Source organism: Lynx rufus, unplaced genomic scaffold (genome assembly GCF_022079265.1).
Source record: "Lynx rufus isolate CCGP_SWC_20201006 ecotype Redwood Valley unplaced genomic scaffold, mLynRuf1.p SCAF_7, whole genome shotgun sequence".
Taxonomy (NCBI): Eukaryota; Metazoa; Chordata; class Mammalia; order Carnivora; family Felidae; genus Lynx; species Lynx rufus.
This window is the reverse complement of record NW_025814889.1, coordinates 38,432,349-38,546,990: the sequence shown is the minus strand read 5'-3', so window position 1 is coordinate 38,546,990 and position 114,642 is coordinate 38,432,349. Positions and strand designations below refer to the sequence as shown.

General features: G+C 44.9%; 1 protein-coding gene across 1 annotated transcript; it reads right to left on the bottom strand.

The window, feature by feature from the left end:
• Positions 1-5,523: 5,523 nt before the first annotated feature.
• PRMT8 (protein arginine methyltransferase 8) lies at positions 5,524-101,370 on the bottom strand. The gene is made up of 10 exons (XM_047067191.1): positions 101,296-101,370; positions 60,759-60,944; positions 47,060-47,215; positions 43,850-43,913; positions 29,184-29,326; positions 28,471-28,558; positions 21,102-21,217; positions 15,357-15,507; positions 6,418-6,539; positions 5,524-5,641 (listed from the first exon to the last, which is right to left on the bottom strand). Exons 1-10 carry the CDS (start codon positions 101,368-101,370, stop codon positions 5,558-5,560), a joined length of 1,185 nt encoding a protein of 394 aa, XP_046923147.1. The 3' UTR covers positions 5,524-5,557.
• Between the last annotated feature and the right edge of the window lie 13,272 nt (positions 101,371-114,642).

Here is a 114,642-nt window from a genome sequence, read left to right as displayed (position 1 = left end):
TGCCTAGACAGGTGTGAGATCACCCATCCTCAAGCAGGTTTATCCCAACAGTCTCAAGACCACAGGGCAAGGGTCTAAGACAAGCTAGACTGCCACACAGGTGGGGTTACAGTCAGAAACCAGGTATGTAACAAGGTGCTTTGCACGACTCAAGACAGCAACCAAATATAATCTGTCTTCAGGAAGAGGGTTCCAGAACCCAGGACCTCTGTGTAGTGGCAAGGGTGGGGTGGGGTGCAAGAACAGACAGAACTCCCCTAGTGTGTGATACCCAAAGATTAAGGGTAGGAGGTCACTCATGTTGGCCAAGATGCAGAGAAAGAGGATCTCTTTTGCACTAGTGGTGGGAATGCAAACCGGCGCAGCCACTCTGGGAAACAGTATGGAGGTTCCGCAAAAAGTTAAAAATAGAACTACCATACAAGCCAGCAATTGCACTACTAGGTATTTATCCAAGGGTTACAGGTGCGCTGTTTCTAAGGGGCACAGGCACCCCAATGTTTATAGCAGCACTATTGACAATAGCCAAAGTATCAAAAGAGCCCAAATGTCCATTGATACACGAATCGATAAAGATGTGGTATATTATTCAGTGGAGTATTACTCAGCGATCAAAAAGAATGAAACATTGCCATTTTCAACTACGTGGATGGAAGTAGAAGGTATTATGCTAAGCGAAATAAGTCAGTCAGAGAAAGACAAATATCATATGGCTTCATTCATATGTGGAATTTAAGATACAAAACAGATGAGCATAAAGGAAGGGAAGCAAAAATGATATAAAAACAAGGAGGGGACAAAACATAAGAGACTCTTAAATACAGAGAACAAACCATGGGTGGGGGGATTGGCTAAATGGGCAAGGGGCATTAAGGAAGATACTTGTTGAGATGAGCACTGGGTGTTATACATAGGGGATGAATCACTGGAATCTACTCCTGAAATCATTATTGTACTATATGATAACTAACTTGGATTTAATTAAAAAAATAAATAATAAATTAAAAATTAAAATTAAAATTAAATTTTAAAAAAAAGGATAGGAGATCACTCCATGATCACTACTGGCCACTAGGCCAAGGACAGACTCCTATCTGGGTGACTGACCCAAAGCGCAGGAATGGGCTGAGATGTCTCGCTTAATTTCATTTTGTTACAGAGGTCTGGATTCAGGCTGGACCTCAAGGTGGGGTGCCAGCTGTAGTGCCAAGAGGGGAGGAAGGCTGTAGAGACAGGGGAGCAGAGAGGGCCTAGCAAAGGGGAGACAGCCTCCATAGGTGGCTTTTGTGAGAGTAACAAAAATTCCAATATCTCCCCAGGGGCACAGATAGAAGGGACAGGAACCTGATAGTCCTAGAATGGCTCCTGAGCACATTCCATGAAGTCAAGTTGGTCAGGTGTCACTCTGTCACCTCCCACCTGCACCCCCATGTTGTTCAAGAGGATGAACAGAGAAAGGCAGGTTTCTGCCCTTGGAGCCTGTGCTCTAATGGGGAAGAGAGACCATGCATGCAATGGCCTTCAGAGAGACTCAGGTAGACAGGCCCAAATAAGACCACCAATGAGGCCCCAGGGCTGTGGGTCTGGGTAGAAGTAGGCTGGGAATGGAAGGGGGAAGTTTTCCCCAAAGACAAAGAAAGAAAGAAGAGAGACAGGAGTGAGAGCCACTAGTAAGTTTTGTACAGTCTCAAAAAAAAAAAAAAAAAAAAAAAGCAGAGTCAGGGACAGAACAGGTTTCACAAGTGAAGTCATCTTTATAGGGTCTCTACTGTCATGCCAAGACCTCATCTCACACACCCACTTCTATTCAGAACGTGCTCCAAGCAGATATTGCTTATTTTCCACTGAATTAGAGAGAAATTACATTCCCTCTAGAGCATTCTTGTGGGTAGGAGAAAGGGGCTGCTGTGGAAGTGCTCCCCATGCCTTGCCCAGCTTCACCCCTGCAACCCAGGGGCAGAGATGGGAAATGGCAGGGCAAGGGCTGAAGACCCAGGGCCGGGCCCAGGCTGCAGGGGTGACCTTCTTCTCCTCTGGTGGCTGGAGAGGCCTGAGAGACCTCTGGGCCTCTGTTCAGCTCAGTCCTCCCCTGTCTTCCAGGGATGAAGGGATGCCTGCAGGCCCCAAATGCCTAGAGCTCCTAGGGGGTCATCCTCCTAGTTGGTTCCTGGCCACATAGGATTCTACTCCGTTGACATGGATGGAATCCTCCACAAAGTTGGCCAGGCTCCCTACCCAGGGAAAGGAAGAATGTAAGGGTTCCCCAATTGCCACCACCATGAAAACCCACTAATGAGTTTCTGTCTAATGCCCTCTGGGGGACCCCCCACCTCCATTTCCTTCTTCACCTCCCTTCCCTCTCCTGACACATTCACTGCTGTCTTCTTGAGCTTGTCCTTTTCTTTCCTTATCTAACACATGGGGATGGAAAGTACTACATGATGTTCACTGTACTTGTGTCCAGGTACAAGGAGAGGCCTCCAGGCCTGGGCTCAGAGGGATCAGCACGGGCAGCAAAGGGACCACTGGGCAGGACTGAGGTCACAGTCTAGCTCTGCTACAATTCCATTCCTCCTTCCGGGGCCTCAGGGGGCCTCCACCACAGAACAGGTGGGGGTGCTTCTGCACCTAACTTCCAGGATTCTGGAGAAGCCAACAAGCATACAGATGCCACAGGGTTACAAAAGGGTAGGGGCCACTGCTGCTGGAGTCACTGATCATTTTCAAGGACACCACCAGCCTCAGGACACCCCACCCACAGCTGAGCCCAGGCCTCCCCTGCCTCCTCCCCAACTCTACCCACTACCTCTAAATGGCCCTCTTCCTTCCCAGCATCTGGGAAATCTCCCCCAGGGGAGATAACACAGATGACATTACCTGTCTCAGAAGCTAAAGAATAACCAGAAACCAAACCACATCCAAACACTTCACCACTCTGGCAAAGTACATTGTGTTTCCATCCTATGGAAATTTGGACCAAATCTAGAAGTTTTGCCAACAGGTCTCTAATGGAAAGCATGATTGACTGACAATTGAAATGCAGGACAGCCTTTTACAAGCTAGAGGGAAACCAACATGGGCTCCAAGAGGCTCAGCACAGCTTTTCTCAGGGCCTCTGTGTCCTATTGTGCAGTTTCTGCACTGTACCCATCACCAGACCAGGGGACAAGTGGGGACTGAAGTTCACATTTCCTGCCAAGCAGAGTCTCCACAGAACTGTGTGTGTGCCTTCAGGAGGCCTCTTTTAAAATTCAGGCAAAGGCCCCATATCTGCCCATAGAGCTTGCTCCCCTTTCTAAGTGATGATGGCTCCAGAGAGAATATTTCAGAGCTGATGGGGGCAAGAAATAGCATAAAGATGCAGGTGAGTGAAAATGGGGCTCTGGGCCAAGGGGTGGGCACCCAGCCAAGACCCAAATGCTGCTCTGGGCAACTTTAAGTGAAAATGCACAGGACTAGCAGCAGGAGAGAGAGAACGTGAGAGGGTCCAAGATACCAATGATCTCAGAATATTAGGATCAGGAGGATTCTGGGGTCACCTAGATACATCATTTTCAGAGGTATTTGCTTTTGGTCTTGGTTCCTTTTCATGTCTTTATTTTATTTTTATTTTTTAGTAGTAGAATCTTTTTCCCAAGGAAAATAAAGACCGGCCAGGGAAGAATTGGGTTTTCTTAATTTATTTTTTAATGTTTATTTATTTTTGAGAGACAGAGACACAGACAGAGACAGAGCATGAGCAGGGGAGGGTCAGAGAGGGGGAGACACAGAATCCAAAGCAGGCTCCAGGCTCTGAGCTATCAGCACAGAGCCCAACACGGGGCTAGAACTCACAAACTGTGAAATCATGACCTGAGCCGAAGTCAGATGCCTAACTGACTGAGCCACTCAGGCATCCCAGAATTTTTTTTTAAACCTGGGGAGAAGGGAACCCAGAACTCTGCCCACCTTGATCCTGGCACCTCCCACAAGCCCCAGGGCTCCCAAGGACACAGTGTGGAACATCAGCTAGTCCAGATGAGTGGTGAAAAGGCTGAGGCTCAAGAAAGTGACATGACTTGCCCAAGGTCCATGGTGCACTGAAGGCAGAGGCCAGCTTAGGCAGGGCCAAAGAAGTTGGGGGCGCTAGAGATTTACCAGCCATGCTGGGGAAGGGGGCTGCCTTGGGAACCTGGGGCACCATCCTAGGACCCATGTATTTTTCACCTGTGCTGGGTGGGAAAGCTCTACTCAAGGTGGGTGAGCTCCTGTCGGTGCAAAGGGTGGCAGACCAGGCCAAACACTAGCCAGGGGTGAGGGACCAGGGACAAGACACTGTGCAGTACAGCAAACTCTCAGCACCCTAGTCTTTCACTCAGACCCTGCCCCAGTCTCTCCCCAGGGATCCAGGACCACCATCTCCTGCTTTCTCCAGGCCCTCCCAGTGGGATGCACACCCTAGATTCTCCTATTCCTGAGGTTGGCCTTCCTCCAGGCTACATGTAGCCTTCCATTCTAGAGCACTCTTGGTTAGCTCCTGTCCTCCCCCCCACCCAACTTCACCCCTAAGTCCCTCTCCCCACCCTGTGAGAGTTTGCAGGGGACATGCTGTTGGACCAGTCCTGACTGCTTCTACCAAGGCACTGCCTTCTGGGAGCTGGGAACAGCATCTGTTGCTCCTGTGATCTTCCATTCCAGTGTGGCCTCTGACCTCCTCCCAAACCCTCCCACCCCAGAGCACCAGGAACACAACCAGGCCATCGCTTCGCTCTCATGTGCATTTATTGAGTGCCAACAGAGTGCGTGGTACTATGCTCAGGGTTCAGAGCCACAGTCTAGTCAGAAGAAGACCAGAGCTAGTACAGAGAACGTTTCATAGCTGCTTAACATCTGTAAGGGATGGGAAGTGGGGAGAACTAATCACAAAACAAATTCCTATTCGAAAGCAACAGAATCTCCTCTGAGAGTAATATATATTCTACGCGCACACACACACACACACACACACACATACACACACACACACACACCCTGAATGAACACAGAAATATACCCACGTAGTTGTATATGCATGCATATACAGGTGTGGGTAAATAAACTAATGTATATGCTGTACACGCACACGCACACACACGCGCACACGCACACCACCGCACAGACAGGTAATCTGGCTTATGCTATCAAAGACACTATGTCTCCAGGTTCTAGTGAAGCAATCTGTCCTAGATGCCTGCAGCATGCAAAACTTGGAAGTTCCAGAGATTCACAGTTAAGGAGGACAAATGGGTATACGTGTATACTTTTCCATCCTCGGGGGCCCCAGCCACAGCACTGGAGGTTGCTCTTTGTCGGCGACAACAACGCCTCTGTGAAGGGCTCCCAGAGCAGAGCTGAGGAACTGGAAGCTCTCTGTCCAGTGGCCCACAGGAGCCCTGGTGAGTTCACCAATCTTCAAGGCAGAATTTAAAAACTCTGGTTTTCGAGAGTGTAGTCCTGCAAACGGTGTTCCTTGTTACAGAGCCGCAGATCGAGGTAAGAGTTTCTCTTCTTGCTCACTGTCTGCAGCCTCCCACGTATGCTAACGCATTTTGTAGTCATTAGATACAGATGTTTCACACAGCTGTCCCTTAAAATCCAAATCTACCGTGAAATCGAGGTCTCGCTACAAAGGAAGAGCAAAGGGTCCCAGCATTAGTGTGGTAGCAAAGGCAAGCACCACCCCCTCCTGCAGGCAGAGGGATGGGTAACTACAGTGTTTCTAAGGTTTTCTAGCTAAGGGGTTCCCACAAACAGCCCTCGGGAATCTATTCTAGTGCCTCATTATCCACACAGGAAGTTCTTTGATTCCTAACCTAAAGCCTTCCTGTTATAATATAGAAATGTTCCCTCTGATTTCATCCTGAGAGAAAACAGAGTGGGGTGGTTGAGTCTTCTGTGGCACAACCTTCAAAGCATTCTCTAGATGCTTTTAATACACATGCTTGCACCCGCGGTTGCTCAGAAAGAATCGCACGATCCCTGACCCACCAGGCTCGCTGAAGAAACGTGAACCAAACATCTTCCCGGCCACCAGAAGCTGTTATTTCCTGGGTTGGCTTGTTCTAAATGAGCTGAAACCCATGGCAACAGCCTCCGTGCCCAAAGCCCCTCGGATGCAGAACTGGAGGCTAAATGCAAGGAAGGCTGAGAGTCCAGAGTGGGTCCTTGAGAAAATCTATCACCCTTGAGTTTTAAGGGTCCATGGTTGGAGGCCTTCAGTTATACGTAGTGAGATCCAAACCCGGCTTTCTACTGCCCCTCCCTCAGTACCTTGTCTGGTTGTGCACAAGGCACTTGGGGCACCAGGGTGAGGAGGTCCTGGGAGCTCCAGGGAACCAGCTCCACGGGTCCCTTCTTCCCTCTGACCCTGTCCCAGACAGAGACTGCCTCAGCACTCACCACATTTTTGGCATTTGGCTTCATGGATATGGTCCCATAGATTTCTTCCCCCCTCCGGACAGTGAGGTAATCTTCCAAGTAGAAGACAGTCTGCTTCCAGTGGGTGTAGGGGGCATCGGGGGCTGAGGGGAGAAGAAAAGGGAGGTGGGAAGGAAGAGTCAGAGAAGATGTCTCCAGAAGGACTGAGGCTGAGACCTTGCCTAGAAGTTGCTGGGCTTCTTTTGGGATTCACCGAACCAACTCCCAGCACTTGTGTGGGTCAAGGCACCCAGCCCCTGGAGCCTGCCTCCAACCCCAGAAATCCTCACTCAGCCCCAGGGCTCCTCCTTCCATCAAGATCCCAGATCCTCCAGGCTGCTGATCTTAGCTAGGAATCAGAAGAGAAAGAAGCAGGTATTACAAGTTCCTTCCAAGGGGTGGGATGAATACCCTCTCACCAACTAAACTCATTAACATAAAAGAATCTCAAAAGGCTACTGTTTTTAATTAGTTCAACAGAGTGAAGACGTTCAGACAGCGTAAGAGGGAGATTTGTAGAGTAGACCATCCTGTCTCCCCTTAAATGACATCAGGTGTGCAAATTTCTTAACTAAACCCGTGTCCCACCAACACCCCAATCCTACACATAGGCTTCCCTGCCACTTCTCTGCCCTAGAACTGAACCTGGTACCCTTGGCCCACATCTGTTGTGGGGTTTCAGCTGTGTCCTCCTAACTGTATCTAAAAGAAGTAAGGGATATTTCTCATCCCACAGCCCCACCACTGGTCCATAGCTCACTCTTCCTGCATGATCCAAAGGCACACCAATCCTGGCGACTCCCTGTATTTGCCATTAAATCCCATCCATCCTCTCTTGGCACACTACATACTCTACAACCAGAAGAGGGGGCCTGCTTATGGGCCATCTTCCTCAGCAACAACTATCTTTGGAATACTTTTCCCTCCTAGTCCACCAGTTTCTCCCTTCCTCATCCTTCAAAGTCACTTCCTTTGGGAAGCCAAGTTTGGCCACCCACCCTGAGCTTTGGTTAACACAATGCCTATCATACTGCAGCATAAATGCCTTTGTCTTTTTTCAGCTGTGTGCTTCCTCCACAAGACTGCAATTTCCATGAAGGCAGGCACCATGCCAGACTTGTTCACTGTTATATCCTCAGTGCCTACCACCACACTTGGTAGATCTGTAACTACTACACTTATAGATGGCAAAACCCAAAGAGTAGACACTTTGTTATGCCTCAAGGTACCCATAGATGTTCAATTACATTGGAGACTTTGAAAACTATAGATAGTAGAAGAACCCATTATAGTAAGATCCTCTTGGCCCTTCAGTCTCTTACCTTCCTCCACCTGGATGTAGGACTCATTAATACTGATTTCCTCTTTGCTTGGGACCAGAGCTAAAAATGAGAAGACTTGGGGAGAATAATAATAAGTGCCTTTCAATACTTCAAAAACTGTCACATAGAAAGACATATGTGGCCTTATATATGGCATTGGAGGCAGAACAAAGGCTAGTCACTGGGAGTTACTAGAAGGCAGATTTTTAATTCACCAGGAAAAATTAGGGCTGTTCTGAAATCATCTGAGCTACCTAAGGTCCAGCTTTGAGGTGTTCCTATAACAAACACTGGGGATTTATCATGCACTGAGTCTGATCAGGTCACTTCTAAGATCTTACAAACCCCAGGATCTATTTAAAAGGTAGTGAAGAGTCTTTCTTTGCCCTTTGCAATGAACTGGCTTGATCAAATGTCAGTGATCTGGTTAAAGACTTGGGTAGCCTTCAATGTATGCATTTGGGAAATCAGTGCAAACTCAAGGTCATGGCAGGGAAAAGCAGCCTGAGCATTTGGAAAGTCTTGAAGGAGGATCATGAACGTGCAGTCTGTGGCTTTTAGATCCTAGATACCCAAACATATCCAGCCTTCATGGCCTCTAAAGCATATTGCTGTCTACAGACAAAGTCCACCTGTCCCAGCCCCTTCCCTGCCAACTACATCTAAATAAATTGTCAAAAGATAGTCTCTGGTGTATACGGAGAATGGCAGTGTATGACTGACAGCACTCTCGCCCCCACTTCCTCCTACACCAGCTCAGACAGGTGTCTCTCCTGTTCTTAAAGACCTTCAGGCAAGGGGATTCAAGCAACTTCCTTCTGTCACCTAATCAGATGCCTTATGAGAGTCCCAGAGATTCACTGGCTCAGGTTTGGCAGCCATCAAGCCTAGGTGTGTCTGGTGGTGGTCCAAAAAATACACCAGCCTTGGGTTGGAGAAAAGTGGGTTTTTTCCCCTTGACAACATCAAAAGTTTGAGAATCTCCCCAAACATTTCTGTCATGGGGTCCATCAGCCATGGACTAATCATCTAGACCACTTTTCACAATACTAATTCTCCATCAAGGTGTCCAGGAGAAACTGATTAAAATTCAGATTTCTCAACTCTACTCCTAGAGACTTGAATTCAGTCATTCTGGGGGATGTGAAGGGAGCAGACCTGCCAAGACTTAAAAATCCCCCCCATGTGTTGTAGGCACAGAGCATGGCTGAAATCCCTTTACAAACCCACTCTTTCGCATCTAATAACATCTCTTTGGTGGGCAAGAGTGGAAAGAACATTTAATTAGGCAACAACAGCCCCAGTTTCATGCCTCCATGTTGCCTTGTGTTTGCACTATGACCCTGGGGCTCATTTTATACACCTGAAGAATGTGGGGCATGATATCTATCTCCCCAAGTACTTTGAGAATCAGATGGGATGAGAAGGGGGAAAGTATATGACCAAATCTCCTGCTGTGCCCAAGACAGCTCCAGTTTACTTGTCTTCCTAGCATAACTATTAATAGCTTTCCTTTTCACTATCAGAAGTGTCTTTAATTGAAAGATAAATATGGTCTCCCTACCATAACACATTAACCCCATGTTAGGGTATTGCTAAGCCATTGAATTACGTGGTTATAATCATTATGGGAGGTGGCATATCATTTTATTTATCCATAATCTATGGCTCTGACCTTCAAAGATGTTCTACATCATTCTAGTGGTCTAGAATGTCCTGGGGAAGCATCCAGAAAGGTGCTAGGTGCAAGGGTGAGCACCCAGAACAAGGCTGTGGATGACATCTAGAATTCTCATCAGTAAATAAGTCTTTCCCACCCTACCCTGCCCCAGCTATAACCTTCTAGATCATGTAACTTTCAGCATTCCCTATTATGAAGATATATTTATCCTCTTAATATCCTGACCCCACATGCTAACCTCCCCTTTTCTCCCTCCCCTTCACAGTCTCTCTGGGTTGTGGGTTATGGACAGCTTTTGTTCTATATTTTACAGTGAGTATAACCAGTACTGCCCCCAACATTCCAAGTACATATGCATTTATTCATGCATGCATTCCTTCATTCAACAGACATCAATTCAGGATGCCTATCAGTTCCCAGATATGGTCCTAAATTTGGAAAACAGCGACCTATACAGCCTTTCCTCCCCCTCACATCCTATAGTCTAAATGAGAAGACTCTCAGGCAGCAAGGTCATCCTTGTGACCAAGGATGGGGATGCAGAGCTCAGGGGGCTGTGGGAACAAATGGCAGGGGCTTTCATAAGAAGATTTTTCCTGGTGCTTTTGGAAAGGGAGTGGAATCCTGCTTCTTGTTTCACTTCACAGTGGCTAAGTGGCTGGTAGCTTTGCTTAAAATTTAAAACTTTTTCTAGCTATAAATTTGCAATTTATATTGCCCAGGGAGATCAGAAGCTTTTTAGAGAATGAAAGACTATGCACCAAGAAGCTTCTCTGACCTGAGACAATGACTCACTGTCACCAGATGGCAAAGCAGGAAGGGGCTGCTAGGCATCTAGGTCCAACTACATCATCCATAATGAGCTTGAGGCCCAGAAAGTAACTTACTCAAGACCTATCTCCTTTGTCTGGCCGCCCTACCTGGCTGACTCCTGGAAAGACTAAGACTCTACCCCAGGTCTGATTCTACTCAAGCCACTGTCCCTCCGTGCACCCCCAAGGGTCCCTGCCCCCATCCACTGAGGATGTGTCCAAGGGGAGGGGCAGCTATGCCCACTGGCTGGCACAGCCTGGAACCCTAGGTTCCTGTGCCCATTTGCGACAGCTTCTGCCTGGAGCTGCAGAGAGGAGATGCCAGAACCATTAACAGGGATTGTTTTCAAGCAGCACAATACGTGATGTGCTTGTGAGCTGGCCCCTCCAGAGCCAGCTGTGGCTGGGCTGAGATAGAAAGCTCAGCTGGCAGTCAGTCAATGGGATGGGGGCACATATGGCAGGTTACATGCTGCATGCAGTTCAAAAATAGCTGAGCCCAAACAATACAGTGTACAGACATACACATAGATGTGATAAAACTTTTTTTTAAAATAGCAAGGGGATAAAGAACACAGAATTCAGAATAATGTTCATCTAGAGGCAACATGGGGGGTGATGGGTTGGTGTGGAGCCTCCATTTAGTTAGGTGGTGAGCACACAAGGATTAATTATGTGACTGTGAATTAATTTACTTATTAATTATAAATAGTATCATTATATTTATTAATAATGTACTCTGATTAATATTTATATTCTAATTAGTAGCAGTTTATTTCTTGATATCAACTAATGTATTTACATTCTAAGAACAATAATACATTTTTTTCTAGTTACTAATGTGTGCTAGTTAATAATTATTTATGTCCTAATTACTGAGGCAGTGGTGAGTTCACAGGTGTTCGTTACAAATAAACAAAAGTGAACTGTGCCTGATTCAATGATGTCATGTACCAAAAATTAGGATTAATTCAATTCTGAGCATCTGAGGTCCTTGAAAACAAAAAGCAAATACTCTTTTCTAGATGGTCAAAGTATAGAGGATCAGAAAAGCCCACTGACAAACCCACACTACCTGGTAAAGATGTTTGCTACCTGCTGGAAGCAAAACCCCATGGGGACATTCCCCAGGTGGCTGAGGAAGCAGTGAAACAAAGTATCCCCCCAATCCTGATCTCTATATGGGAATGCTGCTGTGAGAAGGACCTATGTCAACCAGAAGGCATAGGCCTTGATGAGAAAAGGTAGTAAGCGGATGGAGTTAGCTTTCCAGTTGATGTGAAAAGCATCAACATTGGCCAAATTTACAATCTTCTTGTTCAGGCAGAGGCAGTGTTCTAGCACAGAGGCAGTGGTTCTCAAACTGATTTGTGCATTACAGTCACCTGGAGGGCTTGGTAAGACACAGATTTCTGGACCCCACCCCAGAGTTTCTGATTCAGAAGATCTGGGGCAAGTCTTGACAATTTGCATTTCTAACAGGTTCCCAGGTCATGCTGATGCTGCTGGCCGTGGACTACACGGTGAGAACCTCTGCACCAAGGCATGGAAACAGGCAGTGCAGGACCTCTGGATGACCTTTCAGACCTACGTTTCTGGGGTTCTGTGCAAAGAGGAGGTGATATAATACTATAGCTGTAAAAAGACAGACAAGGGGTTCTTGGCTGGCTCAGTCAGTAGAGCGTGAAAATCTTGATCTTGGGGTTGAGAGTTCAAGCCTCACATTGGAAGTAGAGGTTACTTAAAAAAAAATAAAATCTTAAAAAAACCCAAAAAGACAAATGAGCTCAGACCTTGATCTAGACCCATGGTCTTTGAGCCTCTGAAATATAGTCCTCATTGTTTCTCACAGGGACTTGTGACGAACTACAGTGGGAGTATGACCATAGAACAGGAAGAAACTGACCCAGTGGGCTGGAGACTTTAATACGAAGGGCAAATCCTCATTATTCCTCAGGCAGCCAGGGGCTGAGTCCTTCGATTCTGAACTTAAGGTTAACCAGGACTCCTTCCTGTGGGGCATCAGGAATGTTGTTCCCGCCATCACAGTGCCAGAGAACCACCTCTGGGCAGGGGTGGGACAGCCTGTCTGCTTGACCTCAAGGAATGGAAATAAACTCAGGGAAGGGAAACCCCCAGCTGAAAGCTATGGGCTAGATCCTAGGCTTTACAAACACACAATATTTCCCAGAGTGTCCCTGCCACCCTTTCTCATCACCTGTAGCAGGGCAGACCCCGGTGGAAACATCATCCTGGAGATGGTAGAGGCAGGGCCAGCTTCTGTGGCTCCATCCCTGGCTTCCAATCACAGCAATGGTCCTCAAGCAGGCTCCTGTTCCACCCTCCCACCACTGCCACACCCCACCACTGTGAGGCTGAGTCTTACTTACCCTTCAAGGTCCAGGTAAAACCTCCCTTCTCCCTCCTAGCCATCCCTGCCTACCAGGAAGACAATCTCTCCTGCTGCCACTCTAAGAAGGGGAACAGCTAAAAATGACCAAGGTTGGGGGCCTCTGGTTTTCCCCAGGACAGGGTGCACCAGCACTGGGCCAGATGTTGGAGACCAGAAGATCATGATCTTGGTGGTCAGGAGACACCAGTTCTGGAAAAAACCCTTTTTTCCTTGGAGGGGCTGGATAAACCTCTTGCCCTCTCTGTTAATAGGTCAAAGAGGATCAATCATTGTCACCAAGGCTTCAGGAAGTGAAGAATCATGTCCTTGGTCTCTGGTAGAGTTCACCTACCCTTGGCACATGCATGCTGGCTTGCCCCTAATGACATGCTCCTGCTTCCCAAGAAGACTTCACATGCGTGGCCAATAGGAACATGTTCCCAAGAGCAGGACTCAGATCTTCATATACTCATTTAACAGTGATCTGTTTAGAACCCACTACAAGCCAAACACTGCTCTAGAAGCCCAGAGTGCAGAGATTCATGAGATGTGATCCCAGCCCATGGGGAGACTGAGAATTGCAAACAGAGTGAAAAATGCTGAATAAGCTACATCTGACATTGAAATCCTGTGTAGTTGTTTCAAAAACAAAAAATAAAAATAAAATAAAATAAAGTGGTTATGTCAATGAGGCTGTGAAAGTGTCTCCAAGGTATATTGTTTTTTTGTTTGTTTGTTTTGTTTTTTAAGTAGGCTTCAAGCCCAGCATGGTGCCCAACATGGGACTTAAACTCACAACCCTGAGAGCAAGACCAGATCTGAGATCATAAGTTTCTTGCTTAAGTATGCCCTCTAAGGTTTATTGTTAAATAAAGACAAGGTAGCAGAGGGCAGTGTGTTTGGTATAAGTCAACCCATGTTTTCAGAAAAGTGTAGTTTGGATGTGGTACCATAGTTGGGGGGAGCTGGGTAAAGGGTTCACAGGACTGTATGTACTATCTTGGCAACTTCATATGAGAAATATTTCAAATAAAAAGCAAAAAATAAAAAGTGGTTAACATATGCTTCTGGGGCACAGAACTGGGCTGGAGTGGGAAGAGGACTTTTTCCTTGACTTTTTAAAAAAAAATTTTTTTTAACATTTATTTATTTTTGAGACAGAGAGAGACAGAGCATGAACAGGGGAGGGTCAGAAAGAGAGGGAGACACAGAATCCAAAGCAGGATCCAGGCTCTGAGCTGTTAGCACAGAGCCCGACACGGGGCTTGAACTCACGGACCGTGAGATCATGACCTGAGCCGAAGTCGGACGCTTAACCGACTGAGCCACCCAGCTGCCCTTCTTGACTTTTTTATACCCTTTTTTTTACATTTCCATGACAAACATAAGCACAAGATGTCAGGAAGCCCCAAGAAGAACTCCTAAACTTAACCAGGAGTGAAGGAAGGGATCAAGTAATATCTGAGCTGAGAGATGAGGCCTGTGCTGGGATTGTCCAGGTGAGGAGTGGGCATAGGGGAGGTGTTTGGGGCTGAATAGTGTTCCCTGAAATTCATGTGCTGAGGCCCTAATCCCCCTGCACCTCAGAATATGACTATATTTGGAGATAGAGCCTTTAAAGAAGCCTTTACAATAAGGTCTTTGGGTGGGCCCTAATCCAATCTAGTTTGTGTCCTTTTAAAGTCTCCTCATACAAATACATAAATGTCCTAATCTCTTAGGACACCAGAGAGACACCAGGAGTACATGCCCTGTGAGGACAGAGAGAGAAGGAGGCCACCTGCAAGCCAAGGAGAGAGCCTCAGGAGAAAGCAAACTTGCTGGCACCTTGATCTTCCAGAACTGTGAGAAGTAAATTTCTGTAGTTTAAACCACTAGCCTGTCATACTTTGTTATGGCAGCCCTAGCAGACTACTGCAGGGAGAAAGGAGATGACAAGAGCCTCTGACAAAAGACCCTCTTGTCCCCGTGAAACACCTGGGTGGACAAAGCGTTGGCATGTGCAGAGGCAATAGCCTGGAGATTTAGGAAGCCTTTCTAAGTTCAGGGGACTGTGAGGTGCTCAGTGTGACTGGACCCTGTGTGTGGTGCAACAATGAGACAGGGGAGGAAGGCAAAGCAAAGGAAGGGCAGTGAGAAATGAGTTGGGAGAAGTTGGTAGGGGGCCAGGTATGGTGGAACCCCCACTTACAGGGCAAAGATATGTGGGTTTACCTGCTTCAGGCAATGAGGCACCTCTGAAGGGGGCTGGGAGGGGAGCTCAGGTGGTATTTGGGGAACAGTGTCAGGAAGGATGGATTGGGGCGGAAGGAGACAGAGAGACATAGTCTGCAGCCTACCAAGAGATTCATTGAATCCTGAAGTAGGGCACAGTGGTGAAGATGGGGAAATCTTATCACACTCTGTATCCTTACCCCTCACACAGACTATGCCTAGAAAATGTTCAATGAACAAATGTGCCCCTGAAATTGGGCTTCCCCCCTGCTTCTCTCCACCGAACACATACTCTCAGCTTTGATCATACAATATACACTTTCATTTACCTTCTCCTTTTGGCAGTCAAAAGTGTGGGGAAGTGCTGAAGAAGGCTTACAAGATGCTAAGCAAGGGCTTATGCCCCAGGTCTTTTCCCCAGGTCAGGCCAGCCCTGGTCACTTCCACAAAGCCTCAGCATGGAGGGTGGGGAGGGTCTGGAGTGCCAACAAAAGGCTCACCTGTGGAAAACCCCATTTTCTTGTGGCACTTGGTAAATTCAATATTAAAATACGTGACCAGGGCGTGGATGTAGTCATTTCGCTGTATCTGCAGGCAGAAGGCAGATGTGAATGACAGCTCTTCCGTCTTCACCGTGTAAATGTCCACTTCCTGTGGCCCAGAGAAAAGAGAATGCCAGACACTTAGCATCTTCACTAGGTCTGGGTCCTGGTCAGCAGCTACATTCCCGTGGAAGACCACTGTTCTGGGGCTACCATTTACTCTTGGGATGGATCCCCAGGCCCACCCACCACCTCCCAATGACCTCATCCATCCTTTCTTAGGGTGGGGTATGCTCAGGCAATGGTGCAAACACATTTGAATCAGAATGTGAGGGCAACAGAATTAGGAAGGTAAATCTGCTGGGGATGGGGGCTTATGGAGCAGAGGGTGGAAAAGGGAGAGGATTAATGAGACAGAACATTCCTGAACCCAATCTGAACAGCCTCAGAGCAGTCCACCTCAGCACTGCTCTGCTCATCTACTTGTTCTCAAAGTGCGGTCCCAAATGATGGGCATTAGCATCACCTGGGTGCAAATTCTGTATGGGTGGGGTCGGGAGGGCATCTCAAACCTATGGGATCAAAACAGCAATTTGTACTTTATCAAACCCTCCCAGTGATATCAGTGAACCAGATTAGTCATTTCCCAATTTTTTGATATTCAAGTTCCCAGCAACAGGAGACACCAAGTATTATCTTAGGAGTGACGAACTGAGCCCACCCACAGTCACAGACTAAACTAAGGGGAGCCCTGCTGACCATCTACACCAAACCTGAAAGGAAGGAAGGAAGGAAGGAAGGAAGGAAGGAAGGAAGGAAGGGGAGAGGGAGGGAGGAAGGAAGGCAAGAAGGAAGGGAGGGAGGGACGTAGAGAGAGAGAAAGGGAAAGAGAGAAGGAGAGAGGGAGGGGGAAGGAGGGAGGAAGGAAGGGAGGGAGGCAGGAAGGAAGGAAAGAAGGAAGGAAGGAATGTAGGAAGGATGGTAGGAAGGAAGGAAAGGAAGGAAGAAAGAAAGAGAGAAGGAGAGAGAGGGAGGGAGAAGAAGGAAGAAAGAAAAGGGAACAATAAGAGGTAAGAATTTTTCAGTTCTGGCCAGGAAATGGAGAGCACAAAGAACTAATAATTCTAACAATTTCAGCTGGGAAGTGGCTGAAAATCAATGTTGCGTGGGGAGCAAGTATAATGAAAGACAGTTTACAATATGCTGTTCTTTTCTGTGTGAAGGATGCTGACCTGCTATTTGCTGGCTCCGATGAGACAGGGCCAACCTTCCAAGGGCCCTAGAGGCATCCAGACAGCTTTCAGAGGTCTAAGGAAGCTTCCCATTGTCGGGGGTGTGTAGCAAGGACCTCTGTCCTGAAGACTTTGTAAGAACCAGACAGATATCTGTGTGCCTGGACTGGTTCCAAGGGGCTCTCCTGAGACCCAGATGATAGAATACGTTGGGGATAATTAGAAGAGGGGTCTGAAGGTGGGGAAACAAGAGCAGGGAAGACACAGAGTGATGTAGCAGAAATGGTTTTTATCTCTACATACTTCTAGGATAAATAAAGGAAAGGCAGATGCAAAGCATCCCAAGGCCCTCAAAGAGAAGTCCTGCCTCCAAGGGGATGGACAAAGGAAGAGGTGCAGTCAAGGGAAAAGGTCAGATAAGAGTCCTATTGTGGTCTGGGGTGTGCAGCCATCACATCCTCTGAGGGAAGCTGAAGCTCTGACCTATTAGTTGGGAAGAGAGTGGAATGCAAATTTAAGGGGGATGGGGAGCTCCTCAGTGATGTCACCTCATCAGTTTTGCTGTGCTTCTGGAACCAAGGATGGGGAACAAGAATTAATGGGATGGGAAGCCCTGGGTTGAGCATGTAGAATTTGATGGGATTAGAAAGCCAGTCTCCCTTCATTCAATGCAAGAGCCTCTTTGGTAGCATTCCTGGGAAGTGGCCCTCTGATGCTTGCTTGGACACCTTCATGGATGATGTATTCACTACCTGCCAGGCAGCTGATTCCATTTCCTGACACCTCCAATGCACAGGTCCCTCTTCTAAATGAGTAAGGAGAGGACACACCAGTCTCTGTAACTTCCACCCATGGAATAAGTCAAATGTCTATTCTAGCTCACATGGGCCCCCTGAACATTTTCTTCTCCAGCATAAACTGTGTCTTCTTTTTTATTCACTTTGCATGAGTCATGATTTCTGACTCTGTCACCCTTCTTGTTTGGGACATACTTCTAGCAGCGTCTGATCTCAAAGACCACACTGCTGGCTCAGACTTCACTCTGGCCAAGCCACCTCCCCCCACCGCATCCTGCTCCTGTTCCTTTTTTCCTTTTGTCCTGGGAACCGAGTGTAGGGTCATCCATCATATGTCATCCTGTTAAGTTTGGGTCATTGCTCCTTTTTAAACCCAGCACCTGTTAGTCATGACATTCATTATCCCTCTGGTCACGTATTATCCACAGTTCTTTCCAGCTCAACAACTCAGAGCAAAATGTGATTAACTGTATCTTTGTTACTGGCATCAGCACAGTCCACCAGGCTCATGGTACCTGCACTCATGGACTACCATCTCTTTCTTAGCCAGGGCCAGACAGCCAGGCTCCAGGCTCTTTCCAAGGTTCTTGTTATCTTTCTCTCTTGGTCCCCTGCCTCCAGCCTAGCCTGGCCTTTCCGCCGTACTTCTGGCTCATCTCAGCAGCCTGGCCCCCACCATGAGACTGGAGCCAGAGCAGGGGATGCCCATTATTGGTCTGTGTACCCATGCTGTGTAACCTAGCACCTGACACCTCTCAGTCTTCTCCTTACAGGTCTCCCTGCTTGACAATGTTCCTGCCTACCTCCCCCAAACCCCACCCCAGACCTTTCCTCTAAAGCAACCCACTAATCTCTCAGATCCATTCAGACTGTGCTGCTCCCTGAATCCAAACCCTTCCATGACTTTTTATGGGAAGACCTGGGAAGTAGGCTCTGTGACACATTTGGACCAGGCTCCTTTCTCTTGTCAACTCTCTCACTTCTTCACCACTTTCGGGGCACACACACACACACACACACACACACACACACCACACCCATGGATCAGGAATTCCACCTCCACAGGGTCCTGCTCTCAGACATGCATCAACCACTGTCATCTATCCTGTGTTAGCTGACAGTGTTCACTAGGTCCTACACACATTTGCATCTTAATAGGGGCTTCTGAAGGAACAAAAGCCTTCAAGACAGAAGTAATGAAGCTCTACATTAAAATGAAGACAATGGAGGCAGTTGGTCTTTTGGAATGGGGGCAGGGCCATCTGCAAAGGTGGCCAGCTGCTCTGGGCTTTGGAGGCACAGAGGCCCCTCTGGGCTCAGGCCCACCCTCCTATCAGAACCAAAGCCTACAGAGCCAAACCTGGTTACTCTTGCTTCCTAGATCCCAGAGCCCCATGCTGGAAGGTTTCTGTCTTCCTGCTGCAGCAGTATCTCTGACACCCCAGGAGGACTTGGCCTCCAGCAACCCCCATGAAAGCTCCATAGGTACCAACTACTGAGAAGAGCCCCTGGCCGCCATTATCCCCACCACTAAATAATGTTACAAATGGATGTCTCAGAGCGGAGGTCTGGTCAAAACAGAGTCTTAATTATAATAAAGTGTTACACTCTAAAACGTTAATAGCGATGAAAACAGCAATTAAGTGTGTGAAGAAGGGCAAGTGTTTTCCCAACAGGCTTGACAAAATGTTGCTTAGCACATTAGCAAGAAAGCTGACGGAGGGGCTCTCTTGGTTGCAGAAGAAAACACAGACAACTCTTATCCTTCTCAGAAAAGAGAGGAAAGAAGGTTACTGCATGGGGATGGGGCAGGACCTCAGCACAGAGCTCCAGGCTCGACACACACTCATAGCCACAAGGAGTTTACAGGAGTGTGTATAATGCCTTCACCGAGTTTGTTTACTTTGTCTCTGGCTGCACTCAGGTATAACCAGGTGAAAGAGTCTTACTAGGAGAGGGGAGAAGGTGGTGGGAAGGCAGAGTGGCCCTGGAGGTGGGGTGGGGGTGAAGCATCATGTGCCTGTGACCTACAGAAGCACAGTGTCCACACCCACCCCACCCCACCAAAGGCAGAAAGCAACCTGGGGCCCAAGCACAGTAAAGGAATTATATCTTCAAGCTGATTCCATTACATGCAGGTGCCTAATGGTTACATATAGCTGCTACATGTCATTTGGGCAAATTCAATTGCACCAGTAGATTTCTATCTATTCTACAGTACTTACAAAAATGTTTTGTGCTATGGGTGGGCTTATTTGGGGGTCCACTTTCCTGCTTCTTCATTGGGGCAGGGAGAGGGAGAGGCTTCAGGGACAGAGGGGCTGGTAGGAAATAACTACAAGAACACGTTTGCTTGCAATCAACCCTGCCTGGACTTGGAACGGACCAAGTTAAGAAGTAATGAGAACACCATCAACAGAGGGCCCAAGACTTAGCTCCCAGCCACACCTCCTAGGCAGGATGTTACAAGAGGGAGGCAGCATCTGATGAGTCTCATCTGTGTGAGGCTCATCTAGTTTTATTAGTCCTCAGAGGTCCCTTCTAAATGCCACAGTGACACTATGGACCAGGAGTTATGGTTCTTCTTAGGAAGACTGTGCCCAGGCACAAAGGACAGTTCTCCCTTGGCAAAGCAGTGGTTTACATCAGAACTTCAGAAACCTCTCCTCATCCCCAGTGGCCCTATACTCTTCCCCTTTATCCATTGAAAATGCTGCAGGTCTCCAGCCGAGTACTCCCAGACAGGAAGTGACATGTACAGGACCAGAGCAGGCAAGTATGTTTTAGCAAGATGAGGGCTGCATGGGCCAATGAATACTTACAGAACGAACCCAGATTTTTAAACGAAAAAGTTAACTTCAACCATATGAAAGTGATGTCTTTCTAGATTTTAAAAAACAAATAGTCATTTATATGGCTCAACATAATATATTAGCATATATAAATGCAAATACTTAGAAAAGGGGCTGGAAATGTCAATATAATGTGTAAACAATATTACCTCCAAGAAGTGCATGGGGTTGAGAAGGAGGAGAGGTCAAGGGGAGCTTTTGGTTTTACTCTATCAAGTTTGATACATTTGAATATTTAATCATAAGAATGCACTAAGGATCGGTGTGCTGAGGATGCTGACCAGCTGCTCATCATATGCACTGAAGAAAGCCTTGTAAGAAAAGCTGTTAGACCCTGTACGAACAAGACTACTCAGGAAGGAGGTTGAGTAGCTCTGTCTGTCTGGGTCACATGTAGACTTGGAGGTGGGAGTATAATGAAGATTACAGCAGATTTAGGTATTGGATTTCTTTCCTAAGAGGGCCATCCACCTGTGAATGGAGTAGCTTCCCCAAACCTGAGCATACCCTCCTGCCTCTCCTTTGATGCTCCCTCCCCCACACCCTTCCACTTGCATCACAAAGGATATAAACTGATTCCTTCCCCTCAGCTGTGCCACCGTGGAGTCCAGTGGCTCTCTCTCTGGCTCTGCTCAGTGTGAGCACCTTCTTGTGACAGGCAGTAATGTTGGGATGCCAGAGGCTCCGGCCAAGGTGGCCTTGCCTCACCAGGCAGGGGGTGTGGAGGAGCTGGTACTGCCTTTACTTAAGGCCCACAGCTTTCCAGGGTGGCACAGCTGGATTCCCAGCATGCTTGGGCCCAAGCAGAATGAGTCTGCAGACCTTTATTAAACAGGCATTGGTCACCACTTGCTTTGGATCCACGATGTCCACCAGGGGCTCCTTCATGGCGACATCCCGGATACAGGTCATATCAAAGCCATAGACATTCTCCCACCCTGTGAAAACAGAGTGAGACATGAGGGCCAGCAGCAGGACCTCCAGAAGTATTCCCAGCCTTCCTGAATACTAGAGCACAGCATGCCCAAGAGAGCAAGGGACAGCTCATGTTCCCTGCATCAGAATAGAAAAATTGCTTGTCTGGGTGGAGAGCTTGGCAGTATGTACAGATCTCACTTGATGGTTAGGAAAACTAAAGATCAGAGGGGCTGAGAAACTTCTTTATGGCCACACAGCTAGAATATCACAGGAAGCTAGTCTTCCACAGGCCAAGACCAGAATCCAAATTGCCTGACTCTTCCTGTGTCTACTTTCCTGTCCCTCCCTCTGAGCCAAAAGAGTCTCCTACAAAGTCTTATTTGCCATTGACGTTTCTATCTTGGTGCCTTTGTTCAAGCCGTTCTGCATGCTTAGAAGACCCATCTTTGTCCCTTCTCCTGACCTCACCCACCGAACCTTTAACAAAGCATGAAGAAACATGGGCTCTTAAAATGGTATAGGCTAGTTTGAATCCCAGCACCACCACTTACTGGCCAGGGCCTTGGGCTAATTCCCTAACCTCTCTGAACCTCAGTTTTCTCAACTGAAAAATGAAAGGGGAGAGTGGGTCCATGAACGTCTTTGCCTTTCTCATATGCCATGATGCACTCACTAGGAATCCATCCCATAAGAAATAAGCCCCAAGTAGTGCACAACCATCCCAGTGGTGCTCATTGGCCCCTTGTAGCTGCTCATAAGGTGCTTTGAGAGGGAGAAAGATGTAGGGTGCAGAGTTGGTGAGTAAATGAATGCACATCTAATGGCCTAAGATCATCCTTAGATGGTGATAATCATTGCTACCATTGATTGGCCACCTAGCTCAGGCTAGACTCTTCATTTTTTTATGTTTATTTACTTATTTTGAGAGAGAAAATGCAAGCGGGCAGAGGGGGAGAGAGAGGGGGAGAGAGAAAGAAATCCCAAGCAGGCTCCACATTGTCAGTGCAGAGCCCGAAGTGGGGCTCCATCTCATGAACCCTGAGATCATGACCTGAGGCAAAATCAAGAGTCAGACACTTAACTGACTGAATTACCCAGGCACCCCTAGACTCTTCATTTAATATACCCAGCAACCTCAAGGGGATACTTCTATCTGACAGTCAAGGAAACAGGCTGGGAGAAGTTGGCATCTGGCTCACACACAGTATCTGGGCCAAGATCACACTCAGAGAGATGGTGGAGCTAAGGCTCACCCCAGCTTCTCCCCTGACTCTTCAGCTGCAATGACCCAGTTGTGACAGCAACCAGGAATGCAATTTCCTTTCCTTGTACTGCAGAGGGTGGCCTAAGCAGAGATTTTAGTTACTGAGCAGCTGAATTTCATTTGTCTGTTTATTCAGATGAGTCTAGAAATGCATCAAAGTAAAGATGCTTTTCTCAAAATCTTACAGGATTAAGTTTCCTTTTAAAATGTGCATCAAATAAATGTTACCTTAGGGAACTATGTTTCTGTATGTTTAGGAGAGGAGGTGTGTGAAGAGGGAGGTGGGGACGGTCAGCTGTGCCTCTTTGACTCTTTTCTAAGGCACACAAAGACCTTCCTCAGGGAGAAGAGGCAGAGAAAATAATCATCTCCCAGAGGACAAGCCCTGTGAATTCTGGCTTGAGAAAAAGATGTCAGTCATATACTATTAAATCACCTAAGGTTGGTGCCAAATTCCCAGTTGGAATTTACTTTTGGAGAAGGAAACTGTTTGGTTGGCAATGGGACATGTTTCAGAGAAGACCCCCTTCTAGATTCTGGAAATAGCTATCTATCCTCTCTCCAGACAAAACATTTACACTAAACACGCTGCCTTCATGTAAAATCCTTCCTTAAGGAACCTGCTGCCATGTTCCTGCTCCTTCCTCTCTCAGCCCTGCCTTAAGCTGAGGTGTAGGGCAACTGTTGGGCAAATATCCAAGAAGTCTCTGTGCATAATGGTTAAAGGCCTAAGCTTCAGAGTTCAAATCGAGGCTCTGCCATATATTTGCTATGTAATCTCAGCGAAAATTTACCTCTCAAAGAGTTGGTTTCTTCTTTAAAATAGAGATTATTATATAATTACAATGACTCTCTTTGGTTGTTATGAGGTTTAAATGTGATAATATATGCAAAGTGCATAAGACAATGTCTGGCACATAGAAAGCTGCTGATACATAATAGTTGTTATCATTATGTGGCTTGAGCTCTGGGCTTTGCCACCATCTCAGCTGTGTGACCATGGACAGATCAATCCTTTTATCTAGGCTTGCTTGTAAAAGTGAGGAGTTTGGTTCAGTGCTTCTGTGCTCCAAAATCATCTGGTACACTTTTTAAAAATACAAATTCCTGGGCCCAAACCAGACCTACTGAATCAGAATCTCCAGATTTGGCATCGAGGAAGCTGGGATTTTACAAATCTATATAGGTAATTCCAACCAGAGTGTGAAAAACTTTGTGTTAGATGATCTTTAAAGGCCCATGCAGTTGTGAAATGATGAGCTTAATGTCTTATGCTTTTGTGAAACCTTTCCTAACCACTCCCAACAATGGGACTACTTCTATATTCTCAACACCTATAGGCCAGCATCTAGCACAATACAAGTGCACAGATAATGCTTTTTAAATTAAATTAAATTCCCAAATATTTAATGTCTACATTGCTTTGCAATGCCCAGTGTTTTAGTTGCTTTTTCAGAGGTTAATTCCTATTTTTCTCCCCAGCTAAACTACCCTGTCTTCAATTATTCAGGAGAAAGTTCACCCAGGACATTAGATTAGTTTCTCTTCTTTCTGCTAACTGTTCATTTCCCACTAGCTCCTTTAATATATGTGGCTCAGGGATGGGACAACAACAAATCAAATAGGTTTGTTTTTTGCTGCAATTTCTTGTCTATTGCCTGAGTGTGTGTGGAGTGAGGGCTATTGTCTACCCAAAAATATTGTTAATAATTTTCTTATTTAAATTGAAAAAAATAACATCAGAAAGACCTGTGAACTTTTGTTAATGGATTAAAAACCAAACTCTTGAAAAGGACTGCCCTGTGGTATAATGAATGCAGCTAAGGCAACAACAAAGCCCAGACCTATCATCATTACAGACTAGATTGACTCAAATTTCCACTTTAACAGCCTGACAGAGGAAAAAGCATACTCTTTTCTGGGCATAAATGCTGTGCATCTGTCTCTATTGTGCCTTTACTGACAATGCCTAGCATTAAGAAAAAATTACAAGGTGAATGATAAAGGAAAAAAATATGACCCATAATCAGAAGAAAATAACAGTCAACAGAACCAGACTTAGAGACAGCCCAGATATTGGAATTATCCAATGGAGACTTTAAAGTACCTATAATAAGTATGTTAAAGAATCTAATGGAAAAACATGCATGAACAGATGGAGAATTTCACTGGTGAGACAGAAACTAAAAATGAGCTGATGGAAATGTTAGAAATGAAAATCACATATCAGAGAAGAAGAATTCTTTCAATGTGCTTACTAACAGAATGCAGACATCAGAGGAAATAATGAATAAACCTCAAAATAGGTCAATAAAAATTACCCAAACTTAAATACAAAGAGAAAAATAAAAGAAAAAAAAACATATATAACACCCAAGATCCATGGGGCAATATCAAACAGTATCTAATATATGTGTAATTGGACTCCCCGAAGAAGAGAAAGAGAAATCAGGCAGAAAAAAATATTTGAAGAGATAATGACTGAAAATTTTCCTAAATGAATGAAATCATCAGCCCACCAATCCAAGAATGCTATAGAATCCCAAGTGGGATAAATACAAAGAAAAACTCACATAGACACATCAGAGTCAACCTGATGAGTATCAAAATAAAGAGAAAATCTCCAAAGCAATTTGCAGAAAAAGAAATATGAAGCACTAGAGAACACATTTTACATTTCATTGGAGAGAGCTGTAGCTACATCCTCCTTTCCCACCCTGGCCCCACGACTTGAGTTTCTCTGCTAGAGCTAATGGGGCTGCCTCAGAATGTGCTCAGAGATTAAAAAAAAAAAAAAAATAGAGCAAGTGCCACGAGGTGCTAATTACAGTTTCTCTTCTAGACAGAAGGGAAAACCTTCATACATTTCAGTCTCTCAAGAATGGAATCAAGTCCTTCTATAAAATCAGAGACAGCCAGAGGATAGAACTCTGGATGTTGGGGGTGAAGTTGGAAAAGAACCCCATGGAAAGCAACTGAGTCCTCCAAGTGGTCCTGCCTTTCAACCCTCCAGTAGCAGGCACCACTGACTCCATAGGAGGCCTTCCTTTTCGTCTTCTCATGAGCCAGAAAGCTGGTCCCCATGTCTCTGACTCTCAGTAGGTTGTAGATTCACGTATTGGGTGAGGTTCATGTATTGGCTAAGAAATCAAATACAACACTGACCACATTTCCTTCCAGTTTTAAGATTCTATAAATCTCGATAGCAGAAATGTAAAAATAAATAAATAAAGGTTGCTCTTCTCTTGGGGTTAAACACTACACCTTGAACATTCCTTTACTATTTATTTTCATTCCTTTATTTGTTCACTCATTCACTCAACAAAATATGTACTGTGAGTCTAGTACATGCCAATCATTCACTTCTCTTTTTGTGTGTTCTCTAGCAGTTAATGAGCATATTGAAGGCAACTTCTGTGTTTCACTCATTCTTGTGTTTCCATGTTGCATGTGGTTGAGAAAGGAAAGGAGAGAAGAAAGGAGAGGGGAGGGAATAGAGGATAGGGGAGGGAAGGAGGGGAAGAGGGGAGAAGGGAAAGGGAGGGGCAAGGAGGAAGCTGTTTTGTAACAATTTACTTTATGAAAGGGTCTAGGCTGGTCTCATTCTCCTGCCCCACTTTAAAATTTTTCTTTTTTAGCTGGTTCTTGAAATTTGCTTACAATTGTTCCCTTAGCAACCAGCAACCTTTATGCTTTACTTTTGATTTAGAACTCAGAGTAACCAAAATCTCTGTTTATTTGAAACAGATCTCTAAAGGGGCTCACTTCCTTTACTAAAAACAAAAACATATCATTAAAAAATTTTTAAATGGAAAACTTCACAGTGTTTTAAATTTTAAATGTATGTATGATTTTTATTTGGGGGGGTTGAGGTTTTTTGGAGGGGCAGAGGTTGGATAGAAGACTCCAAAGCAAACATTTTATGGGAAAAAAGGAGGCTGATGTAATTTTTTTTCCATTCCCAGAAGCTATGAAAATTGAAGTGAGCAGTGTGAGATTAAATCACATGATCTCCAGTCCTGGACTAGCATCTGAGTGGCAGCAATTGCCCTCTTGCACCTCCCAGGGTCTGCCCAGGGTCCTCTCCAGCTCCAGCTGGCTCATTACAACATGCATATGCCACAGGTTCCCAAACACAATCCAGGGGAAGGAGGAGGGCAAGGTATGTTTGCTTTTAAACCATGAAAAAGTTCCTTAAAGAGCTGTGCCCTGGGTCAGGACTCAATAAATATTTACACATAAGAATGAAGAATGCACCTGAAGTTTCTCCTCAAAACACTATTCAGTATAGTTACACAGCAAGAACTCCAAAAGCTGCATTATAATGCAGCTCCAGGGCAAAATATGCCCTATTTTACATGCATTTGATCAATGTTCACTGTTGAGTTGTTTCTGCAATCTACTGTGAGAGCACACCTGTCCTACATTCTGAGCCACCAGAGGCCAACAAGCTTGGCAGTCAGTCTCGCTTGCCAGAGCTACAAACAAGAAGGGGCTTAGTGACATGTTCAGAGCCTAGGTCCAGTCTGGTGCCATATACCACCAGGAACTGTCACATCCTTTGATATACATCATCTCACTTAATCCTCATGGTGCTAGTGTATGGGATTGGCAATATAATCTCTGAGGTCAAAGGGGTTAGAGAATTTGTTTCCAGTCATCCAGGTAGGATTTGAACCCAGGCTTGACAGTCTTTGAATCATGATCATCTAACCTAGGCCACCCTCCCTCTCATTGCTCATCAAATGTTAGAAATGACACCAGACTGGCTGAAGACAGAGGCCATAGAGCTTCAAATAACTGTCCCATTACTGTCTTCTCCTGGATCTGGCTCTGATGTTATACTATCATCAAATGTGATCTGTGTTTTGATGTTATATTTCCAGAAGGGTTTGAACATACACACACAAATATTCACATTCCATAGCACAGTCCAGCTGAGGTATTGTTGGGCACTAGCAATACTTAGATGGCAATTGTGTGAATCAATGGAGCAGTACTCTGTCAAACTCTGGAGTCTCTGCCTCCCAGGGCAGAAGGCGTTAAGCATATGTTCAGTCTGTGAACTCTTCCATGGTAATCTTGCCAAGGAGGGTTTGTCCACTGCAGGGGTAGGAACCGCAGGTCTACTGACTCCATCACTGTGTGGAGTTTCTGCCTCATGCTTGGGGTTGGATCATGCACGTGCTTGCCTGTGTGAGGGGTTCTTTACTCCTTTGTCATGTTTAGCTCTGGTTGAGGAGACATGGCCATTTCTAACTTACAAAAACACATTTGGAATAAGCTTGAAGACCTAACTTGTGTCACCAAGAAATGCTACCCTCTAAATTGAAAAGAACAAAGCATCCCTTTTGGACCAGATAAAACATTGGAGAGGTTGTTTGTTTTTTTGTTTGCTTGCTTTTTTTTTTCCCTAAGAGAACAAGGTTTCGGGTGATAAAGCAGTATAAATATAGGTTTGGATATGAGACGCCCAACATGCACACACACATATGCATGTACCCATGTGCACACACATAGTCTCCATCTCTCCCCACCCCCACTGCTGTCCATTCCCCCAAAAGAACCTCAAAGAAGAATTTGAGTAGCATGGAGACAGGATTGAGAATGGTCGACCTGGCTAGGAATCTGCCATTTCTGACCCTCTGTGGTGGACTTTTGAGATAACTGAACCTCCACAGGATCCCAGCCAGCTGGCCTGATGTGCTCTGCAAAAATCAGCTTCAGCTGCTTCGATTCATTTTTCATTCACATTGCATTCATTCTCTCAGTCCAGGATATGTGTCTTATACCAGCTGTATTGCTTATTTTCTCTCTGTAGACCTCCCACCCTTGGGACTAGAAGAAAACATTTAGACAGAAGAATCCAGAATAAGTCACAGGTAAACTCTCCATAGGCATAGCAGCTATATTCATGAGATCAGATGCTCATCTCAGGGCCCATGAAGTGTCTCCAACCCCAAATGTACAAAAAAAAAATATCCAATGAAAACTTAAAAGGTGACTTACAGTGGATTTTGAAGTCCTTGTACTGTCTGTCTTCAATTGCTACCACGTACAATGCTGCCCGGTCTGGAAACATAAGCCCTCCAGGTTTCTGTTGATGAATTGTGGGGAAATGGGTCTCGTAATCTATTCACCTGACAAAGACATCACATTTTGAACTGCACATAGAGTCACCAGACAGGCACCCCCTTGCCAGCATTTCTCATTCAGCAGACTGTCACCTTGGCCAGGGTTAGGGTTAGGATGGCAATGCTCAGTTTTTCTTTGGGAACTAGGAGAATTTGAGGGACTTAGTTAGAGTTAATAGAACAAATGAACTGGGGAAAATGTTAGTCTATGAGGAACAGCAAAAGATGTTATAACCTTTAGCCCAGAGAAGCCAAGGTCATAAGCATGCTCAGCTCCCTGGCAGCCAAATAAGTCCTAAGCACCTGTTGATCAGAATAGATTTTTGTCTTGACAACAGAGAATGGGTGTTGTTTATGACCAAAGAGGCCAAGGATAGACCTACAGAATAATGTGATAGATATGTTGGACCTAGGTACCATCATTCTGTCCTCTAAAGCAGATCTGGCTTAAAGAGAGGGTTCTGGAGGAGGTGACCTTTTAGCTCAACCTCTCTCTGGAGTACTCATGTTCTTCCTAGACTGTCGGCCAAGGGTAGAGCAGCAGGACAGCCAGCAGACCAACAAGGGGACAGCATGCAGGACACTTACCAGCCACTTGTCCCTGGCAAAGATCACCGTGTTGAGCATTGACTCATAGAACAGACAGTAGCCCATCCACTCGCTGATGATGATGTCTACCTTCTCCACAGGCAGCTCCACCTCTTCCACTTTACCCTTAAATATGGTGATGACTGGAAAATATGAACCCCACGGCCACACTTTGCAGGGACCCTAGCCTGGAACCATGAGCATCCCACATCAGGGCCAGACCTACAGGTTTTATCCCTGTTCTGATTCTGCTTTTAAGATGTGACGTACCTCATCCCTCACCAAGCTAGTTATACAAAAAGAACTGCAAACTACTTGTGTGTTTTCTTCCTAAAATCTACTGAGCAGTCACTATGTGTCTGGCCCTGTGCCAAGCTTTTGATATACACCCTATAATGTGGTCTTCCCAGCAACTCTATGAAGTAAACGCATTATTATTATTCTCATTCAGAACTGAAGCTTAGAGATGCTAAATGGTGGCTGTGGAAGTAGAGACCATGTCTGATATGCTAGGACTCTAACACTCTGATCATGGTGCCCATCCCATTTTAGGCTGCCATGATGGTTCAAATCCAAAGGGCAAGGATACCTATTGCTCTTGCATCTGTTCACATCCAGGGCTCATCTCCCAGTGGGTTCATGAGGAAGGCAACTTTGTGTCTTGACAAGAGCATGGGCTCTGTAGTCGGGAGTTTAAATCCTGATCTTCTCATTATTAACTATAGGACTTTCCAAAGGTTACTTGACCTAACTGAACTCTGATTCCCCAGAGAATAAGCAGGGAGAATAGTATCTACTGAGTGGGTAGTTGAACTGATCTGATGAAACAGCAAATGTGAAGTGCCAGGTTCTTAGCCGGGGCTCAACAGAAGGTAGACATCATCTGACATTCCCCCGCCTTGCTGACCAGCTGATAGAGAAGTGAATGGGATAAGGTTGGGAACACTCTCCTGCTCTTAGTGGCCTCTGCTCATAAGTCACTTCCAAGACCTTTCTATCCTTCTGTGGCAGGGGAAACTTCTTATTTGGGGTTTTGATCATTTGACACAGTCGTACACATAATTTTGGAGTCTCTTTTTACATTTGTTGCCTTAAAGATCATAGCAAATACTATCTTAGATGTTGCTGTGAAATTGACAGGGTGATGTATTGGTTGGCTGATTCCATCTGAACATTTCCTCTGAAAGGATACACATATTCATGCTCTGAAATTCTCTTTCTGCACCATCTTCTGAAAAATCACACCATGCCTGAGCTTTGCTGGGAAAATTGAACAATAGCTTGTACTCAGGAGTGGAAAAAAAACACATACATACACACAAAGAGAACAGATCTGTCCTGAATCTAAGCTTCATTAAAATTAATTTGGATTAGAGGTTGCTGCATGACAAAGGGCACACAGGTCACTGGCTTTGCTTCATGTCTTCACATTGAAAACACAGGTGATGGAATGCCCATTAGTAGCCTCTAATGATGATTTGCTCTTTGATATCTGGCATTTAATCAAGGCTTAATCAGATAAGGCCTCCTCTGTAAGGAGTCAGACACTTTGCAGAAGCATATTGGCCCTGATCACTCTAGTATATGTGCTGCCGAAGCGAGCACGTGGCCCTGATCACTCTAAAGTGAGGCCGCCAGCTTGTGTGGCTTTCTTGGCTGCTACTCATGAGCCCTACCCCTAAGGAAGGCCTAGTCACTTCCAAAATGTTCAGAAGTGGTAGGAAGAGGAGATATCAAAGCTCTGCTTCTCTGGGGGCTCCACAACTTAAGAGCAGGAGCTCAAGCAAAAGCAGGATGCAGGATGAACCAAGAGGATTCACACAGGGACAAAGTAAGGGATTTTTGAAAATGCAAATCGAGTGCCTAACTTATTTCTCATTCTGAAAAAGAACTGACAAATACATGCCTGACCCACCTGCCTCATTATTTGAGTGCAAAGCCTGGTTTGTCTTACTTTTGCAAATTTGTTGTTTTTGAAGAATGACATGATATTAATTTCATGCACACAGCACCGTGATTTGACATTGTGAACTGATCACCACCATAAATGTAGTTACTATCTGTCACCATACAAAGTTGATACAGATTATTGTCTATATTCCTCATACAGTACATTACATCTCCATGACTTATTTATTTTATAACTGGAAGTTTGTACCTCTTAATCCCCCTCACCCATTCCCCCACCACCCCCTACCGTACCTCTGGCAACCACCAATCTGTTCTTTGTATCTATGAGTCTGGGTTTTGTTTTGTTTTGTTTTTTAAATTCCACTTACTAGTGAAATCATACAGTATTTATCTTTCTCTTTCTGACTTATTTCACTTACTGTGATGCCCTCAAGGTGGCTTCCCTTTCTTCTTTCTTTGCACATTTCTTGCAGGCTCTTCCCTAATGCCTGCATGTGTCTGTGAGGCTATAGGTCTGCTCCATCTCTTACATTAGATCGTGACCTCCTTGTATCTCAGGAAGATGTGTTCTCCTGCCTGTGGTTGCACCACAGCCTCCACTCTCAGTGCCTAGTATATGGTTCACTGAGAATGATTCCATGAACAGGACTCTAGTAGGATGGCAAGAAGCAGAGATGGACAAGAATTTATAGTCCAGTCTGACAGATTGGTATGTACCCAATATTCCTTGGGTGTCCCCCAGCATGAATGCTGTCCCTGTTCTCTGCAGTAGCGCTCTATCCATTAGTTGCTATATCTTGATCACTATGGGTACAGCAGATGATAGGTAGGAAGACAGATAGACAGATGAGAGAGAGAGACAGAGAGAGAGGGAGAGGGAGAGAGAGAGAGAGAGAGAGAGAGAGGGAGAGGGAGAGAGAATGAGAGTGGGTCACAGAAAGGCAGAAGGAATCAATTAACCCTATTAAAAAATCAACAGTCTGTGTCTCTGTTCATTTAACATCACCCTTCTGCATCCAAACATTTCTCAGAGCAGATGTAGCCCCTACTTTGGCTTGGTGAGTAGATGGGCCTTATGTGAAAGGAAAAAGGTAGGCTTCCCCTCAGCCAGTTGTGAACTGGATTCCAGACCCCATTCATGCCCTTGCCCAGGTGCTTCTGTAGAGTGCTTAATTTTCACAACCTCATGTTGGCACCCTGGAGACAGACAACTTCATTTTTGTTCCAGCCGACAGCAAACAAACCTTGATCAAACAGTTCCTCTCCTTTGGGGCCTCGATTTCCTTATTGGAGGAAGAAAAAAGAGGGGGATTGAACCTAAAATTCCCCAAGATGCTCTGCAGTGCCAAAATGCTTTGATTCTTCAAGTATGTATGAGCATGTAAAAGGCATTGTGCAAAGTTTACTGGTAGCTGACACCAATAAAGAAGATGTACCTCCAACCTCCAGCTTGACTCGAATTTGTACAAATTCCTTAGGACCAATTTTTAAAGAAAGAGGCCACATTGTTTCCATGGACCCAAATATAATTGCCCAGCTGAATCATCAGGGATATTCTTCCTGTTTTCTATAGTCACCACTGGCAACCACTTAAACTCCCAGATTCAATTTCCTAGTCTGCAAAATGCTACCTCTTATGGTAGGCTTTATGGCACCTAACCAGGGGCTACTGGCCAGTGCATGGCAGCAGGTTGGCTCCAAGAAGTGTGCAGGCATCCAACCCTTCTACATGTCAAGCTTTTTCAAGGGGATCTTAGCCACTGATTCTCATGTTCTGAGCAGCTATGGGCTGTAGAACTCTGCTCCCAATCTGATCCCCACATCACTAACACTGTGTTAACTCAAGGTTGCATTAAGGTCACTCTTTGGAGCTATGTTTTTATTCCATAAAGATGATCAAAATTTGTTCAAATAAGAGGACTATGGCTTGTGAATTTTGGAATGATTAATCATAACTAAGTGCACAACAGGGAGCAATAAACTCTAAACTCTAAATTGGGAGATTCTTCCCCTGTAATTTCAAGTATGCAAATGAGACATCCAGATTTTTTTCTTTTTTTGGATTTGTTTTCTTTTCATCTTCAGTGTTCATTACAGAAATCTAGCCATTCTGACTCATGGTCATTGGTTTGACTTAAAAAAATGGGGTGACTGGGTGGCTCAGTCAGTTGAGTGTCCAACTCTTGATTTCAGCTCGGGTCATGGTCCCAGGGTCATGAGATCGAGCCCCATGTTGGGCTCCATGCTAAGAGTGGAGCCTGCTTAAGATTCTCTCTCTCTCTCTCTCTCTCTCTCTGTTTCTCTCTCTCTCTCAAATAAAAACTAAAAATAAATTTAAAAAATTAAACCTAAAACCAAAAACCAAAAACCAAATTGGGCCAGCCTGATCTCATTTGGGCCTCCCACATATCCATCAGAGTCAGGTGACCCTACAGGTCTGGAGTTAGTAGTCTCCCCAGTTTACAGTCCTCTGTTCCCCAGAGCAGATCTTGTGTAATGGAGGAGTGGGCATGAGGGTCATGAGTGTGAGGCAGGGAGCATGCTCTGAGGTGGTAGAGCCTCTCTGATGCCACCCCCACCACAGCATGGACACCAGCTGCCCCTCAGCTCCTTTTCCACCTTGTTCACAGGCCTATTTTGGCGACACCCATGCCAGCTGCCAAACAGCTTCTGGGGGCCTGATTCACCTCCAGGCTACGATCTCCTCTTCTTAATTGTCTATTTCAGTTTCCTATTTCTGAGACCTAGCAGAGCACTTGACCCCTCACAAACATTCAAAAATCATTACTGAATGAATGAATGGATGAATAAGCAATTTTGAAAAAAGGATATTTGGGTTCAAAGACGAAAGATCCTCAAACTAGTCCTAATTATGATAGTAAAAAATTGCTGGCATTTGAATAGCAGCTTGCAGAGTGATTTCACTTACATTATCTCTATAACCCTCACAGGAACCTGTGTGGTTGGTTTTATTATTCCATCTGCCTAAATGAGAGAACTGGAGTTTAGAGAAATCAAAAGGTAGAGCCAAAGGCTAGGCCAATTGTGTAACCCTGGTACAAGTCACCAGCCTCCCTGAGATTCCCCTCCTTTGTCTGCCAGTGGATATAATACTTGACTTACCCACAACAATCGTGGGATTGTTGTGGACACCAAGCAGTTGCTTGGGAATGATGGGAGAAAAGAAACCTGAGAAGGCCAAGGATTAACCTATCCTTCTCCCGAAGGCCAGTCAGGTTGGTTAGTAGGGTGAGGAGAGGTAGAACCATCTTGAGCCATCAGGGTGGTGGAGGTGGAACTGAGACACCTCCCTGGTATCAGCCTTGCCTCAGCTTTCTGCCCTCATCTTCTCCAAGGTCCAGATGCATGGATAAACCTCTCTTACAAGGTCAGTCAGTGTAAGCCCCATTCTTGGGCCAGTGGTGGTGGGAGAAAGAAGACACCAATAACTTTACCCCCAATATCTGGTGGAACTTGGAAAATACCCTGCAGCAAACAGATCCCATAACTGGAGCTGGCATAGATGAGCCATGTGTGCTATGTAGCCTCCATATAGTAGAACCTTCAGTATGGTACCCCTCTTTCTTCCATAACCCCCCATTCACCCAAGAACATAGGGCTTGAGCTTCTGCCTTGCCCCTAGTGCATAATCTGCCTGGCTTCATGTCCTGACCTGCTCTGGCTCCCTTGAGGACTGAGGGCCTACTCTGCTTAGCTAGAGCTCTGAAGTCCTGCTAGCTTTGGCCCGAGCCCTTCCCTTCCCAGACACCCTGCACTGGCTGGACTAATACTTGGGCAATCAAAACCATCCTGGGACTCACCCCACCCCAACCTATCACCCACCACTTAGAATCCCTAGCATGGCACAGCCTGAGTACATACCCCACACATTGGCCACAGGCAGAGGATTGTGGGGGCTTAGCCAAGTAGGGTAGGGATTAAGAAGGCAGGGGTACTGGACAGGGTTTTTGAATCAGTGTGAATGTAGAAGGCAGCAAAGCCTTCCCTAGGCTCTGGGACTCTGAAATCATTCCAGGTATCACTGTCACCCAATACTTAGCGTTTACAGGCACAAAATGTCTTCCATCTCAAGGAGCTGGCACCAGTGGTCCCTCTGTGTGATACATGTCTGTCTACTCAGCAGGTGGCTTCTTCACTAGTTAAGTCTGTGCCTCAGTGCCCTAGATCCAGAAGTTTCCGCACTTCCAGTGCTGTGCTGGTCAGTGTCTAAAACTGGCTCCAGGAGGGGGAAAAAGGCACCTGCTGGTGTCGGTGGTGTAAATATTTCCACCATGGCTGATTTCTGTTGTTCACGCTGGGATGTCACCCGTGCACAGTTGGGAAGAAAAGTGCAGGATCAGCTCTCACAAGGGGTGTGAACTGTGAGCCAGTTCCATCATGCCATTGCGATCCCCCAGTCAGAAGTGGGCACCCCACTTTTCTCAATGACTCCATCATGTTTCTTTCTAAGACCTTTCACCATTTGTAATTTTATCATGATGTCTGTTCACTTGCGCTTATGTCTGTCTTCTCCGTGAGATAAGTGAGCTTCACCTGAGCAAAAAGCTTGTCTGTCAGGTTCACCATTGGCTCCCAGCACCTGGTACAGGGCATGGAGTGTGGCACAACAATGCCTGAAGAAACAAGGGCGTGAAACCCAGCCCTAAGATTATTAATAGGCTTCTTCACGAGCAGTTAGGAAAGGAAGCAGCAATTGCCAGGAGTCACTAGTACAGGTTCATTAAAAAAAATTATATCTGATTAATCTCATTTTTTCTTTTGACAGAGTTATTAGTCAAGTTAACAAATGAAATAATAATAACCATGCTAAAATTTCTTGGCTGCTTACTGCCTATGGGACACCATTGTGTTTTAACAGTGGTGTGCTGGTAGATACTTAACAACTGGGTCTCCAGGGGAAAGTAGCCCTGATTTGTAGCATTTGCTGGTTTCTGTGGTGTAAATATTCCCACTGTGGCCAATTTCAAGCCACCAAAGTGACTTCATCTGTTCTACAAATACACTGAAAATTTAACAGTTGGCCCTCAGGAGCCTGTAGGAGCCTGTCTCAGCATGCCACAGTTTTACGTGCAGTAACATGGAATCGTCACAATGACCCTATGACGTGTTGTTGCTCCCATTTCACAGATGGGGGAACTAAGGCACAAAAAATAAGGTATCCAAGATCACAAGCTAATCGGGCAGCACTGAGCGTGAACCAGGAAGTCCGGTTCCAGAGTAAGTGCTCTTCACTCCCCTGCCTGCAGTGTACCATGTGGGGACCTCCAACAGGAGCTCTGACAAGGCCTTGCCCCCACAGCATCCTTATCATATGGATTTGCCACTGGCTATTTGGCTGTATTCAAAGGCACTGATCAAGAGCTGAACACAGACCAGCCTACGAGAGCTTCCACACTCACCCCAGGGCACCCATCAAAAATGTGGGAACAGCAAGCAGAGAACAATGACCCTGGAAGAGCCATGCTCTCTCAAAAGCCTGAGTAGTTGTAAGGAAGGACCAAATCTACCAACAGGAAGTCTAATATGAATAAGAAGTGTGATTCTCCGTTTGGATTCAAGACATAGGTTAGGAGCTCCAGCTGGGCAGTAATTCTGATAGTCAACAGATATGGATACGGACAGACGACAGGCTGTAGCTGATTCCATCTCAGCACCAGATGACATTGCATTTTCCACAATTGCTAATGGAAGGAAGTTGGAGCCATGGTGTCAGAAGCACAGCATCTGGGTCCCTCCCGTCTCCGGGTTGGGCTTATTTCTTAGCACAACTCCAAGGGTGAGGGGGAGACGGTGGCTCAAACCAAGCAAAGAGTGTAGGATCTGGGAGGGTGTCATCATCGTCGGGGGATGTGGACAAAGGGCTGCCACATGACAGGAGGCTCCTACTCCTGGAGGAAAGGAAGGGAGGAAAGGAAGGAAAGGAAGGAGGTGGCCCGGAGGAAAGGAAGGGAGCCTTGGCAAGGCTGCAGGGAGGAGGATTCCCCCACCCCCGGAAACAAGTGCTCCTCACAACCACCAATCCCAAGTGGCTGGTGGCAGGGTTCCTATCAGGCGAACCATCCCAAGGCTGCATGCCCCGGGGCGCGGAGGAAACCTGCCGCAGCAGAGGATTGAAGCGTCATCTCCAAAAGTCTCAGGGTGCGTGTGCAGCCAAGAAAGAGCAAAGTGTAGAACATGAAGGCTGAAAGGACCTACACTTAATGTTTGAGCACCTACCACACACGAAGCCTGGCATTAGTCACTCTGTGAACACTGTCTCTCATCCCCGAATAGCCCTGCACGCTGTGTGGGGACATAGTTCCTCTCTGGGCAGCAGGTGGTGGATCAGAAAGTCCAAGCTATGGGACAGAGCCATCTCTACTGTTACGTTGTGGAGCATGCTCTGTCCATTGCCACTCTGCTGTGTGCTCAGGCTTCTTCGTCTGTGACACTTAATACTTTAGGACGTGCACAGGCAGGAAAAGAGAAAGGAAAGGAGGGATACACTTTCTCCCTTGAGTTTCCTGAGAAGTAAATGGGTTATAACTTTTTTGTTTCTAGAGCTATAAAAATTTTATCCATCCCTGAGCTCCTATGTCAATCTTCACAAACAAATCTACCTTTCTAAGCATCTTGGTAGCGCACTCAGCTCCGCAGCAGGGAAAAGGAGGAAGTCAAAGTCAAACAGGAGTCTCTGAGCACGTGAGTGGGCCATGCATGTGGAAGAAGCCATGTGAAGGCTGCATGACCACTGCAGGTGGCTTCGTGGAGGTGTGTGTCTACACGTGAATAAATCCAGCCCCAGGAGCTGTATGGAGGTGGAGGGGGAGAGAGATTGATTGATTCTGGGTAGCAGGTATTTTATGTCCTGTGTTGTTATTTATGTCTGTACACCTACGCTCCCAAGCCCCACACAATTGGCTGTTGCAACATTTCAAAAGCATTTCCATGGAAGCATTTGTACAGTCAAGCTGTCCTCTTTCCAGTACACATGCCAAGGCTGAGCGAGCGGGTGCAGCAGACAGGGCCCTGGGCGGTCTCACCGGCTCCACCCACCTGTTGCTAAGCCCAGGAAGGAAGAAATGGAAACAACTTTGCCTTGTAAAGGCCCCTGGGCCTGGTGTTCCCTCCTCCTCGGTACACTGTATGTATGAGGAATGAGGCATGGGGTTGGCTATTTACTTGGAGATAAGGGTTTGTCCCTCTTGGGCCTTTGCTCACCAGTAGAGAATCAAGTGTGAGCCATCAAAGTACAGCGCCTGGGATGATTGCATGCTAAGAATGCGGCTGAGCAAACTAGATGTCTAGGCAGCCCAGAAAGGGGGTGTGTGTACCTGCACAACAGTCCAGCATGGGGTGTTGAAGCTTGAGCAGTGTGGGGGCAGTGTGGTAAGCAGGGCATGAAGAGGTGGCCTGGGATGGGAGAGTAAAGTCCAAGGGGCCGAGGGGGCTGCTGCATGGGAAGCAGCCTGGCTCTGCAAGCTGGAGTCTAAGCAGGGAGAGGAGAGTACCCATGCCAGTGTCAGAGCCCAACACGGGGTGACAGACACGTCTGCATAGGGCAGGAGGTGGTGACAATGGGAGATGGTGTACATCCAGGGGGATGGTTTCAATAAGTAAACATATTAAGAATACTGGGAGCCAGAGCAGCCTGGGTGGCTCAGTAGGTTGGGTAGCCGACTTTGGCTCAGGTCATGATCTCGTGGTTCATGAGTTTGAGCCCCGCATCAGGCTGGCTTCTGTCAGCCTGTCAACTCCAAGCCCGCTTTGGATCCTCTGTTCCCTTTTCTCTGCACCTCCCCCGCTTGCATGGTTGCTCTCTATCTCTATCTCTATCTCAAAAATACATAAACCTTAAAAAAAAAAAGAAGAATAGTAGGAGCCAGGTTTTTCACTGTCAGAGAAAGGAATTGCAAACATGGGAAGAGAGAAAGTTAGAGGACCCTGCAGTGCTGGTTAGAGCAGGAGGTGGGGTAGCACATGGACTTACACTTGACAGTATGTATAGATAGATTCAGAAGCACACATTATGTAAATGTGTATGTAAACACACACACACACACACATTCTCTAGTTCTTTCTACTGAAGCAGCCTGGGGGCCTCAACACCCTAAAATCAATGAGCACATTTAGCCCCAGATTCTAGTTTCTAAATGCCATTGTCCAGTAAATGGACTCATGACTCCTTGGAGAAACAGCTGATTCTAAAACAAAGCCGTGGAAAGCACAAGATGAGACTGGAACGTTAGTGCCAGAAAATAAGAAAGCTCACAAAAAATAAAGAAGGAATGTCAAAAGGACACAGAAGCCAGCTTAAAGGTGCTCCCATGACCAAATTAGGAACAATTCGTGTATCAAAATAAGTACCTTTAATAATAGATGTAACCTATTGAATAAAATAGGAAATTAATGATGAGGAATGAAATATTTACATGGTTTCAAACCACTTCACCCAGAAAATCTTACTAATTACAAAGGGAGAAAGAGCAACTTGACCATGGAGAAGCCTGGCAGACATCACCAGAAGCAGTGATCAAAGCAAATGCTGTCGGTAACAGGACAAATCAAAACTGCATGTCCCCAAGAGCGTGCAGGAAAAAGGACACAGCATCTCCGCGAACTCCTGCCAGGAGGCATGATCTGAACCCAATCTTGCAGAAGCATCACATGCCCCCAACTGAGGGACATTCTACAGAACTCTAGCCTGCAATCGTCAAGCATCAAGGCAACAAGAGTTGAGGAGCATCTGGCCACTCCAGCCTGAAGGAAACCAGAGATGTGGCAACTAAATGCAACATGTGGTTTGAAACTGAGTCCTTTTAGGAGCGCCTGGGTGGCTCAGTTAGTTCAGTGTCTGACTTCAGCTCAGGACATGATCTCATGGTTCATGAGTTCGAGCCCTGCGTCAGACTCTGTGCTGACAGCTTGGAGCCTGGAGCCTGCTTCAGATTCTGCGTCTCCCTCTCTCTGTCCCTCCCCTGCTCACGTTCTTTCTCTCTCTCTCTCTCTCTCTCAAAAATAAACGTTAAAAAAAATTTTTTTAAGAAGGTGATTCCTTTTACTCTAAGGGATGTTATTTCAACAAGTGGCAGACATAAGCGGGATCTGAGCACTAGCTAATGATCATGGAAGAACGTTAGTCTCCTGATTTTGATGGTCACAGTGTGGCTATGCAGGGAAATGTCCCTGTTTGTATGACATGCATATGCATGTATTTGGGGCTGATGGGGCATCATGTCAACAACTTGCTCTCAAAGTGTTCAGGAAAAAAAAAAGTTGTACCTTGTCTATATATTGGAATGTTTTGAAGGTTAAAGGAAAGAAGTGATAAAGATAGGAAGGGAAATAAACCAAATTACAGGGGGTGCCTGGGTGGCTTAGTCAGTTAAGTGTCCCACTTTGGCTCAGGTCATGATCTCACCGTTCGTGGGTTCAAGCCCCGCGTCGGGCTCTGTGCTGACAGCTCAGAGCCTGGACCCTGCTTCAGATTCTGTGTCTCCTTCTCTCTTTGCTCCTCCCCCGCTCACACTCTGTCTCTGTCTCTCTCAAAAATAAACAAACATTAAAAAAAATTACAGGAAACTGAAGCAGAGGAGAGGCAGAGAGGGAAAGCTCTCGAGGTGTGAATTAGAGGGCATGATGAGGGGTTATTGGCTTCTTTTTCCTGGCATACTTTCAGACCCAAACCTCCCTTCTCCCAAAGTCAGGCACTCCTCACAGGGACTATTCTCCCCCACTCTCACTCAGGCCCACTCTACACACTGCTACCAATGGCTGCAAGCAGCTGCCCTTTGCAAGCTTGGGGGGCTATAGTTCCAGATCCCAAGAGAATTGGTAGCAAGAGACAGATGAAGAGTCAGGGGGACGGGGAAGGCAGACCGTCCCTCCAAGATCAGGCTTCACTGCGCAACTGAACCTGTACAGAGGCAGGGAATGGTCTAAATGTCCTTTGAAGGCCCCTTGGAGCCCAGGGGTGGTACTGGGAGGGTGTCTGATCAGACATCAATTTGTCCCCACCCTCTTCTTCTAACAGGTTTTAATTTTCATTTTCAGGATTGGCAGCCACTCCTGGGGCTTCCACATCAATGTAAACACACTTCAGGAGAGAGTACAGGAGCAAGAACCAAGACCAAATTTCTGCCCTACCTCTCCTACCTCAGTTTCCCCATCTGTTAAATGGGGGAAACCTCTTGCCCTATGTCACAGAGTTGGAGAAAGGGATGTCAGATGAAAACACATGGATGTCAGGCTATTGCACCCTTGCAGAGAAGGAATTGGCCAGTTTTCTTTTCCTATCTTTAGTAGGCAAGTAGAGAGCTCACCTCTCTTTCCCTTCTGCCCATGTCAGGGACTGTTCTGAGGAGTGTGCAGGATAGCTGGCTGCCCAAAGTGAACCAGGAGAGACTGGACACCAAAGTCAGAGGTCAGGGAAACATGTCCTCTACTCAAGCTGGAAAAAGGCCTCTGGACCTCTGCTCGTGGCCTCCCCAATACCGCTAACCTTTTTCATTGTCACTCACCTACCACCCCCCATCCCTTCCTCACTTCCTGCCTTACCCAGCTAAAATTCCATGATCCATTATTGAAAAGAACTTGTGTGCCCCCACCCACTATCAAAGCCCCCACCCAGGCGGCCCTCCTCACACCCAAGCTGGTGAGCGTGGTAAGGAGAAACTCACACAAGGACTGAGCTTATTGCATATCTATGCTGATTCATCTCCAGCAATCCCCACCAGTCCAGCATATTTGCCTCCCTCCCTCCTTCTGAAAGACCATTCCATCGTTTCCCACATCTTTTCTCATCCCCCTCTTCTCTGCCAATCACTGTCTCATTCTTTGAAAAGAAAATGGAAGCAACAAACTGGGGGGCTTTCCACCAGCAGCCCACCTCTATCTGGAGCCACACTCCTCAGTCTCCATCTGTTTCTGTGGTTAAACTGTCCCTACTCCCAGGGAAAGACCAACCCCTATACCTGTGTTCTGGACCCAAGGGCCTCATGACTGACTTTTCTTTTTCCTGTATGTGCCTGTCTACTGGACAACTGAATCAGACACACATGTTTTCATATCTCCTGCCCTTAAAAACAACTACCTGCCTTGGCCCCACGTTCACCTGTAGCTACAGTTCCATTCTCCTGCTCCCCGGCACAGCAAGAAGACTTATTTATAGCCCTCCCTCCACAATTTATCCTACTCTAACTGAAATTCAGTCCCCACCCCAGCATTGAGTCTGCTCTTGTTTAGAACACCTATGGCCTCCATGTGGCCAAATGCAATGGTCACTTCTCTGTTCTTCCCTTACTTGATCTCTGAGCATTCCCTATAGTCGCCCCTTCCTCCTTCCCTTGGCTTCATGGTGCATCTCTCTCTCTTGAATGTCCATCAGCCTCACTGGGTGTATCTTCTCTGCCTCTTACTGGCCCTTTCTCCTCTGACTGGCTTCCAAATGTTGAAATGCCCCAGAGCCCTATCTTTGGTCCATTTCTTCCTCCAGCTATACTTTAAGCCTAAGTGACATCATCTTGTGGCTTCAAATAACATCCATATGCTGAAGACTCCCAAATCCCATGTGCTGGATCTCCCTGAAATATAAACTCATAAATTTACTCTTGCTTAACAAGTCCACTGGATGTCCATCTCAAACCTGACATGTGCGAAAGAGAACTCTTGATTTCTTTCTCCCTCCCATCATCCCCAGAAGTTCTCTACTTTCTGTCTTCCACCATCCACCCAGTTACTCAAGGCAACAAAATAGCTCTTGCTCATATCTTTTTTATCATTTCCATATGCATCTCATCAGTAGACCCCCTTACCTCTAGCCCAAAGTGATCACTTTTCTCCACCTCCACTGCCACCACCCTGGTCCATGCCATAGCATGTCCCCTGAGCACTGAAACAGCCTCCTAATGTGTCTCTGCTTACACTCTTGAGGCCTACAACACATTCTAATCCATACCCCATAGGAAATACTTTTCTTTGCATAATAGTCTCCAAAATGCCTCTATCATCCTTAGGGGAAAAAAGTCAACCTTGTTTTCCTAGTTTACAAACCCTATGTATGGCCCAGCTCAGCACAGGGCCTAGAGGCTAAATCTCATCCAGTTGACTAATAAAAGATGCAAGGAGTTCTTTGGATTGGGGACACTTGTGGGTGTGAGTGTGTTCAAAATAGTTTTCCAGGAAGAGGGGCCTGGGAAAGGTTGCAATGCATGGGTAAGGAGTGAAGGGAGGAAGGGAAGGGAAGGCACCTCTATTTATAATCAGACACCAGCTTGGAGAAGGTCCCACTCCCAAAGGCAGCCTAATTGCCAAGACAGCATTATCAGCAAGACAGCCCATGGGCAGTAGAGGACCACATTTCTCCAAAGGCAGAGCCTGGGGTCTGCTAGGATGCCACTGGTTTGCTGAAAGGGAGAGGTAGGGATGGGGTTGTGGAGCGGGAAGAAGAGGAGGAATAGCTGCCATTTTGCAAAACTCAATAGAATGCCTACAGCTGGGGCCAAGCAGAAGGCATGGCAGCTAAGCCATGAAAGCTGCGCTGGGAATAACGTGCCCTTGGCTGACATGGCTGGGATTGGGAACCTCAGAATCCTGTGGGTTCATTCCTGCTAATAGAGCCTCCACCAGGCTCCACCTTCCCAAGGCCAAGTGCTCTGTACTTTTCCCTCTTACATCAGTCTATACCACCCAAACAAGAAAGTGTAAACCCCCTCACTCCCTCTGTCCATGGGAAAACACACAGAGGTATATCTTACTGTTGTCCAAGTGGTTGGCCTTAATGATCTTCTCTGAGTAGTCAGAAATACTGGAACATTCAATCTAGAAAGGGCACAGAACAAAGGAGAAAGGTGTAAAAAAGATCACAGCCTGTCTAGCTCCTATTTCACAGACAAATAAGCTGAGCCTAGATGGGTACAGTGACCCGCCCACAGTCATTCAGCTATTTTTTCATACAGCAGACTGAAAACTACAGTGCATCCCTCCCAATTTTCAGGCCTGTGGCTCTTGCATTGAATCTGGCTGCCTTTGCTGTATGGAGGCTGACTTCCATCCGCTGCTCCACAATGGAAGACCTGGCATCCAACTTGGGAGATTCAGTAAGACCTGGCAGGTCTCCTCCTAGCCAGAGGAGAATGGGATGAGGTTGCTTAGCTGCTGTACTCTACCCACTCCCTCCCAACCTCCCTGCTGAACTGGGCACATTCCAGGATAGGGACCATCAGGAAAATGCCACGGTCAGGGACTCAGGACCAGTCTTGAGATCCATCCTGCCACACACGTCATGCACAAGTCAATTCTTACCCTTTCTGCAGTGTTCACCTTTGAGATGGTTAATCCCTTTTAATCTACAAGTATTTCCAGTCTCCCCAAATCTCCTAAGGGCCAAGATATGTGAAAAATTAGCCAAGCATCAGCTGAGAGCAGGACCTTATGGGAAGAGTGGGAGATCAGGTCCACACCTGGGGCATGTGTCAGGAGACAGCCAGGGGATGCTGGAACAAGAGGAGAGAGTATTTGCATAGGAGGACTGAGGGGCTGGCCCACAGCCTCCATAAAAGCCTTGGGGATGGATGAGGGCACCTGCAGGATCAAGTAGGGGTTGCTTTGTCAGAGAAGATAGACCTAGACCAGGCTCAGAGCCCAAGAGGATGGGCCCTTTCCTGGACTAAGAGGTCCTGTGGCCTTTGATCCCACTTTCTGTGGGACTGTGTTTCTCTCCAATTCTTTCCCCCTCCTTGCCACGTTGGCATCCATCTGCAAGAGGCTGTGTGGTTTCGTGGTGAAGAACACATATTCTGGAGGCAGGAGGCCTGGATTCACATCAGGCCTTGGCCACTCTCTAACTATGCCTCAGTTCCCTCATAAGTGAGGAAACAGTCCCTGTTTAACGTGGTCATCATGAGGATTAAATAAGCCAAAGCATGCAAACAATTGAGAGCACTGACGGCCCCAGGCCCCAGGACCTTGGCAGCTTCACAGTCCTCCTTCCTCTTTTCCTGTCTTCTGCCCCCTGCTTTCCTTTCCCCTGTTCTTCTCTCTCTCTCTCTCTCTCTCTCTCTCTCTCTCTCTCCCTCCTCCCCCTACCTCTTTCTCTCCTCTCTTTCCCTCTCCCTCCTTCTATTTCTCTCTCCCTCTCTTCCCCCCTCCCCCTCCCCCTTCTCCTGCCCCCTCTCCATCTTTCTCTCCTTCTCTCTCTCCCTCTCCCTCTTATTTCTCTCTCCTTCTCCCTCTCTCCTTCTCTCCCTCTCTCTGGAGAAGAGCAGTGGGCAGAGGGGGAGCCTGGATCAGGAGAGACTGTGAAATGAGCCATCAGGAAAGAGGTCCAGCTACATGTGGGAGTTGTTTATAAAGGCTGTGACAGCAACAGATCAGGAGGCAGACGGATTGGGACAGTTGGGATAGTCACCACAGCTGGAAGGCGCTGAGTGGATGTCTCCTGACAGCTCCTTAGCTGGAGCCGCTGGCCACTTGGAAGCCAGTGAGGGGCAGCCCTACCCTTTCCCTGCTCAGCCCTCAGCTACCCGTGTCCCAGACCAGGACGAGGCCTCAGAGACAAGGCTGGCAGGGAAAGCAGGAGCATGGCTAGGTGAATCAAGCCCCACCCCCAGGCTGTGTGATCACAGGAAGTGGAGTCTGTCCATTTCTAGAAAGCCTCCCTCCTGGTGAGGAGAGCCCAGTGAAGGAAAGCTGGAAGGTAGGGAAGGGCAGCACTTGACCTGAGGCACCCGGATTGGCCCACCTCATCACAAGTGTCTCAGCTGAATATATCATGGCTTTTCCAGTTCGGTCTGTGGCAGAGATGCCTTGAGGATGTCCCGGGTTTCTAGAAGACCCTCTGCAGCCCAGGCACTGTCCAAGTCAGGTGCCGAGGGGGAATGCTGTCCCTGCTGGGGGACTCAGGGGCCGGCCTCTGAGGCCAAGTAGGGGTGGGTGGCAAGGGGTTTTGGAGGGCTCTGGTCAACCTGGGGGCCTGGAGTTGTCAGCACAAGCTGCAGGACAACCAGCTAAAAGCACAGAGAACAAAGCCCTACTAAAAGCAGCTCAGCTCCCACGGGCCTCTGCAAACAGCTATCTTGTGCATGTGCTGGGAGTTTGACTGTAGCGTGTCTTTAATTTGGACCAAGATTAATTTTCATATTCCAGCCTTGGACCCACTGCATTTTTCACACATCAGCCAGCTGTGCAGAGCTCTTCTTTTTCACAGTTTCTTCCCAGGTCCAGACCCTCAGCCTCCCTGTGATCAGTCCATGTGCAACTGTGTGGTGGCAGCCAGAGGAAGGCTGGGAAGCTTCCCAGAGGGTCAGCCTCCATTTCTATCTGGAAGACCTCAGTGACCAGAGCAGAATTTAAACCTACCAACTTGCCCTTCAAAGAACAAAGAAAGGAGATTGTCTTGTTATCTGCTAGGGCCTTATCCTAACTATATTAATATCAAACACTGAGTGTTGGTCATATGCTAAGCCCTGTTCTAAAGCACTTTACATATGTATTAAACTCAACTTCTTCTTCACAATCACCCCATGAGCAAGGTATTGTTGTTATGACCATTTAATAGATGGGGAAACTGAGGTACAGAAGTGAATTGTCCATGGTCACACATCTCATGACTATAAAGGCAGAGATTCAAGGCAAAGCTCACACTGCGCTGCTTTTCAAGCTGATGCTAGGACTAAGTTCTCTAAGGTAATGATAACACCAGAATGATTTTCAGAAAGTCAAAAATCCTCTGTAAATATCAGCATTTGTCAGGGCAAGGGGCCAGGAGCAATGCCTGGATGATAGGGAGTCGTGGGATCTTGCCACACCTCCTGAGAGTCACACTCAATTTTTCTCTACTCCTCTTCAAGGATGTGGCCCCAGCAAGGGGTGGACCTGGGCTTGTACTTGTAGGGAGGGCAGGAGAAGGTGGGAGGCAAGGGCTATCTCTACAAAAGCCAACAGGAGAGAGGGTGTGGCATGCTCACCCCAAACACCTTCTTGGCCCCTGCTTTGGCAGCAAACATGGAAAGGATCCCGGTACCACTCCCAACGTCCAGCACCACTTTGTCCTTGAACACATGCTTGTTGTGATACATGGAGTTCCGGTAGGTGAGTGTCCGCACCTCATCCTTCAGCATTTCCTGTTATGGAAGGAAAGGAAAGGCAATGTCAATTTATTCAAGGCACCTGGGAGTACACCAAGATCATCGACCCCAAGACTGTCCTGCCAATTTTTCAAGAATCTCAATGCTGGGGGCACCTGCCTGGCTCAGTCAGTGGAGCATGCAACTCTTGGTCTCAGGATTGTGAGTTTGAGCCCCATTTTGGGTGTAGAGATTACTTAAAAATAAAATCTTTAAAAATGAAAATCTCAAAGACATAATTAAGCTGAGTTGCAGGAGAGTATTGTAAGGCAGCTGGACCAGGGGCTACCTGCACAATTACAAACGTCTCCAGCCTTAAAACACTACCCAAGGAAGATAATTTTGTACTGTAAGAGAAGAAATTCCTGGCCAGCCCTGGGAAAGCTTCCATTTACCAAAGAACAAAAGTAGAAATTAGTGCAATGCAACTTGCTGGATTTAAGTTAAACCTGAAGCAGAATGTTCTGCTACAGTGAGAAAATTGTCATTGAACAGGTTATTGGAGGAGGTTTGTGTTTTGCGTGTTTTTGTGGTTTGTGTGTGGGAGGTGCATACTTTTTTGTTTGATTTTTTTTAAGAATAGAAAGTGTTTCTTAATCTACCATTATTCTAGTACTTTGTGGTAAAAGAGAAAGTAGGTTACCCTTTACAACTATCTCCAACCTAAGGAGAACACAATTCATCTGTGTATGGTGGTGACGCCAGGATCTTTGTCCGTTCAAGCTATCAGCAAACACTTCTGACTAACTCATCACCAGTAATATTGGGATTATAGTATAATTTTAGTATAACTTGCATATACTACATATTTTATTTTATTTTATTTTATTTTATTTTATTTTATTTTTAAGTTTATTTATTTATTGGGAGGAGGGGGAGGAGAGTGCATGGGAAGGGCAGAAAGAGAGGGAGAGAGAGAGAATCCCAAGCAGGCTCTGCACTGGCAGCATGGAGCTTGACACAGGGTTTGAACTCACTAACCATGACTTCATGACCTGAGCTGAAACCAAGAGTCAGACACTTAACCGACTGAGTCACCCAGGCACCCCAAAAAGCACATATTTTAAATGCGTGGTTAGGTGTAAGAGTTTTGACTCACATACACCTGTGGGACAACTACCATAATCAAGATATAGAACATTTTCCTCCCCTTAGGAAGTCCTTGATCCCCCTTGACAGTCAATCCCCACCCCCATCCAGATGACTAATCATCCAACTTCTATCACTAAAGCTTCCTTCTGCCTTCATATAAATTGAATCATATGGTATGTATGGCTTCCTTTGCTCATCATAAGGTTTTTGATATTCACTGACTTTAGTGCACATATCCAAGGTTTGTTTCTTTTTTCTTGTTCTTGTTGTTGACTAGCATTCCATTATACGAACGTCCATTCACTTGTTGATGACTATTTGGACAGTTGCACATAAGGCTGGTACAAACATTCTTGTATATTTTTGAGGATGTATATTCATTTTCCTTCAGTAAATACCTAGAAGTGGGTTTGCTAGTAGGTGTTTAATTTCATAAGAAAGTGCCAAACAGCTTTCCAAAATAGTTGCTTCGGTTCATGATCCCACCAGCAATGTATGAGCACTCGAGCTGTTCTATATGCCAATAACTTAGTATTATCCCTTTTTGAAATTTTATTCATTCTTGTAGATATGAACTGGTATCTCATTGTAGTTTTAATTGCATTTCCCTGATACCTATTGATGTAGGTAAATTTTCATATGCTTATTGGCTATTCATATAGATCTTCTATGATGTGTCTATTTGAGTCTTTTGTCCACTTTTTTTCTAGAGCTATTTGTCTTTTCCTTATTGAATTGTAGGAATTTATATAATTCTGGAAACAAATCTTTTTTCAGATATACATGTTGTTAATATCTTCTTCCGATCTATGATGGGTTTTTTGTTTTCTTAATGTTGTCTTTGAAAAGCAGTTTTTAGTTTTGACAACGGCCAACTTTTTAGGTTGCTTTGTTTTTATTTTTTTAATGTTTATTTATTTTTGAGAGAGACAGAGACAGAGCGTGAACAGGGGAGGGGCAGAGAGAGAGGGAGACACAAAATCCAAAACAGGCTCCAGGCTCTGAGCTATCAGCACAGAGCCTGACATGGGGCTTGAACCCACAAACCCACCCAGGTGCTCCTCTTTATTTTTTAAAACATTTTTAAGGTTTTAGGTGTTTTTTAAATTTTTAATGATTAGAATTATTTGTGTCTTGTCTAATCTTTGTCTACCCCAAGGTCACAAAAATATTCTCCTATGTTTTCCTCCAGAAGTTTTATAGTTATGGCTTTTACCTTTAGGTCTATGATTCATGTCAAATTATTTTTTTATGTGGTGTAAATTAGGGACGTGAGTTCATTTTTTACACAAAATAGATGGTGTAAGCACCATTTATAGAATAGACTATCATTTCCACCATTGAATTACCTTGCCAACTTTGTCAAAGTTTAATTAACTATATATTGGTGCATTCTCTAATCTGTTCCATATATAAGCCAATTCAAAACTAACTCAATTTCTGTAACTTAGTATTAACTTTGAAATAAAGTAGTGGGGCACCTAGTGGCTCAGTCGGTTAAGTGTCCGACTTCAGCTCAGGTCATGATCCCATGGTTCATGAGTTTGAGTCCCATGTTGGGCTCTGTGCTGACAGCTCAGAGCCTGGACCCTGCTTCAGATTCTGTGTCTCCCTCTCTCTCTGCCCCTCCCTCGCTCACACTCTGTCCCTCTCTCTCTCAAAAATAAACCTTAAAAAAATGTTTAATTAAAAAAAAAAAGAAATAAAGTAGTGTGAGTCCTAGTTATTTTACAAGGTTATTCTGTTTTTTTTTTTTTTAGATCTTATGCATTTCCATATATATTTTAGAATCTGCTTATTAATTCACAAAGAACAGCCTCCTGGAGTTGATTGGAATTGCACTGAATCTATAGATGAATTTGGAGAGAATTGATATCTTAGCAATATTGAGTTTTACAATCCAAGAACACTGATACAGACTTCCATTTATTTAGGTCTTCTTTAATTTCTCTCTGCAATGTTTTACAGATTTTAGAAGTCTTGCATTTCTTTCATTAAATTTATTCTCAACTATTTTTATTTTATGGTACTGTATATGATTTTCTAAAATTTTATTTTCTGATTGTTTTATGTCACTCTGCATATGACCTTGCATTTTGCAGACTTGCTCCCTTCATATACTAATTCTAGTGTGATTTTCCATAGATTCTTTTGTTTTTCCATGTAAAAAAATCTTCTCACTTGTGAATGAAGACAATTTTACTTTTTTTCCTATCTATATGTCTTATATTTTTTGTTCTTTTTTTTTTTTGTGCTTATTTTACTGCACTGGCAAGGACTGCCATGAAGTAAAACATTCAATAAAATAGAAGGCCGGCATCTTTGTTCCAATAATATATAAATGTCACCACTGAGTATAATGTCAGCTGTAGGCTTTCTATGAGTCTTTTTTCAGATGAAGAAGTTCTATTTATAATTTGGTAAGAGCTTTTATCATGATTGGCACTGAATTTTGTCATGTGCTTTTTCTACATTTATTAAAATGATGTGTGACCTTTCTCCTTCATTCAGATAATGCATTGACCTCCATAGATTGTCTTCAAATGTTGAACCAACATCTTGTCATAATGTATTATCGTTTTTAAATATTGCTAGGTTTTATTCACTAATATTCTGTTGCAGATTTTTCTATTATATTTATGAGACATGTTAATCTGTAATTTTCTCTTACCTTCTCTGGTAATCAGTAATGCTGACTGAGCTTATGACACAAGTTAGAAAGTGTCCTCTCCTCACATATTTTCTGAAAAAGCTTGTGTGAGATTGGTATTTTTCTTCTTTAAATATTTGACATATAATTCACTAGTAAAACCATCTGAGCCTAGAGCCATTTTTGTAGGAAGATCCCATTTTTTTAATGTTTATTTATTTTTGAGAGAGAGAGAGAGAGAGAGAGAGCACAAGCATATGTGTGGGGGAGGGACAGAGGGAGGGAGAGAGAGAGGGAGAAAGGGGGAGATACAGAGGGAGAGAGAGAGAGAGAGAGAGAGAGAGAGAGAGAGAATCCCAAGTAGGCTTCAAGCTCAGTGCAGAGTCCAATGTGGGGCTCAATCACATGAACTGCAAGATCATGACCTGAGCGAAAATCAAGAGTCAGACACTTAACTGACTGAGCCACCCAGGCTCCCCAGAAGATTCAATTTTTTAATAGATGCAGGACTGTTTTAGTTTTCCATGCATTCTTAGATCGGTTTTGACAAAGTGTTTTTCTAATGAATGTATCCATTTCAACTAAGATATCAAATTTATGGGCATAACATTGTCATAATATTCTCAAATTACCAGTCGAATATCTATATGATCTATAATGATGTCCTTTTCTTCATTTATATTATAATTTGTATTTCATCTTTTTCTTGATTAGTCTAAATAGAGCTTGTTGACTTAATTAGTCTTTTCAAAAACTAACTTTTAGCTTTGTTGATTTTCTCTATTGCTTTATTTCTACCTCACTGATTTCTGCTTTCATCTTTATTATTTGCTGTTTTTCAACTTACTTGGGTTTTATTTGTTTTCTCTGCTTCATAAAGTGGAAGCTTTGACCATTGATTTTGCACTTTATTTTTGTCTAATGAAAGCATTTAAAGTTATAAATTTCCCTCTAGGTTTTGCTTTAATTACATTCCACAAATTTTCATGTGTCTGTTTCTAGCTATAACAAAATACCATAGACTGGGTGGCTTAGAAAACAAACATTTATTTCTCACAGTTCTGGAGACTAGTAAGTCCAAGGTCAAGGAGGCAGCAGATCCATTGTCTGGTGAGGACCTGCTTCATGGTTTGCAGATGACCATCTTTACCTTGTGTCCTCACATGGTGGAGAGCAGAGTGAAAAGGCAAGCCCTCCTATATCTTTGTATTTTTCAAAGAATACTTTGTAAATTTATTTTGGTGAGAGAAGGATAGATCATCTAACAAATGATGCTGCAGTGCCTAACTATTTGTAAGACAATAAGGCTGGACCAAAACCTCACACGATTTAAAACATTACTTAAAGATTAAATAAGTATTTAAATATGGAGGGAAAAAACAAACAAAAAAAATAACCTTAGCAGAGCTTTCAGGAGACTGTATTAGTTTTCTATTGCTGCTGTAACAGATTACCAAAAACTTAGTGATTTAAAACAACACAGATTTGCTATCACACAATCTGGAGGTCAGAAGTTTCATACAGGTCTCATGGGCTTGTCAGGTATTGGCAGGGCTGTGTTCCTTCTGGAAGATCTAGGAAAGAATCCATCCCCTTGCCTTTCATAGCTTCTAGAAGCTACCTGCATTCCTTGGTTCATGGTTCCTTGCACCTTCAGAACCAGCAACTGCATCAGTGTAACCTCTGCCTCCATTGTCATCATATCTCATTCTCTAACTCTGACCTTACTCTTCTGCCTTCTTCTTTAACTTATTGGGACTCTTGTGTCATGTCTCCTCTTATAAGGACACTAATCCCATTCATGAGGGCTCCACTTTCGCTTTCATGACCTACTTACCTCCCAAAGGCCCTACCTCCTAATACCAATATCCTGGGGATTAAGATTTCAACATATGAATACTGAGGGACACATTCAGTCCATGGCATTGTATTTTCATTATCATTCAGTTTCATTATTTTCTTTTTTTAATTTTTTATAAGGTTTATTTTTGAGAGAGAGACAGAGCATGAGAGGGGGAGAGGCAGAGGGAAAGGGAGACACAGAATCTGAAACAGGCTCCAGGTTCTGAGCTGTCAGCACAGAGCCCGATGCAGGGCTTGAACTCACGAACCATGAGATCATAACCTGAGCTGAAGTTGGACACTTAACCCACTAAGCCCCCAGTTTAATTATTTCTTAATTTCTCTTGTTATTTCTTCTCTGGTCCTATTTTCAGTGCTGCTTAATTTTCAAATATTTAGAGATTATCTAGATAATTTATTGTTTTTGGTTTCCAATTTCATTATGATCAAAATAACATACTCTGCATGATTTCAATCTTTTGTAATGTGTTAAGATTTGTTTATTGCCTGGCATAGGATCTATCTTAGTGAGTGTTTCAATGTGTATTTGAAAGAAGTGTGTATTCTTTACCTTGAGAATGCAATGATCTACAAAAGCCAATTAGGTCAAGTTATTTGATTGAATTGTTCAGATTTCTACATCTTACTAATTTTGTGTGTGGTTATTTGTTCTATCAATTATCAAGAGAGAAGTGTTTAGAAAAATCTTTAACCATGGTTGGGGATTTGTATTTTTCTCCCTCTAGTCCTGTAGATTTTGCCTGATGTTTTTAATGCTCTGTGCACACGTGTATGACAATTTTGTAATGTGTCACCTTGGCCATCTGAATTTCCATAATTCTCTTTCTACTATGTCACCAGCTAAAGTGAGTCCCAAAGAAGATTCTTATGAGAGTTGGAAGGTAGAAGGGGGGCAGAAATCATTTTGTAGTGCACACTTGTCAATGATGATGTGTTGGCTCACTTTGTTGGCATGAAGCAGAAGCTGGGCCTTCTTCAGTTTCTTTGTCTCCTGGGCCAGGTGTGTGTGTTTAGCTTCATGATAAAATGCCCAGCCTCTATAGGATATGCCCACCACGGAAGTCAAAGGCAATAGAATGGACATGTCTTTTGGTCTGTCCTCATAGGGTTCAAGCTTGTGCATATTGGTTCTAGCTAGTCCTGATTTCCTCCTATTTTACATTCATATTCCTTTCTGACTAGCTGCCCTATGGACTTCAAGCTCAAGCATCATATCAGACATGGAGACAATAGCCTTACACAATTACATGAGCCATACGTATATATACATATATGTATACAGATTTTATATATATATATATATATATATATATATATATATATATATCCTACTGGATCTACTTCCATAGTAGAACTCTGACTGATACAGAATATGGTACCAAGAATATCTCCTGAATATAAGGATGTGTGCTCTGAATAGGTTTTGAGTTTTCTGGAAACTGTTAGAGAGACACTAATGACCCTGTTGCCATTGATAAGGAGGGCACTTGTCATCAATAACATGAAATGGCAAAGGAGTTACTTAAATTTTACTTACATATCTCTAATAAAGTACCTATGGAAACAAGATTCTGGTTGAGCAAGTATTTGCTTCCTTAGAACATTTTAGTTAACATGAGAAGTATAATGGGTGGGTTAGTTGGTTGGTTGTTACTAACTGTTCTAAAAAACTGGGAGAAAGAAAATGACCTCAGAGGTTTAAATTCACAGCTCAGGGTCTGAGTATAGCACCTGAAAGGTTCTATGACCTCTCTGGGAAAAACAAACACACAAACAAAAACATTTCATGTAGGTTCAGGATGAAGATTTCTTCTTTTTTTTTTTTTAAGTAGGCTCCATACCCAGCATGGAGCCCAACGTGGGGCTCAAACTCAAGACCCTGAGATCAAGATTTGAACTGAGAATCAGAGTCAGATGCTCAACCAACTGAGCCATCCAAGCCCCCTGCCAGAGCCAAGATTTCTAAAACCTAAATCCAAAGTCTAATCCTGCAAGTACCTGATTACAACACAAATTGCATTCCCATCTTTGCAAGGCCTCTTTTGTTAAAGTGAGGCATCTGTTGGGAAGGAACAGGATCTTGAAAATTGGAATTGGAACACATAGACAACATATGATGAAAGCAGGGCCTGAAGTTCCTAAATTACAGAATCTTCTTTGCCAATAGAAGTATCTTCCACCCCTGTCTGAGGGATTTAGTTTTCCTTTCCCTGAAGAACCATATCGGCCTACCTTGAGGTAGTTGCTTGCAAGGTACTACTGATTCTCCTCAGGACCTACCCCTGCCCTCTTTGCTGCTAACCATATAACAAGATTCAACTCTAAGCAAACCCCAAAGCGTGAGGTATAAAATGTGACTCATGAGGAGGTATGATATACACCAAAAGAGCTACATTATATTTCCCATTTATATAGATTGAATCCTGGGGAATATGTATGGGGATGTGTATGAAGGCTGTGGGATCAACATGGAGGGATAAAGTTGGATGGGGCCAAGTTTATCAATACAGGATCATTAAGCAGAAATTTTGTATTCACTGTTTTAGCTTGAGGGGCTTAGAATGTCTCTAACAGTTGATTTAGTTGGGTAGTTGAAACATGGACCTAGGGTTACCCTTCTCTAAATGAAATTTGAAATGCTGAACTTCGTTGATATGTTGAAGAGGAAGGTATCCAAAGGCTTAGAAGATTGGAATGTTAGACTGTATTTGTCATGTGAGGCCTACTCACCAAAGCCAAAGAACAGACGTTTCATCACAGCTATGAAAAATAAGTTTGCAAAGGGAGTCCAGCAACCTTAAAGACCTCTATGATTGCTCTTTCCTATAGGTCATAAATTACAACAGGAACTGCTACCATCAAACTTAAATCCCTATATGCAACAAGAATAATATCAACCTGGGATTCTGGGGAGGCTGAGGTCAAACCACCGCACTTAACTTCATATACTAGGTGGGTGTGGTTACAGCAAAGGGCTTGGAGCCAAAGCGTAACAGTCTGATTTCAGAGATATGTGGTGTTGGCCATAGGTCTCTAGAAAAGAGATCATAGTGTCTCTAGAAAATAAATAAATGGGAAGCATACTGAATTCTTATTTGATCTGTGTAAGCAGAAAAATTATAGGTCCAGTGAACAGAGGTCTGTTTTGAATTGCCAAAATCTAGAGTCATGCCCCTCAATTGATTCCTAGACTTGAGCCAGTTAACAGAACCAGAACCCCTTGAATGAAGGAAAGGCCACGTTCCATGAAGAAAACCCTTGTTACATTGCCAAAAATGGATATTGTTAATCTTTCTTCAAGTCTTCACCAAGAGGATCTGCAGCCATTACCACAGTACAGTGTGACTGCATTGGAGAAAGGAAAATAAACCAATTTTGGAGGATCATTGGACCCTGGCTCTGAACTGACACTAATTCCATGAGACCCATTAGTTCAGGACACCAATTCCAGGAGACCCACATCCCCAATTAAGTGACCTGTTTGCCTGTGCAGAAGACAGAGGCAGATCTTGGAGAGTGACTGTAGATTATCATAAACATCATCAGCTGGAGATTCCAATTGCAGTAGCTGTTCCATATGTGGTTTTGTTGCTTGGGAAAATCAATACAGAGGGTTGCTGGTTCGTTGTTGTTTTTATCAGTCTTAGAAATTGATTCACATCTATTTCTTCAACTCATAGATCCCATGCTTTTGAGCTCCCTAACCCAGAACATCATTTAGCCTGTCTCAATTTCCCCTGCTGAAGGTGGAATGATAACAGTACCTACTTCATTGGGTTGTTGTGATGATTAAATAAATGTAGTAAGTGTTACAAAAGTGTTAGTTCTGGCTGTTTGTGACAGCTGTCACCATTTTTATCCATGCAAGGAAACAGTTGAGGGTGAGCAGTAGTTGAGGAATGGAAGCAAAATAATGGCAAAGTTTTTGGAGGTTTGTCATCATGGCCATAGCTGGAAGTCCTTAGTGCTTGCCCTGCTGGAATTAGATTGGTCCAGTACTTCAGCAGATTCTGTTGTTGCTAAAGAAGAGGTTCCCAGCATCCCACCTTTGATTCAATGCCTTCCATCACTTCTTGGACCCCTTCTTCCCTCTAAGGCTCCAGACCACAGGAGTTAGGTCCAAAGGCACAAGTCCTGGGAGAAGAGTTGTGACTTAGCAAGGCTTCCCCTGATTGACCCATCAAAAGGGAAACTCTCTCCCCTTTCTCCACCCCTGCTTTAATCATCCCTAGGAGAGAATAGCCCAAAGAAGTCTCCAGACATTTCAGACAAGAGCATGTCACTCTTTGTTGAAAACAATTCCCAGCCCACAGCTGTGGATGCCTTTGTCTCCCAGTTTCCCTGCCTATTAAACACATGACAGCACATTGACTAATTGCTGGGAAATGAGGCCCTGAAGAATCTATTTCAAAAGAACCTGCAGCAAGATTGTCAAAAGAAGAGGGCTGGCCAGGAATGGGATGGGCATCCAGAGCTGGGGGCTGGGAACACAGCCCCACTGGCAGGCAGTCTTCTGGATGCTGAGAAACCAAGCCCAGGACCAACTGTCAAAGATGCTGGGAATTCAGAGCTGAGATTTGGGAGGTCCTGGTCCTGGCCCCCTCCCCTCTGAACAGAAGCCTCAGTAGGCACACATTTGTCACTTCCTCTCCTGTTCAAGATTCCATTCCTCTCAGAGACGCCCTGTGACAGAATGTCACAGTCTTCCTTCTGGAGGCTGAGTACAGAGTCATCGCTGGATGGGGCCATGGAATGGAAGTATAGAAGTATCCAGAATCACCTCTTGCTGTGTTCTCCAGCCCCAAGCAGTGCCCTCTCCCAAACTTGACACCTCTTGTTCGTATTCACAGACTAATCAAACCCAATCCATCCCACACCATGTTTCCTAAACACTCACTGATCACTATTAATCAGCAAGCTGGCGGTGCTGCTGCCCGCCCCTGTGAGCATCTTGTTAATGATGGGAGAAGACTGCCAAACGGCCAGCTCGGCTCCGGATGGTGAGGTATGGGTCTTGTCCAGACTGAGGAGGCAAAGGCATCACCGCGAGCTGTCTGGCACAGAACGGAGATCCCTGGTGCTTGATAATGAGAAACAAGCAGGCCCTGTCTCTGCAAAGAACAATGTTAAGAGTCCGTCCACATGCCCCCCTACTTTTTTTTTATACCAGATGATCTTGGAGACCAAATAGGGTGGAGGGAAGCCTCAAGGTTGAAGGAAGCCTAGGTAGCCACCCTGACACTGAAGACCTCTGCATTTCCCCAGAAGCCAGATCTAGAGATGGCCTACGGCAGCAGTAGGAGGGATTTAATCTAGTAGTGTCAATTGAGCTAAGCATCAGAAGTACTTCCAGATGCAAAGTGTTGCTAAAACTATTCCAGGTCAGGTTACTAAGGAAAGAAATGTTATATATGACCTGAAGGTCATTTACTCCATGTTTATTAGCTCATTCTGGACAATGCTTATATATGTTCGTGTACTAATTTTCTACCAATGTTTCATGTACTAGGTTTTTCTATCAATACATGAAATTGAGGAAAGCTGGTATAGTATTTATTTGATGACCCTTGGTGTCTTCTCCTGCTGGAGATCATACTTTCCGGTATGCCCATTGATGTGCTAACCAGACATCACCTGAGTGATCAGATTAGCAAAATCAGACAGTGCATCAAGCCCTGGGTTAGAGGCAGGGGAAGCAATTCTTGAAGGAATTACAGAGATTAATCATAGCACAGGCGAGCACATCCTAGGAGCCAAAGTTGTGGCCCAGCAAGAATGCAGCCATTCAGATGGAGGTGTCCCAGACGTCAGTCACAGGAGGCTCCATTGGAGGAATGGCTCCTGAAGATGGGGAAGGACAGGCACCAGGTACATGTCATAATTAGCTCGTTTCTCATGGTGGGTGGGGGGGTTCCAGGCAAGCCCAAGAGGAGGCATTTTGGGGAACTAGCATCTCTTCCTAGGAATCTGCCTTGAAATAGGTACCCAGAGCCACACACCTGTTAGAATTTGTCACATGAATTAGGGACAGGGTGAACTCTTGAAGATGCCCCCTTTCTGCTCCCAAAACTTCTCACAGGCCTAGGACAGGGCTCAGTGCACCACCTCACCCCAATCCCCACCAGCATGGGGAACAGGATCAGGGAAGGTACAGCAGCTCACTTATCTGCCCAAAGATGACATCTTAGCCACCAAGAATGGCAGGCTTAGCTGGCCCAGGCCTTTCTGGGCCAGGACTCCCAGAACACACACAGGACCCAGTCTTCCTCCCCTGCAGGCCCCAGGCCTAACACTTTTATGTGGACAGCAGTTCCTGGGAGACCAAACCCTGAGTCTCTCTCGGGTGAATGGGCCAGGTCCCTGAGTCTAGAATTCATTGAGGAACACTTCCTTCACTCTCTATCTCCACATGGAATTGCAAAGGAACCAGCAGGAAAAAAAATCAAAATTTCCAGGAAGAACGAAAGACCTGTTTTAAAGTCTATATGGCATGGAAGTTCTGAATGAAGGCCCTGGGCCCCAAATGTGAAGGTTTCATTTCTAGCTCTCCCATTTATTAGCTTGTGACCTTGTAAGCAAAGGAAGTGAGGAATGTAAGTTGATCTGGATTCTTAAGGTCTTACATCCTCATGTATAAACTGGGGACTAATAATCTTCTTGTATTCCTCAAGTTCATTATAATGAACTTGTATTACTTCTATAAGTAGATGGCTGGGTGGCATATAGAACAATGTGCTTTTTTTTTAAAGGAATATATGATGTTAAAACATAAACAAAAGGGGTAAATACTAAATAATAAAGATTTTGCTTATTAAAAAAACAAATAATTCCAAATAATTTGGGGGCAAATAATAATACCAACTTCATAGGGCTGACCTGAGGAATAAATGAGCCAACAATGTAAAATCTCAGAACAACACCCAGCATGTTGTAAGCACTCAAAAAAAAAAAAAAGGAAAAAAGTGCTGGCTATTATTTTTAAACACTCGTCTGGCAATGACATTTTGATATAGGGAGGGCTTACAGAAGCATCTGATTGAAACAGAAACTTTGACACTTATTTGAAAATGCATTTACAAAGCAAACAAGGCTTCGTTCCTTTTTCACTATTTCTTCATACTGTAAGGGGATAATAGAAATATTTTCTTCATAGGGTTCTTAGGAGGACTAAATGAAATGATACGTATGATGTGCTTAGAACAATGCCTGGCACTGAATAAACACCCAGTTAATGAGTAAGCACTCTGCAACCTGACTGGCTTAGGAAAATGCTGGAGGTGATGGGGGCAGGGGCCCAACCCCAGCCAGGAATTTTCTGGTTAGGAAGCTCTGCTCTGTTCTACAGCTAACATAAATCTTCCCTGCTGTGGTATAAGGCAAGCATTTAGACACAAGAATTTCCTGAGAATCAATCAGGGTGACAGACCTGGGCCACGTCTTCAAGGAAGCTTCCTGCATTTCTTCCCCTGGGGGTGCTCATTGGTCTAGGGCCTAAAGGGTTCATGTTCATGCCTGCCTAAAGACTGATGTCATGGCCTCCAGGAGGTCCTCTCAGCATCTAGGACTCGAGCTGCAGAGCATCTCCTGCAGAGCCAGGACTTAGAACAAGGACATCGGTCCGCCTGGATCACCTGAGCTTAGGGTCAAGAAGAGACACAGGCGCTGGACCATAAAACAAAGAAACCCTAAGCACCCCTTGCTCTCTGGCTGAGAAACACACAGACACATGTTTTCAGCTACTCACCTGCTCTGGGCCTGGCTCTGACCCTCTCCCAGAGAGGCTCACAGGAGGGAAGGAGGGCCAGGGGCCTTGAGCCACTAGGAAAACCCACTTTAAGACAGTAGACAGATGAACACATTAGGCTGCCTCAGAGGACAGTGAAGAAACAGCAGGGCTGAGCTGCCCTGTTCTGCCACCAGCTCCTCACGGTTTACCTCGTGGATCCCAAAGTGAGCGTAGGAGTCGAAGTAATAATCTCTCGAGGTCATCTCCTCTGGGTTCAGCAGCTTGGACATCTTGCCCCGTCCTGGGCAGCTGGGTTGCGTGGAGACATGATGGACACATTGCACAGGCTTGGGTGGGGCGACGGGCTGAGGGGGCTGCGGGGGGGCACTGCTCACCTGAGGGGGAAAATAAAGGGTCTGGCGTCAGCAGTGGAGACCAGCTCTTGCCCTCTGAGATGTCACCCCTGCTTGCCTCCCCTCCCTGAGCCCAGGGGTTCCAGTCTGCCACAGCAGCCACCCCTAAGGGACGAATGGACCCTTCTGGAAGTCCCACTGAGGGCCATGATTTATGGAGAGGCGCCATGCTACTGAGGAGCCAAAAAAGACGTCCATTTAACCTAATTCCATCTCTTAATAGTCAGGCGACCTGAGCCGACCCAGATCTTAGTTTTCATATGTGCTAAATGAGGACAACAATAGGCGAATAGCGAACACTCACTAAAGGGCAAGATGTATAGCATCACATAGCATGGTGGCTGTAGTGTAGATTCCAGAGCCAGTCTGCTGAAACTTGAATCCAGCTCTGCCACTTCTGAGCTATGCAATCTTAGGCAAAATTATTAACCTCTCAGTGGCTTGGTTTCCCCATCTCTCAAAGGGGAATAAAATGATCCCCATCTCCTAGAGTCATCCTGAGGATTAAATAGTTGTATTTGTGAAGGGCTTGTAAAAAGGCTTAGCACATAATAGGTGTTTGTTAAACTGAGTCCCACCTGCATGCTTAGATGAGTCTCTGGGCTTCTCCCCCAGCAGGCAGCACTTGCCCTCCCTCCCCACCAACAGAGGCAGGTATCTTAGGTTCTGGGGTCTCACACCTCTTGTCTTCCCTCCTGGCTTCTGTAAACTTTATTCTGAACTTTGGCAGAAGTTTACTCTGAGCTTGAATACCCACACTGATGGTGGCCTCCTGCCTGCACACAACCAATCACTGTTCTTTCTGGGTTCCCAGCCCCACCATGTAGCCTGGCTCTATACCCCACTGCAGCTGCCAATCACCAGCCAGGCCCTCTTCCTCTATAGGCTAAGGGGAGAAAGAGAAGAAGTTCAGGGAGCTTTGGGGCCCAAAATTTCAGCTTGACTGCAGAAGGGTAGTCATCCCAGGAGAAGAAACTTCTCTCCCTGGAGTGTAGGAATCCAGGTGTGTGAGCAGCACAGCAAAGGTTTCAAAGCAGGACAGAAGTTTAAAAAATAGTGGGGTACCTGGGTGGCTCAGTCGGTTGAACGTCCGACTCTTGATTTTGGCTCAGGTCATGATCTCACAGTGTCTTGGGTTCGAGCCCCATATCAGGCTCCATGCTGTTATGAGCTGTTAGCTTCTTAGGATTCTGTGTCTCCCTCTCTCTGCCCCTCCCCCCCACTGCCATCTCTCTCAAAAATAAAATAACTTTATTTAATTTAAAAATAAATAAAAATTAAAAATAGAGAAGGAGTACTATCCAGTAGTTGGTCTTCTGGGACTCCTGGATCCCAATCCTGCCTCTAGTAAAATTAAAAATAGATATTGAGAGGCAGGTGTCACGGTAAATCCTGGGGCCTCACTGCCTGGCTTTGAAACACAGCCCTGCTGTTTGGTGGCTGACAAATGACCTTTAGAAGTCATTTGTCATCACTGGGCCTCAGTCTCCTCCTCCATAAAATAGAGATCATGACAAAACCCATCTGAGAGAGTGGTCAAGAAGTTTGGGTGAGGGGCGCCTGGGTGGCGCAGTCGGTTAAGCGTCCGACTTCAGCCAGGTCACGATCTCGCGGTCCGTGAGTTCGAGCCCCGCGTCGGGCTCTGGGCTGATGGCTCAGAGCCTGGAGCCTGTTTCCGATTCTGTGTCTCCCTCTCTCTCTGGCCCTCCCCCGTTCATGCTCTGTCTCTCTCTGTCCCAAAAATAAATAAATGTTGAAAAAAAAAAAAATTTAAAAAAAATAAAAAAAAAAATAAATAAATAAATAAAAAAAAAGAAGTTTGGGTGAGTTCATGTACATGAAGCATTAGAACACTGCCTTGCAATAGTAAGCTCTATTGTTGTTGTTATTATTATTATTGTTACCATTATAATTATTATTCAGATTACATAAACACTTCCCTGCTTTATGCCTCAATTTTCTCATTTGTGAGCTGAATCAGCTCAGACTTACTATCTTCTTCCCATCAAGGGAAATAGGGAGACCCTAGGACAGAGCAAGATCAAGAAACCCAAGGGATTCCATCTCTTCATTGTGCTGTTCATACAGCCCCAAGACTGCCCTGTGCCCTGGGCTGGAAGACAGTGAGCTCAGGGGAGTGTAATGGTCCCATTTTCCTGGTGTATCTAGGCTACAGCCTTTGGGAAATAAGCAGACTTCCCAGTTTAGCAACATCAGATTTGAGGTCGGCGAGATCCCGGCTGGCTGGCAGAGGCAATCGGGGCTGCTTCATTAGAATGCAGCAGGTGTGCCCACCCTCAGCTTGGGATGTTGGTCACGGTCTCTGGGAGGCTAAAAATAGACTGTGTCAATTGCATACTCCGGTGCTGGCTGCAGAGTCACCTCTAAAGCTAAAGAAGGCTCTGTGCATGAAGCTGACCCCAATCTTGACTCTATTTAAATATATTAAAGAGAGAAAAAGTCCTAGCTGGTCCAGGCAGCATGCATGGTCAGGGTCCCAGGAGCCTCCGGCACCCCTTAGCTGCCATTCAACTCTGATTTGAAGTTTCCCTTTTCCCTGAGGTCTGTGAGATTTCTTTTCCCAGCTGCCAATTTACAGTCTACCACGCACCATGCGTTGCATTCATGAAGCAAAGGAATGAGTGGATCTGATGGCCTTTCACCTCAATAACTACAGATCATGAGGATAAAGAGGTGACTGTGGCCCAGTCCTTGGTCCCAAAGACTGTCAGCCTAGCTCAGCCTCTGGCAGAGGGGACTTGGCACTCTGCCCATAGCTGATAGGTGTACCCTGTCCCAGGAGGCTGGGAGTGGGGTGGGAAACAGCAGTGGCCCATAATCCCTAGGCATTCAGCTACCTGGGGATGTTGCTTTTCATTCCATAAATACCTACTGAGCATTGACTGCAGCAAGGCACTGTGCAGGTCCTGTGGAAGAACAGACATATAAGAAGAGTGCCCTCAAAGGTCTCTGATTTCTGGTAGGAATATAAGACCTTTGAGGGCTCTACTAGATGATAGAATAGGATTTGCTTTATAAGGGAAGCTTGAGCAAATTGTCGTAGGGGTTTCAAAGGAGAGAATTCACTTCCATTTTAAAAATCAGAAGCGCTTGGGATAGGCAGTGGGGTAGGTGGAGTGCTTTCTGAATGGATTTTGGTAGGTGGAGCTGGTGGGAGGGAATTCTGAGAGAAGGGGATAGCTTGAACAAAAATGTAAAGGGGTGGGAAAGCAGCATGCTTGTTTGAGGAGCAACTTGGCCAAAATAGTGGGAGATTCCATTGAAAGGAAATTAAGGCCAGACTAAGAGGTTGTAATTAAATACAAGACAATGGGGAGCTGTTGGTGGTGTGTAACCAGAGAGTTCTATGTTTGAGCTCTACTTTAGGAAGATTAATGTGGTGGCAGTGTACAGGCGGGGCAAGGAGGAGAAATGTCACATCAAGGGTCTGGGGATTGGGGAGGCATATGATATTATGAGGCCATTTTCAAAGTCCAGTCAAGAAATAATGATAACCTGAAGACTGTTGTATTAGAGGGCCTGCCTGCCAGAGAAATTGCAGAAATAGAATCCACAGGAGTTGGTAGCTGATGAGATATGGGGGAAAGAGAAACGTTGGAACCCAAGATGGCTTCAACATTTCAAGTCTGGGTGACTAGCAAAATGGTGGCGACATTAACAGGAATAAGCAAGTCAGCAGGAAGAGCAAGTGGGATGGGGGGGATAATGAGTTTCCATTTGGATTTGTGAAATTTGAAATATCATTGAGTCATCTAAGAAAAGATGTCAGGCAAGCAGAGAGTAGTGCAGTTCCAGTTAATAAATATCATAAGTAAAATAGAAAGGCAAATGATAAGCTGAGAAGTACATGTCTAACATATATGGACAAAAGTGAATATCCTTAATATGCAGAGAGCTCTTATAAACCTATAAGAGAAAGGCAAACATCTTCCATTTAGCATTGGACAAAGGATCTTCCAGTCAATTCACATGAAAATAAACACAAGGGGTGCGTGGGTGGCTCAGTCAGTTGGGTGTCCAATGGCTGATTTCAGCTCAGGTCATGATCCCAGGGTTGTGGAATCGAGCCCCACATCAGACTCTTCACTGAGTTTGAAGTCTGCTTGGATTCTCTCTCTCTCTCTCTCTCTCTCTCTCTCAAATAAAATTTTTAAAAAGAAAAGAAAGGGCACCTTGGTGTATCCGTTGGCTAAGCATCTAACTTTTGACTTCAGCTCAGGTCATGATCCCACATTCGTGAGTTCAAGCCCTGCATCAGGCTCTGTGCTGATGGCACAGAGCCTGCTTAGGATTCTGTCTCCCTCTCTCTGCCTCAATCTCTCTAGAAATCAGGCAGCTTCAAATTAAAACAAAAAGTTAAAACTTTTAATTACCAAATAAGCTTGACTCCTCCAGAAACTATTAAAACACTGCATTTTTAAGGGCTGCAGAAAAAAATAGGTACTTTCATACAGTTCTAGAGAGGATTTTTTTTGGAAGGCAGTTTGATAAAAATGCATTAAAAGTCTTTAAAAGCACAAATCCTTAAACCCAGTAATTACTTTTTTTGGAATTCATCCTAAGGAAAGAATCATGGCAGACAACACAAAAATAGGAGTCAATCTAGAGGTTCCACAAAACAAAACTGCTTACGTAAACTGTGGTACATCCACACAACAGAATGCTATACAGCTGCTTATAATATTGTGGAAGAGTGGTTAATAAGAGAAATGTGATCACGATAAACCGTGGGCTGAGGAGAACAAGTGGGAGAAGAATAGATAGTGTGATCACATTTTTAAAATTAAAACTTATTCATGCCTGTGTGTTAAGAGGGGAGATTCAAGGAAGGCACCAGAATTGGCGGCAATTATGACAGGGTGCTGGATTACAAACAGTTAATTCTTTCCTTTCTTGTGCTTGTTTATACTTTCAAAAATGTATGCCATTGACACGTACTATTTTGAAAACAGCAAAACGTAATAATATTGGTAAAAAAAAAATATCCCAGACCTCTGGAAAGAAGCTGAGGCTGACACTCTGGGTGGAAACCTTCTGCTCAGAGAAAGGCTAAAGGGTTCACTTGAGAAAGCTCCCCAGGGAAGGTGGTAGAGGGGAATGAGGTTAGGCCAGGGAGAGAAGCTGGAAGCCTCCTTCTCTGAGGACCTTGGAGGCACCAGGGGACCTGGGGAGAGAGGCTTAGGGAGGAGTTACTTCTGTGACTGGCCCTCATCTGAGGATGTGCGATCCAAGCATTACACTCCAGTGACCAGTCAATGGTACCAAAGCAAAGACGACCTCTATCTAGCCTCACTTACCCAGAAGGACACCATGCCTAGGAAGCTGTGCAGTCACTTCTAAAGCTGAAGAAAGCTCCATGCATGAAGCTGACCCCAATCTTTACCCTATGTAAAGGTATTAAGAAGAGAAAAAATCCTAGCTGGTACAGGCAGCATACATGATCAGGATAAGATCCTTCTGCACTCCTTAGCTCTGATTCCAAGGTTTCCTTTTCTACAAGATTCCTAAAACCTTTTTCTCATCTGCCAACCTACAAAAAGTGTCTACCATGCACCATGCATTGCATTCATGAAGCAAGGTGGTGAATGGATTTGGGGGGCCATTCACCTCGATAACCACAGGTCAAAAAATGAAGACAAAGAGGTCACCACGGACCAGTCCCTAGTCCCAAAGGCTGTCAGCCTAGCTCAGCCTCTCGCATATGGGACTTGCACTATCCCATTATCTGATAGGTGTGCCCTGTCCCAAGAGTGGGAAACAGCAGTGGCCCATGGTCTCTAGGCATTCAGCTACATGGGGGTGTTGTTTTACATCCCATAAATACTGACCGAACATCTGCTGTAACAAGGAACTGTGCAGGTCTTGTGAAAGAACAGAGATGCATACAAACCCTCTAGGTCCCCATATGAGCATATAGGAGCCAGCATAGGAAGCCAGGTGTGTCTGTGGAAGCTATTAAAACTTATTTTGGTTACACCACAAAGAAAGGTCCTTTGGAAGGGCTCAGAAAACCCAGCCTTTGGCACATCTGCCTACCTTCCAGTGTCCTGGAAAGAATTGAGCAATGTAGGGGGTGGGCCTTGGAGGACCATGGTGAGCTCATTTGGGAAGTCAGAAGCCCTGACTCCTCCATAGGCCAACCAGAGGCTCTGGGTGAAGGCAGCCTTCAAACTTCAAATCATCTTGTATATACTGGCTGAGAGGGCAAACTAGGGTTGGGAATCACAGTAGGAGACAGTGGCCAGACTGACTCCCAGCCTCAGCATATCAGTCTCTCTGCAGCTGTGACTGTCACAGCTCCAATTTTCTCCCTGTGCCCAAGTTCCTTCCCACTAGACATCTTAACCCCTCTAGCCCTGCAGTGTGAGGCTTATGCTTCAGCCCTGCCTTCTCCGACCTGATGTCTGGTGCTGGTAACCATTCCTGCACCACTGTCTCTATCCTTGATGCAGTGGGACGCTTGGTGCTGCAATGCATACAGCAAGCCCTGCCTTGCTCTCCCACCTCCTCCCAAGGGCCTTAGGCTCAGGGCACTGCTTTTGCAGAAGGCTTCCTAATGCCAACTGCTCTCCCAATCTGCTGAGAGTCACCTGTCACCATCAGGATTTGTGACTTTGCCTTGTACTCTTAGTGCTAACTGCTGATTGGGACTCTTCAGACACTGTGATCTGCCTCCAGGCCTGGTCTTTCCCGGGGCGTTTTCAGCAGTTATTCTCCCCAGTATGATCTTCCTAGTCCACCCCATTCCACTGGGATGAATGGGTCCAGGCCCCACTAAATGCTGAGATAAGATGTAGGGTTGGTGTGCCTGGCTGGCTCAGATAAATGTCCCACTTTGGCTCATGTCATGATCTCATGGTTCGTGAGTTTGAGCCCCACATCGGGCTCTGTACTGACAGTGCAGAACCTGCTTGGGATTCTCTCTCTCCCTCTCTCTCTGCCCCTCCCTGACTTGTGCTTTCTCTCTCTCTCTCTCTCTCTCTTAAAATAAATAAATAAACTTAAAAACAAAAAAAAAGATAAAGTGTTGTGGAAGCACCAAAGCTGGAGGAAACACCAAAGCTGTATATCAAAAGGAGGCTAGTTGGTGCACCTGGGTGGCTCAGTCACTTAAGCGTCTGACTTCAGCTCAGGTCATGATATCCCTGTTTGTGGGTTCAAGCCCCGCATCAGGCTGTCTGCTGTCAGCACGCAGAGCCTGCATTGGAACTTCTGTCCCCCTCTTGCTCTGTCCCTGCCCCGCTTGTGCGCTCTCTCTCTCTCAAAAATAAACAAACATTAAAAAAAAATTTTTTTTTAAAAAAAGAAGGATAGTTTCCTGAAGAAGTGGCATTTGAACTGGTCCTCAAAGGGTGGTTAAGATTTCCACAGGCAGGGGTAGGGATTCAGTGAGAGATTTTATTTTTCCTTTATTTTTCTTAACCTAACTCGACTTCCATCTGAAAGTAAGGGTGAGTGATAGGTGATGATAATGATGATGATCCTTAACATAGATTGAGGGCTCAGTGTGAGCCAGGCAATGTGCTAAGCACTTTACAAATACCACATCTTAAAATCCTCATAATAACTGAATGAATAACTGAAATTTACAAAGAAACTGATACTCAAAAAATTCAGTCAATTGTCTGAGCCCAGGGCTAGGGTGTAACAGAGCCGAGATATGAACCATTATCTGTTGGACACCAGAGTTGATGCTTTTGACACCGATGCTGTGGTTAGCTCAGTTCAGTCACACCAAGCTTAACTGAGCTACTGCTAGGAGCCCTGTCCTCAGAAATGGGTGGCAAAGCTGGCCCAAACAGCACGCCCAGTTCTGGGGAGAGAAAGAAGGTCAACAAGGCAATGACTAAAAAGAAGAAAATGTTCCGTGAAGGTAGGCACAGGTGAGTACCTCTCCAAGGTAACTGAATTCAAAAGGCAGCCAATAGTAAGTTCTATTTTAGAGAAGGAGAAGCTGAAGTCCACATAAGCAAAGGAATATGTCTAGGGTCACACAGGTAAACCCAGAACTGGAATCTCCAAGAAAATAGAAAAAGGGTAAGGAGGGGTAAGAGAAAGAGGTCTTAAGGAAGGAGAATGTAGGTGAAGGAATATGGAGGGGGAAGCTAGGCAGCAGGGGGCAGAGAGAAACCAGCACTTTCTGCACCAGGCAGCTGAAGCTAACCCAAGCCCATTGGGCTATAAATGGCTCTTACTGGCACCAGCCCAAGCTGTAAAAACGATTTTCCTGAGAACAAGAGGCTCCACTGGAGGAGCCAAATCCTGCTCTGTTTCCAAATGTCAAGAGAGCTTTTTCTAACCTGAGTCGTCTGTCCTTAGCAGCAGCCTGCCTGGCCTGAAGTCCCATGGGGGCGGGATAGGGGGGGAGTGGTGGACAGACTGCAAAGGGTGGGTCACTGCAGGGTGGGTAGAAGATGGTGTGGGAGGTGGGGTGACTCCCTGGCCAGGTCTCACTACATCCTTCTTCCCAGATGCCGTTGTCTCCCTCCCAGCTTCTTTTAGCCCATGCTCACATCTGGCCCCTGTCCCAGGGTCACCCTCAGACCCTCACACTCTTTCTCCATCCCGATGTTTACTCACAAGACTGTGAGGTAATCGCCTAGAGTGAGCTCTTCTAGCACTGTGTCTGCCTTTAGATAGGGACCAGAGCTTTAACTGAAAGGAGAACATTCTAATGGTAGAAAGTCCGGCAGCAGCAAGTCCAGAAAGGGCTCGGGTGGGCATGTGGACCTCTCCTATTCATACCAAAGATCCCACCAAAAATGTATAGCTCTCATGTCTGCCTTTGGCCAAAAACAATCCTGGTTCCACCTTCATATCTACCCATGTTCCCTATCATCTGGGCTGAACATGGTTCCCAGGGAAGCAATGTCAAAGTAAGCCTCCCCAGAAGGAAGTGCTATGCTAGAGTACATAGCCCCAGATCATGGTTTCTCGTCCTAGGAATCATAAACTTGTGAGTCTGGGAGATGGGAAGAAACATCTAGATGCTGCTGGTCCCACAAGACAGTGTTGTCTTCTTGTACCTGGCCCTCCAGGGTGCCTTGGTCTGTATATTTGTCAACAGTCACCTTCATGTCCCTCACTAGAGTTTTCTCTTTAAAGGCATATACTTTCTCTAGACCCCCCCTGGGGCAAGGTCAGGCACTGATGCACGTCACAGAGTATCAGCTGCTGTCACCCACTGGGACCTTCCTGTTTTACAGTGTCCTTGACTATAACTTGGTAGAGCCCATCTTCACATGCTTTATTCCTTTAGACTCAAGTTCCCTCTGAGACTGTTCTCTCTGGATTCACCTTCCCTCGGGTCCTGTCACCCACTATTCTCAGTCCCCATTCTCTCACTGGGGGGATGCCTTGTACTGAGGAACGTTGCCAGGAGGCCTGGCAGGAAGCTTGGATGAGCCAGGACTTACAGAGGGGTCTAGGGCAGTGGTTCTCAATGTCTAGTTCCCAGACCACTAGCAACAGCATCTCCTGGGAACTTGTAAGAAATGCAAATTCTCAGCCCTTACCAGAAACCACTGAATCATAATCTCTGTGGTAGGGTTTAGCAATCTGTTCCAACAAGCCTCCATGTGATTCTGATGTATCACAGAGTTTGAGCTCCACTGGTCTAGAGTTGCATTTTCCCACATTGTATTCCACAGAATAGATACTCCTAGAAAAGGGATTCCATGGTCAAATAAGTTTGGACAAACAAGCTAAAGAGATTTTTTTTTCTTTTTGTTCTCCAGCTTTACTGAGATATAATTGACATATAATGTGTAAGTTTAAGGTACACCATAATGATTCAATATATGTATATATGAAAAATTGAAAGAGATTTTTTAATTGCAGTACTTTTAAATCGTTAATTTGCTAAAATGAATTGTGAATCTCCAAGAGGGAGTTAGGGTGTCTTTTGCTCCTAAATTTATTTGTGACATCTTTTTTTTTTCTGAGACATCTATAAACATCTCTGGAAATTAATGTTCTGAGGAAACCATCTGGGTGACTCTGATTTAGGACAGTGTTTCTCTGTTAAAGTATGTATCAACCACCTTGGGATGGGTCTCAGGCCCGACCCCAGACCCATGCCATCAAAATGCCTTTGCTCCCTCTGTCTCCTGGATCAGTAACTGCTGGGAAGGAATCTATTGGATTTGTTGGGTCTGACCTCAGAGCCTGTGGGGACAAAACACAACAAGCTGCACATTTAACAAGTTCCCCCAGTGATGCCTATGAAATCCTGGTCCAGACAGAGCTGAGGACAGTTACTTGCCTTCTCCATTACTCTCTGACCCTTAATGCAGCCCCCAGAGGCCAGCCTGGCATACTCTTTGTGCCACTGTGATCCCCAATGTCAGAGCCAGGCCAAGGACACCTGGAAGAAAGGCTGCCTTAGCTCCCACAGCAAAAGAGCTGGGATTGGGTGTGAGCTCTCTCACCTTCAGTCCAGGTGACCTTGGACCAGTCCCTACCTTGCTGGCATTGCCAGGGTCATGATGTGGCTCAACTCAAAGGGCAGTCCTCGGCAGCTGTGCACACTGTCTGCGTGCTTCCCATCAGCCCCTGGCTGTCTGTGGTACAATAGCAGTGCTTGCTTCAAATCAAAATGGCATTGCACCCACACGGCACTCCCTCTGTCGCCTGGATCAGTAACTGCTGGGAAGGAATCTATTGGATTTGTTGGGCCTGACCTATTTTTTAAATAAACTGGGGCTGTTTTCCAGCTATTAGTCACTTTTCTCCCAAGCCTCCACATATTAAATTCTCTTCTTATATCCTCAGATATTTTGGCTGCAAGAGATGTCAGGTTAATTGGATGCTTGCCTCCTGGCTCTTCCTCCTTAATGGGCTTAAAAAGCAGACTTCCCCTCCACTTCCTCCCTTTCCCCTCCCCAAGGCAACAGGAGCCTTTTCTCTCCTTTGACTTGAAAGAGGTCTCCAAGCACTTGGCTTCTCTCTCCACTTTCCTGTACAGGCAAATGTGCAGAAAGACACAGCCAATGTCCTCACACCCTAACCTCTCCCAGAGTTGGACTAAGCTTTAGTCTTATATTTGGGTCAAATTGTCCCTGTTGGACATGAGATGGTTTGTGGGTCCGCACTCTAGGCTGAGTCATCTATAGAGGCAAAGAGTATCAGGCAGAAGTTGTACAGATAGTGCATCTGTGGATTCTGGTCTTGGTTCTTTCTTGCCCTGTTTGGGTCACTATGCAAAAACAACTTAATCTTTCCTACTCTCAGTTTCCTTTTCTGTCAAATGACAACAGTTATGTGTCCTGCTTCCTTCACAAACCTACTATGATGATTGAAAGATGCTGGGTGTATAAATATTCGGAGGAAATTCTAATGTGCAGTGAAAGAGTATGTGACACTTCCATCTGTGGCAATCTGAATCTATGCCCTTGTGCTATTTTTGGATGTTCTCTGGGCTCTGCTCTGGCACTAGACACAGTGGCTTTGGCTACCCTTAGCATTCTGTTCTTCTGCCTGCCTGACTCTTGTCCTCCCCCTCCATACTGTCCACTCACTAGGCTCTGTTCACCCCCCTTCCTTGGAGCTTTCTGAGTATTATGCAATTGCTATCTTTAGGAACAAGGCCGTCGTGGAAAATCAGTCATTTTTTCCAGTCCCTGACACCTGGTCTCTTCTACTCCTATTCTGAACTCATATGGCATCTGTTGATGAAGCTACTGGTTACATTTTGTTTTATTTTGTTGACAAATGGTCTCATAATTGTGTTGCTTCTACAACCAAGAAGTAAATTCCCCCAGGCCAGTGACCATATCTGATGTGTTATTGTTTCTCCTTTAATACCTGGCACAGAGCTGGGGCTCAATAAAGATGTGTTGGTTACAGTATCCTTATACACTTCAATTGGGTCAATGTTGCCCTTCATAAATATATTATGAAAGTGGAGTGAAGGAGGCTTCTTCCCACCGTGTAATCAGAGACCTTTCATTCCCCTTGAAAGGGTGGAGAGATGGCAGGAAGAAAGACAAAACTGAGAAAAATAATTATCAGGATCTTAATAATACTCAACACTCCTTGGAAGGTTCAATGGTACTCCAAATGTCTTTGTCAAGAAGTGTCTCCTGAGATTTCTAGAAGAATATATCTTGCAAATACAGAATGAATTTACTAAGCACCCGTAATTCCATCTGTACAGACTATAAGTGCATTCAAGTACAGATTCAAGCGTATTTGTTAGACATTTTCCCAACAATCTCTTCACACCAAGTAGTTCATAGCCAGAATTGCAGCTAATGATACTGTGGCTCAGGGAAGCTGACTGACAGATTCAGCCCATACAGCATAGCTGGTCTAAACCCCAGAGCTGACCCTCAGAGAGCCTCAGACCCCATCATCTGGCCATTAAGCTGATGGCTGAAGAAAAGTGCGCTACAGACACATGTCAGAAAAAAATCACAAGTTGTTTGTCAAGACCACAGACACACCATCTAGATCCTCATCTGGTTTCCATGGACCCCCCCCCAGACAATTTCCATCTAGTTCTAGGAAACCCATTTACTTCAAATAAATGTATTTCCACCCAGATCCTTAGCATAAATAACTGACTCCTTTAATCAGAGATTCTGATGCAAGTTTGCACTGAAAATACTGGCATTCCAGCTAGAAACAGAACAATATCAACCATCCAGTATATATTTGACCACTCCTCCAAAGGTGGCTGAATTAGCCAATGACAGATTCCAGGAATATGGATTTTTAAAAGCATTCCCAGGCAATGCCCATGATCAGTTAAAAAGCCAGATAAAACATAAGAAATAACAGTTTTTAAGACATTGAACATCAGGCAATGAAAAACTGTATCCCTGAGGTGGCAAACAAAAAAAGTGAATCCTATGATGACCTAGCGTGAGTATCCAAGCTACAGAGTAGGCAGTAGGAAACCTGCTAGAAATCTGTGTTAGTGAAAGAGACAGAGTCAGGACTCTGAAGACAGCAGGGTAGTGAAGGTTTGCAAGGCAAAATACTGGAGGGTAGAAAACTAAGGGAGGAGGGGTCTTGGTGATCTGGACAGAATCCCCCTCAAGCCTTCAGCTGAGATGGGTTAAACCATGCATGTGAGGAAACTACCTGATGCTAGGGGGAAAAAGTACTGAGAAGACAGAGGTACTGATTTATGTTTCTCACACAGGGGCAGGAATACTTCTTGTCCACCCAAGCCAGAGTGGAAAACTTCATAATTCATGAATATGCAGAAGAGGTTATTTTTCCCTTAGTGGTGGATATTAGCCCTAGACTAAAGACTGCTTTAATTCCCCCAAACAAAACTTAAAAGCAAGACCTGAAAGGGTTAAACTGTTTAAGTAATTTAACCATATTCCAGAACAAAGCCTAGAAGTACAATATATCAAAAAATACTCAACACCCAACAATGTCTCAAGGTCTGGATTACATACTGTCTGGTATTCAGTCAAAAATTAAAAGACTTGCCAAAGAAGTGAGAAAACACTACCTATAATGAGGAGAAAAACTGATCACGTGAAACCAGCCCAGAAAAGACATAGGTGACAGAACTGGTAGACAATGTCATTAAAATTGTTACTGTAACTATTTCATATGTCCAAGAAACGAGATGAAAAATTAAACCTGATAAGTAGAGACATGAAAGATAGAAAAAAGACCCAAATTAAACTTCTAGACATAAAAATTATATGTGATGAAAAATACACTGGATTAGATTAATAGCAGATTAGATATTACAGAAGAAAATATTAGTGAACCTGATACAGGACAATAAAAACTATCCAAAATAAAACATAAAGAGAAAAAATACTGAAAATAAGTTAAATAGAATGAAATCTTGTCATTTGCAACAACATGGATGGAGCTAGAGGGTATAATCCTGAGTGGAATAAGAGAGTCAGAGAAAGACAAGTACCGTATGATCTCACTCATATGTGGAAGTTAAGAAACAAAACAAATGAACAAACAAAGGGGAAAAAAAGAACAACAACAACAAAAGCCAGAGTCTTGCATACGGAGAACAAACTGGTGGCTATCAGAGGGGAGGTGGGTGGAGATGGAGGAGGTAAGTGAGGGAGACAAAGAGTACACTTATCTTGGTGAACACTGAGAAATGTATGAAACCGTTGTACCATTATACGGTACATGTGAAACTAATATAACACTGTGTGTTAATTATACTTGAATAATAGTTTTTAAAAAGTTAAACAGAGCATCAGTGAGCTGTGGGACAACTTCAGATGTCCTAGTACACATGTGATTGTAGTACCCAAAGAAAGGGGAAACAGAAAAATAGTTAAGGAAATATTGGAATGATGGCTGAAATTTTCCATATAATAAAAACCATAAATTTTCAGATCCAAAAACCTCAACCAACCCTGAAGAAAGTGAATATGAGGCAGAAAAACTACACCAAGGTAATAATAATCAAATTGCTTAAAACTACTGATAAATAGAAAATAGCTGTCAGAGAGAGGGAAAGAGATGTTATACACAGAACAAAAAAAATAATGACAGCCAACTTATAAATACTTATAAGTACAACACAGCCTAGAAGACAGAACAGCAACATCTTTAAAGTACCGAAAAGAAAAAAGAAAAATTATCAACTTAGAATTCTATACCCAGGGAAAATATCTTTAAAAATAAAGGCAACATAAAGACTTTTTGAGACTTCCAAAAGCTGAAAGATTCCATCATCCTCAGGCCCACACTATAAGAAATGTTAAAGGGATATTCTTTGGGCAGAAAAATGATATCAGATAGAAATTTGGATCCATGCCAAGAATGAAGTGCTCTGAAAATGGGTAAATACAAAAGAACTTTGTTCTTTTTCTTTAAATGTCCTTAAAAGATCACTGACTGAAGGGGCTCCCAGGTGACTCAGTTGGCTAAGTGTCCAACATTTGGCTGAGGTCATGATCTCATAGTCCATGGGTTCAAGCCCCGCATCAGGCTCTATGCTGACAGCTCAGAGCCTGGAGTCTGCTTCAGAGTCTGTGTCTCCCTCTCTCTCCTCCCCCCACCCTCACTCACTCTCTCTCAAAAATAAATAAACATTTAAATTTTTAAAATAAAGTAAATAAATTTTTTAAAAAGATCATTGACTGTTTGAAAAAAACAATGTGATATTTATAACATACATAGAAATAAAATGGATGATAGCAATAGCACAAAGGCCAGAAGGGGAAGAATGGAAGTGCTCTCTTATAAGATTCTTATAATATATGTGAGATGCTATAATATTACCTGAAGATAGACTGTGATAAATTAAATATGTATAATACAAACTCTAAAGCAGCCACTGTATAAAAGCACAAAAGGTTATAGGCAAAAAAACAGCAAAGGGTATAAAATGAAATCATACTCACGTATTACCTCCCCCAAAAGGTTAAAACAAGGGTGAAGGTAACAAAGAAAAGATAAACTATATAGAAACAAATAGCAAGATAGTAGGTTTGAACCCAATAGCATCAATAATTACATTAAATATAAATGGTCTAAACACCTCAATTAGAAATCAAAGATTGTCGTATTAGATTTAAGCACACCCATATGCCACCCTATTCAAAACTTACTTTTAACATAAAAAAAGTAAAAGGATAAAAAAAGGTATGCCATGTTAATTCTAATGAAAGGAAAGCTAAAGTAGCTATATTAATATAAGACAAAATAGAAATAAGAGCAAATAATATCAGGAAAAAGAAGATACTTTCATAATGATTAAGATCAATTCATAAAGAGGACATAATTTCAAATGCATATTCATCTAATAAAAGATATGCAAAGTGTATGAAGCAAAACCCAATAGAACCAATTATTAATGAAATGGAAATTGAAACTACAATGAGATACTACTTTGCATTCATTAGAAGGGCTAATATTTTTTTATTTATTTAAAAGTTTATTTATTTATTTTGAGAGAGAGAGAGAACAAATGGGGGGAGGGGCAGAGGGGAGAGAAAGAATCCCAAGCAGGCTCCACACTGCTAGCACAGAGCCCAATGCAGGGTTCAAGCTCGTAAACCGTGAGATCATGACTTGAGCCAAAATCAAGAGTTGTATGCTTAACCAACTGAGCCACCCAGGCACCCCAGGAGAGCTAATATGTTTTTAAAAAGAAAGAAAGAAGATGAAAACAAAAAGTGTTGGCAAAGATGTGAAGAAATTGGAACCCTTGTGCACTGTTAGTGGGAATGTAAAATGATGTAGTCACTATGGAAAAGAGAAAAGAGTATGGCACTTCCTCAAAAAATTAAAAATAGGATTATCATATGATCCAGCTATTCCACTTCTAAGTACACACTCAAAAGAATTGAGAGCAGGGTCTTGAAGACATATTTGTACATCCATATTCATAGAAACATTATTCATAAAGTGAAAATGTGAAAGCAACCCAAGTGTCCATCAATGAACGAATGAATGAATAAGCAAAATGTGATCTACACATAAAATGGAATATTGTTCAGCCTTAAAAAGAAAGGGAACTCTGACAATTACTGTAACATGGATGAATTTTAGGACTTTATGCTAAGAAAAATAAGCCAGTCACAAAAAGACAAATACTGTATGACTCCACCTATATCGGGTGCTTAAGAGTAGTCAAAATCATAGACACAGAAAGTATGATGGTGATTGCCAGGGGATAGGAGAGGAGGAGGAAATGGGGAGTTACTGTTTCATGGGTATAGTTTCAGTTTTGCAAGATGAAAAGAGTTCTAAAGATGAATAGGACTGATGTTTGCACAACAGTGTGAATTTACTTAATACTACTGAGCTATGCACTTAAAAATGGTTATTATAGTAAGTTTTATATTATGTGCTATTGAGTTTAATACAACACATAAACATTTAATCGTCAAATTAACACCTTAGTGTAAACTCATTCATCAGGTCTCTTAGTTCCTGAAAGGAGGAAGAAAGTACATTTTAATAATGATAAGAAAGACAAAGTTATAGTAATCAAAACAGTGTGGTACTGGCACAAAAAAATAGACACGTAGATCAATGGAGCAGAATAAAGAGCCCAGAAATAAACCCGTGCTTATATGATCAATTAATCTACAACAAAGGAGGCAAGAATATACAATAAGGAAAAGACAATCAGTTCAAGAAATGGTACTGGGAACACTAGTCAGCTGCATGCAAAAGAATTAAACTGGACCACTTTCGTACACCACAGGTGAAAACAAACTCAAAATGAATTAAAGACCTAAATGTGAGACATGAAATTATAAAACTCCTAGAAGAAAACATAAACAATATCTTTGAGATCAGCCTTAGCAATGTTTTACTAGATACGTCTTCTCAGGCAAAGGAAACAAAAGCAAAAATAAACTATTGGTATTACATGAAAATAAAAAGCTTTTGCATGGTCAAGGAAAGCATCAACAAAACAAAAAGGCAATCTACTGAATGGAAGAATATACTTACAAATGATATAGCCTGTAAGGTCCAAAATATATAAAGAATTTATAAAACTCAACATCAAAACAAACAACAAATAATTCAATTTAAAAATGAGCAGAGAACCTGAATAGACATTTTTCCAAAGAAGGTATATAGATGGTCAATAGACATATGAAGAGATGTTCAGCATCATTAATCATCAGGGAAATGCAAATTAAAACCAAATGAGGTACCACCTTACACTTGTTAGAATGGCTAATATCAAAGACAAGAAATAAATGTTGAAGAGAAGTGTGGATAAAAGATAACCCTCATGTGCTATTAGTGGGGATGTAAATTGGAGCAAATACTGTGGAAAACATCATGGAAGCTCCTCAAAAAATTAAAAATAGAAATACCAAAATATCTAGCAATTCCACTACTGAGTATTTACCCAAAGAAACCAAAAACACTATGTGAAAAATTGTGTGCTCTCCTATGTTTATTGCAGCATTATTTACAATAGCCAAATTATGGAAGCAACCCAAGTGTCCATGCCTAGATGCAAGGATGGATAAAGAAGATGTGGTATACAATGGAATATTGTTCAAGCAAAAAGAAGAATGGTATCTTGCCATTTGAGACAACATGAATGGACCTAGAGGGCATTATCTTACGTAAATTAACTCAGACAGAGAAAGATAAATACTATATGATTTCACTTATATGTGGAATAAAAAATAAATGAACAAATGGAAAAAATAGAAACAGATCCATAAACACAGAGAACAAACTGATAGTTACCAGAGGGAAGAAGGGTGGGGGGAATAGACAAAATGGGTGAAGGGTCATGGGAAGTAGAGGCTTCCAATTATGGAATGAATAAGTCACAAGGATGAATGGTACAGAGAAAGGAATATAGTCAATAGTATTGTAATAGTGCATGATGACATGGTAACTACGTTTGTGAACATAGTATGATGTATAGACTAGTTGAATTACTATGTTGTACACCTGAAAGTAATGTGACATTGTGTGTCAACTATACTTCAACTTGAAAAAAAGAACAAGAAAAAATTGAGAGAGCAAAACAAAATATCACCTTCATTACTAATAAAGTTGAAGCAGGAAAAAGAAATAATGAGATAAAAGAAGAAGAAGGTAAGACCCAAAGACCATTTGCCCAAGGAATACCTATGGGTCCTGGAGCCTGAGAAATGTAATATCTAGAAGCAAAAGGAGGCCATGTGCTAAAGGAGAAGAAGGAAGGCACAGAGTCGAACTGCCATCCCCTCAGGGTTCTAGGTTCTAAACTTTGTCCCCAAACTTCATACCCTCCTTCATACCTATAAGGCCCTGCAGCCTCTCAAAGCCCTTCTTGCTATTCAGTCTCTGACAGTCTGGACTTCATTCTACGGCTTGTGCATCCAAAACTTGCCCCACCTAGGAACTTTGTGCCAACTGCTTCCCCCATATATTTGAATTGTTCCCTCTTTCACCTAATTCGGGTTTTTATTCAAATCTCACCTTTGCAGAGAGTGGTCTCTCCAGGCTACTCTTTCTGCAAACACCCCCTCCCATCACATTCTATTCCCTTACCCGCTTTATTTTTCTTCAGAACTTGTATTGTTACCTAATAATAGGTCATATATTTGCTTATGTCTGTCTTACCCACACAATGAAAGCTACAGTAGCTACCATCAGGCACTACTGTAATCCCAGTTTATAGAACCGTGCCTGACACTGAGTGTTCAACAAATATCTGGGGGAGCTATGAAAAGAAAAGGGCTGAATAGCCATGATGGAGCAGATGGAAGTCAGTCCTGGAAGCCCACTCTCACCCCACACCAGGCAGCTCTAACTCACAGAGCCCCCAGTGCACATTTTGCCACCTGTCTGTACTTGACTCTGGCCCCACACTGTGCTGGCTCTCAGATTCTCCCCGTTATGAATGTCCTGCTCTGCCCTGCTTTATTTCAAAGGACGCTGAACACTCCAGAGCCCAGGAAAACTGGGTTAGCTATTAGCAAACCCTTTGTCCATGAGGCCTAAGCAGAAGCTGAGCTACCAAAGTCCTCACAGGTAAAGTCTAAATTTATTACCAAACTTTACACTACTCTACTCTCTGCCATGATCTGAGCCCCATCTACTCCTCAGGTTCCTCTTCAAATGCTGCCCCAGTCCACTGCCCTTCTCTGTGTCCCCTGATGCATTGTGCCCAGGCCCCTTGGCCTTGGCACCTGCTATTCCTCTGTCTAGAATCACCAGCTCCTCACTATCAACTGCCACATACTTGTCCAACCCACATCTGGACAATTCCAATTAGTCTTCAAGGAGACTCAGATGTCATTCCTACAGCAAGTCTCCCTACCTTTTTCCCTGTCATATTAAACCCCCTCCAGAAGAAATCAGTCACAGAACATTCAATCTGACTGTTAGAGAAAGATAATTCTCAACAGAATGATACATCCTTAATGCTTTGCAAGAATCCTTTCTAAGGACAGTTTTTCAAAGTTACTAATCGGAGGGTCCCAAGATCTCTTATTAAGAACAATGAGATTGCTGGGGCACGTGGGTGGCTCAGTTGATTGAGAGACCAACTCTTGATATTGGCTCAGGTCATGATCTCAGTGTTGGTGAGATCAAGCCCCCTAGTGGAGCTCTGTGCTGACAGCATGAAGTCTGCTTGGGATTCTCTCTCTCCCTCTCTCTCTTGCCCCTCCCCCACTCACAGACATGCACTCTCTCTCTCTCTCTCTCAAAATAAATAAATAAATAAATAAACAAACTTTAAAAAATAAAAAAGAATCATGGGATTTATTCCCCAGGTGAGTGTCACGAAATTTGTCTCCTGTGCAACCACAAGACAGTTGACAGAGGAAAGCTTAGGCTTCATGTCTGTATAAAAGAAAGCTTATGGTTTTGATGTACTAAGAAATATTAAGGAATGGGGATGCCTGGGTGGCTCAGTCAGTTCAGCGTCCAGCTCTTGGTTTCAGCTCAGGTCATGATCTCACAGTTCATGGGATCATGCCTAGCATTGAGCTCTGTGCTAACAGCTTGGAGTCTGCTTGGGATTTTCTCTCCACCACCCTCTACGCCCCTCCCATGCTGGTGTTCTCTCTCTGTCTCTATCTCTGTCTCTCTGTCTCTCTTTCTCTCTCCCTTAAAATAAATAAATAAACATTTAAAAAAAGAAATGTTAAGGAATGGAGGGCACTGAAGCATGCAGCCTTTTGGGGGCATGCCTTTGCCTTTCTTCTTGCATTGCAGTTCTTAGCAAATGGTGAAGTCTTATTTTAAATTACAAGTCTTGTCCTTTTCACCCAATGTCTCTCTTCTATAGAGGTTCCCTTGGCACCCCTCCTTCAGTCTTTACAAATCCCCTGTAATGGCTGGTATCCTGTCTGACTCCCCTACTAAAGCATAAGCTCCTCAAAAGCAAGGATGGTTTCTTACTGGGTTGCATCCCCAGGACTTATCATAATGCATGACATGGAGTTGGCACATAGTACATTCTTAGCAAATGCTTATTGAAGAAGTGACTAATTAAATGGATGGATGGATGGATGGATGGATGGGCAAATGGTCCAGCAGAGAAGACTGAGGCTCAAAGAGTTTAAGCAGCTTCTGCCAGATCCCTGATGCCAACAAATGACAGAACTCAAGACCTCCATGCTTTCAGAATTGGCTGTAGGCAGTTATTTCTGGGTCCAGTTTCCCCTTCCATTCCCCAGGAATCTTTCCTGATGAATGGGGCCCATATGTGGCCTCATCTCCCTTGGGGCCTAACTGTGACATGCAAACCAGGCCTACTTTTCTGAATCCACCCAAAACAGGTGAGCATGTAGCAATCCTGACCAATACTGACCACCACAAACAACAGCTACCACTTGTTAGCCAGGCACTATGGTAAGAGCACTTTCACTATCATTTCACTTGACCTTACAACAATCTTTTGAAGAAAGAATATATGATTCTTATTTTACAGAAAGGAAAATGAGGCCCAGAGAAAACAAGTAAGTTCAAGGTCATTGTGTTAGAAATTGGCAGAACATGGAATCAAGCCTAGAGGAAGCTGCCTTCCAAATTTTAACAAAGTTATGAGAAGCAGTGTTGCTCCAGGTCAAGATCCTGAGCTGTAGGACGAGTAATGACAGCCCCTGCCCAAAGTATTTTCCATTCAAAGTCATACTTGTATCCAACATACCTTATTTCTAGTCTCATCTTGCCACTAATTCACTGTGCATCCTTGAGTTAGCCTCTACCCTCTCTGGCCTTGGATTCCCAACTATAGAAAGAAAAGGGACTAGATTCAATACCATGGGGCCCAAGAATCAAAAAAGCATGTCCACAGGGACCAAACTGGTGATGTAAACCAGTGGAGTGCATGAATATAGGTGATGATACCCACCATGGGTAAGCAGAGAGCTATAGCAGGTAGAGGATGGGCACCTTCTATAAGAGGTGGCTGGTGTCCCATAATGTCATCTTTTGATCAGAAATATCTTGATTTTTAAAAATATGTTTATTTATTTTGAGGGCAGAAGGGCAGAGAGAAAGGAAGAGAGATAATATCCCAAGCAGGCTCTGTGCTGCCAGCAGAGAGCCCGACATAGGGCTCAATCTCATGAACTAGGAGATCACGGTCTGAGCTGAAATTAAGAGACACTTCATTGACTGAGCCACCCAGGTGTCCCAGAAATATTTTGATTTTTATATGCTGGCCTCTATGAGACCAAATGAAAAAAACTGTGAGCAGTTTGTCTCATGTCTTCCCATTATTTATCACCATTGTGTTCCCAATTGGGGAGCTGAGGTCTGCAAAAAGAAGAAGGTCAGTGAAAGAAAAAGGCTGGGGCAAATAGATACACAGCCCTGAGAAACAAACCATGAGGGGAACCTGAGCTTCTGGCTGATCAGAATAACCAAAATACAGAAGATAGAAACTGCCAAAGCCAAGGGCAATGCATGGTATTTAAGACAGCCTAGGGGCGCCTGGGTGGCGCAGTCGGTTAAGCGTCCGACTTCAGCCAGGTCACGATCTCGCGGTCCGTGGGTTCGAGCCCCGCGTCAGGCTCTGGGCTGATGGCTCAGAGCCTGGAGCCTGGTTCCGATTCTGTGTCTCCCTCTCTCTCTGCCCCTCCCCTGTTCATGCTCTGTCTCTCTCTGTCCCAAAAAATAAATAAACGTTGAAAAAAAAAAAAAAAGACAGCCTAGAATAGGTTAGAGAATGGAGTCAGCCATGCTAATTCAGCCACACAAGTCCAGAAGGTACAGGGAGAGTGAATTTCACTCAAAGAAAGTGGTGAGTGTTTAGATTCATGTTCCATGTTCAGTGTAGAGCAATGGTTCTCAAACTTGAGTGGGCATCAGAATCACCTGAAGAGTAGATTGCAACATCCATCTCTAGAGTCTCTGATTCAGTATGTCTCAGGCAAGGCTGAGAATTGCATTTTTAATAAGTTCCCTGATGGTGCTGATTTGGTTGGTCCAGCGATCACATTTGTAACCAGTGGGAATTTGGGTTCTGGTGTATGACTCTTTATGTTTGGAATCAGGGTCCATCAGTTACTAGACACTGGTAAATTCACTAAATTTGTCTGTATCTCAGTTCCTTCCTTTGTAAATTGAGAGCATTATTAGTATCTACTCCAAAGATTGTTTAAAAATTAAATTCGACAGTCTACATAAAGAGCTTTGAAAGGTGCTTGGAGTATAGTAAATACTCAGTGAATGCCATCAAACATTTCTGTTAGTAAAAGTATTTCAATGGAAGCTAAAGTGGGAGTACCTCAGGACTGGTAACACAGGAGCTGTATGATGAGGAAAGAGGAGAGAAGTTACTGGAACCCAGAGATGGTGAGGGTTATATGGAAAGGACTACATGAAAACTTCAGTTCTGGGGAAGAGTCAACTGTGACCCCATAGGGAAGGAACTGGAGGAATAATTACTCTGACTTCACTTCTCTCCCTTCTTTAGTCTGCTGATGCTCCCCACTGGTGGAACTCAACCAGCCAGAAGCTTGGAGGGGCTGGGAAAGGGAGCCTATTGATGTAGTCCATTATAGCTCAGTCTTCCAGGGCACAGAGAAGGATGGAGAAGGATGGAGAGAAAATTGGAGGAACAAATGTAAGACACCAGCACACTTTGAAAAGGGCCTACAGATATTTTTGTCTACACCCCCACCTTGAGGTAAGGTGGCCCCTAACCCAACTCATATTGGTGAGCCCCAGTGAAGGAGCTAATAGATTTGGTCCACATCCTGAAATGCTAGTCACACCTCAACATCAATCTGGTCACTGGCATTCCTGGCAAGGTGAGCCAGAAGATCCTGGTTTGAGACCTAGCCAAGGCTCAGACAGTGAGCTCATTAGGCACCAAGCTTGGAGAAAACTGAACTCTTTGGCTTTCTGTAAGGGATAAGAGACCACCTTGGAGGAAGCAGAAAAAACAGGATGAATTTAGCAGAAACTTGAAAACAAGCACAGTAGCCTGATATATAGGACCAGCAGTGCCTAGGCCCTGGCTCTGGCCCTGAAACCAACTCTCTGACCTTGATGAAGCATCTCTCCTGAGAGCCTCCCTCTCTGAAAGACAGTCACTCTCACTCCTGCCCTCTTCATCCACCTTGTTCCTCCTTATCCTTCAAGAGGTAGGGCCTGGAAAAGAATTCCAAGATGTGCTAAGTTGCCTTAGGCTCCTTGGAGGAAACCACTAGAGCAATACCTGATATAATTGTAATTGCTCATTATCTAAAATCGGACAGAATGAACTACTGCAAAATAATATACTGTAGGGAAGGAATCTGCTGAAGCAACGACTGAATTAAAATAGCTGCTACTAAATGTTTTCCTGAGGCCAGTAACTTTTGGTGCTCTATTTAGTCATATACTGGTTTTCATCTCCAGAATCCTTGAACAGCACTGATGTTGTGCACTTCCCTGACACTGATGAAGAAAGTAGCCTGGAAGAGGCAAGTAGCCAGCTCTCCAAAAAGATCCAGGTACAACAAAGCATAGAAGATATCACAGGGAGTTTACCATGGTAAGAGAAGATAGTATGTACAAGTATAGAGCATAATTATATTCACTGAAATCTGCAATTGGAAAAGTAGAATTAACAGGTGGAAGCCAGAAAGGGACCTCAATGAGAGATGTATCCCTGTCCCCTGGATTCAGGTAAGGTGTTATTAACCAGACCCAAATAGCCTAAGGGACTTACTGGGGTCATCAGCCAACTACTCAACCTAAATGTAAAATCCCTGCTCAAGCTGAAATACAAGGGAAAACTTAAATAGGAATTATCTGTTAAATAGGCACAAACTAGATTTGGTTTAGGAGTAAGAGCTCTGCAAAAAAGACTTCCAGAATCCCCAAGATCAAGCCCATCCTGTCATAAAAGAAAGAAAAAGAAAGAGGACATAGAAGCCCACATTAGAGCTTTCTGAAAGAATTGAGTGATTCTGGGGATGTTGAACAATGCTTCACGTAAGGAACTCCCAGGATACCTCCATATGGCTTCAACCACCTATCCAGGTTCACTCTCTATCATAATATTTGTTCTTCTTCCTCTCAAAGGATGATGCTTGCATGGTAAATGCAAAGCAAAAGAGAACCTCAAACTCCCTGATTCTTTGTTTTGCAGTACTCTCAGGGTCAAAGATAACATCAGAAAAGACCTGTCCCATAGCAAGCAAATTGCAGAGCCTGGACTATCGCCGGGTTTCCTGAATCCCTTGGACCTCATTCTAATATTATTTAACATCCAAGTATCACCATCAAGGCCAAATGAGATAAAGAATGGTGATCCCTGATGTTAACTCACAATGCCTACCAGCTGCAGAACAACCACCTTGCATTGTTCCTCTGAGCAGGCAATTTCTACCCATAACTAATTCACTCATTCATTCATTCAACTAACATTTATTGAGTTCTTCTGTGTCCAGGCATTGTGTTTCAGTGTAGCCAATGGACTGGAAAGGAGCAAGAGCAGAAGCTGGGAAGAGGGAAGCCAGTCACAGTGGCCCAGACAAGAGATAATTAGTGTCTGATCTAAGGCAGTGGGCTAAGGGAAAGGAGATGTTAACAAAATAGGATTAAGGAAGTAAAATTAAAAGGATTTTGTTATATATTACCTGGGATCGGAATAGGGGAGGTGAGAATAAGAGAAGCCTGTAGTATGATTCCTAATTTCTGGATAGAATGATGGAGAGAATGGCAATGCCCGTCATGGAGACAGGCATACAAACGGAGACAGAGATGAGCACATTCAGAGGAAAGATAAGGAGCTCAGTTTGGGTCATGTTGAATTTGAAGTGCCTACAGAATATTAAGAAAGGGAAATCCAGCCAGGTCTGGATGTCACAAGATGTAGAAGAGGATGACATCATCCAGGGACAGTAATCTGGGGACAGCCTCACTAAGAGGTGAACAGGAAGAAGAATCCACATGAAAGATTGAGATAGAACAGTCAGAGATGTGGGAGAGGCAGGAGAAAGTAGGGCTTAGGACACCAAAAAGGAGAAGCTATCAAGAAAAATACAATAACCAACAGTGTCCAATGTTATTGATTGGTCATGTGTAATAAGAGTCCATAAAAATACTGGATAACAAAGGGGTCTCCAACGTTGGTAGTAAGATCATGTCAGAGAAGGATAAAATAGGATTATCGCTCCCCCAGGCCTCCAGTATGAAGCTCAGCTTTTGGCACCAGCCATGGTACCCAAAGAAGTATAGCATCCTAGTTTGGGCCTGATCTGGGACATAAGCCAGCTCCCAACACTTTAGAAATGATGGTCCAGCACCACACACTGGGGAAGACAAATAAGTATGGCTTTAAGAAATTTGAAGCTCAAATAATCCCCCTTTTTAAGTTTATTTATTTATTTTGAGAGAGAGAGAGAGCAAGTGAGAGTGAGGGAGGGGCAGAAAAAGAGGGAGAGAGAGAACCCCAAGTAGGCTCCACACCAACAGCCGCATAAAACCTGACATGGGGCTCGACACGGGGCTTGAACTCATGAACTGTAAGATCATGACCTGAGTCAAAAACAAGAGTCAGACGCTTAACTGACTGAGCCACCAGGTGCCCCCTTCTCTTTCTTTTCCTTTAGCCCTGTACACATTCAGTACAGGCTAGACCCATGGCACAAGTAAGGTTATCCATCAGTTGCCTAGTCAAGTGGATATTAAAGGATCTGCTGCCCAAGACTGGATTCTCTCCAACATCCAGGCCCCCAGAGTCCAGAACCAAGAATCTGTGACTGTCTCCCCCTACCACCTGAATGGTAATCCCTTCACAGTCTCTCCTGCCTGAAAAAGAAAGAGCCATTGCTCTTCGAAGCCTAGAAGCCCATGCCTGGGAAGTGAGAGAGAATGGAAGAGACTGAGCCAGCAGGTGGAGAGCAAAAATGAAGGCAGTGGTTTCTGGGGGAAGATTCACTTTTCCCCAGATAAACAGCTGCCTGCAAACAGCCTACCCTTATATGCTTTGTTCAAGTCAGGACCCTAAAAGAGGTCTGCTTCTCACCAAGCCAAAGCCCAGATTGACAGCATCTTTTTGCTTTTCCCCAAACCTCCACTTTCTATGCCATTTGCCACCGAGGGGGAAAACATCTCCCATTTTGAACAGCACGAATTTAGCACACGTGGGCATGTCTGGAAGGGGAAGCCATGTGGAGGATGGCGATGAGCTTGTCTCCAACTCCACTGACAACTCAATAAGGGGAAATTGGCATAATGCTGCACTGGAAGGCACTTGAGATAGCAAGTGAATCACAACAAAGTTTAAGACTTGCACAATACCTCCTCCCTTTCCCAAATGGCCTTATGCCCATTGTCTCATTTAGTTCAGGGGCATCCCTATCAAGTAGGGTAGATTAGGATCAACTCATCCATTTTTCATTTGGTCGCTGAGAGTTATGGAAGGCAGATGGCAATAGAGTCAGAACCATGGGTTCTGTCTGTTGGCTTTTAACTCCTTCTACACTACCTAGTATCAGCCAAGGGCTTGAGGAACTGGAATGAATAAGCAAAAGTTGAGGCATTTCCTCCTTAGTGCTTAGGACAGAGCCTGACTGTCTTGACTAGATCATACGGGGTACACTCCAGAGGTGAGGGCATGGATCTCAAGAGCTCTAAGACTGTGGATATTTGATGCTGAAGCAGAGCTGGAAGAAGAAAAAGAGGTGGGCACGGGCTTGGCAGAGCTTCCGTGAAGCCTCCAAGAAAAGCCGCCAGATCTGGCCTGGTAGACAAAATCCTAGGACCCTGCAGTACTGGAAGCCCAAGCCAGTGGTTTAGTTTTCTTCACATCTTGGAAAATGGAGCATCTTATTTTTAACCTTTAAACAGAGGAGTGAGTAGCAGTGATGGACCAAGATAATGGTGAATAAAGGAGCCTCTGCAAAGCTCTAGGCAGGAATTGTGTCCACTCTGCAGAGCAGCTGGGCCCCAAGTCAGTTAGGAGTGCCTGCAGTTAGGAGCCAGAGCCTCAGGGCAGTTCAGATCCCTTGTCTTGGGACATCCCCTACTCAGTCTCCTGCTCACATCAGTCAGTGATGTTGGGAACAAATATATTGTTTGATCCAAATCCCCGAACTCCTCTGCCTCAAGCAAGGTTTTTCAGGGGAGCCTCCATAGTCTCTATGCTGCATCTTGTCACTGCTAAAGTGCAGTAGTTCCCAATTTCTCAGGCAAAACCCTGACCCCTACCCTTTCTGGGGCTTACGCCTTACCTGTTCAGGAGGGCATTAAACTTAGACCCTTGTTTATCCAAAAATCTCCCCTTACTGAGTTTTCCTTGAGTATAAACTTTCTCCTTGCAATTCTTGCTTTGTCCATCAGCAGTGAACATCTAACTGTGTCAGCTTAACTACAGCCTGGCTTCAGGTCAGGAGGATTTCTTTCTATAGTGGAATCCTAAGTAACTGACCATAGTTGCATTAGGAAGGGACAGAATGGATAGATATCCGTTTAAACACTAGCATCCGTAGAACATTTTCTGTACAGGAAAGGTACATGTAGCAATGATCATTGAGCAAATGATTTTAAACCTCTAATAGGTACTAAGCACTGTGGTAGGTGCTGTTCAATTGTGAACAGCCCCTACTCTCACAAAATTTATGGTGGACTTATAGACAAGGAAATCAGCAAGTACAGTGTGATGTGTGCCATGACAGAGGACGCACAGGTACTATGGGATCACATGGGTGGGAGAACAAAGTCAGACTTGGATAAGGGGGTAGTGTCAGGGAAGGCTTCCAAAAGAGGTGACGTCTAAGCAGAGATCTAAAGGGAGAGTAGTAGGTTGCCAGGAAGTAAAGGGAGGAAAGCAGTTGAGTATAGCTGGCGTAGGAGCAAAAGACTTCTAAGAAATTAAGGAAAGGAAGGTGGAAAAGTGCTTAGGGCATGACCGTGCAGAGCCTTATGAGCTATGGTAAGCAAGAGACCTTTCTCCTAATGAAAATGGAAAAGTCACTGAAGGGGATTAAGGAGGTGAGAAGTATCATCAGATTTCCACTTCAGAACATGCATTCATGCTGCTATGAGAACAAATTTAAGCAAGGAAGGGAGGATGTGTGGACAGTGTCCAAGAGGTTACTGTGGAGATCAGGCAAGAGATGGGGAACGAGAGTGGGCCATGAACCAGGATTACAAAAGTGGGGCCAGAAAGGGGAGGACAGGGTTCAGGACAAAGAAACAAACTTGCAGGGTGTAGAATCATCACTCACCATGAAGAAAGGAGATAGGAGAGTCAGGGCTTGTGACTGGTAGATTCTTACTAAGCAGGGTGAGGGTCAGCAGAGGAGAGGCAGGTTGGTGGGAAGAAATGCTATCTCGCAAGGGAGCCAGCAAGACATCTGAGTGGGGGTGTCCCATAGGCAGTTAGCTATGTGTGTCCAAGCTCAGAGAACAGATCTGGGCTACAGCTTGGAGTCTGGGAATCAACACATAAACTAGTAATAAAGCTAAGAGAGGGGATAAGATGACCTGGACAGAATGGGTAGGTAGAGAAGAAGGTGACTCAGAGCCCAGCCCAGAGGAAAACCACAGTGTCCGAGTTGCGTAATAAATGTCGTGCATCAGCTGCAAAGTCGGCACTGCCTAATCTTCATGACCCTGAAATTCAGGTCTGTCTCTACAAGACTCTCCCTCAGATTCCCACACTCAACCTCACCCCAACATGGGTCCCCCATAGGACACGCTTCTCCGTGTTGACTCATCAGACACTGGCTTGAGCTCGGAAGCTCCAGGCTAGTGATTAAATGTGTCCCTTATATATCTCCTACTACAAATTGCAAACCACGTAGGATAAGTACATAAGCGTACAAGGATGTACTTCTGCATCAGGGACCCACAGACTTAGGTGTACATAAACATCCCTGCACATAAACGCACCCACACACCCTACAGTCTGGATTAGGTCATTTATGTCTACTCAAATGGAACATTAGAAGTGACTTTGAACTACAGGTTTTCCCCTAAAAAAATAAAAACAAAAACAAAAACAAACAAACAAACAAACAAACAAAAAACACTGGCCTAATAAGCAGTTACAACAGGAGGAAAAAGAATAAAACGTTTGTAGAGATTCTTCTTTATGTCTTATTCCATGATCAAATTTAATCCTCATGGCTAACCTGTAAAATGGGTTTTAGAATCCCAAAGGGATGAAGACCAAAATGTTCTCCTGTGCCTCCATGGGACAATAGCTTTTATTCTGGAGAAGGGAGAGTAGGAAAAGATTCTAACAGAATCTTTGGCATATGTATGATATACAGGTTGACTTCCTTTATTCATTTAAGAAATATTCATCACTGTCCTACTATGTACCTGGAGGCAAGAGTCGACCAAATGCACGTAAATATAGAGCATTCCTTAATTAGGATCCTGTTTACACTCATGATGGGCTGTAATCATTTTTGTGGGACTGTCTGATTGAGCCTCCTTAGAGAAGGGCTGTCATAGCTGCTTGTCAGAGAGATGAAGTCCTTGAATTGAAAGCTTCTGTGGGAATTACAGTCTTCCATTTTCCAGAAAGGCCACCACTGTTCTTTATTTCAGCTAACAAGAGATTACCTTTCACAACTGAGCTACAAATGGGGGCCTAATTGATGAATTTGCTAATAGCCTTCCCTTTATAGTGGCATTAGCCTAGTTGGGTCTTAGCTGTACCTCCCTCGGGTGAGGCCTGACACACAGTGATATATTCTGCTAGATTTATGGCTTAGAGGACAGGGAGTTTAACTCAGTAATTAAACATCCAATTTGCCACATGAGCCTGGGAAATATCTCCATCCTCCCTCTTCCTTTTGCCTGTGCCTCAGTTTCTCTCGGTGGGAACGGGGCGGGGGGAGTTATCAATCCACCCAGTAACCAACAGGTAGGAGTTTCTCTCTTCTTAGCCGCAAGGCTTGTGAAGGGCACAGAGAAGTCTGTGATAATGGGCCTTCCCTCAAAAGGTCTGCAATCAAGCATGATTGAGACTCTCACATCCCCCATTTCTCTCACACTGTTAGGGACCCAGTGAGGTTTCCATTTCATTCTTAAGATGTTGCCAAACACCTGCTTCCTAGAGCTTGGAGTGGGGTAGGCCAGGCTGTGGGTCCCTCCTGTAACTGAAGCACTTCACTTGAGGACTAGTGGCCCCTGGGAGGGGGCTGCTAAAGAGCCTTGTCTTCAGTTGTCTTCATGGCTCTGGCAGGCTGACCTGAAAATGAATTGGTGATTCAATGATTGTATGACCTGAATCAAAGACGCCCTCCCCTGGCCACTGTGCTCCATCCAGCTCTACTGAAACTGGTTCCCTGACATCCGTGGTAAAGACCCTTTATTCATCCACTCCCCCTTTGGGATGGCACTAGATAAGCCCAGATTACAAATAACAGCTAATCTTTCTTGAGCATTTACCATGTGCCAGACGCATGCTTTTCGTGAAATAACCCATTTAATCCTCATAATAACTCAATGGGATAAAGTGCTATTACCATATCATAGATGATGGGCCAAGGCACAGACGATGATGGTAACTTGCGCAGCAGGCTGATAAGCTGAGATCCGACCCAAGGCGTGCCAGTCCCAAGGGCTGCACACTTCCTGTCACACAGAACTGCCTCAGGGGAGAAGTCAGTGGCCCACATGATTTAATTGTTTGGAAGGCACCAAGAAAATCCTTATCCCTCCTGCCCTCCAGAATTGCCCCTCAAATAAGCTGGTAATGGGCTCACAACTCTACCCCCAAAATAATTCCTCTGGCATCGACAAAGCAAATCTCCTGGGAGGATGAGGGGATCTAATACATGGAGCCTGCTACTGACAGGCTCCAATTAGCTATAGTCCCTTTCTCCTGCATGGAAGTGTATCACTTCCTTCCCAGATTCCCAAAACCTTCAGTGGGTGGGAGCTGGTGTAGGGCAAAGACGAGAATAAGCTTGAGGTTGGTGATGTGGATAAAAAAGGAGAGAGGCCTGAGTCAACAGCAGAGCACATTCCAAGTCTGAGAATACCCCAACTCAGCTACTTTCTGGCTCTACAACTGACCACCGCAGATTCCCATTTCTTCAACTGCAAAATAGAAGTAGAAGGAGTTGCATTGTAATCTTGTTGTGTAAATCAAATACGGTGATGCTTACAAAGTACTTAACACTGTCCAATGCACAGTACAGACATTAAGATGGCAGCTCTTGTTTTAATTATTGCTACTGCACAAGGAAGGAAGGCCTGATAAAGACACTGAGAAGTCCATGGGCAAGGTGGACCACTGAGTGAGCGGGAGGAAAGAGACTTGAAGGAGGGAGACTACCTTCATCGACTTTGCAACTATTCTGAGGCCTTTATGTATTAATTCAGTCATTTGTCAGCCATTTCAGCTCAGACCTACTGTATGTGGACATTGTGTCAGATGACGTTGTGGGTTGAACCAAGCTGAATCAAGTCCCCCTCCCCCAAAAAGTCCTAACCCCTGTTGTCTAGGAATATGACTTATTTGGAAATAAGCTCTTTGCAGATGTAATCAAGTTCAAATGAGGTCTTACTAGATTAGGGTGGGCTCTGGTCCAGTGTGACTGGTGTCCTTTTAAGAAGAAGAAATACAGACATACACACAGGGGAGAAACCTATGTGAAGATGAAGGCAGAGACTGCAGCAATGTGTCTACAAGCCAAGGAATATTGAACATAGCTGGCAACAGCTAGGAGCTGGGGAAGGATCAAGAAACAAGCTCCGCCTAAGAGCCTTCAGAAGGAACTGACCCTGTTAGCATCTGGATCTCAGACTTGTGGCCTCCAGAACTGCCAGAGAGTACACCTCTGTTGTTTTAAGCCAGGCTGTTTGTGGTTCTTTGTCACAGCAGCCCTAGAAAATAAACATAAGCAATAAAATTACCAAGATACATTTAAAAAACGAAGTTCTTGTTCTGGAATCTTTGCTATTCATTTCACCCCCCAGAAGAGGATGGATGAGAGTCCAGGTTTAATCCAATGGCCTTGGGTCTGGCTTCCAAACAGGCATACTTTGTTAAACAAGAGCTTCTCCTCTGGCCCACCAATTAGGACTCCAGGCTGGAGGATAAGGATATCTTACAGGAGTAGGCGGTGTGGAATGAGGATTGTCCCAGCCACAAGTCATATCAGGTCCCTGCCACCCACAGGGCATCGCATTGAGGACTGTGAAAAATGAGGATTGCAGGGTGGTGGTGGCGGCAGAAAAAGAAACCCTGGAAAACGAAAGGTGGGGGTGAAGTCTTGTTTTCAATTTCTTCCAAACCCACCATTCCTCACATCTCCTTTTGATATCTCCATTCTTCCTCTTCATAGTTTAAGTTTCTACTCTGGTCCCTCAGATGCCTTCATAGCCTGGTAGGCTGGAGAAGAGAAAGCACAGGTCTTGGTGGCTAGAAAACAAGAGTTTGAATCCCAGTTCTACCACTCACTATTTGTGGGATGTTAGGTAAGTAACACTGTCTGTGTGTCTGTGCTTTGGCTTTTTCATCTGTACAATAGGGATAGTATGTAACTCATATATGTTATGTATGTACATCTGACATACATTGTATAATGCATGTGTGTATGTATGTAATGCACAATAGTATACATTGACCAAGATGATACATGCCAAAGCATTTTAAACGTCATGTGAAAAGGAAAGAGATCTCATTATTCACAGTTCCTAGATCTTATGTACAGAAACTCTGGTTTTAGATATCACGTATCAGGACATACTACAAAATTAGCACAAAAATATAAAAACAATAAATCAGATGCTATGTTTAAAGGACCAATGCCAGTGTACAAATGCCAACATATAAATGGCTTTGACCTAGGAGTAAACCAGTCTCAACACCAGCACTCAAGATCTCTGTGATACTGGACAAGATTTTCCATCTCGTAGTTTAAATGATTTGTGTTTCCATCCAGCTCTAAGTTTCTATGACTTTATGAAAAAGTGCACATCAAGCTGTTTGCTCTTATAAAATTACACTTTAAAAAAACTCTTTACTTATGGGTCACCCATTACAAATCTGGGGAAAGCTGGGATGCTTGAGGGAATTCTAATAACAAGTGAAGCAGAAAAGCCATTTGATGTGTGAAATATCCAATGGGCTCGGTAACACTGGAAAGGCAAGTTTTCTGGAACAATCCTCTCCTGGTTATTCATATGAGAAGGCTAATGTCAGAATATCAGAGACTGGGTTGGAATACCTTGGAACAAAAGCCAGTAAAGAGGGTGAGACAGCCCTAATACAGCCCAAAATGCAAAAACAACCGGCCAGCTTTTATCTCCTTTTAGAATAATATGAACAAAGGTGACTCGGATTACACTAGAAGAGATTGAGCCCCACTTAAGGAAGAACTTCCTTCTGAGATACATAAGTTTGGAGAAATCACCTTCTCTAAAACTTTTCCAAAAAAAATTTTTTTAATGTTCATTTCTTTTTTGAGAGAGAGACAGAGTGACAGAGCATGAGCAGGGGAGGGACAGAGAGAGACACACACAGAATCTGAAGCAGGCTCCAGGCTCTGAGCTGTCAGCACAGAGCCCAACACGGGGCTTGAACCCATGAACCATGAGATCATGACCTGAGCCAAAGTCGGGTGCTTAACCGACTGAACCACCCAGGCACCCCTAAAACTTTTCAATGAGAGACCCAGCAGCCAACTTTGTGTCCTGGGTGAAGTGTGTGCAGCAGCAGAAGCAAGGACAGAGCGACCCTTTGAGAACTTTTTGCTTGTGTTCTCTCCATGCTTTTTCCAAGTCAGTTCACAATGGCACATAACGCCTGCATTTCACACAACACAATCCGGCTTCCAGTTACCTTGGCAGTTCACATGTTGTCATGCTGCCGACTTTTCCCCTGCTGGCACACTAGACTCCAAGGTGTAAGTACTGTTTTTACAGATGTTTGCATGTTCCACACTGGTATGTGATAATCACTTTGCATTTCAGTTAGCAAAGAGGAAATGAAACCCACTGCTGAATTGGAGACAAGAGTGTTGTGTTTCACCCTCGTTGACAGCCAAAAGCCAATTTAGGACTCTCTGAAAGGCCGAATTTCCCTGGGGGGAGGGGAGCATGGGGCAGGGGTGGGGGGTGGGATATGGGTATCTTCTTAATGCTCCTGAGCTTGCTTAAGGATTGAAATTGGTGTTTGCTGAGGGAGGAAAAATCAATGTGGATTATGGTTTATGGATCACTTCAGCTGGAGAAGCAAGCAAGTGGGAGAGCTCATCCAGTTTGCACTTTTTCAGCAAGACTCCTACAAGCTAGCAGGCTAATAGCATAAACACCTATCCAGAGCTCACCACATTCTAAACCCTTTGCACGAATTAATTCACTTAATTATCACGACAATTTGATGAGGCCGGAGAGGTTACGCTCAACATAACACATCTACTAAGTTCAGAGCTGGATTTTAAGCCAAGCAGTCTGGTTCCAGAGCTGGCATGGTAAGTTAGCTTTCACACTCTTTGGAAGGAGATGTGAATACAGACCATCCTCAAAGAAGTGGGGCTGGATACTGCTTCCTCTTCTCTTCCTCCTCAATTCCCTGACTTTTGTGCTATGGGACCACACACTTCAGCTGAAAGGAACTTCCCAAGGAGAGGGATCCCTTAGCCACATACACCATGTCAGAAGTCAGCTCTGTGCTCTCTATAACACTAACCCCCTTGTCCCATTGCAGGATTTTTCCCAACCCATAATTATTATCACTCCCTGGGTCAGTAAGTCAATAGAACATTTAAAAAAACAAAACAAAACAGCCTCCAAAATGACTCCTTTGCTAAAACTCTTTTCTCACCCCTAGGGCTCTCCTCTGAGGTGCTAAAACCCCAATCAGGGAGTCATCACCATAAATAATGCATCAGGCTTTCACTAAGAATCAGTAAAGCAAGGAGCAGCTCAGAAAAGTCCATTATCCCCCCATGGTTCATAATTGGGCATTGTGATTAATCCATTTATCTGCTATTCAGATGAACACCCCATAGTAAGAGTCAGTAATTACAGAATATTGAATAGGTACATGAATAGCCAAAATGTACCCATGCTTTGAGTTACTGCGGCAACTTGATTCCCAGAATCTTTAGTCATTTTGAGTTTTAAAGGTCCACAACATTAGCAGAGAGGTGAGAGATAGGAAGCCCAATTTTCAGAATATCCTGAGTGGCTAAAACCCAGAAAGCTCATGAGCTTGCTTGTACATAATCACACGAATCAGCTCACATTCAACAATTTATCAACATTTATTATCTGCTATGTGTCGGGCACAGTGTTAAGAACAGGGTATACCAAAGAAAAGTTCTGAAGAGACAGACATATAAAAAGCCAATCATCTTGTAATAAGAAAAGTGAGATCTGTGTTAAGAACACAGAAGAAGAATGAGTACTCACTCCCCAAGAGGGTGGAGGATCAATGCAGATCTGGGAAGGCTGCCCAGAGGAAATGACCTTTGAGTTGAATCTTGCAGGTTAAGGAAGATTTTTTTTTCCAGAGAAGAAGGGAAAAGAGCATCCCAGGCAGAGGGACAAGTATGCACAAAAGTATTTGGGCAGAAAGTGATCTGTACAGAGAATTGCATAGGACAGGCATTAAAGGGCTTTGTGTACTATGCTAGGGGAACTGGACTTTATCTTGTATCCTGTATTCAGTAGGGCAACATGGTAAGATTTTAAAGAGATGTGTGAGCATGAGCAGTTTGGTGCTTTTGAAAACCCACTGAGCGATGATAATGAGGCTGGATTGGAGAAGGAGACCAACAGTTGAGAGGCTACTGCCTTAGTGAGGGCCAAAGTGAAGATGACCTGCCTCAGGCACTGGGAGAGAACCGAAAAGGATAGTGGGATGGAACAGTCCGACTAAAGGCTTTGCAGACATTTCAGAAGGCCATATCAGAAAGTTCCTGATGATGGGTGGGGAGCAGAAGTGATGATGCGTTTAGTTGAGGAGGAGAAGCCTATCAAGTAGCTGGACAAAGTGTAAATGATACGGATATCGCTTCATGTATGTTATGTTCCAAGGACTGTCATGGTATTTCCTTATATCCTCTGCCTACCATCCACCATAAGGGAAATCGGCTCAAGTTAAAGGGGACTGAGGCACTCAGTGCCACACAGAACGTACCCTGCCCACTAAGCCTGTGCCCCTAGTGTTCCCACTGCCCTAGCTCTGAACTTCACTTATTGAGGGAGGCTTTGTTTACAACGTAAATAGCTTTATTCTTCACTTTTTCCTTCCTGTCTAACAATTCAAATGTCTTTCCCTGTCTTTACCTTGTGAAAAACACCTTCTCCCATCATCCTTGCCTACCCCCAACATTGTATCTCTCCCTTCCAAAGTATCTCTATCCTCCCCATTCCTTACCCACTCCTATTCACACATGACATCTTTTTAGAAGTGGCAAGTGTGGGGCAAAGGACAGTGAATCAGAAGTGAGGGCAATCTGGAGTGCCTGGATGGCTCAGTTGGTTAAGCATTCGACTTTGGCTCAGGTCATGATCTCCAGATAGTGAGTTCAAGCCCTGTGTTGGGCTCTGTGCTGATAACTCAGAGCCTGGAGCCTGCTTCACTTCCTATGTCTCCCTTTCTCTCTTCCCATTCGCTACTCACACTCTGTCTCTGTCTCTCTGTCTCTCTCTCAAAAATAATAAACATTAAAAATTAAAAAAAAAAGTGAGGACAGTCTGTGTTCCAAGACTGTTCTAGCTGACCAGGTGACTTTCAGAAACTGCTTGATCTCTCAGCCACAGTGTCCTCAGTTATAAAATGGGGATATGAAATGAATACTAACCTTTGCTTACCTCACAGGATTATTATAAGAGGAAAAGAGATAAAGTGCTTGCAAACAACACCAACAGAAAGTAGGAAAAGTGCTACAGAATTATCTGGATTGTTGGGCACTACTGACCACCAGACGGTGAGTTGCTTACGGGCAGGGGCCTGGTTGCCTTCATCTTTCAATCTGGAGTACTTAATTATTTCTAGTACAGAGTCAGTGTTTGATAAACACATTGAATTAATGACAAGGACCACTGCCACCACCAACACACACACACACACACACACACACACACACACACACAGGTGTCCTTGCCTCTCTCTCCCACCATAATGCAGGCAAACCCATAATACCTCCGCTTTTGGAACTACTGCTCTAGTCCTGGTGTGTTCCAAAAACAGCAAGTTCCTGGAGGAAAACCAAGTGATTGTCACGCGCCTGGATGCCTCCACTGGGCACGTTTGACCAAGTCTGAATTCCTCCCCTTCTCAAGGGAAGTTGCTAAGAACTGAACCCCAGAATCCCTCTCCTCCAAGGAGCCCCAGCTGGGTCTTTCCTTACCCCCTCCCACCTTTGTGCCAGGCATGAGACGTGTTTTTTTTTTCTTTGCAGGAGCTCAGCCGCCTCTACTGCTGTTTTCATTGATGCCTTGAGCAGACCTGGCATGTGCAACTGCTGAGAAGGGGGGGGGGAGCGTGGAGCCGCGGGGGAAGCAAGTAAAAATAGCCTGGCGCGCACCGCTCTGCCTGCTCTGGACGCCTTTAACCCTGGCCAAGGTGGGGAGCTCAGCAGCCACTACAGCACACTGCTGAACCTGGCAGGGGTCTGCATCCAGACCCCGTACAACAGCTGGGGTGCGGGGGCTTAGAGACCCGTGAAAACTTTTTTTTTAGAAACCCAGAAGTGGGGGGAGGGAAGAGCAGGAGAAAGCTGTTTCTTGCTTCTAGCACTCCAGCCACCTGGCTGCAGGGACTGCTATGTGCCCACTGGTCCAACACTTTACAGAAGTGCAGCCTTGACTCGGAGCTATTTTTAGCAACCTCTTCCGCGGGTGGGCGATCAGAGGGAGGAGTGTGAGGGGATTGGGAAGGCTAGCTCTCTGCTGTGAGGCTAGGCGCCTTTGCGGGTGGAGAAGAGGAAGTGTCGAGGGGATAAGCATGCTGGCTTTGCCCTAACTCAAGGAGACAGCGTTAGCTGCTGAATGCCCTACTGCTTTCAAGCCCCTGAGCGTGTTTGTTTTTCGAAATCGACAATTGCCAGATGCATGCTGCTTCTAATCTCTCAGAGAATTGGGATTTTAAAAGCGTTGCTGCCTATTGCTATGGGGTAAAGGTTAGCTGCAGTTAAGACCTTACCGAAGATCGGAAGGGTCTCTGCATCGTTTTGCATTCCAGCAAGACAGAGGGACAATCCCCGTGCCACACCTCCATCCCCGCCTCACGCTGCATATGGGTAACCATATGTGAAATGTACGGCAGCCCCACCAGACACCCGGCTATTAATAGAGCCCGGGAGTTTGCTCTCTGTCTTTTTCCTGCCACCGAGTAAGGGATGATCTTCACACACATACCCCACTCCGCCCCCACCTCGGCGCACCGTTTCTCCAGGAAGGTAAGGGGGCTGCCCACGCTGATCCCCTTCGTGACTACAGGTGCCTAGAGCCTACGGACTAGTCCAGTTGTAACGACAGCAGGGTCACTGCGAGGCCAGGGAACACAGCCTCCAGTCTTGGGACGCAAAACCCAGCAGGGCTGTTTGCGTCTCTGGGCCAACTCGAGAGTAGAGAAAGGGCAGCTATTGGGCTGCCGAAGGCGAGGGGAGCAAGAGCGCAATCTGAAGAGCTAGAGTGGCCTCCTCCAAAGCCGCTGCGGGACGAATGGCTGTAGACCCATTTCTCCCCTGCAGCCCGCGGCGCGCAGCCCCCACCCGGCGCGGGCTTGGCTGCGGCAGGAGCGGGCGCTGTCCCTGGTTCTGAAGGTGGCCGCGACCAGAGCTCCCTCCCCGGGTTTAGCGCCCCAAGGCGGCTCAAACATTCCAGGGTTGCAGACCTCTCTCCGGCCCAGATCTGAGCGGGAGGGTCTGTTGGTGGTGCCCAAGTCCCACCACCCGCTCGGTGTGGCCCCGCCGCGGCCCGGAGCTCTCCGCGGTGCTGCGGGGACCGAGAGCTGGGGTGACTGACTTGAGCCTTGAAGGGTAAAGCTCAGGCAGCGTCTGGAGATGGTCAAGGCACCGCAGGGAGCCGACCTGGTCCCAGGATCACCCACCCCAGCTTTGCACAAAGCTGGGACTCTGGACCCCTAATGAAGCCCAGAGGAGAGAGCAGGGGAGCACTGCTGCCCAGGGTTTGGGACTTGGGGAAAGAGAAGCGAGCAGCGGGTGGCAGGAGAGGGAGATGGGGTGAGAGCGATTCTTTTGCATTTTCAAAAGGGAGGGGACCTGAGACATGCACTGGCTTTTCCCCCAACACACATACACACACACACACACACACACACACACACACACACACACGGCCGGCAGAAGCAAGCGGGATGGAGCCGGGGAAAGTTTGGCACTAGGTGCTGAGCAGCGGCGGCGGTGGCGGCGGCGGCAGCGACAGCGGCGGCGGCGCGGTGGTCCGGGGTGGGCTGCCGGGGTCGCCGAGAGCCCCGGCCCTCTCGCCTCCTTACCTCGGTGTTCTCGGCAGCGTTCTCCGCCATTTTCCTCCTTAGGAGCAGGCAGCGGGAGGAGTGTTTCATGCCCATAAGAGCCAGCAAGGGTTTGATGATACAGAGATAGTAGAGAAAGAGAGAGCTGGTGTAGCTTTAAAAGAGAGAGAGAGAGAGAGAGAGAGAGAGAGAGAGAATGGGAGGAAAAAAAAAAAAAACCAACCCAGCCCCTCTGCTGGAGCGTCAGCCGATACAATCAACTACGGTTGAGTCTTTTCTGCAGTCTCCACTTTGTTTTATTTTCCTCCCTTCTCATCTGCTTCGGATTCCTTCACACAGTTTCAAGTTCTTCTCGCGCACCCGACCCCCTCCCCGCCCCTCTCCACCCGCGCTGCGGGCTAGGCTGGAGGGAGGCAGCCCCGAAGGCTTCGCGGCAGCGGCGGCGTCTCTTCTCCTGGCTGCTCTCAAAGTCCGGCCGGCCGGAGGCAGCCACCAACTCCTCTCAACTTCTGCCGATCGGCTGGGCGAAGCAACACGCTTCCTGCGCGTCTCTCCTAGGGGCTGAGCCGGGTGAGTGGGGGCGGGGTAGGAGGTTCGGTAGAGCGAGCGGCGGCTGGGCGCAGACGGAGGGCCCCCAGCGCCCCCGGGCCCGCCGCCTCCTTCAGGCTCCAGGGGTCTTTTGGCCGCCTCCACCCCCAGGCGCCGTGGACAACTTGCGCGGGGGCAAAGGGCGGCGCGGACGCTGCAAGGCCACGCGGGAGACTCGATGAAAGCAGGCGCCGGAGCTGGGCTCTTGCAGGTTCTTAGACCCGGGTGTATGTCCTCCCACCGAGGACAAGCTCTGGGCAAGATTGGGCCATAGTTACCTCGCCCCCATCCCACCCCACCCCCAACTTCCCAGATCCTCTGTCAATTCTTGGTTCCTTCCTTGGCGAATTATGGTTTCAGGAGCGAAGGGGTGGGTGTCTGGATGAGGGAGGGTCCTTAACTCCTTCAACTCTAAGGCTAAGTGTGCTATCATCTCTCCTTTTCTCCCACTGTCCCTGTCCAGGCACTTGGGGCTCCAAGCTTCTCTCAGGTTGAGAGGTCGGGCCAAAGGTTCAGCCAGAGGTGGCTCGGAAGAGACCATAGGAGAAAGTCAAATGGCTGAGCCCACAGTCCTGTTCCCCTTACCCTAGTCTTCCCCGGCAGCCCCCTGCCCACACATTTCTCTTCTCCCTCCTCACCCCTCCCCCATGGTCACCAGATTTTGAAGTCCCTTTTATGGGAGAGAGGGAGGATGTCACGTACCCATTAGGATTCTCTTGATCCTTTTTTAAGGGAGTTTGGGCGGCAGCAGGGGGTGTGAATTTTTATACAATGCATTCCTGTCTTCACTTTGAGAGCTTCTTTTTCTCTGTCTTACTGGCCATCTGTCAGGCGGGTGGGAAATAGAACAGGGGGGGGCACTCTGTCTCTCCCTTTGCAACAGGCCACTCAGGCTGGACTCCTTCAAAGACAGCTGCACTTTCAAGCTTTCAACCCACAAGTCAAGGACAGGGACCTAAAAGATGCATGCTCCTTGAACACCCTGGCTCTCTTCACTTCATCCCTGTACTTGCATCGGGAGATCAGTTCCGCATGCGTGCCCTATTTGTTTTATCACCTTTGACAGCCAGGAAATGTGAGCCTGGTTGTCCTCAGCTAACCTCAGGGTCCATTGAAGAAATGGACCAGAATCTAAAAATGCCTCCATCACCTGGTCCTAGGGGAAAGAGAAGATGCATTGCAATAATTGGAGGAGGGAGAGGAGGAGGAGGAGTGGAGAGTAAAAAGAGTGAAAAGATAATGGGCAACAGGCTTGAGTTATTGGGCGTGTGTGCATGTGTGTGCATGTTATATGTGTTTGGGAAAGAGCGAATGTAAATGAAAGAATGAGCCTAACTCCTTAACCTTTTTCTTACTCAGACCACAGACCTTGACTAGTATTGGGGGTGAGGAAGCAGAATCTTTGGCAACACCTACTTGGTCATCCTCCTTCCCTTTCACACATGCAGAAAGCTGTAGGGGGGTGAATGAGATGAATCTAAGGAATGACTTTTACCCTCTTGACCCCCATTTTCTCTAAGCAGCTTTCTCAGAAACAACAGATTTGAGACATCTCATCCTCTACGAAGAGGGTCTCAGTACTATTACAATCAATGAAAATCAGAAAGGAAAGGATCCTCACAGCTCTTTGGTCCAGTTCTCTCATTTTACAAATAAGTACCCTGAGATCAGAAAAAGGAGGCCATTTGTCCATGATCCTTCAGCCAGCTGAGGGAGCATCTGAGAGAAGCTCCCCAGCCTCCTGACTTTCAGCTTTACACTTTTCTCCCACCCTGTTTCTGCCTGTGCAGTGCATCCATTCTGTGACTAACCAGGGAGGAGGGGAGCGGAGACAAGCTCCCACCGAAATAGGCTGCTGCCTGTGCGTGATTATGTTGCTATGAGAACCTCAGTGGGTGTGTTTCCTCTGTTCTCTGTTGAAATCTTTTGCTTGGCTTGGCTTCTCCCCAAGCACAGACACAGCTCCCCTTAGAATGAGGAGTGGAGAGGCTGATATGGAGAGCTGCATTCTCCTGGCAAGAGTTTTCTATTCCAACCCATCCAATGCAGGCCCAGCCTGAGGCTGTGAGTGAGAACCATAGGCCACCATGGTAGTTCCACAATGGCTAGAGTGAGTAGTCTTGAAAGTGAATAGTCCAGTCCTCTGTTGAGCCACCTTGGAGCAGAGAGTTGTTCCTGCTGTGTTCCCACCTAATTACAAATTCACAAGCAAAAGAATTGTTACTTTAAGAGACTAAGTTTTGGGATGCCTTGTTACACAGCAAAAGATTACCTGAACACTCATGTCCTAGGGTTGTGAGAATTGATGATGTGTGAAAAGTGCCTAGCACATAGTAGGCATCCCCACTACCCCACCATTCACAGGAATTCAGTCTTTCTCCATCTCTTTTGCATAAGTATGTTAGCACAGCTCTTACAATATTAAAAGAATTCCACAAAGAATTTACTGGATATCTGTTATATGCCTAGCTCATTAATAGGCACTGGGCTTGACAATAGGCAACAAAAGGTATTGGACTGATCATTGAGGAGCTCTCAATTTAGCTACCTTGAATGCTTTGAAAGTGTATAGAACTTTCATAGAAGAGATTTTGAAGGGATTTAATGGGAGGCAAGAAGATACATAGGACGACCAGACATACACTAAGAAGTAGGTTAAATATTCTGGAACAAAATGCCCTTCCAGGTAGAGATGTCTTGAGGACACATTTTACTTTACTTACGTCTTCGGTGCAACAAGATGTATTGAAGAGGACATGTGAAGTGCTTAGGATAGTGTCTGGCTCATGGGAAGACCACAAACGTTGTGTTAATGCTTGCTAGGCCCTGTGCTAGGCTCTGAGTCAAACATTACAGAGCACTTATTACATGCCAGAGACTCATCTAGACTTAATGTGTCCTCATGCAGTTCTTTCAACAACTCTTTTGGGAAAGTACTGTTATTATCCCTCAAAAACAGATGAGAACACAAAAACACAGAGAATTGTCCAAGTGTTACGTAAAGTCAGGATTCAAATCTAGTATGATTTATTCCATAGCATGACCTTCAAGAGGTTAACCAGATTCTGTGAACAAGACAGTGGTTCTCAAACTTGGCAGCAAGGTGGAGTCATCTGAGCTTTAAAAATACCAGTGCATTTCTTCGACCCCCAGAGAGTATGATTTAGTGAGGCCTGGGCGTCAGAATTTTTTAATTCTCTAGCTGATTCTATTGAGCAGTCATGGTCGAGGACAACTGGATAAGGATATGTGGAAAAGACGAAAGTATCCACAGAGAAAGAAGGTCTCTAAGTTATAGAAAGGGCCCCCCAAAACTATAGGAGCCCCCCCCCACAGTATAGAAATCTCCATCTCTAACACAGAAGTTCTTGAGAGCCACAAAGTTCTTGAGAGTGAAAATGTGCTGATGGTTTAGCCAGCATACAAAGGTTGGAATAAGACTCTTGGGAAGGGTATAATTGGAAAAGTTATCTGCCTTTGTGAGATGCCACAGAGAAGTGAGTTTCCTGCCACTGGAAAGGGTTCAGTCAGACTATTATTTGACATAGCTATTGCAGTGGAACTGCAAACCCTAGAAGGTTGAGCAAGGCCTCTGAGGTTCCATCTACTCCATTCTGTGACTCCTGAATGATCTCCTCTCATTTCTGAGTCCTCCGGGAGGTATAGACTGTGTAGTAGCTCAAGTTCAGGAGGTAGTCAACACTGCCTTGGCTGTTTCCCCAAATCCAGTGCCCCTGCAATCAGGATGCAATTTCTCTGTCTGAGAAAGCCTGGACTCTGGCTCATCCAAATGTGGTTGCTGCAATAAAAGATGTATAAGACATGTCCTGTGTCTTCCCCCCTCTTCCTTCTAGGAGAACCTCACATGTGGCTTGGGCTCACATATGGCCAAGGCACGCTGCAGTGAATCCTTGGCTCCTCAAGAATCGGGCCACAGCCATGATCCATCACTACCTCATGGCAGCTAACCCAGCAGTGTTCCTAATGTCTTCTGGGCCAGATGAGAACCCAGCCAAGGCTGCAGCAGCCAGCTAGCTACCTGGCTGAGCCTCCAGGCAGCCCCACACCTGGGCAGCTTTCCTGTACAAAAAGGCCCAATTATTTCTTAAACTACATCTCAAAGAAGGACTTGCAAGAGTGTCCCCAGTACCTGCAAAGTCTGGGTTTCTTTTGTTTTTTCTTTTTCTGTTAAAACCAGAATGTTATTTCTTTCTCACTCTGATAATGTCTGAGTAAGTCAGTTCATTGTTGTTTTGTGCTGGATATGAAAACATTTGGTTTGATTATTCTAAAAATATCTGACGGGCACTTTCTTAGTAGTTCATTAATAGCTTAATCCTTGGTGTTTTGTGCCTCTAAAAAACTGAATACCATCATTATCTGCCTTTGTCTCAGGGTAAGAAGGACTTAAAAGACATCTAGATTTTCTCAATGGCCTATGATGGACCCCAAACTTCTTCAGAGAAAGGGAAAGAGGGAGATAGCAGTAGAACCATAAAGGTACTGAAATATTCCTTCTAAAATGCTATCACAACAGAAATTAGTTTTTTCTTCTTGGCAGAACTTGTACACCCCACTCCTTTCTTCCTTTTCAAATCTTTCATAAAGGCTTACCTTTTTCTGGAAAATCTCTCCTAAATCCTCCAAAGCTAACTAGAAATCAATTCAGTTTATCCAGTGCAATAACTCAATACACCTTCACTTTTTAAATTTTTTTAACTTTTATTTATTTTTGAGACAGAACATGAGCAGGGGAGGGGCAGAGAGAGAGGGAGACACAGAATCCAAAGCAGGCTCCAGGCTCTGAGCTGTCAGCGCAGAGCCCAATGCGGGGCTTGAACCCACAGACCAGAGATCATGACCTGAGCTGAAGTTGGACACCTAACCAACTGAGCCACCCAGGCACTCCTGAATACACTTTCACTTCCATTAGCCTTTATATTAAGTATTATGACCCAAACACTGTGCTAGGCATGCTAGACTAGAAGATTAAATGACATATCCCTACCCCGATGACACATCTTCCAGGAAGAGTTGGTTATGGATTCAGGTCCTATCAGGGGTCATATGGATTGGTTCTAATAGGTTAGATATGGCTATAATCAATGGTTTATAGTTACATAGGTCTTGCAATAAAAGAATCTATTGATATGGACAGGGAGACCCTCAAGGCTATAGGGTCTGGACAAGAAGCATAGTAGCCTCCATTCAAGGAAGGCTGGGGACACATTTTCTACCAAGATTCCAAAGTTTCTGTGTGTTTCCGAAACTTTTATGGATAAGAAATGTTCAGCCTTGCCTCCCTGCCAGGCACATTATATATATATATACATTGATGTCACTTAGAGCATAACATATTATGACCTGCCCTAGAGCAGGTCTGATCTCTGGTGTCTCAGGTATAGATAGCCCTACCTGAAAATGCACAGTGAGTGGAGATGGTTAAACAAAACTGTGCTTGATTCCGTCGGTTTCATTTCTGGACCATTTAACCACCCTGATCTCTTTCTTCTCTTCCCAGAAGAAAGAGCATGGGCTTTGTGGTCTTACAGACCAGTAGGTTAACCTCTCCATCTGTGTAAAAATGGCTTAATGGTGATCTCTCTCTGGCAGAAAAGTTGTGACAATAAAATGAGACAATGCAGATGAAACACCTAGCATAGTTCTCAGGAAATAGTGTTCTAATGAAAGTCAGTTTCTTTCCCAGCATCTCATCATATAAGACCATGTCTACCTACATGAGATAGACACATGGTGTGATGTGGAGAGTGTCACCCAAGGGTCAGCAGAACTGTGCCCTAGTCCCAGCTCCATCATTAAGTAAGATGGTGGCCTTGAGAAAGCCACTTTGCCTCTCTAAGCCCATTTCTTCTTCTTTAAAAGAAGGGATTTCCTTCCCCTTTATGTTTTATCATTTTATCCATGGTACAAATTATGATTCTAACCACACCAAAATCACCACAAAGACTCGTCACACACATCTCAAACCAAAATGCAACTCTGATGGCCAAAACAAAGGCTGAAGAGTAGAACAGCCTCTACCTCCCACTTGTAAGAGAGCTTGAGTAGAAAGTTAATTTCTGTTAATTCCAAGAATTTACAAAGGATACTTGTAGGTAATGCTCATTACAATGTTCACTCCAGTACTGGGCTATCATTAGAGCTTTCCAGAGGTCAAAAGGGGTTTCATTTTTTTAAAACAGTCCTGCTTGATTCTAGCAGCCTCAATGACTACAACCAAACAGTCATTATAAATGGTCATCACCACTTCATATCTCCAACACTTGTCAGGGGACAGATTCAGTGGGGAAACCAATGAATTTCTTGACAACACAGACTACCTGGATGTAGTCAGCATAACTTCATCGAAGTCTCAATGATCCGTATCAATTTCCAAACAATGCAAATCAGCAGATGATCCAAAAATTGTTTTTCTTCGACTCATTTTATATACTCAGATACACACAAATAGAATTTCTACCTGTCTAATGATTCTTGGTTTCAAAACATATTCAAATTAATGTGCTGTCCCACAGTACACAATAATGGTCAAAGATGATGGTCCAGAAAGCAGCCAGTTGTGTTGCTGGAGAAGCCAGTCACAGTCCTCTTCTTGCCAGAAACAATCCACTCTGTGGCTACTTCACCTGTGAAAGAACAAAAATCAATTATCACACCTAACACACCAGTCTGGGTCATGGATTGTTCAAGTTATTCCACAGAAAAAACTACATAAAGGTTAGGTGACATTTTAAAATCACACTGCAAGAGAAGAGTGACTTCAATTTCTTGGACTATCCAGCTATCCATTTAATTCAAATGCAACTGTGGCTTTCCAGAGGAAAGGGCTTCCCCTCTCCTGGGATGGAAATACTGTTTGCAAAGCTAAGAGCTATTTCCTGTGGATATTGTTCTTCTCCTAGGCCCTCATGGAAGGGAGAAGAAGCCCAGTGACCTCAGAATAGTGACTTCAAGCCAAGTGTCCACTCCAGGCCAGGCACTGTGCTAAGTACCCTACTGAGTTCTCACACCATCCCCAGATGTTAGTTGCATTGTTACCCCTATTTTATAGATCAGGAAAGGACATCTCAGAAAGGTTAAAGAGCTTACTCTCAAGTCACACCCCTGGTAAGGGATTGAACAATGCTCAGAGTCCATGTCTTCCTGACTCCACCAGTGGAAGGAGCACAGACCTCAGAGGCAAACATGCCTGGTTTTCAATCCAGCCATAAACTTCTTATCTGCAAATAAATAAATAAATAAATAAATAAAGTGGACCTGGTAAAACCTACTTCAGGGTTGCTGTAGTGACTGACCCAGAATCAGGCTTATCGTAGACCTCAAAATATGGGCATGATGGTATACAGCATGTGGCCGGATGTGACCGACTTAACTCAGCAAAACTGCATCTGCTGCTATGTTACTCTCAGCCGTAAGTACAAGAATAAAAAGTACACCCCACCTCCAGAGGCCAGAGTATCTGTCAACCTGGCAATGGCTCTAGACAGGGTAACTCCATCTAAATGGCAGCTATCAACCTGTATTCTTGCTGCAGTTCTTACTGTCACATCTGCTTAGTAACTGCCCGAAGTGGTGTCATTCTGGGTGGCATACCACATTTGCAGGTATAGGGGATGTTGATTTTTTTTTAACTTCTGGAAAACTCAGCCACGGCAGTGGGCAAATCTGCCACATAACTATGTTAGGACTTAGTTAATGCATCCTGAGTGAATGTGGGATTAATCGCAGGAAGGAAGGAAAGATCCGGCACTTTAGCAGGTGGATGGTGGATTAAGAAGGAAGAGAATGATATCAAAACAACTTTGTATATATTCTCTGACTGTCTTCCAGCCAGCAAAGATGGCCTTTTCTTTTTTTGAAAGAAAAATTATATATATATATATATATATATATATATATATATGTGTGTGTGTGTGTGTGTGTAATTTTTTTTTTTCCTTTTGGTCCATAAACCCTGGGTCCATAAGGCCCTGGAAGGTTCAGGTTATGCTTTCTGGGAGGCTCTGAATAAATCATGCCTGCTTCCTTGTGCCTCATTTTTTCTCTAGTTAATACAAGATTGGGCTTCCTCCTTCTTCCTGCTGGTTGGGTAATGGAGTCCCTGACATTGTTTTTCTTGCTGCTCTTTCCCAGACTGAGTTTGGAACAAATTTTCTGGTCCTATAGAATCATGACCTAAATTTGGGTGGATAAGAAAGAGGGAAATTTGACCAGTGAGCTATTGGACTTTTCTCTAACCAGGGCCAAGGGCTCCTTTCCCTGGTCGTGGGATCAGAGTTTATTTTTGTGTATTGGCATCTCAGGCAGGATTCAAATGATGTAAGAGGAACTCCAGTATAACCAAGCCACTCCAGCCCATCACACTAAATAACAATTACTCAAGCTTCCCATTCTTGACCTCTCTTTTTAATTTTTTAAATGTTTGTTTTTGAGAGAGAGAGAGAGAGAGAGAGAGAGCGTGAGCGCAAGCCATGGGAGGGGCAGAGAGAGAGGGAGACACAGAATCCGAAGCAGGCTCCAGGCTCAGCTGTCAGCACAGAGCCCAATGCAAGGGCTCTAACACACAGATGATGAGACAATGGCCTGAGCTGAAGTTGGACACTTAACCGACTGAGCCGCCCAGGTGCTCCTCTTGGCCCCTCTTTTGACAGAGACTCTCCTTACCACCCTCTCCCTTTATGAAGATCCTCCCAAGGGTTTCTAGGAGACCCGTAGGACCACATCACATGTACTCACACTGAGTCTCTCCCCCCTCCTCCTCCTCCTCTTCCTTCTTCATCTCTGGCTTCCCATAACCAATGTCCAATGACTTTGAGGTTGCTTTTAGGAGCCTTGCCATTGCCCAAGTTGACAACGTCCCTCATGAGGATGCTGATAGCTGTACCAAAGCTGGTCTTCCAGCACTTTCAGCAAATTCCGGATGTCATGAGAAGCAGGAGCAGACCCGGTGAGCCCCCAAGCTCATTCCTTGCACTCCAAATCCCTTCAAGGCTCTTAGAGAAGCAGCCCCTTCTACTTCTGGTACAAATTCTTCCATTGTTCTGCAAGGGCAAAAAGCCCAGTGTCAGGGTGGAATGCCGATGACACACCATCCTTTCTGTTGCTCAGTTTCTTCCTCCCCTGTATTCCACACACAAGATAGTAGTACAAACTCCCCCATTCTTCAGCCATAAACAGAAGTGCCTATGATGGTCAACTCATGCAAATGAAGCCTTGGGGGAGGAGAAGGGACCTGGTTCCAACCAAGCCTGGATACCCACTACACAGAATGCAGTAGACTGAGCATCTTCTGATGGGAGATGGGTGTGGGCAGCACTGTCTTTTCCATTGGGCTGCCAAGCATTTGTTCATGCCTTGTCAAGGAAATTTCTCACCAGCGTGTCATTCTTATATATTTAGTTGGATGGGTAGATAGTAGCATTTATGAAATGTCTACAACAGGGTGGGCCCATTCTCACATCAGCCCCAACTTTGTCCTCCTATTTCAATGAATTCCAAACTCTCTCTGCCCCAGCTTCCCCTCCATCATACCACCACACCGTTGGTTATTAACACTCTTGGGGAAACAGCCCTTGCAGTTTATTAGCTATCAGCTGTTGGTGGCCTTCCAGAGGTATTTACATTGCAAGAGGAGACTCTGGAAGTCTACCTCCAAGTTACAAAAGAATGAATCTCTAATGGTGGAAGGTCAAGCATCAGTGACAGACTGGTTAGAACGGGATTTGTGGAAGGTCATCCTGCCCTCTTTAAAATCATTACACTCATTTCATTCTTCCACCCGCCACTAAGTTGTGGCCCGGCCTACAGGCTGCAGAGAAAGCATGGAGTTCCTTGGTGGGGGAAGGGGGAGAGATAAAGCACTGAACTTGAATCAGGAGACAAATTCTAGCTCCAATTCTGTCACAAGTTGCTGAAGACCCTGGGTTGGGGAGGTGTCAAGATAGGGACCCCTGAGCAAAAGGAGAGGGTGACTATCCCTGCCCTCACAACTGTTTGTAGTTCTGGTTTCCATCTCTTCCTCTGTAATGTGAGGAGTCTGGACAAGCTGAATTTGTGGGTCACTTTCAACTCTTTCAGCCTATTATTATGAACCTTGTGGCTGGCATTCAGTGTAGAGATGCTGTTCCCAAGAAAAAGTATTTAGGAAAGCTGTGTTTCAAGGGCTCAGGCACTTGGGCCCTAAGAATGAATACCCAACCCTACCTGTCTTCATAGTTGTTTTTCTTTAGAAAAAAAAAAAAAGATAAGTTTTAAATATCACCTTGCAGAGTTCAAATGCTCATGGTCTCCTGGTAGGAATCATTTGTTTAAAAAATTATGTCCAAGCTAGACTTGCAGAGAAGTTCTGTCTATAGCTAGAAGTTTATGGGGAAACATGTGAGCCAGGGTTATCCAGGCACATGGAAGGGGCAGGCTGGTGAAATGCATCTGTAGACTGGGACTCCAGGCTCTGTGCAAGGCAGCCATAGGCAGCTGCCTGTTCCTCCACCACCTTCCCAATCACACTTCTTACTCTCTGCCCCTATCAGTTTTCTCCAGTTCCATTCAGATGCTTTTAAGTGGCATATAGTGCCTGAAGCATGAATAAAAACGTCTGAGGGTCTAACCTGACACTAATATAACATATAAAAACTCTCCACAGCATGTTCAAGAATCAAGAAATCTTTTCTTTTTTTCCCCTAGGCAAGGATGCCATGAGGTCATGTGCACTCAAAGCTCTTTGAGGGATGGGAAGAACTCTCAAGCTGGTCCTTTCCCCAAGTCCAGTGGGTCTTCAGGGGAGTGACTTAACCTTTCTTGGCAAACAGCAAGTGAAATGCAGGAAAGCCTTCCCAAGAGATGCTAAAGTAGCTGCTTCTTTAGGGGTTATTTTTTTCTCAGCAGAGAAGAGAGTTATCTGAAGAAAATAGTTTAAATTCAGTACTTGGGGCGCCTAGGTGGCTCAGTCAGTTAAACATCTGACTCTTGATTTTGGCTCAGGTTATGATCTCATAGTTCGTGAGTTTGAGCCCCGCATCGGGCTCTGTGCTGACAATGCAGGGCCTGCTTGAGATTCTCTCTCTCTCTCCCTCTCTCTGCCCCTCCCCTACTTGCTCTTGCTCTCTCTCATTCTCTCTCTCTCTCTCTCAAAATCAATAAATAAACTAAAATAATTTTAAAAATTCAGTACTACCTGGAGCCAGGGGACAGGACATGTGGCTTCAAGGGTCCCCTACTAAGTTGTACAATCTAGGATTATAATAAAAGGACTAAAAAATATTATCCAGGTTCCTAGGGCTCTTCTGAAGACAGGTGATTGAGCGTGGCTGCTTCTCAGCCTCCCTCCAATCTTGAGAGTCAGGGAGAAACTGTACAAATGCCCACGTGAGTGGAGAGAGGATTAGGCTCCACAGAGGGCCAGGCCCCATCTCGAATGGGAGAAGCTGCCAGAGAAGCACAAACTCACATCAGGAACATGAGCCCCATTTGGTTTTCTCAAACGTAATTATACAAAGGATAGAAATTTGAGGGGGAAAAATTACTTTAATAACATGAATTTTTAAAAACCTTCCAAATCCTCCTCTGTGGAGAAGGTCCAGACCACTTCCCAGTCAGAATCTGTTGTGCCTTGGCTTGAATTCTGCTGACCCGTGAGACAGCCCCATATGCCCCTCTCATGCCCACAAGGAGGCTTCCTGAAGCAGCACTTTGTGGATTCACCTGGACTTCTGGTACCTACAGCCTCCTACAGTTACTTTTCCTTTTCCTTCCCAAGGTTGTAAGGCCCCTTTCCTAACTGGTCTTCCCCCTCCATCCAGGAGAGCTGGCAGTTTCCCAAACTGCCAGGTCACTGGGCAGAGTTCCCAGAGGCCCAGGCCATGCTTCCCTCTACTCAGTTGGGCATACACCTGATGTTCTGAGTGATTTAAGCCTGACATTGTACTGCTTCCAATCAAAGTCACAGAGACGTGTTTACTGCAATCTAGAGCATCAATCGGGGAGAGAATTAGTTTCCCCACCCTCATCCTTCTGAACACTTAATGGGATGGCTTTGAGAAGTTAAGAGACAGAAAACATTTAATGGGATGAAGGCAACCCCTAGCCATAGGTCTTCAGGCTTCAGAGACAAAAGCAAGGACTTGGATCAGGATTGAGAGGAGATTGCCAACATGTCCTGCCCATTCCACACTTTAATACAGTGAACCTACACAGGCAGCGCAGCTCATACCTTCTGGATGGGGAGTTGTTTCTATTTAGCCAATTGTCTGTGGAGAGAACAGATACATTCCCTCTTCCTCAACCAGATGCAAACTAATTGAAACTGCCCTGCTCTAAGACAGAAGTATGTGACATTAGCAAAAAGTAGGTCCTTGACTCCCATTCCCATCCCACTTCTTTTGTTCTATTTTTCATGACCTCTAGTGATTTTTTTATATTAAATATAATTCATTGTCAAATTGGTTTCCATACAACACCCAGTGCTCATCCCAACAGGTGCCCTCCTCAATGCCCATCACCTACTTTCCCCTCTCCCCCACCCCCCATCAACCCTCAGTTTGTTCTCAGTATTTAAGAGTCTCTTATGGTTTGCCTCCCTCCCTCTCTGTAATTACCCCCCCCCCCACTGGCCCCTCCATGGTTCTCTGTTAAGTTTCTCAGGATCCACATATGAGTGAAAACATATGGTATCTGTCTTTCTCTGCCTGAGTTATTTCACTTAGAATAATACCTTCCAGTTCCATCCACATTGCTACAAATGGCCAGATTTCATTCTTTCTC

Bases quoted from the DNA above. Each gene is read 5' to 3' on its own strand.
- PRMT8 (XM_047067191.1), bottom strand. From the start codon at position 101,370: ATGGGCATGAAACACTCCTCCCGCTGCCTGCTCCTAAGGAGGAAAATG. The intron at 43,914-47,059 runs GTGAGCATGCCA...TGCCCTTTCTAG, and splicing joins GGGCCAAGAAGGTGTTTGGG to ATTGAATGTTCCAGTATTTC. The intron at 6,540-15,356 runs GTGAGCCTTTTG...TTCTCCCCTCAG, and splicing joins GAAAATGGGGTTTTCCACAG to CCCCCGATGCCCCCTACACC.